This window comes from Pseudorasbora parva, chromosome 7, assembly GCF_024679245.1.
Source record: "Pseudorasbora parva isolate DD20220531a chromosome 7, ASM2467924v1, whole genome shotgun sequence".
NCBI lineage: Eukaryota > Metazoa > Chordata > Actinopteri > Cypriniformes > Gobionidae > Pseudorasbora > Pseudorasbora parva.
Genome location: NC_090178.1, coordinates 9064287 through 9186182, shown reverse-complemented (window position 1 = coordinate 9186182; position 121896 = coordinate 9064287). Strand labels below are relative to the sequence as shown.

Here is a 121896-nt window from a genome sequence, read left to right as displayed (position 1 = left end):
AGACTAGCACCACAACCTTTGAGCCCATGCCCAAATGTACAGATGAGTCAAGATGTGCTGCTATCACAAACGTTCACCAGACTGGAGAACTTATACACCTTCAAGTGGTATCTTATAATTACATGCATATTGTGATATGTTTTCTGATTCCATGCTATTCTCAGTTAGTGCACATGCAGCTACAAAGAGAAGAAAACTGCAATATGGTGGGCAACATGTGAGGATAACTTTCACTGACTTCCATCAATAAATTCGTGCATCATCAGCTGCCATTTCCTGTTTGAGTTCCTGTTTAAGTGCAAAATCATCAGTATTATCATTTAGCTTCACTTAAGAAACATGAACATGCTAAGCTCCATGATTTGAAGGATAAAATAATTGAATTCAATTACAATCACTGATTTAAGGACGTTTTCAGGACAAGGATATCCGTTTATTGATCCAGGCTTAGGTATATTAGGCCTGTCTGTCGTGAAGGAAATCTTATGCTACAGAAGCAAGTGATTTCTTAGACAAAACCTCTGAAGGGCCAACACATGTTTTTCATCAGCATATTACTGCAGCTGCCTCTATCAGGTGAGTTTTTGTTTTATTTTGTTGATAATGTACTGACTAAATCATGTCTATTCTCAACCTTTTTGACTATAGACAACATTTGCTAAGATATTTCTGCTGTAATGTCAAAGCTGCTGTTTTCAAACATTTTTATTTACATAAATGGAGGTGGGGGTATATGAAATAAAATAATTATGAATAATTAAAATTGAAATCATTAATTTCATGGTTAACACCATATATGACCAAATAATTTATGTGATGTTTCCAGTCATTGATGATTACCTGTTTCTACATAATATATATATTTAGAGCTTGACACAAGGCCACATTAATTATCAGAATTTCCATTGCTTTTCAATTTCTTTAATAATTCCTTTAAAATACCATCATATAGCCTAGGTTTCCCAAGCATGCAGGACACTGGGTTTTGTTTTAAAAGACAGTTTAAAATAAGAACAATTTAGTGGTTTTAGCTTTAGCTTTAAAAATAATTATTATAATAATAATAATAATAATAATAAAAAATAAAAATTATTTTAAGCCATTTTGTGGCTCCCTTGGAAGCATGCTGACTGCTAAGGCCTCTTGCTTGAGGACTTAACATTTCGCTAGTACTTTTTGGTCAGATCTGATAATGTATAGTCTATTAATGATGGTGATTTACTGCCTTAACAAATATTTTTTTTGTGTTTCAGCTCTTTTGGCTTCATGGTCAGTTTCATACAAACCTAGTTCCATATGTGTTTTCGAAAGATCATCTGTGGATTTCACCTGCTCATTTCAATATCCATCTTACCAAACACTTAAAATTACAAAATGGTTCAAACCAAGAGAATACCAGAAACAAGACGGATCACAGGAGGGAATATTTGTCTATAACTCAAAAGTGGCAGAGATTGACCAACGGTACAGAAACAGAACAGTATATGCAAAACAAGACAACAACTGTTCCTTGCAATTACACAATGTCTCCAAAAGTGATATTGGAAAATACTTTTTTCGCCTTGAAACAAATTTTTTAAATGGAAAATATACTGGATCAGGTGGCATATACCTCAGTGTAGCAGGTAATGAAATACATTTTAAAAAAGTTTTTTAATGACACATCAAAAAACTCACCAGCATATGATTTGTTTTGGATGCTGGTGTCCCCACTAGGCTTCTTAACTAGCTTGACCAGCCAGATTTCCTTGGTTAACCAGCTTCAATCAGAAAAAGGGTCCTATTATGCCCATTTTTGGCTGCAAAATAAGTACCTGATGTCCCCAGAGTGTGCATGTAAAGTTTTAGTTTAAAATACCCTTTATAGCATGTTAAAATTGTCACTTTTTGAGGGTGAGCAAAAACGCACAGTTTTTGTGTGCACAGGCCATTTAAATGCAAATGAACTGCTGCTCTAACCCCCTTTAAGGAAGAGGGCGGGGCTTAGAAGCTCTGATTACCCCATGCAGGCGCTGAAAATTTCAGAAATTGTTCAGCCTTTCATGTTTAAACCTAGCCTGACAAGCCAGACCCACATCAAGATGTTTGGTCTGGAAACTCACCATAGACATGGCTCAATCCGAGGGGCGGGATAAACGGTTGTCTTTCAAACTCCCTCTGCACGCGATAGGATAGCGCTACACCAACCGGAGCAACGACGGTGAAGGGGAGCTCGCTGACTGATTAAACATTCGCCGTATCCGGTCGGCTAAACTCCGAACACATCTTCCCTTTTTAAGAATGACTTCAATGCCGCTCTTTGTTCTTTTCTCAGAGGAAAGCTTAACTCCAAGTCTTCCGGAGGCGCGGGCAAAGCTGATTCGAAAGACCGCCGCCGTTCGCCAGTTTCTGCGTTACTAGAAGCACGCAAACGCAACTTGGCCGTCGTCATTATGGCCCCGCCCGCCGACTCTATACACGATGTGATTGGGCCGTCCAGATTCTGAGGAATACAGCTCCGATAGGAATTGAGAGTTGCTAGACCACACTTGCGGGCAAATTAAATTTGCCGCTAGGGTGCGTCTAGATTTCTAGGCTAGTTTAAACCTTGAGTCAAACAATAATGGAGAGACTCATGAAGAAGTGACAACGTAGAATGCAACAGTACGTTTCCGAATGGTAATTGATGAATTTATGTAGCTGATGTGGAGTTAACTATCTTCAAGTCATTAATTACCATATTCTGTGATAATCTATAAATCATAGGATATATGCTGCATGAAGATAGAACATGTATAGTTTGGCTTAATTATGGTTATAACTTATGTTGTCATCTTGTTTTTATGACATGTTATTGCATTTGTGTTACGTATACTGTATTGCCATAAATGTAAAAAGATGACAGCTTGAGCAGACTCCTAAATGTGCTCTACTACAACAACTTTTCCTTCTCTCAACATGGCCTCACCCCCTTTGTTGCATTTTCCCGGGGGCATGGTTTATGTAAATTTTAGCGTTTGTGATGTCACTAACCTGGGAAAAAGCTTGTTGTAGTCCCTACCAGCCGTTTTTTGTAGTCCTTAAAAAGTCTCCCTTTGCATTGAACTTTGAGCGTTGTAACTTTGCAGATGTTTTAATGCTCAAACAGCGACATTACACACTAACTAAAGTTTTAAAAAAGTGAAATAATAATCAAGGACCCCTTTAAGTTAATTTAATGAACTTTATTCTGCTGGTCCACCACCATAGACCAGGATGGAGTCTGATGCTGGTTTAGCACTGGTGATCATTAAATACTTTTTAAGTGTTTTTAAACATGTTTCTGGTTATATATTTAATTAATCTACACCACTTGTAACAGTTCTGCCTTTCAGAGTAACAGTGAAAACACAAAAGGTGAATGGATCCATCCATGAAGGAGACTCTGTGACATTGAGGTGCAGCACAGAAAACTGTACTCCAAAACAAGGGGTGTTTGCCTGGTTTAAGAACCAACGTCTGCTTCCACAAGCCACTGGGAATGAGCTCCAAATCTCTTCGGTGTCTCACAATGATTTTGGCAACTACTCCTGCGGTCTGAAGAACAGCAGCACAACTTCGGCAGATGAAATACTGCTTGATGTGAGATGTACGTTTACATTCCCCTTATTCTAGATCATTTCAGATGATTTCACTAACCCACAGTCACTATTTTAGGCAACGTCTCATTTCAACTGCACCACAGTACTCTTACAAATATAGATCCTGTTGCTTTTACCCACAGATAGTCCGAAGAATGTTGAAATAACCATTTTGACATCTGGAAAGATAGAACAAGGAAACTCACTGACGCTGATCTGTCACAGCAAAGCCAATCCTGCAGTGAAAAACTACACTTGGTTTAGGATCAGAGATGCAAACATCTCTTCTATAGCATTTGATAGTGAATTCTCCATCATAGCTGCCAGTCAGAAAGATGATGGCCAGTACTTCTGCACGGCCAAAAATGACATGGGTTCTCAAAACTCTACCATCATGGTGCTGAAAGTCGAAGGTAATCATGTGAGGGATGTCAAACCCTTTTTTACCATTTTAATTTTAAATAAAAATAATGTTAAAATCTTTGACTTTGGTGACCGATTATACAAATTGACTGTCTTCTTTGTTTGTTTTTATAGTGCCTAGTAGTCGACATTTCTTGCTGACTACAACCGCTGTGCTTTTCTTTGTAATAGCTGTGCTGTTAGTCCTGTTTGGTCTCGTAAGGTGAGTGTATGAACAAATACTCAGAGAACATGCAGTTATGTGTTAAATACGATTGCAATTGTTTGTACTTTATGGAAGTTACACAACATAGGCTATATTACATAAGCCCTGCCTTGATCATCACTTCCCGTCATCATTTACTCTAGTCAGCCTTGTACTGCTCTGATTATATTAATCAGTGTGGAAGTCAAGCATGCAATCATCTTAAGCAACATCTTGCACTATACCAGCTAATGCTATAACCAATTTACAGCATTTATTGTTTCTTAATCTTGTGACTTGTGTGTGGTATTCTGATCATCTTGAGTTATAAACATAATAGTATAATTAACTTTAATTGGATCTTAATTTTAGGGTATGTATATAGATATTTTGAGGTATGATTACAAACACATCATGTAAAGCTGAATTCCACCTTATTTGAATCTTTACAGGAGGAAACGGATTACACCGAAGAAGCACTCCACTGAACAGGTACTAAATAACATTAACAATTCATCTGATTGTAAACCAGTAAGAAGCTTCTGTACTTGTGAATATGGTTGCACTTTAGTTCAGTGGTCCAGTTTAGACATTCTACTAACTACAAGTAACTTTGCAAATGCGTGTCAACTAGCAGTAAATAAAGGATTAGTAAACTGCCTGTTTGACACACAAACCTTCCCTCACTCACTTGTTTAATTTGCGGTGAATGAATATTCTTGTTTTTGCAGGAATAGAATTTTGGTGTGCGATTTGTGCTAAATTATGTTCTTTTTCGCTTTATATTGCGCTTAAACAGTCAAATACACACAAAATAATGTCAAAATGCCGGTTTTGGCGAGTATTCACATAAACGCAGTCAGTTATATTTTAAGTGAACGTAAACAGTTGAGAAACAAAAGCATGTGAAAAATGGATCCAAGCATCAGGTCTTAAAGTGACAGCAGCCATATATACCTTCTGCCAAATTATGAAATAATATTTAAAAAAATCTATATGGCAGTTTGGTATCTGTCAGGTTTAGAGGATGAAAGGAAAAGAGGATAAAGAGGATTAAACAAAAACAGAAACAACCCCAAGGGGAAAAAACAAGACTTGAACTTGAATCAAGGAGCAGGGAAAGACGAAGCACATACGCTAGGTAACAAATGACAATGATCCAGCACAGGACTGCAAACACAAGGAGAATAAATATGGAAGCAAACAAAAGAAGGTAACAAGGAAATATAGGTGCGACAAATGTACCAATAATCTGATAGCAAAGATGGGCAGAGTTAGAAAATGGACAGGAGAGCACATGGCACAAGTAAACACATGACAAGCCATGTGCTCGCACCAAACATGACAAACACAAGCACATGGCCAGCAAAGACAAATTACAAGCCATGTGCTCAACACAAAACAAAAGATGAGCACAAACTGCGTGTTCACACAAAGACAAATACAGGAGTGTCAGGCCTCTGTCACAAAACCAAGAATAAACTTGACCGAAGTGACAGAATCCTGACAGATATTGATGTCAAAATTGTAGCCATTGATAATACTGATTGGCTACTGACTTTGGAAAAACCACTAGCCACAGTGACTGTCGATAACAGTCTATTAATACTCTAATAAGAGTTATTTGACATGTAGCTGCAAAAATTAACGAGTTAGCTGACATGCATTGGGAAAGTTACTTGTCAGTAAGTTGTCAGTAGAATGTCTGTTGGGGGAGCATCCAAATAAACTACTAATACTCAAATGAGAGTTAGTTGACCTGTATAGTTAGTAGAATGTCTAAAGTGGACTATGAAAATTAATAAATATCTACTGTTTTATATTTGATCAGACACCTGCAGTCACTGTTACAGAGGCGATCTATGAGAACCTGAGAAAATCACCAGAGTCTGAAGAAAACCATACCAGCCCAATATACGCAGCTGTAAAGCTTCCTTGGTCAACCTCAGAAAGGTAATGAATAAAATCAGCCTGATAATGATTGTTTGTGATGCGGAAATCTGTGAAATGAATATATCAATCCCTTGAATTGGCTGTTGATATAACTCTAATATATATAAAGTTTTGCTTTAGGTTCCAGTTCTCACTATTAAAGGGTTAGTTCACCCAAAAATGAAAATTATTTCATTAATTACTCACCCTCATGTCGTTGGACACCCAAGACCTTCGTTCATCTTCGGAACACAAAAAGCTGATGGCTGAGACAGGCTAAAGATAGGCCTCCATTGGCATTCAGTACATTCCCACTCACAAGACCCATAAACGCACTAAACACATCGATACAAAGTCCATCTCACTACAGTGGCTGTATAATAATGGTACAATGTGAGAAAAATAGTTATTGTGCAAAAACAAAATCTAAATAATGACTTTATCCACCAAGTTAGTGTCTTCCCGTGTAGGTCTCGGACGTGAACTCATGCGATAGCGGCGCTCCTCCTCTTCTGGGTCATGTATCTGAACGGTGGATCTGCGTCATATTCTCATATTTTGTGTGCGCAACAACTATTTTCGTCGCATTTTTTAATTATTGTACAGCCACTGTAGTGAGATGGACTTTGTAACAACGTCTTTAGTGCCTTTTATGGGTCTTATGAGTGTGTCAGTGGGAATGTACTGAATGCCAATGGAGGCCTTTCTGAAGCCTTTCTCAGCCATCAGCTTTCAACAAAAATATCTTCATTTGTGTTCTGAACATGAACAAAGGTCTTACGGGTGTCCAACGACATGAGGGTGAGTAATCAATGAAAAAAAAATCATTTTTGTGTGAACTAACCCTTTAACTAAGGCTTTTGCCTCAATAAACTCATAATAACTGCTTAATAGTTAGTAAGGTAGTTTTTAAAATTAGGTGTCGGATTGGGTTATTAAGGGATGTAGAATATGGTCATGCAGAATAAGGCATTAATATGTACTTTATAAGTACTAATAAATAGCCAATATCCTAGTAATACTCTAAAAACTAAAATGTTACCAACATGTTTTATTGTTTGTTTTACAGACTGTGTTCCAACAGTCAAGAGGGTGACGCCGTGATCTACAGCCTTCTTAAAAGTGAATGAATCTCAGCACTGTGAATAATGAGCTTTAGTAAGCGGGTGGTGTAGATATTTCTTTCTTTTTATTCAAAAAAATGAACTCTATAATTGTGAATTCATATACATTGAGTACAAAATTACCATATGCTCAAACATTAGAACAAGTATAAAATATTTAAAGAGATAATATATACAATGTACAGTGAAGGCAAAAAAATATTAATAAATCAATATGTACATCTTTATGCATGCATCTGTATTTACATTAACATTTAACGTCAACTAGTTTTTTTCATGTAACGATGTGATTTTGAAAAGATAACACTGTTAAAACAGATAAAATGCAAAGTTATATCTATATGAAAATTTGGTCTTTTTTTATCTTTACTAAAGTTATCATTTACATTAAAATAAAATAATGTCATAATTTACTGATCCTAATGCCAAACCCTTCAAACTCCTTTAATCAAGGTTTTATACAAGCAACAAGCATATGTTTAATGCGCAATAAATTAACACTAGTGCTGCGCTGGAGAAATAACATGCTCCCATTATGACATTAATTTTATACTTTAAAATGTCAACCTCCTATTCTACTCTGCATTTATCGACTCACTGCTGAATCCGAATTCAGCTCAAGCAGCATTTGTCATGTACAGTATCTACAGTGCTAGATCACACTCATAATGCTCTTCAACATCCTACATTTACATACAATCACAATTTAATAACAAGATAAACTAAATCACGCAGGACTCGAACGTGTTCCTGCGAATAACAGTCGTCTTCATGAGGTTTTTATATTTGTTCCAGACTGCATTACCTAAAGGTCATTTCTGTGCTAGAAATTTTCAGGTTTTTTCAAACACTCCCCCATCTGTCACTGGTCAGACAAACAGATAGTCCCGCCCCAAATCTCACGCTATTGGTTGAGCCCGTCTTGCCCATCAAGATGCTCAAGCAAACACACAGAGCCAGTGTTTGAACCTTCATGGGCTACAAATAGATTACATATAATAATTTAACAACAAAAAACCTTGATCCTTAAGCTCACAATCGGATGTCCCGAGATTTGTATGAGATTTTCACACTGTGAATTTAAATTGTCCTGTATAATCTGTTCCTCTACGCCTCTCCTGTTGGATCATCAGATTCTGGCTGCTTCCTACAAAAAAGAGGAAATGTCATTATTTCTACAGTGACAATGATACAGAAGAATACAAAAAGCTGCTGGGTTTATGAGGCAGCTGAATTCATGTTTTCTATGGAATTGATTATAGCAAAAATTATAAAACATAAAAAATGGCAGTAGGAGTAAGTTGTCGTGACTTAAAGGAATAGTTCTCCAAAAAATTATTATTTATTAATTAATGGTATTTTGATGTTTTTTTTCATCATTTACAAAACACTATTTTCAACTAAAAACATAAAAGTTTGTATGTCTTTTTCTCATTAAATTGCAAGAAAACTGAATTTTGGGGCCAAGTTTTTGCATCCGTGTAAACTACAAAAACACACATTTGTGACCATCACCGTGCACATTAGTACATTAGTAAGAGCTTATGTCTTCCATGCAACTAAATGAAGACATAAACTTTTACACTAACATCTGCTAAAGTAATTCACACACAAATACTTGAGGATGGGTAAATAATGACAAAATGGTCATTTTTAGGTGAACTATTCCTTTAAGTCTGGTTGCATAACACAAACCCACATGCCATTTTTTGTGAATAACAGCTTTGATGCCCAGCTGCATTCAGCCCATTGAGGTTGGGACCTACTCGAATTTGGTAAGAGGCGCTTTGTCACACGTGACTTCTGAATGAACGCCATTCACCGCCCCATTGGGTGCCTGAAGCTTTGGGATGCTGCCTCGTGGAAGCGTTAGACCACTCAGCTTCATGTCTCTGTATCAAAGGACACATGAATCTTAGAGCGGTGAAATCACACCGAAATCCCACTGAAAATTGGACTTTTAGAAAAACACTGTTTAAAAACACTGGAAGATTCATTGACTCGTGTCAAAATACTTGAACATTTTTTATAATTGTATAACACTTTACAATAAGGTTCATAAGGTTTTATACATATATATTAAAATATTTTTAAATAAAAAATATATAATTTATAGAACCTTACTGTTAAGTGCTTTAAATGATTAAGTTTATATATATACAGTCTTGTTCAAAATAATAGCAGTACAATGTGACTAACCAGAATAATCAAGGTTTTTAGTATATTTTTTATTTCTACGTGGCAAACAAGTTACCAGTAGGTTCAGTAGATTGTCAGAAAACAAACAAGACCCAGCATTCATGATATGCACGCTCTTAAGGCTGTGCAATTGGGCAATTAGTTGAAAGGGGTGTGTTCAAAAAAATAGCAGTGTCTACCTTTGACTGTACAAACTCAAAACTATTTTGTACAAACATTTTTTTTTTTCTGGGATTTAGCAATCCTGTGAATCACTAAACTAATATTTAGTTGTATGACCACAGTTTTTTAAAACTGCTTGACATCTGTGTGGCATGGAGTCAACCAACTTGTGGCACCTCTCAGCTGTTATTCCACTCCATGATTCTTTAACAACATTCCACAATTCATTCACATTTCTTGGTTTTGCTTCAGAAACAGCATTTTTGATATCACCCCACAAGTTCTCAATTGGATTAAGGTCTGGAGATTGGGCTGGCCACTCCATAACATTAATTTTGTTGGTTTGGAACCAAGACTTTGCCCGTTTACTAGTGTGTTTTGGGTCATTGTCTTGTTGAAACAACCGTTTCAAGGGCATGTCCTCTTCAGCATAGGGCAACATGACCTCTTCAAGTATTTTAACATATGCAAACTGATCCATGATCCCTGGTATGCGATAAATAGGCCCAACACCATAGTAGGAGAAACATGCCCATATCATGATGCTTGCACCTCCATGCTTCACTGTCTTCACTGTGTACTGTGGCTTGAATTCAGAGTTTGGGGGTCGTCTCACAAACTGCCTGTGGCCCTTGGACCCAAAAAGAACAATTTTACTCTCATCAGTCCACAAAATGTTCCTCCATTTCTCTTTAGGCCAGTTGATGTGTTCTTTGGCAAATTGTAACCTCTTCTGCACATGCCTTTTTTTTAACAGAGGGACTTTGCGGGGGATTCTTGAAAATAGATTAGCTTCACACAGACGTCTTCTAACTGTCACAGTACTTACAGCTAACTCCAGACTGTCTTTGATCATCCTGGAGGTGATCATTGGCTGAGCCTTTGCCATTCTGGTTATTCTTCTATCCATTTTGATGGTTGTCTTCCGTTTTCTTCCACGTCTCTCTGGTTTTGCTCTCCATTTTAAGGCATTGGAGATCATTTTAGCTGAACAGCCTATCATTTTTTGCACCTCTTTATAGGTTTTCCCCTCTCTAATCAACTTTTTAATCAAAGTCGCTGTTCTTCTGAACAATGTCTTGAACGACCCATTTTCCTCAGCTTTCAAATGCATGTTCAACAAGTGTTGGCTTCATCCTTAAATAGGGGCCACCTGATTCACACCTGTTTCTTCACAAAATTGATGACCTCAATGATTGAATGCCACACTGCTATTTTTTTGAACACACCCCTTTCAACTAATTCAACTAATTGCCCAATTGCACAGCCTTAAGAGCGTGCATATCATGAATGCTGGGTCTCATTTGTTTTCTGAGAATCTACTGAACCTACTGGTAACTTGTTTGCCACGTAGCAATAAAAAAATATACGAAAAACCTTGATTATTCCGGTTAGTCACATTGTACTGCTATTATTTTGAACAATACTGTATATATAGATACACACATACACAAACAGACACATGCTTTTAAAATATTTTAAATGTTATAATATTATTAAGTTAATTAAAATAATAAAAAATATGTATTTATTTTATGAATATAATGTTAAAAAGAGAATGAGGCTATATATAATTTAACCAATTACACCAGTGTGAGTGTCTGTGATTACCACCAGAGGGCACTCCCCCCCCGGAGATCTATATGCAATCACCATGACCTAACGTTATGTACTAACAGTGGCTCTAGGAAAACTAGAAAATAACAATCGTAATGTCCGTCTCTGCAACATAGTCACATGAAGGATGAAGGTAATCTTACCCATTTGAATTATTCGCCTCTTCATCCATCCCTTTAGACTCTGTCATTTTGTGTCCAAATAGTTTACGAGCGAGGAAATTCAGCAGGCCGCAGTGGTTGGTGTAGCAACAGAAAGCATCTACTGATAGCATCAGCAACAAGAAGAGGAAGTCATCACAATGCCCACCACACCACCTTTCCCTAACATCAGCTGACTGACTGCAAGAGAAAGAGGAATCAATTCATTTCACCCCATACGGAAATGTAATATATGTGTACAATATCAATATATGCGCTATATGATATATAAAGTAAAAACATATATGAAACATATTAGAAATTGGAACAATTCCATATATTGACATTAAATGTATCCTATATATTATATATGTTTACGTATGTATAATACATATTTTGACATATAGGTCTCATATATGAAATATTCTATTATGCTCATATAGAGTAAAAACATAAATACACATACATGCACAGCATCAGAAATTCCATATATTAACATATATCTTTAGTCCACATATTATATATGTTTAAATTATATATGTGACATACCACTGTCAAATGTCGTAGAGTCTTAAAATCTATACTATGTATAAAACAAATGACATTAAAAATATAAATATTTATAATGTTACTTATTGTCAGGTGATGCAAGAGATGAAGGACTCAAGGGTGCAGAGGTTAATGGGCTTTTTATTAGACTTCAAAAATAAATAAATCAACAATCGAAACAAACAAACCCCTTCATGCTTGTAACTGGCTCGCCTTAGTTTTTTATACAATAAGAAAGCCTAAAAAAACAGGAATTCACTTTTGCCAATAGTTCGTGTTCAAACTGTTAGGGGTTAACAGTTCATGACCCAGGACCAGTAGTGAAGAAATGAAGACAGAGTTAGGATTGCAATTAATTAAAAGAAAAATTTACTTAGAATAGTTTGCAGTTTCAAAAGCAGAAGCCAGCTTCTCACAAGGAGTTTGTAGGCCCCACTCCCTCTCTCACCGTCTCGTTGCCTCGCCCTATCGTACATACAATTGTCCCAACAGTTAAACTGTTTTCAAGGTCTTATCCAAGTCATTCTGATTGGCTCAGATAAAATGCAATGTAAGCAAATTCCAGATAGGAGCACATATCACTAAACTAGGTAGACAAGTCGTCGCCCCATAACCAGAATTGCATCACAGTGACCTCATAGACCACCGAAAAGCACCTTCAAGTCTGGCGTTTTCTGCAGAAATGTCCATGTCCAACATTAGGCCTGCACAGATTTGGCGCACACGCACACACAAACTCCAGAAAAAACTGGTTTCCTCCAAGGTTGAGAACATCTTAACTAACTATAAACAAAACATTTCTCCAAAACATGCTGATAGCATGTGCTTTCTCGCAGTGAGAGGTACAGACAATAGTACAGGCAATATTCATCTTAAGTCTTTAATGTTTCAGTAAAAGGAAATATAAAAGGAATAAAATATAATAAATTACATGAAAGACAAATCCATATTTCATCTCTGGAAGCCAGGCTAAGTGAGCAAACCCTGTTACTGCACTCCTGACATGTTAGGGGTGTGTGATACCTCCAAAATCCAAACATATGACCTTGTTGCCAGTGTTTAGTGACACATCACACATCTCTAGGCCAGACCCTCAGTCACTCCTCAGAGACCAAATATACACTTTAGAAAACAAGAAACTAAAAGCAAAATCATAACTGGAAAGAATCATTATAATAATATAGGAAGGTAAATATTGATTAAGGTTTTGATTATGAAGTTAATTAGGATATAAAAATATACAGGTATATTGAAGCGGCAATGGATTTCAGAATTCCCCCTTCAAAACTAACTGTATGATTCTCAACGAGGGAGTGAAAATAAATTGTATCTACCCAGAGGAAAAGAAAATCTGAAGAGATCTCCAAAATGTTTCATTTATTTCTCCTAGGCAACTTTGAGATCCTTATGACACCAAACTGAGACAAAGGTTTATTTCTCCTGTGTCTCAGGCTTTTCTCTGGAGCAATAAGATGCACTAAATCTCAATTTAGTCTCCTTTTAAGTTTCAGAAGAGATCTCAACAAGCTCTAATATAATGCTCAGAGTTTCTCAACTTCTGTGTCTCTTTGTGATCTCAGACAGAGAAATCAGAGAGTTCTCTCCATGAACTCAATATACTCTCATCCCAGCTTCAATTCATGCATCTCATGCTTAACGCAGATAGAGCAAAGGAAGAGATTTCCACAAGTGCTTATTGAATTCTCAGACTTGGATCACTTGGTTGTTTCATATATATGACATCCACATGTTTTTTTTTTTTTTTTTAAATATAATGTATTACTGTATGAATAAATTAATTGTAAATCTTTTATTTTAGGCTGCAAAGACCCTCTTCTTTTATATTATTTTCTATAAATGATTTGAAATATTTCACTGCATGTAATTCAGTAAAATAATTTTATTAACCACACAAAACGCATTGTAAAATAAAAAAGAGTAATTTATTGGTAACTTGAGAGCAAAGAAATTACAATTTCAACATTTCAGATGTATCAAAGTTTAACTGCCAAAAACTAATCAAATTAATGTTGTATATTCAGATGTATGCATCTTCTCATGTTAGCCCCAAAGTGACCTTTTTGTATGACAATAGATTGAACTAGAACAGTTGAGATGGCATCACATGGTAACTGCGGTTACTCGATGCAATCTGTAATTTGTGCTTTCTTTTCTTTTATTCTTGCAGCTTACGTCATGCGCTGTAGTACACTGGATGGTTGGACACCGGTTGAAAAAAGTAAGGTCAAAAAAGCCTTCATAAACAAATGCCGCATCAGGGCCACAACACTGTAAATATCGGATGGGGCACACAGAGACATTTGTTAAAATGACAATGTTCACAAAAAGTCCTTTTTTTTCTCCAAATGATGTATGTTGGCGTCAGAGACTCAGTTTATTGTTGTGAATTGTTGTAAACCTGGCCTGCCACTGCTCATAACATTGTAACTGTTTTAAAAATATAATTTTACAAAAAAAAAGCACTTTAGTTCATATTTTGTAATGACCATGTTTAAACCGTTTTTGCTTTCTTTAAAATGTCTTTAAATTTGTTAATGCTATTTTGATTTAAATAAAAAAGATTCAGATTCAAATTTCTTTATTACATCAGCTAATCTGCCATTTGCTATAGATTTTTAAAGCCTGATGGTTGTGGATAGATCTTCTGTCTGTCCTGCAGTGAAGAGAGAGTAGCATTCCCGGCCGTTGTTTCTTTGGTCCATCAAGATGTTCTGCAGTGGATGAGCTATGTTGTTTAGAATGGTGAATCTAGTCTGGTAGGAAGAAAAGGTCGTATGATTGAATTAGTAATTCATGTGTGTGTGTGTGTGTGTGTGTGTGTGTGTTTGTGTGCATGAGAGGGAGAGTGAGCGAGAGACTCGGATATTGCTCCATAGTAGCTCCAGTATTGCTCATTTTCTTTTTCAAAGGAGAAATAAAGGAGTCATTAAAAACACAGAATTGAGATTAGCAAGGCATCTCCTTTTAGTCTCAGGTATGACTCCCTCTGATTATTCTGTCTCACCTATTGCTCCTAGTGAATTTTAGGAGAAATATATGAGAAACATTTTAGACAAAATTGAGATTAAAATAAGGCTGAGAATCTCAAATTTGTCTCCTGAGCTATAGAAAAGCAAGATTTGAGCAGTAAAATTTTCCTCTGGGTATTTAACCACTGAATGAGATAACATAGTAACAATTATGGACAGAAATCCAAGACAGCATTGTGAATATCAAAGCTCAACACTATAAGTAAACAAATAAACAGTAAATCAATTCCAAACCCAAAATACTAGTGATACACAAACAAAAAACAGTACCAAACTATTAAAAATGCCGTATAAGGAAAAGGATATACAGTCTGCAATGCAAGTCTCTTATCTGAGTGTTGTTGAAGTCTCAGTCCCAGCAGGCAATGAAGATATACAATCCTAAATCCTAGATTAGGCACTGGCACAATCCAACACAGGTAAGAAGTAGGTATCAGTGCACTCAAGCCCCATAACAGAGTCCTCTGCGAGCTTCTCCGCAAACTTCCAAACACTATGAATTAACATTTTTTTGGCTACATAAAAATGTGCATTTGAATAAGATTGTAAAGCATTAGAATGTACAATTCACTTAACTCTCAAACACAATAGCTGTGTCCTAATTCAAGGGCTGCGTCCTTTGAAGGCTGTGTCCTTCAAAGTGTGCGGCCGACGCGGCCTTCAAAGGACGCAACGAGACTTTACAGTGGAAGATATAGTGGATCGCGGCGCGACAAAGGCTGTCCCAATTCAAAGGTCCTTCGAAGGCTCCTTCAAAATAATGCCTGCAAATGCGTCCTTCTTTTCCCGTGAAACAAAGGATACTCGGATGGATAAAGAAAGCCAGATTACACATAAATGTAACGTAAGCAACGGGATTCAATTTACTCCAGTAGCCTAATCTAATGTATCTAATTATAAATAAATAAATAAAAAAATGCAATAAATGTTCAAATGTCGACTAATATGTAACCAACATGCGAGTTTATATAGTTTATACTCTTTATTATGTACATAAATGGACGGAAGTGAACATCTTTAGTTGTTTTGTTGTTAGGCAGTTCAGTTTGTTACTGCTACTCTTCAAGTCTATTTGGGGCACGATTATCAGGCATAATAGCCTAATCTTAATCACAAAGAAAATAATATTAAGGTTTATATAAACTAACAAAATAATAAAAGAATAAATAAAACATTAACAAACGAGAAAACAAATCTCAGAGAGGCACGCATAAACCCAATTAGTTTCTAACATTTTTGGAAAAAATGAATGGACAATATTTCTCATGAAAAAGTGGATAAGTGTTCATACACAGCGCAGATCATAATGAGCAAACGTGTTTTTTAAATAAAGTTTGAGGATGCTTGATGCTCCGTTTATAGCCTACCGTTAGCATTTTATATCTGACGGCTTTATTTAGGCTTCAAACGGTATACATTTTGGATTCACTTGTAAAGATTATCTTGATAGACAAAACGTGTTAGAGTCATAACTTTGTTGAACACAGATCTTATTTTTTGCGATTGTCCAAAAGTCTATGGGGAAAATGCATAGGCTTTTGATCGAGGGAACCCATGCGCCGCTAGCTTCCGAGTTGGCCTACAAAGTGACGTCATGACTTATGCATCGACGTCACTTTCCCGCCGTAACACGTCCCCTCAGCCGGGGCTGAGTGGCAGAAGAGCTGCTGCGTGACTGGAGTTAGTGGAGGAAAACACGAGTAGAGCAAACGATCCTTACAGCTTACCAACGATTCAGTGATTTATGGATAATGATATGCAGCCAGGAATCGTGTTTTCCTGACATTTTTAGGAGCCTCATTTATGTGGATGGGTCAGTGTTTTGAAGCATGTAGTGGTGGTAATATACTTTATATTCACTAAAAGCTGTCACTCATTCAATAAACGCAATCTCACAAAGTTCCGCAGTGACGTTGGTATACAATGAATCTCTTATTTTCACAATGTCTGCACTTACAGAGGATTGCTGCGCGTGTTTAACTGAACTCAGCGCCTGGACAAACGTTCTTGCAGTGAGTGATTCCAAATTCAACACCTGTGATTGGCCAATTCCGTTGTAGAAGTCTACAAACATGTCTGTGATTGGCTACATTACTCACCGAGGCGAAAACACGTTGGAAATGTAATCATTTGACGAGTGCAAATACAGATACACACTGGATCTTTTGCTAGCTCCTTTTCGCTGATAATATGCAATTATTACGAATTCTTACAGAGGATTACAGATCACAGACAAGCAGTTATGGGCGCTTTTCACTCTAAAAGCAGAAGCAGATGAAGGTGGCAGTGGTTTGAGTGAGAAAATTACACGCTATTATCAAGTCCGTCTCAAGCTCAGAACAGCGATGTCTATGCGGTCCGTGGACAAGCCTCCCCCTACCCCGCTTCTGGAGCCGGACCTGGTTTTGTGTGTTTTCGCTGCATTCGCGCTGTAAACCAATGCTGCCTCTCAGTCTTTCTGCCACTCAGCGGGGCGTAATCACAGTCACTCCAGCTGACGGTGACGTCATGTGCATTCCCTCTATTGGGACAGCCTCGTCGTTCTGCGGTGACGCAATCGGCCTTCAAATGCAGCCTTAGGAGGATGCAGCCCCTGAATTGGGACACAGCCAATGTGATTCCAGTGCTGCGTTCCAGTTCGTTTTTATCATGCCCTTCACTCGCAAGTCGCAAACTTCCCTCCATCTCGTTCACTCGGATGTGCGTCATTGCTTACATTGCATGAGTGCCCACTACTGGCGGAAACTTTGCAATGGACTGAACTGGAACGCCCTAAGCCCTTGATCACTTGGAATCCACTATGGAGTTGATTTATTATTTATTTTTTTCCTTTACGAAATTGTTTAATGCAGCATTCTATATGTATATGGATGTGTTTGCATTGTTTTAAATGTTTTTAAAAATATCATAGAGTTGTTTGTGGTGGGGTAAATTAAACGCGATATGTGGTGACGTCACAATCGCGTTGCATTGTGGTATATGAAGCTGCCTGAAGTGTACATATGAAGTAGACTCGCTCACTCGGTCAAAATCGAGGGAGCAAGGGTCTGTCCATATAAACTTCCCTTGTCCACTTCACGAAGTGGAACGCACTTCAAAATGGCGGCGGGGATTCCCCCAAGGGGAAGTGCTTAGGGAAGTTTGCAAGTGTGTGCGTTAAAGTAGAGTGGAACGCAGCATAGGAATTTTCACCCATACTCCACCGCCATGCCTCTCCTCTATGCTACTCGTAACCTTAAAACCACTTCCTCCATTTGTTGCCCTCTAGAGGACAGGATAAAAAATGTCACCCATGTACCAGGGTAACCGTTACATGCTACACAGAACAAAACATGAAAGTACACGCCATGGCTAATGATGAGTACATGCCGCATGCTAAACAAACAACCCTAAACACATGGACAAAAGAGTGTATACTGGCCAAGCAAAACTAGATGCTCACACGAGACCACTCAAACTGTACAGTCACAACGGTGGGAAAAACACACATGGAGCTTTTAATGTCCAAAGCTTGAACCAAAACCAAATTAGAATAAAATGCCAGGATTCAAACACCACTAAATAAATCCATATAAAATCCTATACAAGCATACTGATTGTTTGCATATATCATGTTTAAGTAAACTTACATATATAAATTTGAAATATGTTGTTTACATACATTCCCTGACAAAATTCTTGTCGCTTATCTATTTTCTAGAAATACCTGATATTAACCTGACTTTTAATTAATTAATTGGTGTTAGAAATAGCTCATATGAAAAGCTAAAACCCTCCCAAATGATGTTTAATGCACTGAAATAAATAATTTTCATAGAAAAAATATTTATCATTTAATCAAGACAGAAAGGTCAAATTTTGGCAAGACAAAAGTTTTGTCGCCTATACAGAAACTGAACAAATTTACTGCAAATACAAACATATGTCAGCAAATTAAGTTGTGGTGCTGTGAGATCCAAATGTAATATCTTGTATGACTTCCATGAGCTTGAAGGACTGCATCCATGCGGTTTGGCAAGGATTCATACAATTAATTGATGAAGTCATCAGGAATAGCTAAGAAAGCAGTCTTGCATGCCTCCCAGAGTTCATCAATATTCTTTGGTTTCGTCTTCCATGCATCCTCTTTCATCCTACCCCACATATGCTCAATGATGTTCATGTCTGGTGACTGGGCTGGCCAATCCTGGAGCATCTTGATCTTCTTCGCCTTGAGGAACTTTGATGTGGAGATGGAAGTATGCGATGGAGCACCGTCCTGCTGCAGAATTTGGCCTCTTTTATGGTTGGGAATAAGAGGTAGCTAAGATTTCTTGGTATTTTAGACTATTGATGTTGCCTTCCACCCTGCAGATCTCTCGCACACCCCCATACTGGATGTAACCCCAGACCATGATTTTTCCGCCACCAAACTTCACTGTTTTCTGGGTGAATCTCGGATCCATTCTGGCTCCAGTAGGTCTCCTGCAATATTTGCTGCGACTGTGGTGTAATTCAACAGAAGTTTCATCTGAAAAATCCACCTTCTGCCACTTTCCAGCGTCCATCCTTTTAGCAGGCTGTGGGCCTTGGCTAATGCCACACGGTTTTTCAATTGTCTTTTGTTTAGTGCTGGCTTCTGGGCACTGATTCGACCATTGAGGCCATTTCGAGACAGAGTCCGACAAACTGTTCTGGTTGACACAGGGACTTCAGGTGACCAGGTCTCGTGGAGCTCTGCTGCAGTGGAAAATGGGCTGGCCATGGATTTTCGAGCCAACAAACGGTCCTCTCGAGCAGTTGTCTTGCGGGGTCTGCCTGACCTGGGCTTGTCAAAAACGTCTCCAGTCTCTTCAAATCTTTTTTTATCCTCTGTACTTGACGCTGAGACACATTGAAGGTGTCTGCCACATCAGCAGTGGATCTGGTCTTCAGCCTCTTGATAATCAAAACTTTAGTCTCAGGGTGAATCTTAGGCATGTTTGCAGAGGTCTAGTTGCAGTTGATGTGAAGGTCTAGTGTACTGGGGTTCTTTTTATACACACTTGAGACCTAATCCATTATTAGTCACAGGTGAAGCTCATATGACAAGGTGACAACACTTATGTCTTTGCAAAAATTGATGGGCTTTACCAAGCTGTGAATATTAGAATACTTTTTGAAAGTTTAGTTTTTCACTGAAACATTTTCACAAAAGCTGGTGGGATTAAAATGAGCCATTTCTTGTAAAAAAATCTTGATTAGAAATAAATTTCAGCGGCACTTTAGGTCAATTTGTACACAAGCGACAAGACTTTTGTCAGGGACTGTATATGGCATTAACATACAGTACCATATACAAAGTCATCATATAAATAATTTAAAAATATGTATATATAATAATTCTTCTATGGGTATTTCATACATGGTATAAACCTATATCTTCATATATCGTGAGAATGTATATATGTGCTAATAATGTATTGCCTTATATGAAACATACATGACATCACTACTCGGATATAGGGACATATTTCGGTATGGCACTAAAGAATGAAAAGGGTGTTTAAGCATATATTACATAATATTTGGCTTGTTCTAATCAATCCTACCAGGTTGTGGGACGGTGAAGTTAAGTTTAGCAGGGCTGGACGAGCCGTTGTGGTTCACTGCTTGAACTTCCATTTGATATTCAGCGCTGTACTGAAAACCATACAGCTGAAAACTGGTGGAGTTTCCAGGAATTTCTTTTTCAGTCCATTCCTCATTCTCCTTATTCTGTTCGAAATGGGACATGTTGCACGGATATAAAGCTTATACTTTACATATTTAAAAAGCATGAATGATAGGATGAAGTGATTCAAATTCAGACTGACCACTTTGTAGCGTACAACGTAGTGTAGGACAGGAGAGCCTCCATCTTTTAGCTGTTTAATTGGGATGGAGACTGAGTTCAGCTCCAATTTTTTCTCATTCAGAGAGAGAACGGGGCTGTCGGGTTCCCCTAAATGAGGGAAGGAAGACACATCAGATTGGAGAAACAAAGAAACAGTGTAACAGGTTGATCTTAGGGCTGGGTGGATTTGGATCTTAGCTTTGAGGTTGTTAAGATTTTCTATTTTATGCTTTTGTAAGTCTCTTATGCTCACCAAAACTGCATTTATTTGATCAAAAATACAGTAAAAACTGTAATATTGTAAAATATTATTACAATTTAAATTAACAGTTTTCTTTTTGAACATCTTTTAAACTTTTGAAAAGTAGTATATATATATATATATATATATATATATATATATATATATATATATATATATATATATATATATATATATATATATATATATACACACACACACACACATTAATATTGATGTATTTTCTTCTAAACAGCTAATTTCTTAATTAATTCAAGTTTAATAACTAAAATATAGTAAAAATCTAGTTACAAAAACACATTACTCAAGTTTAAAGGAAATGTGTGTCATGTTTTCACAAACTAGTCAATGGGCAAATAAAAAAATATTTGTTATATTTAGTTCTTAGAGTATGTCTGTGTCACACTTAAGTAACTGACAATCTAGACAATCCAGTGGATAAGCTCCAAAATCATTCACTACAGTATAGATGCGTGAGATCAGCAGACCAACACTGATTTCATGCTGAAGGAAACCTAAGTAGCATTATTTTTAAGCTTTCTTCAGCATTGAAAACATGCAGGTAAACTCATTTCACACTTCTATATCACAGTAAACAATTAGGGTTGTGTTTTAGCCTATCAACTGGAGATGTATGCATTCAAAATTGATTTACCATCTACAAAGGAAGGTCAGAATAAGGCAATGGTCGGGCCCCGGGACCAGGAGCAGGTCGTAATGCATGGAGAATGGTCATCATCAAGCAGGAATGAGAAAGAATGGTCAGCGAAAGCAAATCATGAACATATGTGATGAGCAAACAGGCATTTATGACAAGAATGACAGCATGACATGAAATCCACCGCTATAAAATGTCTTATCATTATTAAAAACTGATGCTGGGACTGTAGACCAATGGCCATACCCAGACTGAATCTGCAGATGTTTTGTCATATTTTCTGCAATGATTTTGGCGAGACAGAAAGACAGATCTGCTTTTTTACTTTTAGTATATAATAGTTTTTCGTAAAGCTTGTCACACGACATTATATATTTATGCTTGGGCGCAGATTCTGTGTGGGCCTGACAATGGCTTAAAAAAAACATGATAATATTCATAATGGCTAACGACATCAAAAATGGTGGATAAGCAGCAGATGAAGTGAATAGACAGGAGAAAATTCTGCTGATACTCACGTTGAGACTGTGTGAAGATTCTGTGTTCTGTGGAGAAGTTGCCCTGGTAATGCGAGTTTTTGGCGGCAAAACGAACTGAGTACTCTGTGTACGGCTCAAGGCCCTTGATCTCCAGGGGATCTACAAATGTACGTTTTTTTCATCACACATCTGAATTTAAAAAGCACCAAAAATTTAAACCACACCACTTAAAATCACTTATTTACTTGTGGGTTTGATGACACTTTGACTCCAGGTTTCTTCAGACGGTTTCTTCCACTGAAGGATGTACTGGGTAATAGAGGACCCTCCATCCTGTACTGAGACACTCTGGATGAGGACTGAAGATGAGGTCCCTGAGGCCACACTGAACCGAGCGGGTGTCCCAGGCCAGGCTTGTGAGAGAGAAGGAGGGAAGTTATTAATAAAAAGCATTATAGAAAGATTATGCATACATAAATAAATATCAACAAAGCAAAGTTTGTTAACTTCATCAAATGTTATGCATGATCACAAAGAATTGTTGTAATCCTCAAGAATGCATAGGCTAAGTTATACATTAAATGATATAAAAAATATATATAAACCGATCAGGCATAACATTATGACAGGTGAAGTGAATAACACAGATTCTCTCTTCATCACAGCACCGGTTAGTGGGTGGGATATATTAGACAGCAAGTGAACATTTTGACCTCAAAGTTGATTTGTTCGAAGCAGAAAAATGGGCAAGCTTATGGAATTGAGAGAGTATGACAAGGGACAAATTGTGATGGCTAGACGACTGGGTCAGATCATCTCCAAATCTGCAGCACTTGTGGGGTGAAGTTAATGCTGGTTCTGATAGAAAGGTTTCAGAATAAACAGTCCATCACAGTTTGTTTTTGTGTTTGGGACTACATTGGTGCATATATATATATATATATATATATATATATATATATATATATATATATATATATATATATATATATATTATATGAATCATATCTATACAATTATATCTTTATATCAATTAAAATGCCTCCATATACACAATGCATATTGGATTAAAATTCTCTCTCTCTCTCTCTCTCTCTCTCTCTCTCTCTCTCTCTCTCTCTCTCTCTCTCTCTCTCTCTCTCTCTCTCTCTCTCTCTCTCTCTCTCTCTCTCTCTCTCTCTCTCGATGTATACTGTATGTCTGTATATGGTGAGGCAAGACTTTGAGCCTTACTTATCAGCTGGAAGTCCTCAGTGGTTGTGCCTGCGGTGTTGCTGGCTATGCAGGAGTACAAGCCACCATCAGAGGGCATTACATTTTCAAGAGTCAGCTCAGATCCCTCCACACTTGTCTGCCCACACATGTTCATGCAAACAGGAAAGACAATAAGAGACAGGAAAAAGTAATTAAGATCGAAGAGAAAAGTACGTCGGCCAAACTTCCTGTATATACAGAATCCCTCCCCGCAGTCACCACCATCAAAGAATATTATAATTCAATTATAATCCATTTCCAAAAGAAAAGCACATGATTTGATTGTCTGTTGATTGTGTTTAAATGTATTTATTGTAAACTACAATGGAGTAACTATTTAGATGTTTCTCACCATTTTTTCTTGGGTAGCCTTCCTGACCCACTGTATGGTTGGAGCTGGATGTCCTGTGGCATTGCAGAGCACAGATCCAGTTTCTCCTGGAATAATGACCAGCTGGCTTGGATCCAATTCTATAGTTGGACGCTCTGAAAATGATCAATAGGACAAGGAAAAATGTAATTACATTTAAAATACTATAAAATATCAAAATACATATTGAGCCAAATATTGCAGATCTGTAGTCTGGGTTTCTGTTACACTTTTGCGGGAACCAATCACACATGAGCTTATCCATCTGGTGTGCTATTGGCGGGTTAAACACGATGACAGTTAGAGAAATGATGGGTCGTTGCCCGTTGATCACGCCTCTTGTGGTCTGATTGATTGAAGGACTATCCAATTGCATACAGAGTCATTCAAATAATGCTCGCTGATCACGCCTCTTGTGCAGTAGAAAATACAGAGCAGACTCCCCAGACCAATGTTCAATTTTAAATTGAGCTTGGTCTGGTGATAGCCAGACAAGCAGATATGCATAATAATAATAATAATAATTCATTACATTTGTATAGCGCTTTTCTAGGCACTCAAAACGCTTTACATAGAAGGGGGAATCTCCTCAACTGCCACCAATGTGCAGCACCCACCTGGATGATGCGACGGCAGCCATATTGCGCCAGAACGCTCACCACACACCAGCTGATTGGTGGAGAGGAGACAGAGTGATGAAGCCAATCAGGATATTGGGATAATTAGGAGGCCATGATGGACAGAGGACAATGGGCAAATTTTAACAAGGCTGCCGGTGATACACCCTTACTCTTTACCGAAGGACATCCTGGGATTTTTAACGACCACAGAGAGTCGGGACCTCGCTTTAATGTTTCATGCATTTGTGTAAAATTGTGTAAAAATCTATTTTAATATTTCCATTATCCTACAAGAGTTTTGTTTGGGTCTGACCCATTGGAGAGTGTCAATGTGATGTTTGCACGGGATCAAATTCCCCATATCTGTGTTTGTAATGAAGGGGGGATTTTGAAATCCACTGCCGCTTCAATATACCTGTATATATTTATATCCTAATTAACTTCATAATCAAAACTTTAATTAATATTTATCCTATATTATTATAATGATTCTATCCAGTTATGATTTTGTTTTAGTTTCTTGTTTTCTAAAGTGTGTATTTGGTCTCTGAGGAGTGACTGAGGGTCTGGCCTAGAGATGTGTGATGTGTCACTAAACACTGGCAACAAGGTCATGTGTTTGGATTTGAGGTATCACACACCCCTAACATGTCAGGGGTGCAGTAACAGCGTTTGCTCTCTTAGCCCGGCTTCCAGAGATGAAATATGGATTTGTCTTTAATTTAATTTATTATGTTTTATTCCTTTTATATTTCCTTTTACTGCAACACTAAAGACTCAAGATGAATATTGCCTGCACTATTGTGTGTCCCTCTCACTAAAGGAAAGCACATGTTATCAGTATGTTTTGGTAAGAACTGGTTAGAACTGGAGCCTAATCAGCTCCAACCTTGGAGAGACTGTGTATCTGTGTATGTGCGCAATATTCTATGTTAGAGATCAGAATGGTGTACAATGGGCACCCTAAGAGATGGGTGGACTTGTTGTTCTGGGCAAGCTGGCGCCTGCTCCAGATCTGGAAGGTCACTACAGGCCTAATTCTGGGTGAGAGCATCAACAAGTGACACGTCAGTGGAAACGTGCATCAGATTAACTGACTTGAGTGGAAATTATCATGACTGTGCATTCTGAGCCAATCAGAACCATCCACATTGCAGTAATGACGTGGATAAGACCTTGAAAATGGTATAACTGTTGGGACAATTGTATGTACGATAGGGCGAGGCAACGAGACGGTGAGAGAGGGAGCGCGGCCTACGAACTCCTTGTGAGACTTGAAGCTGGCTTCTGCTTTTGAAACTGCAAACTATTCTTAAGTAAATTTTTCTTTTATTTAATTGCAATCCTGACTCTGTCTTCATTTCTTCACTACTGGTCCTGGGTCATAAGCTGTTAACCCCTAACAGTTTTGGTGGAGGATGCGCGAGCAATCATTCTTAGGTGACATCCCTGGCTAAAAACAAGGTAGGCAGATTTGAATTATTTTTGGTTAGGGCTGTCTGGTTGGAAGAGTTTGGAGAATTGGGAAGTGAGACTGTGAGTATACGTACACACTTAGACGTGAGTGTGGAACACCAGATCCTTGGCAGGCTGGTGTAACGCCGAAAGCCTTCAGAGGCAGACGGTGGGTGATAACTCCACTCCATTAGGGGTCGGAGGACTCCACCCATTGAAAGGTCGGAGGGACACTGGAAGCCATCACTGGCAGAAGGTGTCAGAATAACTCCTACTCATACCTATGAAAGGGTATGAGGTCACTAGTAAGCCAGGCTTAAAGTTGCTACTAGTGTGTGTCTCCGAACAAAGCTCTCTGACTCTTCCATTCAGACAGGGGCGCCCCGAGGTTAGAGAATTAGGTAGTGAGAAATTTAGTAATTAGTTAAACAAAATAAAAATAGATACAGGGTTGTTTTTGCCAGGGATGCATCTGGAACGATCCCGAGTAAAATAAAAAATTGTGACCCAAATTGGCACGGACCAGTATGTGACGTTTTTGTACAAGTGTCCTTTGCAGTTTCATCATGCAGAAGCCACAGCTGTGTTGGGTAAAGATCGCCGCCTCCATCTCTTGCTGTTTCGGTGAGTATGAACTTTGACTAAAATATGGCTGATAAATTGTGAAATGATCAGTAACTTGATCAGTCTTGATAATATATATTGAAATGAAAGAGAGCAAATGCTGTAACTAGCTTTGCTCTGAAGCCCTCACTTAAAAGAAATTTGCAGAGCATATTTATTTAAAAATATTAAAACATGGCAGCAAGGTTTTAATTCAGACTGAAAAGTTAAATAGCAACTTGACTGGCTACAAACAAAGAGTATTAATGAATTTGTAGAATGGGTGGGGTTTAACCCCTGAACGAAAAATCCCAGAAGATTACTGAGGGATGGTATAGTCTAAATACCAAACGTAATAAATTGTCTGAAATTACTGGAATTGAGTTGTAGTCTGAAAAAAGGGCTTGAGATTGTTTTTGAAAAAGCGAAAACACCAAGATGTGTGAGCAGCCAGTCTTATCTGCCCCCTCCCCTCTCGCGCGCTCTTCTCTTCTCTGACTGTCCGAGCGAGTGCCGCTTTAGGCACCGCCTTACAGACTGGGAACTAGACTGAAAGATGCCAGTTGCTAAATGACAGAGAGTTTTAATTGTGGTCAGCAGGGCCATTTTGTATGTAACTGTAACCACCCACCCATAAGGTGTAGAAATGGTGGCAAATCAGCCCATCAGATTAAATTTTGTAGATAAAACAAAGTAAAAAGAAACAAAGATTTACACTCTGTCTAAGAAAATAAGAAATAATAATGTTAATGATTTTAACATCTTAAGTATTTTTGAAGGAAAGATCTATGAAAATTAATTAAAATTTTGAGGTAAAGTTAAAGACAATGACCGAAAAACATGTGAGGCGAGAAAAAATATAAATAGTGACATAGAGGTTTAAATGACAGATTTATGAAAAAGGTGGTTCCTGTTCCTCTAACTCTTGAAAAATTCTAATAATGTTAATTTGTCTGAATGTTGGTAAAAACACTGTTTGTAAGATAAATTGGAGTTCATATGTTAAAAACCTAGATGCTGGTGTTTTGGTTTCAAAAAGATAAGCTTGTGCAGAGCTGTAATAAAACAATTCGCTAATCTGAATCTGGCCCCACCATTTCTGGTGCTATGGCCGAACTTGCTACAGTAACAGAGATTTAATCTGAGAAATGTGTAGTTTCTAAATTAATTGTATGGAAAAAAAAAAAAGACAAATATAAACTTATGATTAATGGAAAATGTGATCTCTGTCTAAGGATAGAGTTTAAAGGAAATGTTTGATGTCTTATTTGAAAACAATTTTAATTTCTAGCCAGATCTTATGCTGAGCTAGTGTGAGTAGTATAAAGTTTATGAAAACACAGTGAACCATCCTGAATAACTCAGAGTCTCTCTCTCATTCAAAACCAGCTCAATGCTGTTATCTGAGCCTGTGTCTTAGGTGATAAGAGATTTATAGTAAAAGCACAGTGCATCAGTTGAAAATCATAGAGACAGTGATTTGTTAAAAAGATTGAAAGTGCCATTAGGAGGGCAATAATAAAGGTATCAAATGTTTTTAAATACATAATTTTAATGAACTGAAATTTTTTAAATAAATTATCCCATGACCAGTAACATCTTTGTCTAATCTTAGCCGCCACCATGCACAGGACCAATGGATCAGGTCAAAGTCAACATGCAGGACATTAAATTGAATGGACAGTGGTTATGGCTAAATTCACTGAGTATAATCTACGCATTATGTTGCGGTTTGGAAGATGTAATTGATATCAGTGATTAAGTAGTGTTATGATTAACCTGTCTCCATGTTCTGCCTATAGTAAGCAGACTAAATGGCTCTGGTGACTCTTGAATGCACTTTCCCCAAGGCTCCAGAAAAACATCTGATCCTTTTTAAGGGTCAAAGATCTCAAGCGATGACCAATGTGAATGAGGGTGATTCGCCGAAGACGGGTAAGATCCTCTTTTGGCCAGCGGGGGACGACCTAAGACATGGGGGTCACCAGCATTGGGCACTTCCAAGAAGGGAGGTGTTTTTATGTGAGGTGTGTATGAGAGTTGAACCGATGACTGTGAGGCCAGCAGCATCAGTAAGGGGGGACGCTGTGTTTGTAGGGGCCGAGAGTCCAGACAAGACACAGCAGGGCCTGCCCTAATAATGGTTCCTCTATACCGCTCACTCAAGTACCGCATTGTTTGTGAATGCCAGGGAAGACCCAGAGTGAAAGTTATGATGGTAAAGGTCATTCAAGAGCCAGCTGAGATCATGAGGTGATTGTCAATCACTTTTGTGGAGACCAGAAAAAAAATAATTATTAATTGAATCAGTAAAACTGTGTGATATTGAACTAATATTTCCATATCATGAGTTTAATCCTGCAGGTCATTAGATATGGCAGAGGAGAATTTGAAGGCATGGTGGTGCCTAAAGATAAGGACAGCTGTTGAAGTTTAAAGAGGTCTGGATAACAAAAGGTATTTAACTAAAGTAACTTGAAGAAAAAAAATCATAGCATAACTTATTTTGAGATTATTATATAGCTCTAATTGAAAAGTTAAACATTTAAATTTCTGATACAAATTTATTCTTTAAGGATAAACCAATTTCTAAAACTTTGTGAAGGTTAAAGGTTAATGAATTTAATATAAGAGACTATCCGTGTAAGAGAGAGACTGCTTGAGAAGCAGTGATGGTGCTCTGTCTGTTATCGTCCTGCTAAAGCTGAAACTAAACAAAAGTAATGATATCAGAACCAAAACAACCCAGCTGACTTCTCTAAAAATGAAGGAATAATGAACAGACATGATTTGAAAATTGGTTAAGAAACCATGTAAGAACTGAGTTTAAATATTTTTTAGTTAAACACTAAAAGCAAATTTTGAGAATGAGCAATTCATAGTTATATGTTTAATGTGCGTGTTTGTTGATGACTGCACTTTATGTTTTGTATGTGTTGGTTTGTGAAACTGTTCTGTCCTGATAGTGTGTGTGAGGTCATTAACCTCTGGAATGAGTGTTTATCATTACAGATGGGTTAAGGCAAACGACAACTTTTAAAGAGACTGCTAATTCTGAAGGAATCTGGTGAAAAGATGATCCAGAACATGGGACGAGCTTTAAGTGGACTGGTATCCAGCTCTGTCCGTTACTGGTAATTATGACTAATTTTGTCATTTATGATGCTGATTTGAATTAATCTCTGGATTAGTTGAAGTGGAATTATAAAGTTAAAGATTGCCGTTTCTTAATGGGTTAAAAACCCGTGTCCAAATTTAACTGAGGGTTTAAATTGAAATATTCAATTGATTAGAAATGGTAAACATAAATGTTAGAAACTTGACGGCAGAGACAAAGTGACAAATTGGCTGAAGTCACTATCTAAATTATCCAGAGATTCCCTCATATTTCTGAAGGCAGAAGGGCGACCAAAAAGATAATTTCTAAAAGAAAAAGTTTGATTTTTGTTTTTTATTTGTTGCATCCCTTAAATGGATGCAGGACATTAGATGTCTAGTAATAATGTCTAATTAACGTTAAAGGAGCATGTGACTAAGTTTTTCTGTGTCACTGGGATTAGGAGATGAGTAAAATAATATTTTGGTTTCTGTAGAGCAGTAAAGATAAGACTGAAACAATAATGATCACATGGTGCATCTGCACTGGAGACTTACTATTTTGATAAAGAATAATGTGACAAGTTAAAACAAGAGAGAAATAGCCCTAAAGATTAATGTTGTTGAAATAAAACTTCTGACAGAATTTAAGTACACTTTACATCAAATTAAGTTAATATATATTGAACAATGAATGATATTCAAAATACAGATTGTTTTAAAACAGTTTTAAAGAAATCGATGATGACAGTACAAATTTGAATACTTTATAAAGTAATATGGGAGATTATGGAAATGTGTAAGTTCTTGGTAAAATTATAACAATTTTGGAGTAAGAGGCAAAGGAAGGCTAGTGAGGATTTGATGAGAAGTATCACTGCCAGATGACATGAATCAACAGGGTTAAGATTTGAGTCATTTGGAGCTTACGCCTAAAGAGTTTTAATGGACAAGACATTGAACGAAAAATGTTACTTTAAAGGAAACCCTAATGAATTGATTTTGAATGGTTTACTAAATAACATGGGTTTGAAAAGTTATTTTGAAAAATAATTGGTATTGAGTATGATTAAGCACAATGTCACAAGATAAAGATGTGAACAAGCTGATTGGATGTAATACAAATGGTCATTTTGATGAAGTTTTCAACATTAACAATTTTATGGTTATGTTCATTTAAGTTAAAAATGATGTGGGCTATCATGAGTGAAAACTGGATTTGATGGAAAAAGCAAGTGTAACAAACAGGTTTGAGTATGTGGAAATCTATGTGGAAAAGAAAAAGATGAGTTATGAAAATGGGTTTAACAAGAAGGTTCTTGAGTAAAATCAGAGGAAAGCGATTGAAAAGGATGTTATGAACATGTTTGAGAAAGAAATGAATAGGATGTGAAATTAAGATGGTACATGTATGTAGACTGTAAACTGAAGGATGTTTTATGCAGAGACTGAATGTAATTGGATGGATTATTATGCCTATTTATTTTGTTTATTTTTATTTCAGACCACTGTTGTTTTGAAGATGAAAAAGGTCTGTGTTTGAAATAAGTGTATTTAAAATCCCTATTTTTAGATGAGATATCTTGGTATTTATAATGGGGTGGTATTTAACATGGGGTGCTAATGTAGTATGTCCTCCTGAGGATGAATATGTGCTTATTGTAATCAATCAAGCCATTGATAAAACCAAATTAGATAAGATTAATAATGGTTGAAGTTAAATCCCTGAGGGGAAAAGAGAATTTCTTTTTTTCAAAGATTATAAACTAAAAAGTGGGGGGATGGAACATTATGAAGCGGCCTAAATTGGTAGACCAACTTTAGGGGGGTCATTGGGACCCTAAAATTGGCCTTTAGGAGGGAGTGAAGGGGGGATTTTGAAATCCACTGCCGCTTCAATATACCTGTATATATTTATATCCTAATTAACTTCATAATCAAAACTTTAATTAATATTTATCCTATATTATTATAATGATTCTATCCAGTTATGATTTTGTTTTAGTTTCTTGTTTTCTAAAGTGTGTATTTGGTCTCTGAGGAGTGACTGAGGGTCTGGCCTAGAGATGTGTGATGTGTCACTAAACACTGGCAACAAGGTCGTGTGTTTGGATTTGAGGTATCACACACCCCTAACATGTCAGGGGTGCAGTAACAGCGTTTGCTCTCTTAGCCCGGCTTCCAGAGATGAAATATGGATTTGTCTTTCATTTAATTTATTATGTTTTATTCCTTTTATATTTCCTTTTACTGCAACACTAAAGACTCAAGATGAATATTGCCTGCACTATTGTGTGTCCCTCTCACTAAAGGAAAGCACATGTTATCAGTATGTTTTGGTAAGAACTGGTTAGAACTGGAGCTTAATCAGCTCCAACCTTGGAGAGACTGTGTATCTGTGTATGTGCGCAATATTCTATGTTAGAGATCAGAATGGTGTACAATGGGCACCCTAAGAAATGGGTGGACTTGTTGTTCTGGGCAAGCTGGCGCCTGCTCCAGATCTGGAAGGTCACTACAGGCCTAATTCTGGGTGAGAGCATCAACAAGTGACACGTCAGTGGAAACGTGCATCAGATTAACTGACTTGAGTGGAAATTATCATGACTGTGCATTCTGAGCCAATCAGAACCATCCACATTGCAGTAATGACGTGGATAAGACCTTGAAAATGGTATAACTGTTGGGACAATTGTATGTACGATAGGGCGAGGCAACGAGACGGTGAGAGAGGGAGCGCGGCCTACGAACTCCTTGTGAGACTTGAAGCTGGCTTCTGCTTTTGAAACTGCAAACTATTCTTAAGTAAATTTTTCTTTTATTTAATTGCAATCCTTTCTCTGTCTTCATTTCTTCACTACTGGTCCTGGGTCATAAGCTGTTAACCCCTAACAGTAACGATCGTAAACAGAACAAAAAAGGTTTCCTTGGAACAAATCTTTGGCTAAACAAAAAAAGGAAATAAAAGTAGAGAAAAAACAAACAGTTCAGCCAACAGTTGTGAGTGAACAGTTTAAAGTCAACATGAAGCTCCATTCACAACCTATTTGACGTATAAAGTGAACAGGATATTTAGACGCTGGTTTCAGTGTTATCATCCGCAATTGACTGTCTGGATCGTAGAAATGGGTGTTGCCATCCAAAAAGGGCATTTTTAAAAATAATTTTACATCATGTATGGGCTAACTGACTGAGTTTACTGGCCATAGATACCTAAAAAAAATATTAAAGGGATAGTTCACCCAAAAATTCAAATTCTGTCATCATTTACTCACCCTTATGTTGTTCCAAACCTGTACGAGTTTCTTTCTTCTGCTGACCACAAAAGAAGATATTTTGAAGAATGTTTGTAACCAAGCAGATAGAACAACCATTCACTACCACAGTAGGGAAAAAAAATACTATGGTAGTCAGGTTGTTCTGTTTGCTTTGCTTTACAAAATATCTTCTTTTGTGTTCAGCAGAAGAAAGAAACTCATACAGGTTTGGAACAACATGACGGTGAGTAAATGATGACTGAATTTTTGGGTGTACTATCCCTTTAAGATAAAACTAAAACATATAATGCAGACCAACTGCCCTTGCCCATTCGATGATTCTATGCTTTTAGCACAAAGACATTCAAGGTTTAAAATTCTTCTAGGAGGTCTCACCTAAAACATCCAGAATAAATGTGGCAGTGTTTTCTCCAATCTTATTGGTAGCCGTGCAGACATACTTTCCAAAATCACTCCTGGTCACTGCAGAGATGGTGAGCTCACTCTTATCTGTGTTGTATTTGTAACGGGAGTTGTCAGAGGTGGAAGGGCTGAAGGAAGAGATGCAGAAAATCAGTCTTTTTGCCACTATTATTCATATAAACAATATACTCATGGGAGGAGAACTACTAACAACTAAGAGACAAAAGGAAGCTGCAAAGACAAAAACAGTCTGAGACTAAAATATGAATAAACAGGCTCTAATTAATCATACAGGCTCTGTTCTTTAATCTAGCGATCTGCCTTGTAGGGCCAACAAGTTCAAATTCTGGCAAGGTTATGACAAATGTTTTTCCAATAACGTTAGTAGAACGTTTGTTCAAACTTATCTGTTCTGAAATCACAAAAATGTTATTTATGGAACATTCATGGTAAAAGTTCATTAAATCGTTTTCTGAAATGTTTTTAGTTGGATGATCGTTTACATTTTTATAAATGTTACTACTTGTTCCCTTTCGGTCAGTCACATTCAACGTTACGTCAGACGTGGGGTACATGCGTAACCTAGACAAGTCGGAGATGTTCAGAGAACATTCACGAGCAATGTTTTGGTGATTTTTGCAAACATTTATTTACAATATTAGAAGAACTGGATGTTTTAGAGAAAATTCAGTAATAAAGTTTTCATAACTTAATATACTATGAAAAACCTATTTTTGTTAGTTGGGTATGATCTGGGTATGGAGGTAGCTCACTAGGTTTTGAAATGGAGCCTTAGAAGTCTAGATGGATTATTTTCACAATTCATGAAAAAATGTTTGACTTCAAAAGTACATTTGCAAATATAAAAAGACTGAGACTACAGATTATAGGTTAGCATTAAAGAAGATTTATAGCATTTTCTGTTGATCTACATACACTATCCATGTAATATTTGGAGTGGGCTCTCCTTTGACCAGGCAGCTTATAGACACACTGGTATTGGGTCCAGCAGAAACACTCTCTCTCTCCTGATGAATCCGTACGGTCGGTGGCTCTGGAGAATGGGATATTTAAAGCAGATGTTTTTTAGAGGACATATTCACCCTAACTACACTAAGAACAAACACAATTAATTCCTCTACGTCCTCACCGTTAACAACAACAGAGATCTGGAGATCCTTAGTTATGGGGCGTCCCTTGATCTTGCCTTCACAGATGTAGATCCCACGGTCTTCCTGCTGAATTCCCACAATCTGCAGGGATCTATCTGGCAGGATTTTGAGATTACCTCGGCCTAAGAGAAGATGAAGATCTTTTTTAAGGAATATGAGAAATTTCTGTCCCTTGACAGCAACACAACTGACACTTGGATGCTTCAAAAAGTTCATAAAGAGATTGTTAAACTAATTTATATGAATTAAGCAGTTTAGTCCAAAATTTCAGAATAGACATGAACGCTTTATGATGAACATATTTAATTTAATAACTTTTATTCACATATAAACATTCATCAACTCACACATAAGTTGTGGTAAATGAAAGCTCAAGCTTGTTTGCTTGACATGTGAGAGAACCAGCGTTAAAGCGGTAGTTGCAGCTGTCAATGGAGGGACAGATATCTCTCAGATTTCTTCAAAATGATCTTCATTTGTGTTCCGAAGATGTTTTGGAACATCCTGAGGGTGAGTAATTAATGACAGATTTTTCATTTTAGCAACACTCAGGGGACATTTCATGTCCGAGCTGCTGCGATACGTACAACAAAAAACATAACAGAATGTTGCCAGATTCATGTTCATTGGGTTTTGATTAAAACAAAATGCACAGTTAGCAACACTCATTCTACATTTCACTTTGAAACTGTCTTACAAAATGTGCAAGAAGACATCTAAACAAATGCAAAAGGAGATATGTGGCTAAGCAAATAATGATAGACTTTTCATTTTGGGGTGAATTGTTCCTCTATGGTTGTCAGTGGTGGCATTTACTTGAAATGCGAAATAACTGGATGTTTTGGAGCTGTTTCTTACGGCCTCAGGAAGAAACAAATGTAGACCAAACTGTTCACAAATGTTTCCCAACTAATAGTGAGAAACATCTCTCGATTTGGTTGCAAATCGGTCAGAAAACGAATGCACAGGCCCCCCCGCCACCCTATCACTGACTCGTCCACCATCGCCCTCCCGCCATTTTGCCAACTGCCAGGCATCACAAAGAGCTAGGAATTTGAGGAGACCCCCATACCACATAAAAGATTGGAAGAACCTGCAGCATGGCCACGACCCCTACCGTCATCATTCACGATGCGATTGTTCCGAAGCCAGTAGACCTCCACCTCGGGCTTGCCAGAAACCACACAGGGAATGGTTATCGTCTGGTTTACCAGAAATTCATGGTATGTCTTTGTTTCGCCAAAGTCCAGTTTTTCTGATTGTAGGACAGAATTTCACATTAGAGTCAATATTGGGATTTATCGCTTGATAGAAAAATAACGACAAGTCTTTAGGAACGCACCATAGACATAAAGCTGGTAGCTCGTCGTCTTCTTTGTGCCATGTTCATTTTCAAACACACAGCTATAGATTCCACTGTCATCTAACTGAACGTTTTTCACGGTCAGTGTACCCGTAGACTCATCATTCTTCTTGACTTCATAGCGATCTTCATCCACCTCTTCATTATCTTTTAACCAACTGATTTCTCCCTCTGAATTGGCTGAAACGCAGATATGGAAAGACAGAAAACAAAACAAAATCTTTTTATGAAATTAACATTCTATGTGATATTAAAAATGTTTCGACTGTTACAGACTGTTATACGATTTACAGAGTCCCACACAAAATATTTGGACACATGATAATGTATTAATGTCAATGCAACTGTAAAAAATGATATGATCAATAAGTTATGACAACACATCGCTTAACTCATCAAAATAGGTAAAACAAGGTTCATTAAAGTCGGTTTAGTGTAATTTAAGTTGAAAAGACTAAAACATCAAAGTTCATTGTACTTAAAAATTCAAGGGCAGCAACTTTTCTTTTCTTTTTTTTTACACTGAAACAAAACATTTAACCAAGTAAAGCAGTAGTAGATAATGAATTAAACCAAAATGAGAATTTGTGCTGGAATTATTGTACTGTATTGTATTGTTGACACTTGAGGAGTACTGATCTACATTCAATAAAAATCATCTTGAGCCCTGCTTTGTGTAACTTCCCAAAGCAGCATTATTGTTTGCACTTAGTTTGATATTTTTGTAAGTCATTAAGACATTTTTAAGTGTGAAAATTCATAAAATTTGACATTCATTGTGTGTCAATGATAGACATTCTTTGTAAACCTTAGTCAGTTTTTACAACAAAACACACCAACCTTTGCACAAGAGCAGAACTTTGCTTCCCACCGCCACATCTTGGTCACTAGCGATGATGTCTAATCTTAATCTAGCATCTAAAATTAAAGGAAACACATTCCACAAATTATGAACAATAACTTTTACACTGTACATTAGTTTAATCAGTGAAACCATAGAATCAAGTGGCAATGTATGTGCATAATTTGCATATTTCATATCTATATATTTTTATCTGTAATTGTTGAAACAATGATGTGTTAAATGTAGATTGAGTAATCCTTTATTTTAAGCCATGTCCGGCTTTTTTCATGAGAGAAAATGGCATAAATTAATACAAAAAAAACCAAACATTTAATTTAATATATTATAAAATTGTCAATACAAATGATATTGTCAAACTGAATCAAAATGAAAATTGTAATATTTGCTTCTACTAAATGTTTTAATCTAAGTCTACTCTATCTAAAATGCAAGTCATTGTGTAACAGAAATTTAATTTCACTCATAGATTAGGAAAGTAAATCCCGGCTCACCTATCACTCTTGATACAATAAGGAGTCCACACAGTCTGAGTAAAATCATGGTTGCAGTCTTCTCTTCCTGCGCACCTCTCCTGGAGTCTAACAGGCAACGTGTCCCCCATGATTTTATACGCTATGACAGAGACAGACAGGAACCTGGTTATCAGGAGGATCTGACCCCAAAACTCCCTCCTCCAGATGCTTCGTTCAGATGATGGAGCGCAGGGATGCGGGGACCGCTCCAGCCGCCCAGACGCCAGTGGCCCTCCCCTCCTGCGCACCGGATGCAACGAGCCCTGCTGTCCCCTGACACTCGATGAAGGGAGATATTTTATCTCAATATCTTACATTTTATAGAAGATGATTTAAAACGCGGAAGATAAAAAAAAACAAAAACACATGTGCACACACGTGTTACCAAATAGCCTCCCAGCAACGTTGTAAAAACATTTTTTTCACGTTGTGAAAAGGTCGCGATAACGTTTTTATCCGACGTATTTAATACGACAGATGTCGGGTTTTTCACGTTATAAATACGTTTTTTCACAACGTTGCAGAAACGTACTTATAACGTCTTTATCACGTTGCCACGTCTCCTTGTAACGTTGCAGAAACGTGTTTATAACGTTTTTATCACCTACCACGTCCATATCTCCTTCCAACGTTCAAACTGGTTCTTCACTTCACACAGGCTGTGATCAAAATGGTTTTTTTTTTTATAGTTATCTTTAATATAAAAACAATATTATAACTACAATAAGAAACATATACTGTGGTCTTTTTAGATCTCTGTATAATTTGTCAAGGCTAGTCACACATTATAATATTTCTGTCAATCTTAATATTCAGCTTATTAATAACGCTTTTTACATTTCACCTTACTTGTAGGCCTTACCTCTGTTTGTTTCCCATTTTATTAAACTACATAAACATGTAGTACTAATAATTTATACTACACACAACATTTGTCAGTCGTTGTATTTATTCACACAATATAAAAAGCAATATGATAGAGGTAAGTTCACAAAAAAAAAAAAAAAAATCTGTAATTTACTCATCCTTGCATTATCCCAATCTAAATCTGTATGACTTTCCTCTGTTAAACACAAAGGGAGGAGTTAATGTTAACCTTAAGTCAGGAGATAAGCATAATGTTCCTTATACACTATTTACTTTTTTGAACAAAAGAAAGTAAATGGTGAATAAGAAACATTAACTCGAATGTCTAACAAAGTCATACAAGTTTGGAAGAACAACAGAAAAGTTAAATGATAACAGCTTTTTCATTGTTAGTAGAGATAATGTTGAAATTCTTGAGATTTTTTTCAAAGACTACAATTAAAGCTCTCATTAATAATAATAAAAAACTCTAAACAGGTAAATAAAAATACCAGTATGCCAATAAAACAAAATGGTACAAATAAAGTACAGCACATGCAAATCATGCAATGACTGGCAAATTTAAATAAGAACATTAACAGAAAAATGTATAGAAAAATCAACAAAAAAAATTCAGTGCACAGAGGTTATAACAAAAGAGATTAGTCTATAAAATGTAAATTCTCATTTTAAGTAGTTACAGATTATGTTATTGCCATTTTTATTATACTGCAATCTAATTTATTTATTTTTTGCACTAAAACCAATGCTTATATTTTAAGGATTTTTTTCAACACAAATTACAGATAAGGCATCCAAAATACAATTTAAAACTTATTAATATATATTATTATGTAAAATTTATATTAGCTATAGAGACAGTGTGACACACAACCCATTCCAACACACCATAATATGAAAGCCACGCCCACCGGGAGGGTGGGGGGGGGGGAAACGAACCGTCTCCATTGACTTTTCATTGGCGGGAAGCGACCTCCTTGTCATTTCAGACTTATTACAACAACAACAAAAAAATGTCTAAAAGCTGATTTGTGACAAGGTGTACAGAAAACAATTAAGCTAAAAACCCCAGGAACAAAAACCCAGAAGTTTTTATAAGCTGTTGACCCAAAAAACGAGTGTTTAAGGACTAAAGTGGATACAGGCACTTGAGACAGAGCGCGACATGCTATATTACACTGAGAACTACCAAGGGGGTAATCTAGCACTCGGAAAGCGTTCCACCCATAGGGGCGGCCATTGCTAACCAAGCCATCACCTGCTGTTAGCATCCCATTGACTCCCATTCATTTTTGAGTCACTTTGACAGTGAATAACTTTACATCTGAGACGTTTAAAGACTCCATTTGTCCATTGTTTATTTCTAAAGAAACACGACAATGCATAAAAGACTCTGTTACCTTGTATCTTACACTGTCGCCCCGCAGAAGCTGTTTTTGTAAATATAGGCTAACGATTGCGTCATAACCAACGCGACTCTGTCGCACAGTTGAGAAATTACCGTATAGACAGGAGGAGACCCTCAGAAGCAATCTTTAACTATCTATGAGGCAATCAGGGGGACGTGGAGACATAAAGTCTGATAAAGTCAAGGGGGAATAATGGGGAGAAGCCGATAGTGAACCAAAACAACGGGAGAAAATATTTAAACGTGATTCAGATTTCACTTTCCACAACTACTAGAAGACCTACAACTGTCAGACAGGAGGCTCACGTCACATCTACGTCGTCAAGCTCAGTCTGAGCCTGCGCAGTTCGCTCAGCCATCAGGAAGTGAGTGCCCCTGATTGGCCTCATTTTCGGCCGTTGAAGTCAATTGGATAGCTCTGTCCATTTCTTTTACTGTCTATGAGAACTACACACACTGGAGGGGAAAGTAATCAGCGACAGGAAAAATATTATATAATATATAAAACTGACATTTGGATATTTAACAAAAGGTTTACTGCACACTTAGGCATACTGAGTGTCAGGATCCCAAAATGGACCCATTCTTCTTGCTGAAGCTTCACGTCTTACTGCCTGTATCCACTTTTGTCCTTAAACGCTCGTTTTTTGGGGTCGACAGCTTATAAAAACGTAGTTATGTTTTTTTTAGCTTGTGTGCTATACACCTTGTCACATATCAGCTTTTAGACATTGCCCTGTTTTTTTTTACAAGTAAAAAAAGACGAGGTGACCGCTTCACGCAATACAAAATCAATGGAGAGCGTTGGAATGTTTCCTCCCCCCAGTGTGGGCGTGGCCTAAATACGCTCTGTGTCTATTATTGTTGAATAAATAATATTTTATAATATTGGCATACCTGATTTTGAGAAACAGTCAAGTGTTTTAGTCTGTTTCACATTGGTACACTAAATAGATGTATTATAGCAAACAAAGTTTAGTCGTGTTCCTTAGTAATATCTGCATGCACCTAATTCTGCAGAGGACATATAATACACATATGAGAGAGAAGTCTGGTGTGGAAGGTGGATCGGGAACCGACTTCTCTCCAGGTTTTTACAACATCTCTTGTTTATCCGTCTTCACAAACTGCCCGGAAATACAATTCAAACATCAACAAGGATTGTTATAAATATAATGTGAGGTTCGTACATTCACAATGCTCATTTGGCCTCGGTGGTGAAGTGTGCAGAAAATTCTGCCGGACTGAAATTTAGTCTTTTAGTCATACCGCAGAAAAAAAAACAGAGGAAAAAACGCGGACTTGGCAAGTGCAGTTGAACTCTGTTGACATTTGACAATGCGTTGCTTCGTTGCTCTGATTGGTTGTAGGTCTATCCAATTGATGTCTTTCCAGGTTCGGTTGAAACACGCCCCATAATCACAGCCCAATCGGAGCAGTTTCCGACTCATATTCTGACTAGAATTGAGTATGACCACGTCAGGCTAGGTGAAAAATGTATATGATGTGTATTATGATGTTATGATGATGATAAAGTTTGGACTTAAGAAATCTACTTTTCAAAGGAAAGAAAAAGAAACTTATGTTCAACAGAATCAAAGGCTTTATAAAAGTCTAAAAACAAAATAAAATCATCTTCAATTAAATCAGAGTAATCATTAAGGTCTAACACTAGTCTAATATTATTTGAGATATGCCTCCCTGATAAGAAACCAGATTGAGATTCATCTATAATAGAGTCTATTACTTTTTTAAGATGCATAGCAAATACTAAGGCTCAAATTTTGTAGTCATTATTGAGAAGACATATTGGACGCCAATTATCAAGACAAAGAACATCTTTTTTGGGTTTAGGGAGTAATGTAATAAGGCCTTGTGTGAATGTAGGGGGGAGAAAGCCTTTTAAAATACTTCCCCTGACAACTTGTAAAAGAAAGGGTGCTAATTGTTTTGCAAATAATTTGTAAAACTCAGAGGACAAGCCATCTACTCATGGAGATTTATTAAGTTTAAGACATTTAATAGCTTCAGTGACTTCCTCCAAACTAAGCAGTAGATCACACGTTCCTTTCAATCCCATCAATTTGACAAAAACTAGGTAATGAATTGAAGAAACCTGTAGCTGCTTCATGATCAAATGAGGAACTATACCATTTTTTAGAAACTCATATTTACGATAATTCCACTTTTATAACCATATTACATGCATTTAAGTGTGTTGTAATGATATAACAACACCCTGCTCATCACTATGAGACACTTGTTGCATACTTCAGTAAGCTAGATCAATATTAGACATGGAAAAACATAGTATTAAATCAAGAAAAAGAGAATTAAACATAAGATTAACGTTGAGCTGTATAACAATGTTTTCTGTTGATGAATGTATCCAAACAGTTGCTCACCTAAAGCTGCAGTGCGTAACTTTTGATGGTTAAAATTATCCAAAATAAATTTGAGCAAGTCAACAAAAATATATAACATTGTTCGCTTTTTGATGCAGTGAAAATTTACAAAGTTGTCCAATTTAGTTCTGAATTCTTCACGTCACAGACTATTGTGCAACATGCACAGCTGCGGAAATCCAACTCACAAAAAGTTAGGCTAATGATTATGTTTTAGTTAACTGGACAATTAAATGCAAAAAGTTGGCTTAACCAGTGAAAATAAGTTAATACAACCTAGTATTATTTGTAAATTCGATTTGTAATTGCAAGTAAACAAGCATACAAGCTGCAACAAGTTAACAATGCATTCTGGGTGCATAATTCAAAACTCATCCACGGCTCCCAGCATGCATTACGGCATTAAGCATGTCACTGTTGTTGAGATTCATGGGCTGATTCTTGATTTCTGTTAGCCTGACGTGGTCATACTCAGTTCTAGTCAGAATATGAACTGCTTAACCTAAACATTGTGTGGGCGGGGCTAAGTCCAGCTGGCATCCAGGCTAGTTGTCTGTGGGAGCAAATCTCACATGAGGTCAAAGTGCTTAATGTACAATCAGTTTTAAACATTATTCGGCTTTTCCGAATAAAACAGTGCTGGATCACATTAAAACAAAGTTAATATTGCTCATATTAAACTCAGTCATAAAATCAGTGAATTAAACGCAATGATTAAATTCTTATTTAGCCGTCGGAGAAACACTAGCATTAAAAATTCATGAAACTGCCCAACTAAAGAAAAGACTAAACATCATGATGGTGACATAAAAAAATACAAACAATTCAACACAAAATCAAAAAAAGGATAAAAGCTTAGTCTGCTGAACAAAAGATCTTAAATTGGAGACGTGACCTTACTCAGTTAATGGAGTTGAGTGAACTGAGAAACGCTGTGCAGCAAGTTGCCTTACAATTTTAAGTTAGTCAACTTTTCTTTTCTTTACAGTGTGCGCTCATTTAGTAGAATGAGAATATGCATATTATAGAGTTGCATCCGCCATTCCGACTGGAAAGAAAGTTCGCTCACTGGATTGCTCACACTTTAAGGACATTGCATGAGTACCAGACAAGTAAGTCCAGTGTTATTTGAATATAAATGTTATATTGCAAGAGTATTCATTGCAGATTCTGTTTATATGATTTATTCATTTATATTAATGCGATCTGTTTACCTCACGTGAGTTATGCGCTATTAGCCTAGAAATCTAGACGCACCCTAGTGGCAGCAAATCTAATCTGCCCGCGAATGTCGTCTAGCAACTCTCAATACCCTTCTGAGCTGTATTCCCCTTACTCTTGCCGGGCCAATCACATCGTGTATAGTCGGTGGGCGGGGCCATAATGACGGCTGAGTTGCGTTTGCGTGCTTCTATTAAACACAGAAACTGTCGAACGGCAGTCTTTCGAATCAGCTTTGACCGCGACTCTGAAAGACTTGGAGTTACCATCTATTTCAGTACACACAGCTCGATAACCTTTATTTAACCTGGCAAGTCACTTCAGAACAAGTTCTTATTTTCAACAACAGCCTGAACAGTCAGTTTACAGGGTTAAAGACCACACTAACTACAGAATGCATTTAAGCAACTTTACTGGAATATTAGGCCTACATGTTCAACTCCTCTCAATCTTCATTTGTTGCTGTATTTGTCTTGACACTTATGGAATGAGAACACTGGTCAGTTCCAATTCTTCAGATTAACTGCTGTGACATTTAACATAATGAAATAAAACCACTTCTCCTAAAGAAGTACATATGTGGCCTCGTCGCAAAAATTAATTATGAGATTTTGATTGTCAAAGTGCCATAGCGATAAAAATGACGAAAATAGGTGAATTTGTGTTTATTGCTGTAAATTATAAATTATACCAAGGGGTTTTGAGATACAATACTCAGTTTTTAATTCATAACATTATAAATACTGAAATTAGTGATTTTATTGACAATACCGAGCAAACACAAAACGTTTTTACAACTTTCCACAACTTTCCAGTATTTTGGTTGCAATTAGGTAATGTTGTAGTACAACGTTTTAAAAACGTTTTTTAAAGCTACACTGTGTAACTTTTTTAGTTTATTCTTAGCTAAAATCACTTAGTTCTTTCAAAAATATATGTGCTCATTAATGTATATTTACTTCTTTCAATAATAAAGTAATAATACAGTAATTAAGTATTCTCGTAATTTTATAATATACCATTGAAAATACATACGTGTTGAGGGCATAGACAGTAAAAGAAATGGACGGAGGGATCCCATTGCTTTCTACGGCGTTAAGTGATGTCAGTAAGGAGCACTCACTTCCTGATGGCTGAGCGAACTGCGCAGGCTCAGATTGAGCTTGACGACGTAGATGTGACGTGAGCCTCCTGTCTGACAGCTGTAGGTCTTCTAGTAGTTGTGGAGAGTTAAATCTGAATCACGTTGTTTAAATATTTTCTCCCATTGCTTTTGGCTCACTATGGGCTTCTCCCCATTCTTCCCCCTTGACTTTATCAGACTTTATGTCTCCACGTCCCCCCGACTGTCTCATAGACAGTAAAAGATTGCCTGCGAGCGTCTCCTCAGGTCTATACGGTAATTTCTCAACTGTGTGACAGAGTCGCGTTGGTTATGACGCAATAGTTAGCCTATTTTTACAAAAACAGCTTCTGCGGGGCGATAGTGTAAGATACAAGGTAACAGAGTCTTTTATGCATTGTCGTGTTTCTTTAGAAATAAACAATGGACAAATGGAGTCTTTAAACGTCTCAGATGTAAAGTTATTCACTGTCAAAGTGACTCAAAAATGAATGGGAGTCAATGGGATGCTAACAGCAGGTGATGGCTTGGTTAGCAATGGCAGCCCCTAGGGGTGGAACGCTTTCCGAGCGCTAGATTACCCCCTTGGTTGAGGGTTCGGATGGCGGTCGCCATGTTGCTCCTCCATCTTGAAAGTACATTTACCAAAGAGGGACATACCTGTAAATTCAAGCTTCGCTTTTCGCGTTTTTACACTCGATGGCACCGTGTCGAATGTGAAGAGGAGGATTGCTTGAGGCTGCTATATGATGATGGAGGATCACTTTTAAGCCCCTTTCACACTGCACGTCGGACCCGCAATATTCCCGGAACATTGCCGGGTCGCCTTCTGTGTGAAAGCAACCACGGAATTGATTACCGAATTCGACCTGGGTCGGGGACCTAGTAACATTGCGGAATATATATCAGAGTCGCCAAGGAAGCGGAAAAGAGAATTAAGACGGCAACGTAACGGGCAAATCAACAAGACAAAAGTAAATATTGGAGTGGCCTTTCCAAGATGGAAAGAGCTCATGAGGAGCAACGATTTTAAAAAGAACGCCGACGTTGCCTGCTTTCTTCTCGACAGGTAATATTAATTCAGCCTATTTGTGTATATTGGAAGTTTTACTGTTGCTTGGCTAATTATATCATGGTGTGCTGTGCATAACACTAGAACGACGTCTAGGATAGTTTTCCTCGCGTCAATGATGAAAAAGTATTGTTTACCTTATAACATAAATCCGTGTTCTATGACGGATAACATGAGATTAATATTTTAATTGCATTATAATTTGTTTGCCTTACGCTAGTGATGTCGTACAATATACAGAATAACGATAGCACTGATAAAAGTTACTTTACTAAGATTAGCTTGCATTCGTCTGGGAACCTGATAGCTGATGTTAGCAATGAGCTGGTTAAAAATAACCAAAACGTAAAACTATTATTCATTTTACATAGATTCATTTGATCATAGATCATTTGGTAAATTAAATAACTGCAAATTATAATAGTTTTCAAAAATTACCTCATAACTTGAGTTGAAGCAACACTCACCGAAGAGGTCGAACTGGAAGCCATGACTAAATCGGCCACCGTAGGAGTTGAAACGAAATCGAAATTGAGAGGAACAGAAACTATTATTCACTGGATGGTCATATACCTTTTCACCACTAGATGGGAGAAAATATCACACAGTGTAGCTTTAAGCCTGTTTTACAAACCTTTAAGAAATTTCCCACAAATGTGTCATATATAACTGAAAATTGGAGAATCTCAGCTTCAATGTGGTATATGGCTCATATGCAGGATAATTATGCATCAAATGTGTTGCAGTTTTAAAAATAAGCCTGTGTTTACATTGGAATTGTGAAACAGGACAGTCAAGTGTGTTGATACTTTACCATGCGTGCTTGTTTCAGGCTCTTGAAGTCGATTCTTTTAGTCTATTAATACTCTAATAAGAGTTATTTGACATGTAGCTGCAAAAATTAACGAGTTAGCTGTTGGGGGAGCATCAAAATAAACTACTAATACTCTAATGAGAGTTAGTTGAACTGTATAATTAGTAGAATGTCTAGAGTGGACTATGAAAATTAATAAATATCTACTGTTTTATATTTGATCAGACACCTGCAGTCACTGTTACAGAGGTGATCTATGAGAACCTGAGAAAATCACCAGAGTCTGAAGAAAACCATACCAGCCCCATATACGCAGCTGTAAAGCTTCCTTGGTCAACCTCAGAAAGGTAATGAATAAAATCAGCCTGATAATGATTGTTTGTGATGCGGAAATCTGTGAAATGAATATATCAATCCCTTGAATTGGCTGTTGATATAACTCTAATATATATAAAGTTTTGCTTTAGGTTCCAGTTCTCACTATTAAAGGGTTAGTTCACCCAAAAATGAAAATTATTTCATTAATTACTCACCCTCATGTCGTTGGACACCCGTAAGACCTTCGTTCATCTTCAGAACACAAAAAGCTGATGGCTGTGAAAGGCTTCAGATAGGCCTCCATTGGGATTCAGTATATTCCCACTCACAAGACCCATAAACGCACTAAACACATCGATACAAAGTCCATCTCACTACAGTGGCTGTATAATAATGGTACAATGTGAGAAAAATAGTTATTGTGCAAAAACAAAATCTAAATAATGACTTTATCTGCCAAGTTATTGTCTTCCCGTGTAGGTCTCGGACGTGAACTCATGCGATAGCGGCGCTCCTCCTCTTCTGGGTCATGTATCTAAACGGCGGATCTGCGTCATATTCTCATATTTTGTGTGCACAACAACTATTTTCGTCGCATTTTTTAATTATTGTACAGCCCCTGTAGTGAGATGGACTTTGTAACGACGTCTTTAGTGCCTTTTATTGGTCTTATGAGTGTGTCAGTGGGAATGTACTGAATGACAATGGAGGCCTTTCTGAAGCCTTTCTCAGCCAACAGCTTTCAACAAAAATATCTTCATTTGTGTTCTGAACATGAACAAAGGTCTTACGGGTGTCCAACGACATGAGGGTGAGTAATTAATGAATTTCTTTTTTCATTTTTGTGTGAACTAACCCTTTAACTAAGGCTTTTGCCTCAATAAACTCATAATAACTGCTTAATAGTTAGTAAGGTAGTTTTTAAAATTAGGTGTCGGATTGGGTTATTAAGGGATGTAGAATATGGTCATGCAGAATAAGGCATTAATATGTACTTTATAAGTACTAATAAATAGCCAATATCCTAGTAATACTCTAGAACTAAAGTGTTTTATTGTTTGTTTTACAGACTGTGTTCCAACAGTCAAGAGGGCGATGCCGTGATCTACAGCCTTCTTAAAAGTGAATGAATCTCAGCACTGTGAATAATGAGCTTTAGTAAGCGGGTGGTGTAGATATTTCTTTCTTTTTATTCAAAAAAATGAACTCTATAATTGTGAATTCATATACATTGAGTACAAAATTACCATATGCTCAAACATTAGAACGAGTATAAAATATTTAAAGAAATAATATATACAATGTACAGTGAAGGCAAAAAAATATTAATAAATCAATATGTACATCTTTATGCATGCATCTGTATTTACATTAACATTTAACGTCAACTAGTTTTTTTCATGTAACGATGTGATTTTGAAAAGATAACACTGTTAAAACAGATAAAATGCAAAGTTATATCTATATGAAAATTTGGTCTTTTTTTTATCTTTACTAAAGTTATCATTTACATTAAAATAAAATAATGCCATAATTTACTGATCCTAATGCCAAACCCTTCAAACTCCTTTAATCAAGGTTTTATACAAGCAACAAGCATATGTTTAATGCGCAATAAATTAACACTAGTGCTGCGCTGGAGAAATAACATGCTCCCATTATGACATTAATTTTATACTTTAAAATGTCAACCTCCTATTCTACTCTGCATTTATCGACTCACTGCTGAATCCAAATTCAGCTCAAGCAGCATTTGTCATGTACAGTATCTACAGTGCTAGATCACACTCATAATGCTCTTCAACATCCTACATTTACATACAATCACAATTTAATAACAAGATAAACTAAATCACGCAGGACTCGAACGTGTTCCTGCGAATAACAGTCGTCTTCATGAGGTTTCTATAATTGTTCCAGACTGCATTACCTAAAGGTCATTTCTGTGCTAGAAATTTTCAGTTTTTTTCAAACACTCCCCCATCTGTCACTGGTCAGACAAACAGATAGTCCCGCCCCAAATCTCACACTATTGGTTGAGCCAGTCTTGCCCATCAAGATGCTCAAACAAACACACAGAGCCAGTGTTTGAACCTTCATGGGCTACAAATGGATTACATATAATAATTTAACAACAAAAAACCTTGGTCCTTAAGCTCACAATCGGATGTCCCGAGATTTGTATGAGATTTTCACACTGTGAATTTAAATTGTCCTGTATAATCTGTTCCTCTACGCCTCTCCTGTTGGATCATCAGATTCTGGCTGCTTCCTACAAAAAAGAGGAAATGTCATTATTTCTACAGTGACAATGATACAGAAGAATACAAAAAGCTGCTGGGTTTATGAGGCAGCTGAATTCATGTTTTCTATGGAACTGATAATAGTAAAAATAATAAAACTTAAAAAATGGCAGTAGGAGTAAGTTGTCGTGTCTTAAAGGAATAGTTCTCCAAAAAAATATTATTTTATTAATGAATGGTATTTTAATGTTTTTTTTTTCCATCATTTACACAACACTATTTTCAACTAAAAACATAAAAGTTTGTATGTGTTTTTCTCATTAAATTGCAAGAAAACTGAATTTTGGGGCCAAGTTTTTGCATCCGTGTAAACTACAAAAACACACATTTGTGACCATCACCGTGTACATTAGTATGTGTATGTTGGTCAAAATGTCTGAGCTTATGTCTTCCATGCAACTAAATGAAGACATAAACTTTTACACTAACATCTGCTAAAGTAATTCACACACAAATACTTGAGGATGGGTAAATAATGACAAAATGGTCATTTTTAGGTGAACTATTCCTTTAAGTCTGGTTTCATAACACAAACCCACATGCCATTTTTTGTGAATGACAGCTTTGATGCCCAGCTGCATTCAGCCCATTGAGGTTGGCACCTACTCGAATTTGGTAAGAGGCGCTTTGTCACACGTGACTTCTGAATGAACGCCATTCACCGCCCCATTGGGTGCCTGAAGCTTTGGGATGCTGCCTCGTGGAAGCGTTAGACCACTCAGCTTCATGTCTCTGTATCAAAGGACACATGAATCTTAGAGCGGTGAAATCATACCGAAATCCCACTGAAAATTGGACTTTTAGAAAAACACTTTAAACACAGTGGAAGATTCATTGACTCGTGTCAAAATACTTGAACATTTTTTATCATTGTTTAACACTTTACAATAGGGTTCATAAGGCTTTATACATATATATTAAAATATTTTTAAATAATAAAACATATAATTTATAGAACCTTAATGTTAAGTGTTTTAAATGATTAAGGTTTATATATATACACAAACAGACACATGATTTTAAAATATTTTAAATGTAATAAAATATCAAATGTTGTTTTAAAGCTATTTTTTATTTCATTGTTTTTAAAATATTATTTTAAGTTAATTAAAAGAATTAAAAAATATGTATTTATTTTATGACTATCATGTTAAAAAGAGAATGAGGCTATATATAATTTAACCAATTACACCAGTGTGAGTGTCTGTGATTACCACCAGAGGGCACTCCACCCCGGAGATCTATATGCAATCACCATGACCTAACATTATGTACTAACAGTGGCTCTTTGTAGGAAAACTAGAAAATAACAATCGTAATGTCCGTCTCTGCAACATAGTCACATGAAGGATGAAGGTTATCTTACCCATTTGAATTATTCGCCTCTTCATCCATCCCTTTAGACTCTGTCATTTTGTGTCCAAATAGTTTACGAGCGAGGAAATTCAGCAGGCCGCAGTGGTTGGTGTAGCAACAGAAAGCATCTACTGATACCATCAGCAACAAGAAGATGAACATCACAATGCCCACCACACCACCTTTCCCTAACATCGGCTGACTGACTGCAAGAGAAAGAGGAATCAATTCATTTCACTAAAGAGTGAAAAGGGTGTTAAGGCATATAATACATAATATTTGGCTTGCTCTAATCAATCCTACCAGGTTGTGGGACGGTGAAGTTAAGTTTAGCAGGGCTGGACGAGCCGTTGTGGTTCACTGCTTGAACTTCCATTTGATATTCAGCGCTGTACTGGAGACCATTCAGCTGGATACTGGTGGAGTTTCCAGGAATTTCTTTTTCAGTCCATTCCTCACTCTCCTTATTCTGTTCGAAATGGGACATGTTGCACGGATATAAAGCTTATACTTTACATATTTAAAAAGCATCAAAAGATAGGATGAAGTGATTCGAATTCAGACTGACCCCTTTGTAGCGTACAACGTAGTGTAGGACAGGAGAGCCTCCATCTTTTAGCTGTTTAATTGGGATGGAGACTGAGTTCAGCTCCAATTTTTTCTCGTTCAGAGAGAGAACGGGGCTGTCGGGTTCCCCTAAATGAGGGAAGGAAGACACATCAGATTGGAGAAACAAAGAAACAATGTAACAGGTTGATCTTAGGGCTGGGTGGATTTGGATCTTAGCTTTGAGGTTGTTAAGATTTTCTATTTTATGCTTTTGTAAGTCTCTTATGCTCACCAAAACTGCATTTATTTGATCAAAAATACAGTAAAAACTGTAATATTGTAAAATATTATTACAATTTAAATTAACAGTTTTCTTTTTGAATATCTTTTAAACTTTTGAAAAGTAGTATATATATATATATATATATATATATATATATATATATATATATACACACACACACACATTAATATTGATGTATTTTCTTCTAAACAGCTAATTTCTTAAATAATTCAAGTTTAATAACTAAAATATAGTAAGAATCTAGTTACAAAAACACATTACTCAAGTTTAAAGGAAATGTGTGTCATGTTTTCACAGGGCAAATAAAAAATATTTGTTATATTTAGTTCTTAGAGTATGTCTGTGTCACACTTAAGTAATTGACAATCTAGACAATCCAGTGGATAAGCTCCAAAATCATTCACTACAGTATAGATGCGTGAGATCAGCAGACCAACACTGATTTCATGCTGAAGGAAACCTAAGTAGCATTATTTTTAAGCTTTCTTCAGCATTGAAAACATGCAGGTAAACTCATTTCACACTTCTATATCACAGTAAACAATTAGGGTTGTGTTTTAGCCTATCAACTGGAGATGTATGCATTCAAAATTGATTTACCATCTACAAAGGAAGGTCAGAATAAGGCAATGGTCGGGCCCCGGGACCAGGAGCAGGTCGTAATGCATGGAGAATGGTCATCATCAAGCAGGAATGAGAAAGAATGGGCAGCGAAAGCAAATCATGAACATATGTGATGAGCAAACAGGCATTTATGACAAGAATGACAGCATGACATGAAATCCACCGCTATAAAATGTCTTATCATTATTAAAAACTGATGCTGGGACTGTAGACCAATGGCCATACCCAGACTGAATCTGCAGATGTTTTTTCATATTTTCTGCAATGATTTTGGGGGAAATCTGCAGATTGGATTTAAACAAGGTGAATGTGAGACAGATAGATAGACAGATAGATAGATAGACAGACAGACAGACAGACAGACAGACAGACAGACAGACAGACAGACAGACAGACAGATAGACAGACAGACAGACAGACAGACAGACAGACAGACAGACAGACAGACAGACAGACAGACAGACAGATAGATAGATAGATAGATAGATAGATAGATAGATAGATAGATAGATAGATAGATAGATAGATAGATAGATAGACAGACAGACAGACACAAAAATGTATGAGAGATGGCGAGACAGAAAGACAGATCTGCTTTTTTAGTATATAAGTTTTTCGTAAAGCTTGTCACACGACATTATATATTTATGCTTGGGCGCAGATTCTGTGTGGGCCTGACAATGGCTTAAAAAAAAACATGATAATATTCATAATGGCTAACGACATCAAAAATGGTGGATAAGCAGCAGATGAAGTGAATAGACAGGAGAAAATTCTGCTGATACTCACGTTGAGACTGTGTGAAGATTCTGTGTTCTGTGGAGAAGTTGCCCTGGTAATGCGAGTTTTTGGCAGCAAAACGAACTGAGTACTCTGTGTACGGCTCAAGGCCCTTGATCTCCAGGGGATCTACAAATGTAAGTTTTTTTCATCACACATCTGAATTTAAAAATCACCAAAAATGTAAACCACACCACTTAAAATCACTTATTTACTTGTGGGTTTGATGACACTTTGACTCCAGGTTTCTTCAGACGGTTTCTTCCACTGAAGGATGTACTGGGTAATAGAGGACCCTCCATCCTGTACTGAGACACTCTGGATGAGGACTGAAGATGAGGTCCCTGAGGCCACACTGAACCGAGCGGGTGTCCCAGGCCAGGCTTGTGAGAGAGAAGGAGGGAAGTTATTAATAAAAAGCATTATAGAAAGATTATGCACACATAAATAAATATCAACAAAGCAAAGTTTGTTAACTTCATCAAATGTTATGCATGATCACAAAGAATTGTTGTAATTCTCAAGGATGCATAGGCTAAATTATACATTAAATGATATAAAAAAAACATATAAACCGATCAGGCATAACATTATGACAGGTGAAGTGAATAACTGATTATCTCTTCATCACAGCACCGGTTAGTGGGTGGGATATATTAGACAGCAAGTGAACATTTTGACCTCAAAGTTGATTTGTTCGAAGCAAAAAAATGGGCAAGCTTATGGAATTGAGAGAGTATGACAAGGGACAAATTGTGATGGCTAGACGACTGGGTCAGATCATCTCCAAATCTGCAGCACTTGTGGGGTGAAGTTAATGCTGGTTCTGATAGAAAGGTTTCAGAATAAACAGTCCATCACAGTTTGTTTTTGTGTTTGGGACTACATTGGTGCATATATATATATATATATATATATATATATATATATATCAAATATATTATTTATATTATATGAATCATATCTATTCAATTATATCTTTATCAATTAAAATGCCTCCATATACACAATGCATAATGGATTAAAATTTCTCTCTCTCTCTCTCTCTCTCTCTCTCTCTCTTTCTCTCTCTCTCTCTCTCTCTCTCTCTCTCTCTCTCTCTCTCTCTCTCTCTCTCTCTCTCTCTCTCTCTCTCTCTCTCTCTCTCTCTAGATGTATACTGTAAGTCTGTATATGGTGAGGCAAGACTTTGAGCCTTACTTATCAGCTGGAAGTCCTCAGTGGTTGTGCCTGCGGTGTTGCTGGCTATGCAGGAGTACAAGCCACCATCAGAGGGCATTACATTTTCAAGAGTCAGCTCAGATCCCTCCACACTCGTCTGCCCACACATGTTCATGCAAACAGGAAAGACAATAAGAGACAGGAAGAAGTAATTAAGATCGAAGAGAAAAGTACATCGGCCAAACTTCCTGTAGATACAGAATCCCTCCCCGCAGTCACCACCATCAAAGAATATTATAATTCAATTATAATCCATTTCCAAAAGGAAACCACATGATTTGATTGTCTTAAAGATATTTCCAAAGCGAATTATTAATCTCAAGTTTTTAAAATGTATTTATTGTAAACTACAATGGAGTAACTATTTAGATGTTTCTCACCATTTTTTCTTGGGTAGCCTTCCTGACCCACTGTATGGTTGGAGCTGGATGTCCTGTGGCATTGCAGAGCACAGATCCAGTTTCTCCTGGAATAATGACCAGCTGGTTTGGATCCAAGTCTATAGTTGGACGCTCTGAACATGATCAATAGGACAAGCAAAAATGTAATTACATTTAAAATACTATAAAATATCAAGATACATATTGAGCCAAATATTGCAGTTCTGTAGTCTGGGTTTCTGTTACACTTTTGCGGGAACCAATCACACACTAGCTTATCCATCTGGTGTGCTATTGGCGGGTTAAACACGATGACAGATAGAGAAATGATGGGTCGTTGCCCGTTGATCACGCCTCTTGTGGTCTGATTGATTGAAGGACTATCCAATTGCATACAGAGTCATTCAAATAATGCTTGTTGATCACGCCTCTTGTGCAGTAGAAAATAGAGAGCAGACTCCCCAGACCAATGTTCAATTTTAAATTGAGCTTGGACTGGTGCCAGCCAGACAAGCAGATATGCATAATAATAATAATAATAATAATAATAATAATAATAATAATAATAATAATTCATTACATTTATAAAGCGCTTTTCTAGGCACTCAAAGTACTTTACATAGAAGGGGGAATCTCCTCAACCACCACCAATGTGCAGCACCCACCTGGATGATGCGACGGCAGCCATATTGCGCCAGAACGCTCACCACACACCAGCTGATTGGTGGAGAGGAGACAGAGTGATGAAGCCAATCAGGATATTGGGATAATTAGGAGGCCATGATGAACAGAGGACAATGGGCAAATTTTAACAAGGCTGCCGGTGATACACCCTTACTCTTTATCGAAGGACATCCTGGGATTTTTAACGACCACAGAGAGTCGGGACCTCGGTTTAACGTTTCATCCGTAGGATGCATTTGTGTAAAATTTTAATATTTCCATTATCCTACAAGAGTTTTGTTTGGGTCTGGCCCATTGGAGAGTGTCAATGTGATGTTTGCACGGGATCAAATTCCCCATATCTGTGTTTGTAACGATCGTAAACAGAACAAAAAAGGTTTCCTTGGAACAAATCTTTGGCTAAACAAAAAAAGGAAATAAAAGTAGAGAAAAAACAAACAGTTCAGCCAACAGTTGTGAGTGAACAGTTTAAAGTCAACATGAAGCTCCATTCACAACCTATTTGACGTATAAAGTGAACAGGATATTTAGACGCTGGTTTCAATGTTATCATCCGCAATTGACTGTCTGGATCGAAGAAATGGGTGTTGCCATCCAAAAAGGGCATTTTTTAAAATAATTTTACATCATGTATGGGCTAACTGACTGAGTTTACTGGCCGTAGATACCTAAAAAAAATAATTAAAGGGATAGTTCACCCAAAAATTCAAATTCTGTCATCATTTACTCACCCTTATGTTGTTCCAAACCTGTACGAGTTTCTTTCTTCTGCTGAACACAAAAGAAGATATTTTGAAGAATGTTTGTAACCAAGCAGATAGAACAACCATTCACTACCATAGTACGGAAAAAAATACTATGGTAGTGACTGGTTGTTCTATTTGCTTTGCTTTACAAAATATCTTCTTTTGTGTTCAGCAGAAGAAAGAAACTCATACAGGTTTGGAACAACATGACGGTGAGTAAATGATGACTGAATTTTTGGGTGAACTATCCCTTTAAGATAAAACTAAAACATATAATGCAGACCAACTGCCCTTGCCCATTCGATGAGTCTATGCTTTTAGCCAAGCGCAAAGACATTCAAGGTTTTAAATTCTTCTAGGTCTCACCTGAGACATCCAGAATAAATGTGGCAGTGTTTTCTCCAATCTTATTGGTAGCCGTGCAGACATACTTTCCAAAATCACTCCTGGTCACTGCAGAGATGGTGAGCTCACTCTTATCTGTGTTGTATTTGTAACGGGAGTTGTCAAAGGTGGAAGGGCTGAGGGAAGAGATGCAGAAAATCAGTCTTTCTGCCACTATTGTTCATATAAACAATATACTCATGGGAGGAGAACTACTAACAACTAAGAGACAAAAGGAAGCTGCAAAGACAAAAACAGTCTGAGACTAAAATATGAATAAACAGACTCTAATTAATCATACAGGCTCTGTTCTTAAATCTAGCGATCTGCCTTGTAGGGCCAACAGCCTTCGAATAATGAACACTTACCCAGCTAATGGGTAACGTTTTCAGGACTTTAGCTAACATTCTGGCAAGGTTATGACAAATGTTTTTCCAATAACGTTAGTAGAACGTTTGTTCAAAGTTATCTGTTCTGAAATCACAAAAATGTTATTTATGGAACATTCATGGTAAAAGTTCATTAAATCGTTTTCTGAAATGTTTTAGTTGGATGATCGTTTACATTTTTAAATGTTACTACTTGTTCCCTTTCGGTCAGTCACATTCAACGTTACGTCAGACGTGGGGTACATGCGTAACCTAGACAATTCGGAGATGTTCAGAGAACATTCACGAGCAATGTTTTGGTGATTTTTGCAAACATTGATTTACAATATTAGAAGAACTGGATGTTTTAGAGAAAATTCAGTAATAAAGTTTTCATAACTTAAAATATTATGAACGTTAGGAACATAGCTTGTTAGCTGGGTATGATCTGGGTATGGAGGTAGCTCACTAGGTTTTGAAATGGAGCCTTAGAAGTCTAGATGGATTATTTTCACAATTCATGAAAAAATGTTTGACTTCAAAAGTACATTTGCAAATATAAAAAGACTGAGCCTACTGATTATAGGTAAGCATTAAAGAAGATTTATAGCATTTTCTGTTGATCTACATACACTATCCATGTAATATTTGGAGTGGGCTCTCCTTTGACCAGGCAGCTTATAGACACACTGGTATTGGGTCCAGCAGAAACACTCTTTCTCTCCTGATGAATCCGTACGGTCGGTGGCTCTGGAGAATGGGATTTTTAAAGCAGATGTTTTTTAGAGGACATATTCACCCTAACTACACTAAGAACAAACACAATTAATTCCTCTACGTCCTCACCGTTAACAACAACAGAGATCTGGAGATCCTTAGTTACGGGGCGTCCCTTGATCTTGCCTTCACAGATGTAGATTCCACGGTCTTCCTGCTGAATTCCCACAATCTGCAGGGATCTATCTGGCAGGATTTTGAGATTACCTCGGCCTAAGAGAAGAGGGAAGGTAGAGCATGAGCAGCGTCAAAGATGCAATCTTGGTACTTTAGATTCATGAGACGAAGCCTTTACAAGCTCACATGCGCACTCTTAATAGGCCAGCTCACCCCAAATTGAAAATTCTGTCGTTATTTCGAAACATAGGCTCATTTGGGGCCGTTTCACTAGGGGATGTAAAAACCAACAACTTTCATTCCTGTTCATTGTTTACATTATGATTAAAGTTAAAGGGTTAGTTCACCCAAAATTGAAAATTGTGTCATTAATAACTCACCTTCATGTCGTTCCAAATCTGGAATACTTTAATTTAAATGAAGATCTTTTTTAAGGAATATGAGACATTTCTGTCCCTTGACAGCAACACAACTGACACTTTGGATGCTTCAAAATGTTCATAAAGAGATTGTTAAACTAATTTATATGAATTGTGCGGTTTAGTCCAACATTTCTGAATAGACATGAACGCTTTATGATGAACATATTTCATTTAATAACTTTTATTCACATATAAACCATTATCAACTCACACATTAGTTGTGGTAAATGAAAGCTCAAGCCTGTTTGCTTGACATGTGAGAGAACCAATGAGGTTCATTCTCGTGTTACGCATCACGTTTGAGCTTCCGTAAGAACTAGTGAGGTTTGTTCTCATGCACAATTAATATGGATTAGCTTTACAATCTCTTTATGAACTTTTTGAAGCGTTAAAGCGGTAGTTGACGCTGTCAATGGAGGGACAGATATCTCTCAGATTTCATTCATTTTAGCAACACTCAGGGGACATTTCATGTCCGAGCTGCTGCGATACGTACAACAAAAAACATAACAGAATGTTGCCAGATTCATGTTCATTGGGTTTTGATTAAAACAAAACGTACAGTTAGCAACACTCATTCTACATTTCACTTTGAAACTGTCTTACAAAATGTGCAAGACATCTAAACAAATGCAAAAGGAGATATGTGGGTAAGCAAATAATGATAGACTTTTCATTTTGGGGTGAATTGTTCCTCTATGGTTGTCAATGGTGGCATTTACTTGAAATGCGAAATAACTGGATGTTTTGGAGCTGTTTCTTACGGCCTCAGGAAGAAACAAATGTAGACCAAACTGTTCACAAATGTTTCCCAACTAATAGTGAGAAACATCTCTTGATTTGGTTGCAAATCGGTCAGAAAACGAATGCACAGGCCCCCCGCCACCCTATCACTGACTCGTCCACCATCGCCATCCCGCCATTTTGCCAACTGCCAGGCATCACAAAGAGCTAGGAATTTGAGGAGACCCCCATACCACATAAAACATTGGCAGAACCTGCAGCATGGCCACGACCCCTACCGTCATCATTCACGATGCGATTGTTCCGAAGCCAGTAGACCTCCACCTCGGGCTTGCCAGAAACCACACAGGGAATGGTTATCGTCTGGTTCACCAGAAATTCATGGTATGTCTTTGTTTCGCCAAAGTCCAGTTTTTCTGATAGTAGGACAGAATTTCACATTAGAGTCAATATTGGGATTTATCGCTTGATAGAAAAATAACGGAACAATACAAGTCTTTAGGAACCCACCATAGACATAAAGCTGGTAGCTCGTCGTCTTCTTTGTGCCAAGATCATTTTCAGACACACAGCTATAGATTCCACTGTCACCTAACTGAACGTTATTTACGGTCAGTGAACTCGAAGACTCATCATGCGTCTTGACTTCATAGCGATCTTCATCCACCTCTTCATTATCTTTTAACCAACTGATTTCTCCCTCTGACTTGGCTGAAACGCAGATATGGAAAGACAGAAAAGAAAACATAATAAAATCTTTTTATGAAACTGACATTCTATGTGATATTAAAAATGTTTCGATTGGTACAGACTGTTGCAGCAACTTTTTTTTTTTTTACATTGAAACAAAACATCAAACCAAGTAAAGCAGCAATAGAAAATGAATTAATTGGTGCTGGAATTATTGTATTGTATTGTTGACACTTGAGGAGTACTGATCTACATTCAATAAAAATCATCTTGAGCCCTGCTTTGTGTAACTTCCCAAAGCAGCATTATTGTTTGCACTTAGTTTGATATTTTTGTAAGTCATTAAGACATTTTTAAATGTGACTGTCGAGATACAATTTGACATTCATTGTGTGTCAATTATAGACATTCTTTGTGAACCTTAGTCAGTTTTTACAACAAAACACACCAACCTTTGCACAAGAGCAGAACTTTGCTTCCCACCTCCACATCTGGTTCATTAGCGATGATGTCTAATCTAGCATCTAAAATGAAAGGAAACACATTCCACAAATGATGAACAATAACGTTTACACTGTACATTAGTTTTATCAGTGAAACCATAGAATCAAGTGGCAATGCTGAATATTTTCAAGCCAAAGCACGTTTTACTCCATCACTACCACAAATAGCTTTGATTCTAATATTGGACAGACAACGAGGAAAAGAGTAAATGGATATTGGAAATGACCGGCTTCCCTTATGGAAGCAATATTTCTTCCTGTATAAGTGATCAAAGATGTCCAGCTACAAAGAACAGAGCAACAATGTAACGGTTTTCTTTTATAATCTCTCCTTCACAAGGGAATGTGATACTGTATGTCCATTAATTTGCATATTTTATATCTATATATTTTTATCTGTAATTGTTGAAACAATGATGTGTTAAATGTAGATTGAGTAATCCTTTATTTTAAGCCATGCCAGGCTATTTTCATGGTAAGAGAAAATGTCATCAATTAATTAAAAAATATATTAAATTTTAATTTAATATATTATAAAATTGTCAATACAAATGATATTGTCAAACTGAATCAGAATGAAATTTGTAATCCTTGCTTCTATTTTGATCTAAAGGTTCAATCTACCGTAAGTCTACTCTATCTAAAATGCAAGTCATTGTGTAACAGAAATGTAATTTCACTCATAGATTAGGAAAGTAAATCCCGGCTCACCTATCACTCTTGATACAATAAGGAGTCCAAACAGTCTGAGTAAAATCATGGTTGCAGTCTTCTCTTCCTGCGCACCTCTCCTGGAGTCTAACAGGCAACGTGTCCCCCATGATTTTATACGCTATGACAGAGACAGACAGGAACCTGGTTATCTGGAGGATCTGACCCCAAAACTCCCTCCTCCAGATGCTTCGTTCAGATGATGGAGCGCAGGGATGCGGGGACCGCTCCAGCCGCCCAGACGCCAGTGGCCCTCCCCTCCTGCGCACCGGATGCAACGAGCCCTGCTGTCCCCTGACACTCGATGAAGGGAGATATTTTATCTCAATATCTTACATTTTATTGAAGATGATTTAAAACGCGGAAGATAAAAAAAAAAAAACATGTGCACACACGTGTTACCAAATAGCCTAACTTGAGATAAAAATAATAATGGGTAGCCTAATATTTATCATCTATTGTGATTTAAATATATTTAAAAAAATAACAAAAGAAATGTATTAACAAACAAATTAATATAATACATTTGTTGCTTTAAAAATGTCACCATACCTCTAGCGTTTGATTTATTATACATACGGAAATCGAGAAGATTTTAGCATCACACTTAGCCAAACAAATCATAGGCTGAAACCCAAGGCCTGTATGATGGTAATTTAACAAACTCAAGGTTACAGGATTAGTTTTGTGTTGACAAAACCAAACCAATGTATTAAGGCTTTGTTGGTCCCATGATGCTGATCATCAGATTTCTCTGTCGGTCAACTCAGGATTTGATTTTTTTTTTTTTTTTTTTTTTTTTTTTTTTTTTTTTCTTTCAACTCAGGATTTGATCCTGAGTTCCAAGAGTTTAGCTATGACATCAGCAGTGAACAGCCAATCACACGCTGTGGAACTGAGATTCACTTCTCGCGAGAGAAGCAGTGAGATTAATTTCTATCTTCTGCAGAATATTACATGATTGAAAAATATTAAGAATTAAAAAAAAAAATACACAGCAAGAAGAAAAGCTGTCTGAAAGAGGACAACTTAAAGAAATAGTATACGTCAATGCAAGTAAAAGTTATGAAGTTAGTTTAGTTGATATATAGAGAAAATTGAACATTTAAGCTCAGTAAGCTTGTTTTTTAATAGTTTTATTTATTGATTTTAAAGCTTATTTATATGACTTTATGTAGGCTATTTATATTAATTTTAACAAAGAGCCTATTAACGATTTATTAACTAAAATGATAAATGTGTAATTGATTACAGGTTATTATTATTATTATTATTATAAATAAGCATTGTTAAAAGCCAGACGCTTTAGTCTTTAAAAACTATTTGCTGTGTAGTGACCTTTAATTTGGAGTAGAAACAGGGGGAGTGACTTTATTGCATTAGAAGTGTGTCACTTTACTCACAGCTGATTGGTCCAATTTCAGTTTGAGATCTCTTATCCAGAACATAACCTGCCCCAGAGCAGGTTAACCGTGGAGCACAGCTAAAATCCAAACTACTTTAATGGTACCTAAAACCCAGGAGTGGCACAAACTAAGCTTAAACAAATCTGGCTAGCCGGCTAAACCAGCTTCATGGTACAGACCCCTGGTCTGGGGTTCTGTAAAATAAGGAGTGGGGCGACATCCCCTCTGCACTCAAAGCATCTGTAACCACTCCGCTCCCTGCTGAGACTACGAGAGAGAGAAAAAGTGTGATCGTATTTCATGAACCGAGTGCAAAAAAAACCCAACAACCTTTGATTCAATTATGAGGTTTAAAACTTAATTTTGCTGACTTTTTATGCAATAGTTTGTGCTGAATTAGCGTGTCTGCTGGTAGCTATCTTAAAGGCACAAAATGTCATTTTTCTTCATTAGAGGTCGCTCATTCAAGACAAAGGCGATGCTTGAAGACGCCTCGATTTCACGGAGCTTTTATTAATCCTGCCTTCACGTGCTATCAGAAGTTTCCTACTTCCCACTTCAGAAGTCGTGATTACGAGCTTGTTGTGTTCAGGTGCTGAAAAAATGAAGGACGCCAGGTTCATACTTTTGTGCGTCTTGGGAAAATGTTATTTTAACACAATTTCAGTCATTTCCCGGTCCCAGAAAATCCTAGAACCACTGGCAAACACTAGCAGCACACCACAAAAGCATATTGTTTATAATCACAGTCACAATAAAGGCATAATGTAGACAAGGTAAGGCTGCTTAAAGACTAAAATGTTAATAGTTTTCAGCTATGCGTCCTATTGTATAGCTACACAATAGGATGTATGGCTAAAAACTATTAACATTTTAGTCTACATCTAGATAGTTAACTTGCTCACTATTCTGATTTTGTTTTAACTCCTACGGTGGCCGATTTAGTCCAAGATTAACATGGCAATCCCCCTCTTCTCATTCAACATGGTGTCATCGAGTGTTAAAATGCGAAAGGGGAAGCTTTAATCAGAACTTCGTGTACCATCTATTTCAGTACACACAGCTCGATAACTTTTATTTAACCTGGCAAGTCACTTCAGAACAAGTTCTTATTTTCAACAACAGCCTGAACAGTCAGTTTACAGGGTTAAAGACCACACTAACAACAGAATGCATTTAAGCAAAAAGTATACGCGAGACAAGCAATTTGACTATTTATTGACGATACCACTGCACTCACGTGTCACCGTTTAGGCAAAAGGTGAAATGAATCAAAATCAGCTCACTTGCACAAATACTCTTAGATCATGGTTTAGTTGATGACATGGAACATACAGCTCAGCCTCACAAAAAATAAATACATTGTTTCTGGAAATATAATTGTAACATATAATATACATATATATGATTTTGACAGGACCAGCAGAGAAGGCCCTGATGGCCCTAACAGCCCACCACTGACTGACTCACCCATATCGTTCCACACCAGTAAGACCTCCATTCATCTTCGGAACACCTAAGATATTTTATATTTATTCTGACAGCGTATCTAAGTGTATGCACACTATACTGTCCATGTAGCCTGACAAGCCAGACCCAAATCAAAATGTTTGGTCTGGGAACTCCCCAATCACAGGGCTCAATCCTAGGGGCGGGATAAACGGCTGTCTTTCAAACTCCCTCTGCACGCGATAGGATAGCGCTACACCAACCAGAGCAACGTGAAGCAGAGCTAGTTTAAAGCAGATTAAACTTTTGCCGTATCTAGTCGGCAAAACTCCGAGCACATCATGCCTTTTTAAGAATGACTTCAGTGCCGTTATTTGTTCTTTTCTCAGAGAAAAGCTTAACTCCAAGTCTTCCAGAGTCGCGGTAGTGTTGATATGCCATGGATTAAATGTAATACCTAAGGTGACCAGCAGAGGGAACTATCTAGGTATAGGACCACGGGATAGGAGAAAGAGTGTAGAAAGAGGTTTGGAGTGTTGTTGTTGGTTCGGACATTAAAGTTTGAGTGCAAGCTCAGAGTGAATAAAAAACCTTAATCTTTAAGTCTCATCTTTTAGACCAGAATAACACAGCAGTCAAAGCTGATTTGAAAGACCGCCGTTCACCAGCCTCTGTGTTTACTAGTAGCACGCAAGTGCAACTCTACCGTCACTATTTTAATGTAGCGGTGTGTTATATGCGTTGTGTTATCTGCTGTAGAAATCATTCTCAAACTCTTTCGTCTCATCGAGTCCTTTCTATTGATCTGGTGTAACAGAGGCATATATGAGGACTCGTGCAGCAATTAGAACAGCGTGCGGCAGCAATGCACGATGCTGAGAAAGATAAAGATTAAACTTAAAGAGAGAAGATAAAGTAATGAAGCATATGATTACACATCACAGAGGGGCAACCATACATGTATATTGTGTAAACTAATCAATTACACGATTTGCGGTTACCACATAAACTTATGCGACCTACCGCTGTGATATCTCATGGAGCAGCAACGTGCGCCCACCCCCCAAATCAGCATGGCGGTCAGAAAGATAAAGGAGAACCCAAAAATGGTTATGACAAGTGGAATCACAATATTCTTAAAGCACACCTGCTACATTAAGCCCCGCCCACCGACTCCGTACACGATGTGATTGGCCTGACCAAGTTTGGTTTTTACAGCTCAGAACTGTATTGAGAGTTGCTAGACAACACTCGCAGCAGATTAGATTTGCTGCCGCTAGGGTGTGTCTAGATTTCTAGGCTACTGTCCATGTCCAGAAAGGGAATAAAAACATATAAGTAGTCCATACGTGACATCAGTTAGTAAATTGAAAATACATTTTGCTCCAAGAATAGCAAAAACTTAGCCTAGAAATCTAGACGCACCCTAGCGGCAGCAAATTTAATCTGCCCGCGAGTGTCGTCTAGGAACTCTCAATACCCTTCTGAGCTGTATTCCTCACAATCTGGACGGGCCAATCACATCGTGTATAGAGTCGGCGGGCGGGGCCATAATGACGACGGCCGAGTTGCGTTTGCGTGCTTCTGTTGTCTAGTAAACACAGAAACTGGCGGACGGCGGCGGTCTTTCGAATCAGCTTTGACCGCGACTCTGGAAGACTTGGAGTTAAGCTTTTCTCTGAGAAAAGAACAAAGAACGGCACTGAAGTCATTCTTAAAAAGGGAAGATGTGTTCGAAGTCTAGCCGACCGGATACGGTGAATGTTTAATCTATTAAGGAGCTCTGTTTCACCTTCGTTGCTCTGGTTGGTTGTAGTGCTATCCTATCGCGTGCAGAGGGAGTTTGAAAGACAACCGTTTATCCCGCCCCTCAGATTGAGCCCTGTCAATGGTGAGTTTCCACACCAAACATCTTGATGTGGGTCTGGCTTGTCAGGCTAACAAAAACTACGACTTTATTCAGCATTATCTTCTCTTCCGCTTCTCTTCCAAACCTCAAATAAATATTGATACGGTCATGAATCAGTGTATTGATTCATGATTCGCTGAAATCACATGACATTGGCAGTCCGAATCATGAATCAATAAGCTGATTCATGACCGCATGAATCTTTATTTGAGGTTTGGAAGAGAAGCGGAAGAGAAGACAATGCTGAATAAAGTCGTAGTTTTTGTGATTTTAGGACCAAAATGTATTTTCGATGCTTCAAGAGAATATAATGAACTAACTGATGTAACATATGGACTACTTTGATGATGTTTTTATTCCCTTTCTGAATGGAGGTCTTGCGGGAGTGGAACGACATTAGGGTAAGTCATTAATGACATCGATTTCATTTTTGGGTGAACTAACCTTTTAAGACTTAATGTGTTTACGTAAATAGGCTACTTTTCTGAGGATTTGTCTGTTTATTTAGGTGAGATGTTTTGTGTCGTCACGCTTTTTCAGTCTGCTGTTCTAGCTCACACAGTTTTTGAACGTTTGATGAGACACGCAACAAGTGTAGCCTATATTTATGTCCGGCCGGGTAGATCAGCACGTTAGCTACGTTACAGTTCAGCGCAGGGCATCTTCCTGACTGGATCTTTTCCCAATTCATCTTGTTTTTATTTGTTACCGATAGGTTTGTCATAGTTTTTGTCATTAATTTATACTCACCCTTTTTGGCAGTCTTTTTAATTAGCCTATATTCAATATTCTGCGACAATGACCCAAGCGCCTGCGTTCTCTTCCTCTCTCCAGTTAACACATTCAGGGAAGGAGAATCACAGAAGTGGTGCTTTTTACAATATTGGGGCTTCAGTTTGGTTTAGATCATTTTTATTTGGGGGGATTCAAATGCCTATGGGCGTTAAAGTCGAAACGGCATGACATCATATTTATCAGATGAAATGTTTGTTGTTTATCAGATGTAATTTTTTTTTAAATGTTCACCTTTTAATGTAATAAATATGACCTTTTTGATCCTTTTTGTGTGCAATATTTATAATTACAAAAAAAAAAAAAAAAATTCTTGCTAGAGGTGACGTGTCGACCCAGTGGCTGTTCATCAGTTGAAAGAAAAAAAATTTTTTTCTGTTTTTGGAGCTGTGCCAACCTTCCCTTCTTAAAAAAAAAATGTTTTTCTTCCTAATTGAGCACTCATTGAGCTTTTTTGCCTTGAATCTTTGTGCAATATTACCATTGCATATAATAAATATATTACACTCTTGAAGAAATAAAAGGTTAACTAGTATTTACAATTACTCAAATGTGTTTTGAAACATTTATTAAATCAGCTAATTATTTTTTGAATTCATTCATTCAAAGTTTATAATATCCAAAGTCATATGACAGTATGAAATAACATCAATGGAATAATGAGAATTATGTAAAGACTGAAAAAAGGAGGGTTCAACAAATTACAATGCGTTTCAATGATGAAAATCCTCATCCAAACCCAAGCATGTCTTCCTAAAGGATGCAATGATCACAGTCACGTATCATAGTAGTGTAATCAGCAGAAGAGAGGTTTCATAAACAAACAAAAGGTTATTTTTGTCTTCACCAGAACAATTCAGTACGTCAGTAGTTTGACTCACCTGCTCTAAAAAATTAGAGCTCAGCATGTTTGCGTGCAGAAAACAATAGCTGTGGTTTCTGCTCCCTGGAATGCTTCCTCATATCACGATATCATATCTGCTGACTAACGTGACTAATTAAATGAATCAATACAAAAACATCAAAACATTTCATACTATTTCAGCTTTTCTACTTCGAATCTTCACATTTCATTTAAGGTGTTACTTGCCATTTCAAGTATTTGTGAAATGTATTAGCAATTCCTGAGCCAGTTCATTTTTTCAGTGTAATGCTGACAAAATTACATAGGCTTTATTAGTTTGTATGGTGTGCAGGGGCGTAGCACCAAATTTTGGGCCCTGGGTACAAACCATCTTGCTGGGCCCCCGTACCATGTATGTGTATGTATAGAAAACTGACTTCTAAGGCCCCCCCCTGCCTCGGGCCCTGGTTACTCAGTACCCTTTATCCCCCCAGTCCCACGCCCCTGATGGTGTGCCTTAGCAACACACAAAGGTCATGGAAACATCCAGGTATACTGATAAAAGTAACTTTCCTTAAACAGATGGAAGAAAAAGTAATAATGTACAAGGATAACATGACTGATAAGAGTTCTGTAGTGCAATTTATGGGCTTTCAAGGTCAGAGCAGCTCTCATATCAATCAGAACGCTCTCTAAAGGTGCGTGGCTTCTCCATTGATGTAAATAGGAGCACATCTACTTCTCTGTGTATACACTGTGTCTTCAATTACTCCAATTACTCTATGACCTATATTAGATGTTTTTATTATGCTCCTCTGTGAAGCACGTCTGCTTTCTGGCAGTGACTGAGTACAATTTAAATGGGTTTATCTGGTGGTAATGGTTTATTTAACTGGAAAAATAAAATGAAAACAACATCAATCACAGCACAGAGCATTCAAGCATGCAGAATCCATGATGCGAGACCTTATCTTCAAAGTCAAAGGTAGAGAAAATTTTATCCTTATCTTTAAAAATAAAAAGCCGTGTCCCCATGAGTTTGGACATCCTGGAAATTGGCCATTTTGGGAACCAAAATAAAGTTTTTGTGGGGAAGATTATCAGTGAATAACATCATTTCAGTCTGTTTTTCACACCAGTGTTATTATCTAAATGAAGGTATGTTTACACATGTATGCTTTATCTTTGCAGTTTTTTTGTGTACAGACGACAGCATAACAGCAGAGAGTACAACCCGTTCACACTGTTCATCTGTGAAAACTACTAAAAACGCTGTATATTATTAATGTCAGGCCAGTTGGTGATGTCACTTTGTAAAGAAACTTTCACATTTTCACATATTTTGTAGTTTACACAGAGATTATGACAGTATTGTTTTCAAAATCCTGTTTTCAAAAGTTTGAGTTTTCAGGCCCCCAAAACATGTAAATGAATGACCTAAACTGCATAAACAGTTTTTGTTGTGTAAATCCCCCCAAAACAAAAACTTTTTGTTTACTTTTTATTTTATTTAGTTTAACTTGATGTACTAAAACAACTAAAACTGAAATAAAAATGAATACAAAATGTTTAGGCATATTTAAAAACTAAATAAAAATGACATAAACACAGAATTAGCCCACTAAACCTTTAAAATGAAAAAGTAAAATAGAAAAATAGAAAGGTTAATAAAAAAAAACCTATAATATGATACTAAAATAATAGAGTTTCACAGTTATTGTATGGATTCGGATAATTTGGATATTAGTGGATCAATATGCAAAACTTATTATCCTGCTTATATAAAATATTCTTTATAAAATATTCTTATATTAAATGTATCCTTATGATTTGGAATATAGTGAATCAACATACAAATCTATCAGATATTTTCCCAAATTTCCTTATATTGTAATATTATACTTTTCTTTTCGGAATTGGAATATAGCGGATCAACATAGTACAAAACTGTCAAGTTGTATCCTCATATTGGAGTATTATTCTTATAATTTGGAACATAGTGGGTTGACATACAAAACTATCAGATATTATCCTGCTTATAAATATTCTTTGTAAAATATTCTTATATTAAAATATATCCTTACGATTTGGAATATAGTGAATCGACATACAAATCTATCAGATATTTTCCTTACATTGTTATATACTTATGATTTGGAATGTAATGGATTGACATACAAAACTGTCAAATATTATCCTTGTATATTAATATTAGTATTATATATATATATATATATATATATATATATATATATATATATATATATATATATATATATATATATATATATATAATATAATATTATACTTATGATTTGGAATACAGTGAATCACCATACAAAACTGTCAAATTTTTATCTTCATATTGGAGTATTATTCTTATAATTTGGAATATAGTGGGTCGACATACAATATAAGGAAAATATCTGATAGTTTTGTATTATTATCCTTATGATCTGAAATAAAGTGAATCGACATATTATATATGATCAGATTAGATTTGCACAAGTCATATACTTTTATAGTGCTTTATTTGCTTTTTCTGAAGCTCAACAATATAAAAAAAAAACTCCTCTCAGTAGCAACAAAGGCCACCAGCTGTAATCTGGTTTGCCACCAACTGCGAGATTTGTGATCTGCATGTTCCCTTCGAGAGACCTCCACACCTCTGACCTTATCAGCAATGAGGGAAACTGGCAAGCATGGCTAGCACCTCAGTGCTTGATAGCAGGTCACAGAGGCAATGCATGGTCTCATGCAAAGGTCCTCTGGGCCTCTGGGAATGTAGTCCACCCATTTAGGACTTCATATCAGCGTGATAATCGGCCCCACTCATTTTCTTTCATTATGAGGGAGCATGTATTTTCAAAGCTGGGCACTGGGAGATAAAAAGAAGTTGTTAGTTGTCTTTTCCAACCCTTCTCTAGTGCATGTTCGGTCTTTATAACGTCTCTTAGGTCAGAACAGGATCCCATTAAAGCTCGGATGATCTGCAGTACATCACTAGAGTAAAGGAAATTCCCTTTTAAGCCCCTCAAAACAATGAGCCCACACCCACCAGTTTAGGGATGCCACACGACGCCATCTCCCAGAAGCGTAGACCAGCATCTGTTCCCGTCTTTGTCCTTCTCTGGGCCTAGTAAACAAACAATAGTTGCAAAGACAATGGGGTGTTAGTCTGGAGCCAGTAGCGTAGTGCTGACATATAATAAAAACACGCTAGTAAGGAACGCACATGCAAACACGCACACAGGCGCTCAGGTTGTTATTGTCTGAGACAGCTTTGCTGGGCGTGAACAGATGCTTCAGGAAGATTCGCGACATCTGTGGCATTGTGCTGTGTGATAAAACTGCACATTTTAGAGTGGCCTTTTATTGTGGCCAGTCTAAGGCACACCTGTGCAATAATCACGCTGTCTAATCAGCATCTTGATGAGCCACAACTGTGAGGTGGATGGATTATTTCGGCAAAGGAGAAGTGCTCACTAACACAGATCTATCTATCTATCTATCTATCTATCTATCTATCTATCTATCTATCTATCTATCTATCTATCTATCTATCTATCTATCTATCTATCTATCTATCTATCTATCTATCTATCTATCTATCTATCTATCTATCTATCTATCTATCTATCTATCTGTCTATCTGTCTGTCTATCTGTCTGTCCGTCCGTCCGTCCGTCTGTCTATTGCAACATTTTCAGTGCTTAGGCCACTTCTTCACTCCAGCTAGGTGATCAGATGCAGTGCTTTTTCAGTGTTTTTTTGTTGTTTTTTTGATGTGCACAAGTGACACAATGATGTGAGTATTGAACAGGTAGTTTTGAGAATTTCAATTCTGATCTGAGAAATGTACCAAAGCGACTGAGAAAAACTGTAAGATGTAACTTACAATTGACAATAATTGTCAACAAAACTTTAGCCATAGTTTCCATCAGAACATCCCTCCAGAGTAAACTGTTATATTGACAACATGACTAAACAATCTGACTGTCTTATCTGTACACAATGACACAAGGGCTTGTCATTCTGATGGCACTGACATGTTCATTGACACAGATATTTACTTTTGAGAGATGAACTAAGGATTTTGAGTGAGAGAGTGGCGTTTGCAGGTTATCCATGTTGTGTTGCTATTAAATTGTTTTGAGAAATGCACTTACTGTTTTGCAAATTGTGAGTTTGATTCAAGAAAAAACTGTAACCTAAATTCCCTTAGGTTAAAAAACCCTCCACAGGCTTGTGTTCTGCAAGAGAACGACGCTTGTGGTGCCACCCTAGAGGCACAAAATCACTTTCAAGGACCTTTACCTTGACTGTTCCAAGCTGGTGAAATGACCTGGCCATCTCAACCTGAGCTGCTTAACTCGAGTCTGTAGCCATTTTTTAAGAAACTGCTGAAGATGCATCTTTTTTGGCAACACTTTATCCATTAATATTACACATACTATTTTTTATGTATCTATCTATATATCTATTATGTGTTGGTCTGTCATTTATATATCTTGCTATGTGTGCTGAGCTAGACTAACTAGGAATTGTCTCAGCACTTGCCCCTTTTGTTTACCGCTTTAGATCTAAGTGCAATCCCAAATAACTCCTAAAAGCTCCTAAAAGTCATTACTTCAATACTCAATAAGAGCAGGACATTCTCCAAATCTTCTCCTTGTCATGAGAGTAAATTATGGGGAAAAAGCAAAGTATACACAATTAAAACAATGCTTTGAAGACATTAACAGTAGCCTAAAGATTTACAATTAATTTATTTTAATTTTTTTGCCCATCTAAATTATAAAGGATATGAAAAATACACTTTGAAGTTGAAAATAGACAAGATGGCTATATATAGTTTCCTAGTACGTGTTTTCCTATAGTCATTTGTGTATTAGAGGAAGGAAGGTGTCCCATCTTACTACAGTGTTCTACTGACGTCCAACAGACAGTCAAGGACAAAATATCAATCTTATAAGAGTAAGCACCTTTAGTGATATAAATTATTGTAATGCGGTAAGGAACATTCTTCTGTTTATGATATTATACAGCTAATGTTAGACCTATAATGAAGTATAGGTCTAATATATCGATATATGATATTGATGTCATATCCGGGAGATAAGTCAGTAAATTCGTGTAAAATCACAGGCTTCGCTTATCCCGTGCGAATGCGCCACATGAAAATCAGATGTGGGGAGATAATTTCTAAATCACACGAGATAATACTAATCTTGTGCGAATAGGGCTAAAGTCGTGAGCCGTGGTTTGAAGTCATAACTCACAGGCTCAAAAAGCTCCCTAACACTTGTTACGGCTTTATGTTGATTGCATGTTAATATCCATATAGCATTTGTAAAAAGTTGATGTTTTTAGAATAAAGCTTGTTCCTCTGACGTGAATGTCGCAGCAGCTGCTCCTCTCTGCGATACTGTATGAGCATTAGTGTGTACCCTACTATATAGTCAAAACAAAGGTGGGGTGTCCACCCAGCATCTGATTTAATGTAAAGACTCGTCTTGTCACTCAGGTGAAGATAATCATTCAGACAATAGCAGGAAGACGGCAGCATGTCAGCAACAGTAAATAAAACCATATGAATAAATACGAGCAGACCTAGAAGCGTGTAAATACAGAGCTAACAATAAGATGTGGCAGACTGGATGTGATGTTGCTAATAATAGTTCAGCGCCTTTATTATTGATGGCATGCTGGCAGATATTTGATGCAAACAGGCAATTCTTGAATAGAATACTTTCTGAGAATGTGCTCCAGTGTCAGTTGACAGTTTTTAGAAGAAAAAATAACGAAACGGGAAAAACTTTTATCTTTTTACAACAACAGGGCAATTTTGACATTGACAAATTTGACATTTTTTGTTCTTCTGGCTTTCTCTTTTGGTCACTTGTATACATGACTAGTACAAGGTCATCCAATCAATTTAATAATATAACAAAAGCTTTTTGTAAATAAATAATAATAATAATAAAAATAGTCATCAATATACATTTTTAAAATAAATTCCACGTCTAATCATGGAGTGGGGGGAGGGGGGTATTTATTTTGGTAAGGGAATATATTTAGTTTATCTTTAAACAGAGGCAGATTTCATTCACTATATTAGAATTGACTCCAAAAATGTAAGTAATGACTTTTAGCAACTTCTGACTGGCATGTTGACATATTTAGTCGTTTTTTGTGAATGCACGTATGGACGGACGGACGGACGGACGGACGGACGGACGGACGGACAGACAGATAGACAGATAGATAGATAGATAGATAGATAGATAGATAGATAGATAGATAGATAGATAGATAGATAGATAGATAGATAGATAGATAGATAGATAGATAGATAGATAGATAGAACAAATAATGTAGCCTATACCATCATAAAATACAATACAAAGGCATTCTCAGCTGAAGGGAATATTTGCACAAAGCACCAACTTATTGTGCCTCCGTCGGTTCAAAGTCTCCAGCTAGAAATGGCTTACTGTACAGCTGGCAAATACTTTTTTTGTCCTTGAGTATACAGTGTTTCTACTGATAAACCTGTGACCTGGTGAAAGTCCTCTGTGCTGGTACTTCTTTAGACTCGCATTAGCCTTCATTTAAAGAAAGAGCAAACTAGAAAAAACAAGGCCCTCAATGCAATGTACTGGTTTCTTCAGAGGCCACCCACATGTCCAGGCAGAGAGATCTCAGAATAGCAAAGAAAAATAAACTTAATTGGCTTGATCAGGAAACTACAGCACTTTGACACATGCTGACCCAGATAACAACACAAAAACAACAGCCCTGAAATAACACTCGCTCAATTTCTCTCTGCTTTTTGTTTTTAAATTGGCAACTGCAGCATGTTTTTGTTGTAATTATTATTATTATTATAACAAAAACTTATTATAAAAATTTGTGTAGGTTTGATAAGCCTAAAAAAGGGGTTGGGTTTAACTTTAGCCCTTTGATGCATGCACAAATACAAAAATGTTCAAAATGATGTATTTTTGAGAGAATGCATTTTTGTTTATTACAACACAAGATGTAAATATTCCTGATGAACATCCCCGTTTTCATCAGCCATTTTTGAATGTTTTATTGTACTGAGAAAAACAATGGCTGCATCCAAAATGTGAGTGTAGTATGAATGAAATCCAGGCACACTACATCCAGCATGCTGGCATCATGTAAACTGCCAGCGTCACTTGCGTCGCTTCACTGCTATTCATAAATCCTCTCCCCATGGGACAGTACTGAGTGCACACTTCAGAATACTTCAGCCTACTCTTTTATCAGTATTGTGATTTCAGACATGTTTATTTTGTCACATACTTAATCATCCCATTCTTATTCCATATAATATGGAGTTGGCCCACCTTTTGCAGCTATAACAGCTTCAACTCTTCTGGGAAGACTTTCCACAAGGTTTAGGAGTGTGTTGATGGGAATCTTTGACCATTCTTCAAGAAGCGCATTTTTAGAGGTCAGGCACTGATGTTGGACGAGGCGGCCTGGCTTAGTCTCCACTCTAATTGATCTATCGGGTTGAGGTCAGGACTCAAGTTCCTCCACACCAAACTCGCTCATCCATGTCTTTATGGACTTTGCTTTGTGCACTAGTGTGCAGCCATGTTGGAACAGGAAGAGGCCATCGCAACATTTCCCACAAAGTTGGGAGCATGACATTTTCCAAAATGTCTTGGTATGTGGAACCATTAAGACTTACTTTTACTGGAACTAAGGGGCCAACCCTGAAAAACAACCCCACACCATAACCCCTCCACCAAACTTTACACTTGGCACAATGCGGTCAGGCAAGTACTGTTCTCCTGGCAACTGCCAAACCCAGACTCTTCAATTGGATTTCCAGACAGCGAATATGCCTCCACTGTTGTAGAGTCCAGTGGCGGTGTGCCTTACAACTCTACATCTGACACATCTGGTTACATCTGGTGATGTAAACTGACGAATTGGACGACATCAGCCCCGTTTCCTCGAAATTACCCAGAACAATTTGTACCAGGAACTTTTTTTACAGGAACTTTTATTCCCCCAGACTGCTTATTTGACAGTTTTGATGACTTTACTATTATTCTAAAATATGATAAATCGCAATTAAGAAAGAATAATAGGTGAGAACAAACAGGATGTACATGTCCTGAAGGAGACTGTGATGTGTTTTTCAAGTAAACCTTGGATGAGAACAGAATGACAGAATCAAAGGAAATAAATTCCTTTGCAAGATTTAAATGAGCACTGCCAGTTCACGTCAGACGGCCCTGCCTTTCTTTATCTCTCTACGTCCCTGGAGTGTCGACACTAGTCCAAATAAAAGCTGACCCTTTGTTCATGAGAGAGATGAGAGAGAAACGCTGTCATCCACACCCATGGACACCCACCATGCCATGTTGGGTCTTCCAGGGACAATCTATGAGGAGACACTTTGATATCCGTCTGTTCTAGTGTCCATCCTGTCTTAATGATGTAAGCTGATCTTTTATCTGTGTTTGATGCACATGCGCTCCGCAGCCGCCGCCGATACGCCAGCTGTCTAGCGCAGACAATGCGTGAGGATATATAGTTCCTCTGCCCAATCAGGAAGCAACAATGTCATCATGCTTGCCTATATGCCTGAAAAATGCCATCAGCACGCCTGGACGATGCCTACGCTCACACGTGTGTCCCGCCCAAAGTGCCCCAATTACAGGAAATCACAGGAAGTTCATTAGTGTTATCGGTAAAGAGGGAGGCTGCAGTGGACCCCAGTGCAGTCACGTACGGCAGAGGCCCTGGGGTGAAATGCCCTCAGAGGAGAAGACGTACGCTTTACCGGTTTCACATACACTAGTCAGCACGTACACAACAATGCAAGTGCAAACGTGAGCGTTTTCACATATGCCAATGCCAGCTTACATGCACCAATCACAACAAGCTTCATTTGAATATTCTGAAACGGAATTAAATGAATGCATTTGTTTACAGTGAGGTCATTTCTTTGAAAGTGAAGCTATTGTAGCACAAAGCAGCACGCTGGGGGTGGCGATTGAAAAATATAGCAAGCCAGGTAGCAATAAAATAACAGCCTCAAGTGGATAATTGCTTTATTACAGTTTAACAGTATTATCAGTTGCGCTAAAGATTAGTCTTCATCTGCTTTCTGTTTAATTTTACTGCTGCCCAAGAGAAACACTTTCAACAGAGATTTTGTTCGTAATTAACTCTTCTAGCAAATGCAGCTATTTAAGGAAGGCTAAGAAATCTCATTAACAGAACAGTTAATTGTGCCACTTTTGTTTTTATATGCATTAAACTGCATACAAATTCATATGAGCTCTTTTACTGGGAATAATTAAATGAATGTATATCAAAACATTTCTTATATTTAATGCAAAACCAACAGGAAACAGAGGTTGGTATACTTTGATTTGCTGAAGTGATAAATACAGTCCTTCCTTTTCACAATATAAATCTCTTCATTTTGCAACAATGAAATTTAAAAATGAAATGCAAATGGGTAGTTGACAAATAAGCAGTAAAAATGTAAAAAAAAAATGTTGTAAAACATCATGTACACTGCAAAAAAAATATTTAAACAATAAGTTGCCTTAAAATTTTGAGTTCATTGAAATAAAAAATTTGAGTTAATACAATGAACATTTTTGAGACTCTAGAGACTTTATTCAAATATTATTAAAATATTTTGTAAGCATATTGGGTAATCGTGTGTTTTATTTGTGATGATGCAGCGACACATGCCAAATTGATTGATTTATCACATTTTTTATGTGGTTCAGATACAAAAATATATTGAGTTTCAATTTATTAAACCAATTTCCTTCATTGTATCAACTCAAATTTTTAATTTCAATAAACTCAAAATTTTAAGGCAACCAGTTTACTTACTTTTTTAAGATAAACCAATTTTTTTATTTTATTTTTTAAAGTGTAGTGTTCACCCAAAAATGACAATTCTGTCATCATTTACTCACCATCAAGTTGCTCCAAACCTGTACGAGTTTCTTTCTTCTGCTAAACACAAAAGAAGATAATTTTGATGAATGTTTGTAACGAAGCAGAGAGAGCAACCATTGGTCTAGAACAACTTGAGAGTGAGTAAATGATGACAGAAATTTTATTTTTGGGCGAACCATCCCTTTAAGTCTGTGGTTTGAGAAAATATAAGGGGTCACGGTGACACTTTATAATAAGATTCATTAGTTCACTACATTAGTTAACATGAACTAATAATGAACTGCACTTATAAAGCATTTATTTATCTTTGTTAATGTTAATTTTAGCATTTACTAATGCATTATTACAATTTTGTTAATATTAGTTAATGCATTTTAAACTAACTTAAACAAACCATGAAAAGCTGTATTTTTTATTAACTAACATTAACAAAGATTAACTAATATTGAACAGAGGGGTTGCTCATGGTTAGTTCATGTTTACTAATGAATTAACTAATTTTAACCAATACAACCTTATTGTAAAGTGTTACCGGGATCACTAACTTTGTCAATTATTTCACTGTTTTTTGAACATTTTTATGTGGCCTATGCGTGGCAGAAAGAATTGAGAATATAGGGGTGTCGCACCAAAGGACAACAGAAATTAACAATTTTATGGTGAAAAAGTTCTTTCCACGTGCACATGCTTCACATGACCTTGAATGGGGTCCTTCAGCTGATTAAATGTGTCCGTGTAATTGTCCGATTTAAAAACAGGATATGTTGTCACACTGGAGGACATGGCTTTCATGTTCCTACACTTTTAGAAATATTTGAAGAAAAAAAAGAAAGATTTCCAATTACTAAAATATACTTTATGTAAAATTATGCCTGATTTATTAACCTCGTAAACTCTGAGGACCCTTTGCAGGAATGACAACATAAACTTACATGTTTATCACTTTTAGCAGTGGTTTGTGTAACTTCAGAGGCTTTCCTTAAAATGATGCCAAAATTGTGTATTTCCACTGTATGTGGGTATGGGACGCTTTTCAGTTTGGATAGGCCAAATGTCTTGGATAGGCAAAAATCCCAAAAATGGCCCCAGGACTTATGTTCAGTGTTTTTAATTGATAAAATTTGTAATTTATTGAACCATGCTTGAGGCAGTCACATCATTTTACTGTACAATTTACTGTATACAATTGTAAACTAAATTCAAATTGAAAACATTTATTTTAAATTGTAGAAATGTTTCACAATGTTACTGTTTTTACAGTTTTTTTTGGATCAAATAACTTCAGCCTTGGTAAGTAGAAGATACTTTTTTTTTAAAACATCGAAAACTTTTGAACGGTAGTGTATGCTTTTTGATTCTGAATAATTATGTGAAGGTGTATGAAAACATTTATTATGCTCAGTGCAAAACCAACAGGAAATGGATGATGGGATACTCAAGTGATTTCACTGTAATAGGTCAATTTTGATAAATAATAGATAAATAATGAATTCATTATTATTTGCACTACATGGATTAAATCTGAATGCAACTGCACACCGCTGTGTTAGTGCTTGCAATCACCCAGCAACACAAAGCAATGCGAACAGATGCCAGGATGTTGCATCCTCACCGTTATGTTGTAAAAACTGACACTGGCTAACTGTCTTACACTTTAACACCTTATCTTAAGCAATCCCAACAGACCTTCAGGACGTTGCTGCAATAGCTCTTTCCAGCTGTGCTGTCTAAAGGGGAATGAAACCTCAAGCTCGCATAAACACAACAGAAATTAAGTCAAGTAAACCATCACACATTGCAACTATGACTATTTATTTTGATGTGCACTGAGATGCCATTACAAGAGATTCACTCATTCCTCATCCCATGGGAATCTGATGTTACTTCCTTTCATTTCCTCCTGAATTACAGCTGTGAATTTGGCATCGTGGTCAGGGCTGAAGTGATTCTTCCAGTCTCCAGCGATACCTTTAAATGAGCAGACCAGTTTCATTCAAAAACATAAATGGGGTGAACCAACTAAACATGAAACGTATTATTAGTATGTTCCTTATTTTAAAAGCTTTTAAAATGCATCAGTACTGTTTAAACATGTGTACCTTTTCTGAGGAAGTTTGACTTCTTCTTGTCCAAAACAACATCTGGCACTAGAGAGTAGTTTGACATATTATTTGTTTTCATATTTTTGAAAGTGCCGTTATTGACCACACGATCCAGGGCGTCTGCGCTGAGCTCCCGACCGAGAAAGTTCAGAATCCTCCCCAGGACATCACGGAGGTCCTTCAATTACAAAAACCAGAAACTGCACGTTACTCATTCTCTCTGATACCTGAAGGATTAATACTTTGCCTTCACTTTACCTGAAGCATTTCTTCATAGGTGATGTACAGAATTCTGTCCTTAAGCTCAGGCCTTCGCCAACTTTTCACATGGTCGGTCCACTTCCCGAAAAGAACTGTGCAAGCAATTGCAAATCAATTATTGAGATATTTTATATTACATACTCCATTAATTAATTAAATTGTTTATTCATTCATATGGTTTGATGAATGATTACTGTAAAATACAGAAAAAAATATGCTTCAATAGTTTAAAGCAGGTAAAAGAAAACCGGCAACATCAATATATCAAAACACACCAATGCTCAAGAACTAGTCAATAATAATCAGAATGAAATATAATATATAATAATAATAATAATGTTACATTTATAAAGCGCTTTTCTAGGCACTCAAAGCGCTTTACATAGAAGGGGGAATCTCCTCAATCACCACCAATGTACAGCGAGATTTAAACTAAATAAATAATACTTTTACTCAGCAAGGATGCATTTAATAGATAAAAAATTAAAATTAAAAAAAAGTTTACAATGTTGTTCTTTTGAACTATCTAATAAATCAAAGAATCCTGAAAAACAAAGCACTGAAATCAAAATGTTTCTTGAGCAGCAAATCATCATATCAGAATGGTTCCTGAAGGATCATGTGACACTGAAGACTGGAGACATGATGCTGAAAATTCAGCTTTGAGTCATTGGAATAATACATAAATAGAAAAGAGTAATTTCAAACAGTAATAACATATCAAAACATTGCTGTTTTACTGTGTTTATGTTCATGTATATTTGAATTTCTCACCTTTTCCTGACAGGAATTTGTCAGTGAATTCTTCAAATGTTCCAGGGTCCTCAAGGAAAGTCGCCATTTTGTGAAAGTGGAAAGATGAGACTAGAACATCTTTAGGATTCCGAGCAACGTAGATGACCTGAAGATGAAAGCAAATATATCATGATTGGACACAAGCAACTGATTGACTGGCCAGACAGGTTTCTGGATATGAAACATACACTGTATGAAAATCTATGAATTTCTTATGATACAGTAATGTATTAAGATTTATACAGTGAAACGAATGCAGGCAATGACATTTTGTATCATAACACTCCTGAAAGCATTAACAATAGCACACTGTGGGATAATTGATTTAAAAATGTTATTATTCATTTACGTTTTAAAGCACTGAAAACACTAATCCAAGCTTTATAATGGTAGTGAATCCGATTACCAACTGCAATTTTATTCGTTATCCTCATATACACCTGGGACGGCTGGATGGTGAATAAATCATGGGGTAATTTACATTTTTGGGTGAACTATCCTTTTAACTACGACTTTTACCTCAAACTCCTAATTTACTGCTTTATTAATAGTTAGTAAGGTAGTTTTTGTAGCATGTAAGTTCAGGCATTGGGAAAGATTAAGGTCATGCAGAATAAGGCATTAATATGTGCTTTATAAGTACTAACAAACAATATCCTAGTTATATGCATACTAATAAGCTAGTACTAATTAATAGCGAGAATTAAACCCAAAGCGTTACCATGTTTTTCTTCTTCCTAGTAGTATATCAGAAGTAAATCATTGACTATACATTAAAACCAATATCATCAGTAAGCAAAACAAGGTTTATAGAGGCACTTAGATTTGACAGTCCTGCTGTTTTCTATACCTTGGCCTTGGAGTTGAAAAAGGAGGAAGGCATTAAATGACAAGGCATGTGGGAGGCGATGGCTCGCGGTGAAGGGAGTTTATCCAGGAGCATTGGAGCTCGAGTTTCCTCCACCCATGGAACCCTGTCCCAGTTGGGGACGGTTTGCACTGAGGTCAGGTCTCCTCCATTCAGGAGGGGAGGCAGAAGTTCCTGCATCCATGTGGTACCTGAAAAACACAGGCAGGGATAGATGATGATGCACTGATCGCCTGCATGAATGTGACATTTATACCCATTTCTTAAAGCATCTCTCCATAACAGTCAAACAAGAGAATGCTTTAGCCTTAAGTTCAGTATTAAAAACTGAATGATGTACAGTTTGAGACACTTATCCAAATCAACTTTCACTTCATTCAAAGTACACATTTGATCAAGGAATCAAAAAAACAACGGCTCTTTCTGGTTTCTGCAGTTTAACTGCTGCACACTTTGATTTGTTTTCCAAACTGTGACACCGATATGTGTGTTAGCAAAATAATGTTGTGATCTTTAGCACTAGATTAAGACTGCTCTGTGTTGATGGATGCATTTGAATTATGCACTAAGGGAAAACAAAGATCTTACCAGATTTTGGATAGGTAACAACAAAGGTATCGTCATCTTTGACTTGGAAATTCTGGAGGTAGTTGAGACTCTCATCTGTATGAGCAATCTTAGGCAGCATGAGACCATGGTAAAGCAGATACAAATCGTTGTCCGCCATCCTCTGCTGACTGGACTTTAGAAAACAAGGACGTTTTGTTCACCGTGTACTGTGTGAATTCACTTGAGTTTGGAAGGGAGGAGAGAGAGAGTGAATAAGAGAGAGTGAATGAATGAGAGAGAGAGAGAGAGAGAGAGAGAGAGAGAGAGAGAGAGAGAGAGAGAGAGAGAGAGAGAGAGAGAGAGAGAGAGAGAGAGAGAGAGAGAGAGAGAGAGAGAGAGTGACGTTTGACGGTGAGAGCATTCATTGACCCAACAGGGAGCCGTATATTTGCTGCTGACATTCACAGGAGAGTTTGGAGGAAAGGTTACTTGGGTCCAAGTACACTTACAAAGGGGGATTTAATGTGCAAAACACTGAAAGGAGTAAAGCTGGCTGCATCTTCTAAAAGGAAAGAAAGAACAAGCAAACAAAAGAGACCAAGGTACACACAATCAAATCGTAATATACTTTATGATAACTATATGAATTTGCATGATAGACTACTTCAGGGAAATACATTGTATGTAAAAAAAAAAAAAAAAAAAAAGAAATACCCTGAGATTTTTTTTTAAATGAGGGAGAAAGTGCAAAAGTTCAGAAGAGAGTAAGAACATGAATGTGAGAAATAGTTCTTTAGAAAAAAGTAATTTCAGAAGGAAGACTGAAAACATTTAAAAGAAATGAATAAAGTATATAACAAAACACTGCAGGAGTCAAAGATAAAAGAATGACAACAACTTTAAAAGACGAAAAAAGTTCTAAATAAAAACATTTTAAAAGGTCATAGGATTTAGAAGCAAGCTGAAAAGCTGCCCTGCTAGATGAACGTATGTGACCCTAGAGAGAGTTTGATCGTTTATCAGCAGCATTGTGAGTCAGCAGTCTGATAAAGAGTCTCTACCGCACAGGTAATGTAATACATGTGAGAGAGTGACCCATACTCCAAGAGTGAAACAACAGTGGGAGTTCAATCCTCTCCACAAATCGTTCTCAGAGGTGCTTATGGAGAATGGAAACACTGCTCCATGATTTTAAGTCAACAGAACTGGTTTGTCACCCTTTTTTGATTATCTTGCAGGTAGACTAACTGCTGATAAGAAGGCCCCGCCCACCAAAACAAGTTTAAGTTACTGTGGCGAGGTGAACAAGCGAGAGACATGAGAGGAGCGAGGTCTCGAGTCCTCTCATGAGAGAGCTCGGAGGCATATACAGACGAGCGACACCAGCCAAGGACGAGAGAGGACCAGGCCTGGACATTACGTTAAATGTTGTTTATGGTTTATTATGTGTGTGCGGGCAGTCGTCCGTGAGGGGCTGCCCGCGGTTTACTTTAATTTTGTTTGTTTATTTATTTACTTAATAAAAGTTGTTAAACGTTCGGCGGTTCTCGCCTCCTTCCTTCCCATCTATGAACTGCGTAACATTGGTGCCGAAACCCGGGAGGAAGGAGGGACATGCTGTCGAAGAGCCCTCGCGGCTGAGGGGAATCGCGGTGCTGAGGAGTTCGGGCAGCGCGGATGAGGAAAGACCGCGAGTAGCTGCCCGAGGCGGTGGTGCTGGAGCAAGTGAAGACCGGTGGGATGGAGAACTCGCTGCCCTGCCCCTAGGTCGAGGTGGGGTGGCGTTCACCTCCTGGAGGGAGCTGAGGAGTTGTCGGCGTTTGCTGTGGGCCGGAGCCTGCTGCCGTCCGCCGTAATGGGGAGGAGCAGGGAACGCAGATCTCTCTGCCGGCTCCCTCAGGCAGAGGAGCCACCGCCGGCCGCCAGGGGAGGATCGGGCCGTACACCGGGCGTCCAGCACCATCGCATGGCGCCGTCTCGGGTGTTCCACCTGGCCTGTGAGGGGTGATGGTGGTATGTGGCAAGGTGAACGAGCGAGAGACATGGGAGGAGTGAGCGAGACCGGGGAAGTGATTGCGAAAGAGCGCCCCCTGCGAGTCACACCTGTCTCGAGTCCTCTCATGAGGGAGCTCGGAGGCATATAAGGACGAGCGACACCAGCCAAGGACGAGGGAGGACCAGGCCTGGACATTACGTTGAGTTTTGTTTATGGTTTATTATGTGTGTGCGGGCAGTCGTCCGTGAGGGGCTGCCCGCGGTTTACTTTCATTTTGTTTGTTTATTTACTTAATAAAAGTTGTTAAACGTTTCCCCAGTTCCCGCCTCCTTCCTTCCCATCTACGAACTGCGGTACAGTTACCATGGCAAAAAAGACAAAGAATGTACACGTTAAGAGATGCACAGGTTATCAACTTGTTGATGATTGTAGGCTACTACGTATGGCTCAAGAATAAGGCAAGACAAGTTTATTTGTATAGCACATTTCATACCCAATGGCAATTCAAAGTGCTTTACATATAAATTAATTAAAATAGTGGTAACATATGCATGAGAAAAAAGAATACCATGTATACGAATTTAAATTTAAAAACAAGGAGAGTTAAAACAGTTGTAAAGATAATTTAAAAAATGTTTTTTTTTTTTAAATGGTCAGATCCACAATAGTGGTCTGATATAAAAATAAAACGCCCTTCAGTTTACAGCCAACATACATGTACCATCTTAATTAGATCACCTCTCATTCATTTCTTTCTCAAACACGTTCATAACATCCATTTCAATCACTATTCCCTGATTTTTACTCAAGAACCTTCTTGTTAAACCCATTCTCACTCATCATACCCTCCACAGATTTACACATACTCAAACCTTATTGTCAAACTTACTATTTCCTTCAAACCCAGTTTTCACTCATCATATTTAACTCAAATGGACATAGAAAATAACAATAACCAAAGATAAGAACAAAGGTAAACTAAAACAATAATAAAAAGAAGAAATAAGGACTGCCCGAGGCAGGTGTGAAAAACACTTGGGCCAGTTGATGGTCATGGAACTGTCCCTTGCCTGTTCGGGCCAGTGCTGCATCGTCACAGAAGAAGTAAACCGTGTCTACTTAAATATTCAAGTGCAAATAACATTGTGCTTTAATATTTAACATTGCTCAAAACGTTGCCCTGTGCCATCATCACCTGAACAGTATAATTGGTGCTGTGTGGCTCTTGAGGTGATAGCAGCCTTATATTCCTCCTGCTGTATGCTTTTAATGTTAATCAAAGAAAAAAAAACACTTAATCTATGTATAACTTGTATAAAGGGAAGAATATTTAGTGATATTTTACATTTGATTACTATCTCTGTATCTGACGATCATAATTTAGACCTACATGAAAAACCTGAACCATTATTTCATTTGTATGTTCTATTGTATTTATTTGTGCTATTCCTCATAATTTGATTGTTTTCTTATTTTATTACTGTAATGGACCGTATTGAACAATATTATTATTTTATTAATTGGGCTGCAGTTTTGAGTGGCATAACCTTATGGTTATGGTTCAAAAATAACTAAAACTAATAACTTATTTATTTATTATTTATAGCATTATTTGTGCGTTGGGTCCAGTGAAAACTTTAACATTATGATCCCCTTTCTAATATTGTGTTGGTCCCCTTTTGTTGCCAAAACAGCCCTGACCCGTCAGGGCATGGACTCCACTAGACAACTGAAGGTGTGCTGTGGTATCTGGCACCAAGATTTTAGCAGCAGATCCTTTAAGTCCTGTAAGTTGCGAGGTATTGGACTTGTTTGTTCAGCATACAGTCCCTGACAAAAGTCTTGTCGCTTATCTATTTTCTAGAAATACCTGATATTAACCTGACTTTTAATTAATTAATTGGTGTTAGAAATAGCTCATATGAAAAGCTAAAACCCTCCCAAATTATGTTTAATGCACTGAAATAAATAATATTCACAGAAAAAATATTTATCATTTAATCAAGACGGAAAGGTCAAATTTTGGCAAGACAAAAGTTTTGTTGCCTATACAGAAATTGAACAAATTTACAGCAAATACAAAAATATGTCAGCAAATAAAGTTGTGGTGCTGTGAGATCCACATTTAATATCTTGTATGACTTCCATGAGCTTGAAGGACTGCATCCATGCGGTTTGGCAAGGATTCATACAATTTATTGATGAAGTCATCAGGAATAGCTAAGAAAGCAGTCTTGCATGCCTCCCAGAGTTCATCAATATTCTTTGGTTTCGTCTTCCATACGTCCTCTTTCATCCTACCCCACATATGCTCAATGATGTTCATGTCTGGTGACTGGGCTGGCCAATCCTGGAGCATCTTGATCTTCTTCGCCTTGAGGAACTTTGATGTGGAGATGGAAGTATGCGATGGAGCACCGTCCTGCTGCAGAATTTGGCCTCTTTTATGGTTGGGAATATAAGAGGTAGCTAAGATTTCTTGGTATTTTAGACTATTGATGTTCCCTTCCACCCTGCAGATCTCTCGCACACCCCCATACTGGATGTAACCCCAGACCATGATTTTTCCGCCACCAAACTTCACTGTTTTCTGGGTGAATCTCGGATCCATTCTGGCTCCAGTAGGTCTCCTGCAATATTTGCGGCGACTGTGGTGTAATTCAACAGAAGATTCATCTGAAAAATCCACCTTCTGCCACTTTTCCAGCGTCCATCCTTTTAGCAGGCTGTGGGCCTTGGCAAATGCCACACGGTTTTTCAATTGTCTTTTGTTTAGTGCTGGCTTCTGGGCACTGATTCGACCATGGAGGCCATTTCGAGACAGAATCCGACAAACTGTTCTGGTTGATACAGGGACTTCAGGTGACCGGGTCTCGTGGAGCTCTGCTGCAGTGGAAAATGGGCTGGCCTTGGATTTTCGAGCCAACAAACGGTCCTCTCGAGCAGTTGTCTTGCGGGGTCTGCCTGACCTGGGCTTGTCAAAAACGTCTCCAGTCTCTTCAAATCTTTTTTTATCCTCTGTACTTGACGCTGAGACACATTGAAGGTGTCTGCCACATCAGCAGTGGATCTGGTCTTCAGCCTCTTGATAATCAAAACTTTAGTCTCAGGGTGAATCTTAGGCATGTTTGCAGAGGTCTAGTTGCAGTTGATGTGAAGGTCTAGTGTACTGGGGTTCTTTTTATACACACTTGAGACCTAATTGATCCATTATTAGTCACAGGTGAAGCTCATATGACAAGGTGACAACACTTATGTCTTTGCAAAAATTGACTCAAAAAAAGTGAGATTTGTTAGATAAAAAGTCATAGTTCTGTACCAGTTACTTATTGTGTGGCGGAAACAAGCTTCCATCCACTACAGTATTTTTAAAAAGATTTTCATTCAATTAGCAGGTTGTTCTGGAGATTTAATACATTTTAATCTGAAATAGACAAATCTATTGGATATTTCACTTCATTTTCACGATGGAATTGAATGTGCAATTGTGGTAAATAAGTATAACAATCACATAAAATCCTGACTGTATCTATAATGATATGAATGAATAACCCAAAAAAAGCATGAACGTGTCCAAAATGCACTGTATACTGGTCAAAAAGTCTATTCTAACTGGTTATGAACCTCACCAGTAGTTCTTTTTGTCTCAAGATGTATGTTTATAAAAGCTACTTAAAGGGGGGGTGAAATGCTGTTTCATGCATACTGATCTTTTTACACTGTTAAAGACTTAGAATCCCATACTAAACATAGACAAAGTTTCAAAAGTTAAGGTGGACGTTTGATGGGAGTATTTCTTTGTCAAAAATACTACTTCCGGTTAGTCATAAGTTTCGGCAAGTTTTTTGAGATCATGCGTCCCCTTTGACGTTAATGGGGGCGGAATTTCCTTGTATGGGCCTTACGGACAATTCTACCGGAAGCGCGTGAGAGAGAGAGAGGGAGAGAGCGAAAGTAACAGGCTACGCCCATCAAAGCGCTGGCTTGTAGGATGCTGGACAGGTGATGTGCACATAACAATGTCACCAAAAAAGTGCGTTTTTGGTTGCCAGACCAAGACAGTCCTGCACAGATTCGCCAAAAACCCCGCGTTAAGGCAACAGTGGATGTAATTTGCTTTTCCGGATCAGCAACTGAGTTGCGCGAATGTTTATATCTGTTCGCTGCATTTCGGTGCCGACTGTTTCATAAACAAGGCCAACTCGACGCCGGATTTTCCAATCGCCTAATGCTGAATGATGGAGCAGTCCCAACGTTAGAACCGCAGGCGGTGAGTGAGACTGCTTCAAATGTCTGTGTTTTTTTTAGTCCGCTTACTGTCTACACAAACCACGCGTAAACACACAAACACACGTGCACAACTGCACTTCCCACATGTACACCTTCAAAGACAAAAATACGACGATATAATTCAAGTATAAATATGTAAATAACACAAGCCGCTAAGCATATTATATAGTTAGTGTATAACTTGTACCACATAGAGACGTCCTGCTCTAGTCGTTTTTGCTGCTGCTCCTGTTCAACTGCAGCCTCTGGGTCTGATTCCGGATCATAGATGTATGGCTGTATCTGATTAAAAGCCATATTTTTATTTTGAATAAAGTTTTTTTCCGGTTGTTGACACAGCTTTACGACGCACTCGACTCAACATAGCAGCAGCGAGCACACGTCATTATTTAGCTCCGCTCACATGACACGCCCCCACCCGCTCGGCTTTTTTCGGAAAGACTCGGAACAGCGCATCTTTCTTATATAATTATTAAAAAAATAAAGACTTTTCGGAGATATGCAGGATGCAATGCTACTCTATAGGTACTCAAGATTGACATGACACTGACTGAAACTGAGTGTTTCACCCCCCCCTTTAAATGCCCTAACCCTGACTTAATGCAAGCCCTGTATGTGAAACCAGGCATTAGTTCTTATTCATGCTTGGTTTGCTCATACAGAGTATTCATACTTGGTGAAATTTTAGGATAACTAAATTCAACCATACAAAAACTACAAAGGATTTTTGTCCCATCTGGTCTTTATTTATAAATTAGTTTGAGATTAAGAAGGCAAGTTCCACTGGTTTATTTCCCAAAACTGTCCAAGCATTCCTTCATATTGAAAGCATATGTTTATTTAGTTAATTGAGTTATGTAAAAACATGTTCACTAATAAAAGTTATACTATCACAGTCTCCTTGAGGCAGATACAAAAGTTCAATATAGGAATGTGGATTTACTCTTTAAATACTTGAAATGCCCGGTGTGATGGCACTGCACAGTCCACAAAGCATTCAGTTGCTGTGAACAAGCGAGACGAACAGGAAGAGTGAACAGAGGGAGACGGCACCAGTGAGCATGGCCTTCACTAGGAGAGCCGTCCAGCTGCCCAGGAGGAAAACGTGTACGAACAGTCTGGAGGAGAGACACAAACGTGGAAATTAACATTCATGTGCAGTATAACGAGGATTTGTTTTTATATTGTTAAAATTTTGTTCTAAAAAAAAAAAAAAAGTCTCCCTATTATGCTATATTAGAGGTTCCCAATGTAGTTTTGGAGGTCTCCTACAGGTTTACCTGCATCCAAGGTTAAAAATGTTTTAATTATTTTATAATATACATTGCAGCATAACCTCTTCTCACAGTGCCTGAAATGGCTCAATAAAGGATTCAGTCTCTCTAAGCCAACTCTGCTCTGATTGGTCAGATGGCCCAGTAGGCTGTGATTGGTCAACTCTGCTCTGATTGTTCAGATGTCCCAGTCTAGTGTTGTCACGATACCAAAATTATGAGTTCAATACGATACCAGACTAAAATACCTCGATACTGATACTAAATCAATACCACGGTAAAAAAAAACAAACAGTAAAAGTAATGGAATAATGACAACAGAACTTATTAATCATTTTATTTTTTTTAACTAAAAATTCACTTGGCCAGCATGTTCCTTCCCTGATTTTTGATTATTCCCTGCTCTTATTTCTATAATAACTACATGCCAGTGTGAACATCCTGACAGAGCTCTGCACACAAGCCCTGACATCTGCTGTCACACGTCGACGCAAATGAAGAAATACAGCTCATATTAAATTCCATATCGTACCATTTGTAATAGCAGGGTATCGCAATACTTTTCTAGTATCAATATATTGTGCAACACTAGCTAGTCTGATTGGTCTACTCTGCTCTGATTGGTCAGATGGCCCAGTCTGTTGTGATTGGTCTACTCTGCTCTAATTGGTCAGATGGCCCAGTCTGTTGTGATTGGTCTACTCAGCTCTGATTGGTCAGATGGCCCAGTATGTTGATGATGATGATGTGTTCGATTTATATAGCGCTTTTCAAGGCACTCAAAACGCTTTTCATTGAAGGGGGGAATCTTGACATGCTGACAACACGAACCAATCCTTTCAAGGCCTCAGCTACAACTACAGAGTTTGAGGGCGGCTCACAGTAGATGTTGTTTAGGGCAGCCAATGAAGACTATATAGGCTGGCATTATGCAAATTTATTACAAACCAATGAAGGTTTGTGCAGGAAGTAAGACTGGAATTACTGACAACATGTTTTAGGCAGTTCAGTTATTTCTTTTTGGGAGACATTTATCAGGCACTTTGAACTTTGATACACTACACACTATATTATACTATGTGTAATATCCCAAAAATATATTTTCCAAAAAGGTAATATCTAAAAAAGCATAATAGTTGCATAATTTACATGTTCGCAATGACATAACTGTTTGGTAAAGCATATTAATATATGGCTCTTGTTCAATCACAATATTGCTCTACGTCATATGGATGCGTTGTGTGCATATATTTCCATATGCATGAACGATATGTATGATTTACTACACTGATACTGTATCCCAAAATGCAATTCACTCTTGGCATTCATAAACGTAATTACTTTCATATTTTTAATTAAACTGGATTAAAATGTGAAAGAACTGCATGATGTTCACATGCAAAATTAGAAGGTCATTTTACAAGACTGCATACAATTTTCTTTTTGCTGTGTAATGTGTTTCGGTTTCAAAATAATGGCAACAGTGCCATCTAGAGGAAGGACAAACAAGTGCATCAGTCTTTTCAAGCAGGTTTTTTTTAACAAATAAAGATTTGTTAACATTAAATAGAAACAAAATAAAAAACATTAATTTTAAAACAATGTCAAGTTGGCTCACAGCATTGATCTTTGTAGATTTAATAGGGATGTGCAAGACTAGTCGACTAAATTATGCTAGTTGACTTGTAATACTAGTTACTTTTTTCTTTTTGCACATTTAATGTTCTGCTCTATTTAATTATGAAGGCTACATTTAATTTAGTGTCATGCTAATGTTACATTTTCAAATTAATATATTGTTTTAAAAAGTGTATAACTGGAGTGAAAAACAAAATCATTTAATTTGACATCAGATTTTGCATGTGTTCGTTAGCACTTGCCTAGTTTTAAATATAGGTAGACTTATAGAGAAATGCTGTCCAACACTGAAAATTACTGAAATATTGTGAATCTCTATTGTTTTGAACTATTTATGGTGAATTAATAATGAATAATTAGACAGTGGAAAATTACAATGTACAGTAGATAAGATGAATAACTGTTTAGCACTTGTATAATCTGTAAGAGAAAAACTTTGAAGCAAAACTAAGCACCAATATTATCCACATAATGTATTATTGTGGATACTAATAACTATAATATTGCATTATTACAATATTTGTCTAAACCCTGTTTACTAGAAACTTGCAACATTAAAAGTACTGATGAATTCTGATTTTGACATATCTGTTATAAAACCTTAGTTTAAAAACTGTGCCAAAATATTGACTGTAATACTTACTCCATTAGAAATCCCTTATAAACACACAATCCCAGCAGGATGGTGACAGGGAGACGGAAGCTTTTGGGAAGGTCGTATCGAGTGAACATCCACACTACTGCCGCCATGGCAATATAATGCACCTGATATGATAAAAAAGTTGATATAAGGTAAAATAATAGAAATTACAAAACATGATGCTTCAGACAAAAACTAAAGCAAGTATCTTACCAGACTGATGTTGGAGTCAAAGCTCATTTGGATGTATTTCCAGTCAAACTCAATACCACGAGCTCCCACCCACAACGGTATACATCTGTTTAGAACAGCCAGACAAAAGCAGTTTTTTATAGTACCGATCATTTCTATAACTTGGCACTCTCAAGCTCATTTATTAAAACTAAACAAAATTTCACAACCAAACCATATAGGTTAATTGACCCTTCGCTAAGCCATCCCCGAAAACCAAAACATGCAAATCGTGGCTTAGCAACCGTAACTAGGCGCGGAAGGTCTGTCAAGCTTTCGAGCGAGGGAAACATGCCAAAGTGTATGCGTATGGATTGTGAATATCTGATACCTTTTCTAAAAGTTTGGACGGAGGGTGGAATTTTTTTCCTTCCCCAAACCTAAAACCCAAGGTGAGAAATGCCAGGCGTGAATCAAGCAGTGTGTGAGGCCGCATTCACAACTAAATGTCCACAGGATTAACAAAAACATTAGCCTACGTTTGCTCCAATAAACTGAAAAAAAAACATGAGGTTTTTGGCTGATGCAAATTTTTACATATGATGCAGTATATAGACTATAAAAAGCTTGTAGCTTTATTTATTAGTTTTGTGTCGTAGTTTGTTTAGACAAATTGTGTGCAAATTAAGACCATCATAAGGATTGTTGCTGTGGTTGTGTTTATAAAATTAATAAAACACATCATGTTTAAGAGAGTAACTTTCTGTTATAAGGCTGTATTTCAGTAACTGTGGGGTTTTTGATGTATGGCTCAGGTCTCTGTCTAGTTCCAGGTCCAAGCGTGGATTAGACACACAATGTGTTAGCAGTAACGTTAGCCGGCACGCTAAATAGAAGCAGGAGAATCACTGCAAAATGTTATGGCTAATGTCTTGTGTTTATTCCATAAGATTTATTGAGAAACTGTTTAATTTATAATTTTTTGCTTATTTCTAATTTCACTTACCCTGCTGTGCATGAACATGCATACGAGGCGGATGCTGATTGCGCTGGAACTATAGGCTTTAGCTTCAATTCTTATAAAATTATCTAATCGGTGGCATAGTATGTCATGGATAGATCCCGTAAATGCATACTGCAGTCCCTTTTGTCTTGTTCTCTCCGATATTTCACCTGTTAGCCAAAAATGACTAATCTCCTTGGAAATGTCTGACACCGGCGCATACATACCGTAAGAGACATGCCAGGCGGAAAGCTTGACAGCATTAATTTATGCTGATGAAAATCAGTCATGATCTATGTGTCAGGATGATCGAATACCTTGACATGATGAGCTCCGCTGTGGCCCAGCCCATAGCTGCCACCATGATCTTATACTCGCCCTTCCCAGCATTCCTAGACATAACCAGATGAAGACCTAGAAGATCGGCCATGTCCACTGTGGCCTTCATGAACTCCTGGGGTTAACAGGACAAAAAACTAATTAAGTTAAATATGTCTGATCACATGACTATGCTCCTGTTTACACCTGCAATTAAGATGTTTTTGGTCTTTCGGATCACAAGCTGACAAGAGAGACACAAACCCCTTTACACCTGGTATTTTAAAGAGATAATTCACCCAAAAAATGAAAATTTGTTAATTAATTACTCCCCCTCATGTCATTACAAACCCGTAAGACCTTCGTTCATCTTTGAAAAATGCATTTTTGATGAAATCTGAGAGCTTTCTGTCCCTCTCTAGACAGCTATTTAATTATCACTTTCACGGCCCAGAAAGGTAGGACAATTTCAAATAGTCCATGTGACTCCAGTGGTTCAACCTTAATTTAATGAAGCAATGAGAATACTTTTTGTGTGCAAACAAAAATAATGACTTTATTCAACAATTCTGTTATGGTCTCTGCCAGTCTATGGTCTATGCTGTTTGCGTTGCAGCTCACGTCAACAGCATCGGCTGCCGTAGGCCTCAAGGGCGCAGCACTATTTACAATGGAAACTGTGCAGGAGACAAAGGCTAGACCGTAATTAACTGTTTGGTAATAAACATTCTTCAAAATATTTTTGTGTGTGTTCACCAGCAGAAAAAAATTCATACAGGTTTGAGACAACTTGACAGAATTTTCAATTTTTGGGTGAACTGCCCCTTTAACGCCAGGTTTAAACAGGGCCTATATGAAAACATGGATTATTTGTACTGTCAGCAAGGCTGAAACAATAATATGTGAACAAAAAACAAAGCCTTAAAGCAGAGGTCTCCAACCCTTCTCCTGGATACCCACTGTCCTGCAAAGTTTATTTCCAACCATGAAGCATGATTTTCAAGCGATCCTGAAAAGCTTGATTAGCTAGTTCAGGAATTGTGTTTAAGTTTGGAGCTAAACTTTGTAGAACAGCAGGTCCCTAGGAGAAGGGTTGCTTCCAGGTTATATCTTGTTCAAACTTCACGTGTCACAAAATCCCTCTCAAAAACGCTCATATGACAGCAGAGCTGGACAGTAACTAAGCACATGTACTTGAGTACTGCACTTAAGTACACTTTTTGAGTATCTGTACTTTACTTGAGAATTATTTTTTCTGGAAACTTATGACTTCACTACATTTGAAAGACAAATATCATACTTTCTACTCCACTACATTTCTATCTAGGTCCTCAAAGTCAAAAGTCGTTTCTGTAGCAGCTTTGAAAGTCTGTGGATGATTTGTTTGGGTTTTTGCAGAAAGCCAATCAGGAATCATTCTTGTAGAGTCATGTGAAGTTCAATGATTTCCCAGCATTTTTGGAACTCTGATTTATAGTTTATAGCAAAATGGAAGACGACGGATGTCAAAGTGTTCATTTTGTCGAGCATTCACATAAAAAAGTTGATTATGTCTTAAGTGAACGTCAACAGTTGGAGAATATCAGATGTGTATCAGTGTATTGGATCCGTGCATTCGGCCTTAAAGTGACAGCAGCTGTGTAAAGGGCTTTGTAACTTTTAAACAAGCATTTAAATTAGTTTAAGGTAGTCGTCAGCATGTCAGATGGAGCATCACTGACTGGCTTAAACCACCATGATGGCATAATGTGTATTTATACAACAATAATAAAATAATGTGTTGACATAAAAAAAGGATATTTACTTTTGATACTTAAGTACTTTAGAAAACAAATACTTCTGTACTTGAAAATCAGTTTTACAACTTTCACTTGTAACAGAGTAATTTTTGACTAGTAGTACTTTTACTCAAGTAATGAAGTTGTGTACTTCGTCCACCACTGTATGACAGTAGACCTGAAGCAATGATTTATAGTTAAAGGTTAAAATATGAGCCATTTTCTTGCACACATATATTGTTTCGCAACATTGATTCATCCACTGGACCCCATATCGATATGAATTAACGCCACTGTGGCTATGTTTTTTTTTAAGTGTAAAGCCGTCAACCAACCAGCAAACATTAAGTTTCATTATGTGGACTGACAGTGATTGATTATTTTCTTTAAAATCTTCCTGTGTGTTTATCTGAAGAAAGAAAGCCATATAAATCGGGATGGGATGAGGGTGAGTAAATGAAGAACAACCCTATAAATTTGTCTTGTAATCTTTCGATCTAAAATCCTCTATTTATACCGACAAACGTCTGTAGAAAAATGCATAATTAAAAGCTCAAAAATGAATGAAAATAGTGCGAAATTCAACTCAGAGACAGCTCACCCCAACAAAATCATAAACACCGGCTCCTCCCTCCCAGGTAGGGAAAAATGTGGCAAGAAACAGCATCTGAAAGCAATATCACAGGTTTATAGATAACACTCTCTTTTACAAAATCTCAGTGAGGACCAAAGGGCTCAATTACCTTGCACAGCTGCACAAAGAGGTATGTAGCACCTGCTTGGACACATCTCCAAAATGCATTATATTCAGATCTGGCAAAAAGAAAAAAAAGAAGTGTGATGATTAGAACAGTGATCACAGCTAGAAAGGAAAGAGTTGATCTTCGTAGCATTTACCATCAATAGCTGAAAACAGTTGTATGATTGTACAAAGAGAAGAATCACAATGATAACTACATTTACAAACACGTGGAAGGACGTCAAAACATTTTATTAAGTATAAAATAATTTCTCATATTGAACACATTAGTTTGGCATATGGCACATGACATAAGAAGATTACACTGTGCACTTACTTCATCATATACAACAAACATCACATCTTTAATAATACATACTGTAGCACCGATATTGAGGTGATCATTTCTATGCAATTCCAACAATCTATATATTTGACTTCATGCATGCTCGAAAAAAAATCCGTTTAAATACTTACAATCCACTACATTTGTACGTAATGAAATATGGAAAATAGGCCAAGGAAAAACAGTTTCCGAAATGAAAGAGCGTCATGGTAGAGATTTTCCTCCTCAGATCCTGAATATAGAAAAACACCAGATTTATTCTGAATCAGGGCTAAAAAACCGTTTATGAAAGTTTCATAAGGTGAATATTCCTGCTATGACAAGTGTATACGTTTATCTACACAAATTACAGTACATTCAAAGTAAAATATGTATTATATCGATTCATATTTTTTAATATGTAATGGTGTATTAAAACGTCAACATGTTAAAGCTCCATATCGTGAGAAATACTCGATATATAATTGTAGTAAAACTCATTATAAAAGTATTTGTTTCTAGAACTAATTTAATACATCTGCAATCAAATCTTTAAAATATTAATAAATGATTTTCTTACCAACAAATTTCGAGATTTTAGAAATGACAGGCGTAGGGCACATAATCCTCTCGTGCATCACTGTTAAATGTCCGAGCGGATGCGCTATCCAACTGACTGTAGTTCCGCCTCTCATTCTTCATCAAATTAAACAAAATATAGCAACTAGCGTGAAACAGAACTATTAAGAAAGGCCGTATTTCATACAGTATGCGTTAGTGTCAGCCTATTAATTGTATAGCATGTTGTATAGTCATATTTAGGCTTTATCCGTTACCCCATGTTGTTTAACGTTATACATGTGTTGCGTACAAGTAAAACGCAGAGAGGCGTCATGCACGCGTCCCCTGGAGGACGCTTTCACAGAAAACCGTTATTCAATGTACAACATTTATTTAAATATATATGTGTTAATGTTTTATGATTGTATAATATTTCAAACAAGTTTTTATGACTCGTATAGTATGATATAGTGAGAATATTGCGCTCGATAATCGAGGATGGATTTTTTATTTAAAGGTCCAACTTGGTAGTGAGAACAAATATGCAATTTGGTGCAGTTGTTCATTTGGCCAAAACAATAGGATGCAATTAGTATAACAGATTACTTGTCTAAAATGTGTGTGTGTGTGTGTGTGTGTGTGTGTGTACAGGTGCTGGTTATATAATTAGAATATCATCAACAAGTTTATTTATTTCACTAAATAAATCACTGCATTCACAAAGTGAAACTTGTATATTATATTCAATCATTACACACATAAATATATATTTAAAATGTTTATTTCTTTTAATTTTGATGATTATAACTGACAACTAAGGAAAATCCCAAATTCAGTATCTCAGAAAATTAGAATATTACTTAATACGAAGAAAGGATTTTTAGAAATCTTGGCCAACTGAAAAGTATGAACATACACAGCACTCAATACTTAGTTGGAGCTCATTTTGCCTGAATTACTGCAGTAATGCGGCGTGGCATAGAGTCGATCTATCTGTGGCACTGTAATGAATGAATATAATATTTCACTGTTTGAATGGAATTAGTGAAATAAATCAACTTTTTGATATTTTAATTATATGACCATAACCTATATATATATATATATATATATATAAATATATATATATATATATACACACACACACATTTTACACAAGTAGTCTGATTATATATATATATATATATATATAATAACATACTACTTTATTATCTCTGAATAATGTCTAATTAAGATTTTAAAATGTTTTATGATTAAAGCTCTAGTTTTTATTTTCGGAGGCAATCATACCACACTTGAGAGATGAACAAATAAACATTCATCAAAGGCATTTTGTATCATATTTGACATAATTTAAAATAAAATTCCCAATAAATATAAATGGATAATCAAATAACACTAAGTTGCTTCAGTCCAGTATGTGTTCATCTTTATATATTACCAACAATATAAAAGTTATCATCACATCCTGAAGGAAGAAGTTTTTAGAATTGTACTAAAAGGCCTTTTATTACTAAAAGTATGAATTATCAATCAGATGACAGAGTGCATGTAGAAGATTGTGTGCCATGGGTTTTGAACATGTTGATAACGTAGAGCATGTATTATGATCAATTATGTCACAGCAAGCTATTAGCATGATGGTAAATAAGTACACCTTATAACAGACAAAATCATTGGAACACATTTGTTTTTCCAAACTGTTTAATTAGTTTCATTTTAAACAGCATTACAGTAGCCTCATGTAACATTTTATCAGTTATTCTCTTTACACCAACACAACGTGATTACACCCATAATGGCAACAACTACAGCAATGCCTGTGGAGTGACACTGACACAAATACTGTCAAAAGAAACTAACACACACACACAGACATCTACAGAGACGAACGCGTCTCGTAGGTGGGAACAGGAATGCTAAGGCGTGTCACTATGGCTTCAGCTATGATTTGAGTGCGTTGAAAAGAAGGAATGGTAGGGCCTTTTTGCTGTTGCAAAACTTGGTGAGTTACTCTTTGGAGTGCATGTACACTAACAGGTCAGCAACACGGTGACTGTAGCCATATTCATTGTCATACCTGTGAGAAAGAAAGACAGAAGAATATTAGAGCACTGCTTTTTCTGCTGACATGTTTTTTGCTATGCCTAAAATCAAGCATAGCTTGATTTTTTTTAGCTATGCCTAACATCAAATTTTTAACAAATGTTTTCTATCATTTGACAACAGTGATGCCAGTAACGCGTTACATAGTAACGCGTTACTCTAATCTGACTACTTTTTTCCAGTAACGAGTAATCTAACGCGTTACTATTTCCAAACCAGTAATCAGATTAAAGTTACTTATCCAAGTCACTGTGAGTTGCTATTTTAGTCATTTTCCTTTGTAAAAACCGACAGCTTATCAAAGTTCTCAGCCCGAGGGCTGGAGCCGTGTTTTTTATTTATTTATTTTATTTTTTACATTGTTGCAGCCATTAAAATAGTTCAGTTTTGTTTTTAATGTCAAAGTAGTTATTTTTCGTTTCGTTTTTTATTATCCTAATTTTGTTTGTTAAATTAAAGTTTATATAGGCAAGACAATTCAAGAGTTGGTTTGACTAGGCTATTAAACATGCGGTAAACTCACTGGGTCGTCACATAAAAAAATTAAAACTTTAATTTAACAAACAAAAATTGCTCCAAACATTTTTCTAAATGAACTTAAAAAATAAACGAAACGAAATATAACTACTTTGACATTAAAAACAAAGTAGGCTAGTTATTATACCACCACAAAGGCATTTCTGACGAGCTGAGGCAGCTGATAGATTAGCCTACTGCTCACAACATGCTCGCAACGGTGCTCAAAAAACCCGAAACGGGCTACACAATCTAAACAAACAAAAAAAAAAAGTACAGGCAGGTTGTCTTATAGCCTACCTTACACTTCAGCAAAATTAATATAAATCCGATCTTCAATTCCCGCGGTATATGCTCATTTAACGGAGTTCACATCAAAGCAAAAGATTCCAGCATTTTATTCAGCAGCCCATTTTAAATTCAATGATCGCAATATGAGAGAGAGAGCGACCTAAGCACTGGTAAGATCATTAGTCTCATTATTTTATATTGAAGATGATTGTGTTTTGTGTGACTTATTTTAAAGTTTCATTAACGGCCATATGCGTTGGCTTGCTTTACTCATTTGCAGCGATGTTGCAGTAGCACCGTCATATCTATCTGACTACAACATAACACGCTCTCACACATTTATTTTTTAATTATTTGCCAGGAGTAAAATTTACACATGTGGTTTAAACAACCAGATATATTTACATTTGTCCGGTTTAGTTTGAAATGCTTTCATGCACCTTCTGAATTGGTTTGTTTGAGTGATCGGAATTAAATACGTCTGGAAAGACTCTCGGAAGGCATTTAGGCCTACTCCTGGTCATTTCGCAATCAGATAGATACCTGGTCAGAGAAAACGAATGAAGGAACCAGTTGTAAAAAGGCCATAACTCTAGCAGCTGCACTGAAGAGACGGACTCTTTAACCCTGCGCGAGCCATATCTTGACAGTGGCGCAAGCTATCATGGTCTCATGTTGTTTCCACCAGCACATCTCATTGTTCATTTTAATTATTAAAATAAATATAAAACGAAGGAGAAGCCTAAAAAAGGGGGCGTAAAAAAGTCGGGACCGTCAGTCTCGGGCATAAATACAATAAAGTGTGTTGCCAAAAACAGTTGTCATTTCTATTTTGAGGCGGCAGCGGTGTTGTCGGCAACTGCTGAATGTAACTAATAAAGTAACTTGTAATCTAACTTAGTTACTTTTAAAATCAAGTAATCTGTAAAGTAACTAAGTTACTTTTTAAAGGAGTAATCAGTAATCAGTAATCAGATTACTTTTTCAAAGTAACTGTGGCAACACTGTTTGACAATAAATATACCTCAGGATTTATATACTGTAGTCGCTCTGAAACAACTTAAAAACATTTCCACCTAGCAGTCATTGTAGTGAAACACATTCAAAATGTTATAGAATCTAAAATAGTCATGGCATGCTTTATATATATATATATATTTATATTGCAATAATCAGATTAATTAATATGCAATGAGGGGCATTGATTCTAGTCATTTTGAGTAACTTTGAATAAATTAACTGAATGGCTGTTTCCCAAAACCATTGTAAGCTTAAGTTGATCGTAGAACAATTGCCACTAATGGTCTCTACGATTAACATAGGCTAACGATGCTTTTGGGAAACGCAGCCCAGGACAGTAAGATTTACACAACTGTAAATCCCAGATTTATGGAACTGAAATCTAATGCCAAATAGTAGAGACACTCTTAAAACAAAGACATGGAAAAATTGCAAAATAATCAAATTATGCCATCTATCTTTGCACAGTGATGCTTCATTTTACCTGCAAAAAACACTAAAAGTATTGTAATGATTCAATATGTAGCATATTTCCCAACCCTAGCTACATCTATTTATGCCATGTTGTTTTTGAGCTTACCAGGAGATAAGTTTGACAAAGTTGTCATTGAGGGAGATGCCGGCACCAGCATCAAAGATTGAAGAGTGAGTGTCACCAATGAAGTCAGAAGAAACAACCTAGAAGAAAGAAGAAAACAAAAATGAAATGAACATAACCCATTTCTGTTCTTCATATGTGAACATATGCATGTTAGTTGTGGTATTCTAAAATATTTTTTCCTGTTAACACTTACTGAATCCTCAGTGTATCCCAGAATTCCCTTCATTGGTCCATGAGCGGCCTTCTTGACAGACTCCTTAATGTTAGCGTAGCTGGCGGGCCTTGAGAGGCGGCAGGTGAGGTCAACAACGGACACGTCGGCGACTGGCACACGGAACGCCATACCGGTCAGCTTGCTACAAAACAGAGAGGGAAGGTAAACTTCTCCAATCGACATCAAACTCGATCAATTGATCTCTCTTGCACTGACCCGTTAAGCTCAGGAATGACTTTGCCCACAGCCTTGGCAGCACCAGTGGAAGCAGGGATGATGTTCTGGTGGGCACCACGTCCATCGCGCCAGGCCTTGGCAGAGGGGCCATCCACAGTCTTCTGTGTGGCGGTGTAGGCATGGACTGTGGTCTGTGAACAGGTAAAGGAAAGAAACAATGAAAAAAACGCATATACTACTGTTCAAAAGTTTGTGGTCAGTAAGATTTTTTCTCTTCTGCTCACCAAGGCTTGCATTTATCGGATCAAAAAACAGTAGTATTGTAAAATATTATTACAATTTAAAATAAATTTTTTCTATTTTAATATATTTTAAAATGTAACTTATTCCTGTGATGACAAAGCTGAATTTTTAGCATCATCACAATAATCACTAATATGTTAAAATATTATCAATGTTGATAACAGCTGAGCTGAAAAATCTAAATCTTGTGTAACATTAAATGTCTTTACTATCACTTTTGTCAATTTAATGCATCCTTGATTTTCTCATAAAAAAGAAAGAAAAACATTTACTGATCCCAAACTTCTGAATGGTAGTAATGAGTAAATAAACTAACACCGCAAAACTAAGCAATATAAAATCCTGATATGTCCTAGTGCGATTATTAAACCGCAAATGGCTAAGTTTTAAGTACATTAAATTTAACATTAAAACATTAAAGGCAGTGTGTAAGTCAAAATGTCTGAGCATTGCTGTAAGATGCGGTCATGCTTTTTTGTTTCTTTTTAGCCTTTATTTTTAAGCAGCAGCAATATGAGATGTCAAAATAAATGAGATCCACCAATAGCAAATCACAACCATCCACTGATCCAATCAATTGGACAAAATCAAGCCCCGCACCACATTTTTTCTTGCTAATATCACAAAGGGAAGAAAACTCTAAAATCTTTTTGTTTTGTGTCAACTCTAAGTAGGACTCACGTCACACCAGACATCAACTTACCATGAGGGCCTCCTCAATACCAAAGTTGTCATGAATAACTTTAGCCAGGGGAGCCAAGCAGTTAGTGGTGCAGGATGCATTGCTGTGATGTTTTCAACAAAAAACACTTATGGTTACTCTGGTTATTTACTAATGTTGCAGCAAAATTAGGTCAGTAACTTAAAAATGCATGCATTATATAACTCATTTACATGCGTAGTATTTGGTTTGCTCACCTAACAATGGTCATACTGGAGGGGTCATACTTGTCTTGGTTGACTCCCATCACAAACATGGGAGCATCAGGTGATGGAGCGGACACAACCACACGCTTGGCACCGCCCTGGATGTGAAGCTATGTACAAACGAATATCAGAAAATATCAGTATTATAATAACATTTGATGCTGTATATTTACATTCCAGATCTTGTCGAAGTGCAAACTTACTGAGGCCTTCTCAATGCTGAGGAAGACTCCGGTAGACTCGACTACATACAGGGCACCAGCATCGCCCCATGGGATCTCAGCAGGCTTCATGCTAAATGCAAATAAGAGAGAATTAGCACGCTTCAGGGTATGTTTGAAAGCATTCTACCATCCTTGTACTATCTCTTCAGTATAGATACTGAATTTTGGTTTTGTTTGCATAGAATTATCATGAGTTATGTGTTGCCGAAGCAGTACTGTATTTAATTTAATGAATTAAACATCATATATCCAGCACAATTGTTTTTTTCCCCTAGTTTCATCCTGACACAGTTATTATTTTCAAGTCTTGTGCCCTGTTGTTTTAATAGCAAATGCATTTGTGCACCAATGGGTGGGTTGGTCTGAAAATGAGATGTATTCCGGCACATTGTTGGCACATTGCTATTTTGAGGCAACTGAAATCGACTGCAGTATATATGTGCAGTATATATATATATATATATATATATATATATATATATATATATATATATATATATATATATACATTGCCTAAACTTCCTAATATGACTAACTGTTCCTAACTTCAACATATTTGCAGTCTATGTGTCAAGGATGGAGTTATATCCTTACAGAGCAACGTTCCTGAAGGGAAATTATGATAGACAAGACCAATAAAACGTACCACTGAAACACAGAGATGGCTTGACCATCAACGATCAGTTTTCCATCCTCATGGTGCACTTCTCCCTTGTAACGGCCGTGAGTGGAGTCATACTTGAACATGTAGACCTGTCATCAAAATAAATACATTTCCTTGACTTCCTTTACATATTTCCATTTTTAACCGGATATACAACAGGAAAAACACTACATGCAATGCAGGCCACAGTATATGTTTGTTTAACATGACTGACGGTTTACATAATACCAATCATTTGTGCTTCAGTGAATCTCACCATGTACTGCAGGTCGATGAAGGGGTCGTTGATGGCTGTGACTTTAATTCCTTTTTGCAGACAGGCCCTGAGGACCAGACGGCCAATGCGGCCAAATCTACACAAAAAGAGAGCGGAGTAATTTAAGATGTTTCATAATCATACAATCGGTCTTTTATTTTTGATATCGGTTTGTTATTTTCAAAGGTTCTTCTGCATCTGTCTGTCTGCAGGAAACACGGTGGCACATTCCACTGAAGGACTGTGCGAATCTTTAGAAGAAACAAGGGAATATCTGTATGGCTTTATTTAAATATATCAGCATATGAAAGGTAAAGGAAATAATTCATGTTTGTCAGTTCATATCTGATATAAAGACACACTGCCTGCATGACTATACAGCAGGAGTGTGTGTGTGTGTGTGTGTGTGTGTGTGTGCATGCTTGTGTGGATGGAGACTTAAGCTCATCCTGGGTAATCCTGTCCTTGTATTTAGGCCATTTGCTCTCTCTCTCTCTGCATTTTACAATCTCTATTTATGGAATTATTAGTTCTATTTCAAAACCTAGTGAGCTTGCTTGCAGTCTTCAGCCTTAACAGAGTGTCCCAAGTGAAATGCCAATGAGGTTCATAAAAGTTGTGAAAGTAGTTTTTTTCATACAATTGAAAAATTCTCAGGTCTTTTATGAACACTTATTGGTATTGAGAAAATTCCAAGTATATTTATTATAATGCAAACTTTCTAAATATATAGCATTTACTGCTTAATATTTTGTCATGTTTTAACATATGTTAAAGTCTTTAATGTCATGATAGATCAGATCAGTGAACTTACCCATTGATTCCAACACAAAGCTCAGACATTATTGCAAGAGTGTAGATAGTGGGCCTAAATCTGAAATGAGAGAAAAGAAAAGCAAAGGAGGCTTTTAGAACAATGGCATCAACTTTGCATTTTTATATATCTGTCAGAGCGGTAGAATAATGGTAGTTTTAATATGTTGTCTTCAGTTTTGAACTCATTTACTAATGTGAGGCTGTTTTGGTCCTGAATTGTCAATCGTTTTAAATATTCTCATCTTGTGATTTGTGATCAACTTCCACAGATAAATAGAAAAAAATCAAGATGGAGTACATTTCATTTGTAGATACAGTATTTTAATAAAAGAAAACTGTGAACAAATGTATTTGTTTACCGAAATGTAATTAATTTGAGCTAATCTAACTATTTCATGATTTATAGCATTACTCTGATATAGTTTTACTTGAAATTTGAATTCCTTAATATCAGTTTTTGATCATATACTGTACAAATGTATATCTTATTTGTGACTAAAAGATGCATATTTGTGCCTTATAGTAGTAGGGTAAAAAAAAATGTCCTTTTGAGTTTACTGTCCAGCGACAAGCTGTTTGTACATTATATCTTAATTTTAAGAATGTATCGCCCACCCTTACTAGCAGCTTAGTGGTCTGTCTAAACACAATTGTGGGATCAAACTTTCTCTGAGCCAGTGTGTTGTTCAGGATGGGGGGTGGAGGCTTGAACTGTTCTCTAGTTTGTATTGTTTTCGGGTCCATTAGCATGCTGTCTGGGAAATTTCCAAACCTCGGGCTCACTAGACCTGCATACTTTATTAGTCTGGCTGAGCAGAAGCTCCATTGTGTTTTGACAAGTCTTTTATACTCCTCTTTCCATGCAGAACAGGGGTGGCAAGTCATGCACTCTACAATTTGTCCTGAAACTTCCTTATATGCACACAGGAAGTTCAGAAATCTGCTGAAATATTGGCAGTGTGGAGGAAGGGGGAATGTATGCATTGCCAAACAATCTTCACCGTGGGTTTCAATATTCAGCAAGTTGCCACATGCCTGACATCGTTTGCAGTTTTCTCTATAATCAGAGTGAGAAGCATGTCATGGTGTGTGAGGACGGGTCTTATGTAATCTGAGCCTGACAATTGGACCAGAATCAAATATTTTTACATCGTGCCATATATGGATAATTCTGATATGTAAAAAAGGGAAGAGGAGGATATTTAACTGCAACAGGGAACGTATATATATATATATATATATATATATATATATATATATATATATATATATATATATATGCTTAACTCACTCATTTGCGTATTTAAAATACAACGAAAGAGAAAAAGCAAACAAATTTAAATGCAGAAAAAAAGTCTGACTTTAAGTTGATTTAGTTGTGCCGTTTCACACAAACTGGAAATCTAAATCCATCTGTACCTTAGAAATGTTTAGAACAAGTTGATTTCTGCTGTCACTGTTTTTAAAGCTAGACATAAAGTAACATAGTAGTGACTTACTTTATTGCTGTATTTCAAACACCATTTGGCTGTTTACAAAATAACTCAAGAGAAATGCACTAGGCATTACACTTTGTTTGAAATTTTAAGATTTATGTCTACTGTATATGTATATACTGACAACAAAATATAGCTCTCTAAAAGCCCATAGATTTGGTTCGTTGATGTAAAATGTCTGATCTGTTGGGCTTTAGTGATCTATGGTTTGTTTTGAGTCCACATGTTTATAATTTAAATCGGGACAAGTAGTGCACAACCATGCACACTGTCATTAATGAGATAAATGAACAGGTTTTCCATAGACACCATTGATTGGACCTCATCTGCCCTGTCAGTGCATTATTGAAATGGCCACAACTGACCTTCATGGTCTGCTTGGAAATGATTGGTCTGGGATATGGGTCATATCAACTCTGTTAAAGTTTGCAATTGATATGAAATAAATTTATCTTAAAGTTCCATAATATGCATTCGGCAGAATAATGCAAAAGCTGCATGTAAAGTTTCATTTTTTAAATCCAAAGGGACAAACGTCTGTGAGATTATGAGCTGGAGATGGACACTACAGCAGCAGCTTTTATAGGGGGGAGAAATGCCTGGGAAAGTGGCGAGCACTGAGTGATTTCCCAACGGCAATGGAACTTTCTGCTGTGAATACTGTGAAAAAAAAAAGAAAAAAAAGAATTCACCCTCAGGCTCAGAATACATTAACCAATCAAAGCGACACCTTGACCGATCAACCTCAAATGAACATCTGGCCAATTGCCTGTAACCATGGGAAACATCTCACTCAGATGGATCAAACTCAGTTCATTTAGTGTATTAGCGATCAGCTGCTTTTTGATGTTTTCTTATTTGTTTAATGCTGGCTGTACAAGATGAGCACTGACCCTAACTCAAATGTGAGTTAATGCACCACAACCAATGCCCCGCATCGCCAGACTGGATGAAATCAGGTCATTTATCTCAAAGAACTCAAGGGCAATGTGAAATGAGACAAGGGCTGATGTCTATCTGGACATTAGGGTGACTTATGTTGATGCCAGTGTCATCAATTATTTAAATTATTATTTTATTACTCATTAAATTTTTTCAGTGTATTATAGTCACATCTACATTTGGTCTCCACTCCATCTACAACAATAAAAAGGAAAAGTACTAGCTAGAATACAATTGCAATGTTACATAATCAGGAAATGTACTTGATGATGTCCGTGGTGATGATGAAAGAAGGAAGCTCAGTGTATAAAGACAGAGCGTCCTTGCATCTGGCTGTGTGTAACTGAAGACATCCCTGTAATCTTCTAATCTGCCCATGTGTGTGAACTAGCCTATGTACTGCACCTGACCTGCCTGAGTAATCCTAATCCAAGTCCCCTATCCTATGCAGTTAAGGACTCCCAGGATGCACTGCACAAAACAACAGACCGACCAGCAGATTCAGCCTCAAGCTAAAATGGTTTATTTAGTATACAAGAGCAGAAAATTGTTTTGTTTGTTTTTTGTAAAAAAATATATTAAGTGGCCCTTGCTTAGTTTAGAAATTCATCTTAATCGACCTATGCATGGAGGTGAAGCAAAGAACTAATCAATAAATCACTCAAAGTCAAACGATCTAATGAAATTGCTTGGACTGATCGCATGACGCTGACAAGGTCATTCAGTGCAGGAAAACTATGTCCATGTCTGCATCTTTGGTTTCCATCCTCTTCTCTGACTTTTTGATTTGAGTTATTGATTTTGGTAATTGGTTGTCATTCATTTGATTCACAGCAAATTGTACCACATAATGCATTTTCGTCAATAGATAAAAATATCTCTGTCTTCTTGGAAAACTTGAATGACAAGAACAACAGTGGAACACAGTCAATGATGAAAACTGGTTTCCTGCCAAAAGCCTGCAGTCTCCAATTAGACCTGGATCAAATGACACACACACACACACCTCTGAGCTGACCCTAAATTCAATTCTCCCACTGTTCTGTTTAGCGTCTCTCGTGCATATCATGTGTAACATGACGTTGAACATTAAATGCTCATTTTCAAATTATTAATAATTCTGGCTCCATAATCTCTATACCCAATATGCACACACACGGCTATGATCAGACATTCATTTTCAACAGAAAAATGTATTAATCTATTAGACAGACTTAAAATAAGCTTGAGATAAAGGTTGGCATGAAATGGAAAATCAATTTGGCATGTTATTGATCTCATTGGGAAATATATATATTTTTAATTCTCTCTGGTGACCTATGCTGGGCTTCAACAACCATTTAGTCAGCTTTACCCCCCACCCTCCACAATCGACTGCAAACCAATCAACAACCGATGAAATTAAGTCTTTGTCCTACATTTTTTTCTCTTTCAATAATCTATTTCACTCCATGTTTTTCACAATATGGAGGAAAAGATCTCTACTTCTGCAATATTCCGAATTTAAACAAAGGCATTAGCTTTAGTAGCATCCAAAAATCAGTGTGACAATTTTTTAAATCGCTGAATTCCTGGTGAAGAACTACACTGCCCACAACCCTAACACAAATCATCAAAGATGCCTACAATCAAACTACATTACTTGGCTGAATAATTGTTTATAGTTATTATTGTAATACGATTATATTAAATGTATTGTTTATTTATAGGTGTCTTTTATCCCTTACGAAAGGAAAATATATTTACCAATATATTACTTGAAATATATTATAATATATTGTAAATACATGGAATAATATATTGATGGTATTATACAATATATTATATATTCCTGTAATATATTGCAAAATATACAAATGATTGCCGCTTTCATATATTGCAATATATTGGAGACTGTAAATATTAAATCCCATATATGTGAAAATATTGCCTAATGTATTTTTTTCCAATATACTGCAATATATTTTTGTTTCGTTAGGGATCATGTTGTTTAAGTCCCTTTCTCTATTCATTTTGCTATTCATTCAGGATTGTTCAATCTCCAGATGCATTAGGAAGCTGGTCTTGACTAACCACACCTTTTCTCTTTGAGACAAGAGGACAGCATTTACTCTGACCTACCAAGCAGCCCGAGTGACAGAACAAGGACACAAGGACGGGTGTAACCAGGACAGTTTTCCTGGGACACGCATATATCGTCATTTAAGTTCTAATGCTGTGCGGCATATAATGAAACAGGAACTTTGAAAAATGCGTCACTTGGAAAATTTTGACTTTTGTCACTTTGGAAAAAAAAGCACGCAACTAATGACAAAAGACAAGGGTTTTGGACCCTCATTTTTACTTCTAAAATAATCAATATTATGACTTTGAGTAGAGCATGGTGGTGTGCCTATAAGGCATCCTGAGGAAGTGCTGTGTCATTCCAGCCAGACAATAGCAGCAGAGGAAAACATGTTTTTTACAGAACAGATAAGAACTTTACCTAGTCTAGCACATAAATGTCTAACATTGGGGCCCTTATTTGTGTGCCAATGCTTACATTTGACTTCAGTAGCAAATTAACCCACACTGCAACCCACTGTTCCCATTCTTGGCTCTGTTTTAGGACATGTTTGAGAAGGGACATTTATTTTTACTGTTAAATGTATTCCTCAAAGGGTGCTTATTAGAGCTTATAAAACCCTAGAGGAAAAAAACAAAACAATGCACAGACTGCATAACTGTACTGTAGCTCAAGCTCATAAATAACATTAAACATGCAGTATGCAGTTTTTTAGAACTATTTCAGACTATTCACTGCATCGTATAACAATGCACAAAGCAAGATTTTATTACGAAATCACTGCTCATTATGCATTAGTCTAAGCTGCGTGCCATCTGGGCACTTTTGATGAGGCAGACAAGTGTCAAACCAGTGGACATCACATGCGACGTGATGTCATGATGCATAAATCAGTGCAATGGGCCAACAAATCCCAGACAAAATTTCTAGTGACTTCTTTTTTCAACTCATATAGTATGAATACACATTTGCCTTGTATAAAGTAGCGTCCACTATGTGACATAAATGGCCAGCTGAAGGCCCTTCTTGTTGCCAATGGCAACTGCAGAGTCAGACTGCAGAAGGTCAATGAGGAGGGATGAGACGTCGCCTACATGTCACTTCCTCGCATACACATTTCATCCTAGTCTTCGAATTGCACTCGAGCATTATGGGTGACATCATTTATGGCGAATTATCACAGCATAATAGTGAATGACAATGCATACCCGGCTGAATCACACATCTTAAACCGGCCTAAACATGTTCAGGTAGGTCTGTTGGATAGTTAACCATCTTAAAACAGCAAATCACCATAGTTGAATGGTTAAATGTGTTTTATTCATCAGAGTATTTGCAGGAAATTACTGTATAAGTCAATAGTGAAGTTCAGTATTGCTCATGATAGGTTTTCAGATCTGAGTCATGTTCTCCAATGCAGCATCGAAACACGACTCCAGTCACGTACATGAGGGAGAAAATCTCCCATGATGCTCGCCGTTTAGCATGTGTCCTGTCCAAATTTACATTAAAATTCAGAAAGAAACTGTGGCGCATTAATATTCTCGTGTACATCATTAAAACCTCACTGTTAGGATGAAGACATGTTGATTCATCGCAAGACATTACATCATATTTGACCTTGACGGCTCTTGTTAACCTTCATGATGCGAGTGATGTCCTTTGGGTCGGACATTACTTCTGTTTATCTGCTTGTATATGCATTAGAGCGCAAACGGTTACTTTTATGTTAAAAGGGGGGACTGCGTTTCTGTCTTCATTTATTATTTGTCAATGGCAATGTGATGAATAAATATAACAACCACTTGACTCAAATAAGAAATCCAAAAATGCGCCCAAACGACACACAGTCGCGTTTCGAGCAGTTATTTAAAAATATATATATTTCCTCCCCCTATTTCGCAGCATCTTTAGCAGATGGTACATTCTGGAACGATGTGACGTAATGAGACCATCGCGAGCGGCCCGCAAGGCACGTCACGGCGCTGCTTAATTCTTCAACGTTTTTTTTTAAACTTAAGATGCAAAAATTTCATATGAGTGAAATTTCTTTTTTATATTTTGTAATAAAACTGAAATATTGGCAGAATGTCGGAAGAACTGTATGAATGAACCACGCCTCCTTATATTCGTGCATCACGCAGAAACAGAAGGATTATATAATCGCTTCCTTACAACCCCAAAAACGCAGCAAACAACATCCCGAGAAGCTAAAGCGTCATCTTGAAAAAGTTTAATATCTAAAAGACAATTTACAATCAAATAATTCGGCACAGTGATGACGCAGACATATTAGGAAGAACTCACCTCCTTTTAGTGATGCTGCTTGCGGCTTCTGCTCAGTTTCCGCGTAATGCTGCACCATTTTATACCAGACACGTGCCACCGGGGCCGGTCGCCCTGGCAACCTGACGTCACGCAGTGTTCGTAGCATAATTTTAAAGAAACGTATACGAGCTATATATCACGAATGCTATGAAATGCTAATGGGAGAATGGGTAAGACGATACTATACAAGGACATAGAGGGGATATTTATAACATGCCTGAAACATGCGCATTTCAGAGATGTATAAATATGACAGCCTTCCAAATGGAAAATTTAACTGTTAAAAATGCATATATGCACCATGCAGAATTGTCCACCTTTCAGAAGATGACCTGAGCCATTTAATTGACGTTTTCCTCTCTGACAAATGGATTTCTGTGTCAAATCTCAATAAAGGAAGGGCATCGCGTCATGATCATATATTATGCTCAGAGGACACCAAAAAAATGGCCATACTTGTAACAAGTGCGCAATAACTTGTTGATTCATATCCGACAAAGTCCTACTATATTAAATCCTACGTTTTGGTTGGGTTAAATCATTTTCATCGTGTGCTTTTAGCCTTCTGTAACTGTATTTGTATTATGTTATGTAGTTTTTATTTTTAAATGTGCTATAGAAATAAATGTGAACTTTTAGATATAGATAGATAGATAGATAGATAGATAGATAGATAGATAGATAGATAGATAGATAGATAGATAGATAGATAGATAGATAGATAGATAGATAGATAGATAGATAGATACTGATTACAATCTGCTAACCATCGTGACTAATATACTTTGAGTTGGCTAAAAAAAAAGGATGTGCAGTTTGTTTCATTAAACGATCTAAAAATAAAAAACTCACTGGGCACGTATTTGGGATTACATTTAAACCTCATTGCCTTCAAATGGATATAAGGATGAATATCCTAGTCATTATGAAAAAGCAGAAGTGAGCGTGCATTAATGTAACGTCAGCATGAGGAAAGTGTGGAATTCCGCACGCAGCAGCACGTGACCTTGACTGTGGCGAGCGGATGCAGATACGTGAGAGACAGCGCGTGCTGCAGAGACTGCGCAGCGAGAGGAGAGGTGGGCGGGGTGTCCGCATACAAATGAAAAAAATATAAAATAAACATACAGACTAAACATTAATGCACCGTATTTGCTTATTATCACGGTTGGGATTTTCATGGTTGAAGGAGAACACAGTTTGGGTTATTTTTCATATTAGAACAAACGTCACGGCGATACGCAGCGACCTCGTGTGGTGAACGTGTTAGATACAAAAGGAGGAGAGAAAATTATAGGACTGTAGTTTTAGGTATTTTTTGTACAGTCTATGGATTTAATCACCCAGTTGTGATGGGGAGTAGACTCGAAACGAAATCCCTTGAGTGAGTGCACTATAGGCTATAGCAAGGAGTGAACCAAAATTAGGCTACACCATGCATCAGAAAGCTGGAGCTGTCGCAGTCATTTACTTTTACCCTACATGTCCCTGTTGAAAAAGAAGAAGAAGAAGAAGAAGAAGAAGAAGAGGAGGAGGAAAAAACAGCATATGCTGGTTAAGTATGTTTTGAAGCATGACAGCTGGTTTATGGTGGTTTAAGATGGTCACGTGCTGGTTCAAAGCAATAGCTCCAGCTCAGGACCAGCTTAAACCAGCTCATGACCAACTAAGGACCAGCATAAACCAGCTGCAATGCTTCATATAAATAACCAGCATATGTAGTTTTTTCAACAGAGGTAGCATACTTTAGGGCTAGCTTTGTGGTTCCATAGATGTTTTATTAATACAAATATTAATTTGGTTTGCACTGGTTATTTGTGTTTATAATAAAAAAAAAAATCTTTTTTTTTTAACATTTAATATACACGTTAATAATTGCACATTATGTATAACCCCATTTCCAGAAAACTTTTGGACATTTTGTAAAACACAATACAATCAAGAATCTGTGATTTTTTATTTCTCTTTAACCTTTATTAAACTGACAAAAGTACAATATTTCCAATGTTTTCACTGACCAGCTTAACTATATTTTTTAAATATTATTTTTATTTAATTTTGACAGCTGCAACACACTCCAAAAAAGTTGGGACAGAAGCAAGTTTACCATTGTGTCACATTTCTAAGACTTTTTAATCGTTTGCGAACCGAGGATAGTAATTGTTGCCATTTTCCATGTGGAATTTTTGCCCGATACAAGACATCTGCTCAACAGTCTGTGGTTGTCATTGTCTGGTTCTCCTTTTCATGATCGGCCATACATTTTCAATAGGAGACAGGTCTGGACTGGCAGGCAGTCGAGCACATCCGCATGAATGCAGAATGAGGCCTTGCATTATCTTGCTTTCCAGGAAAGATGTCATATTGTTGGTAGTACAATCCGAATACATGCCTCCATATCAATGGTACCTTCACACATATGCAAGTCACCCTTACCGTTTGCACTGATGCACAGCACCTCCATACCATGACAGATGTTTGCTTTTGCACCAGTCTGCAAAAGGATGGTCAGGATGGTCCCTTTGTCTTTGGGACTGAGAACTTGATGTCTGTTTTTTTTTCCAAAAACATGCTGAAACCTGGATTCATCTGACCAGCACAGACTTTCACAGTCCTAAACCTTCTGAGATGAGCTCGGGCCCAGAGAATATGTTCCATCTCTGCTTTGAACAGATGTAAGGCTTTCTCCTTGAGTAACAGAGATTCAAGTTGCATTACTTGCAGAGGCAGAAGTGACAGCGGTTTTCCAAAGTACTCCCGAACCCGAACACTTGTGGCTATATTTAACACTGTAGCATGATAGTTTCTCAAACAATGCCATCTGAGGGCTCAAAGGTCACACACAGGGTCTCTTGCCTTGCCCCACACAGACTTTTCACAATATGAGATTCTGAAATACTTTGCAATCTATCTTAGGCAGTGAAATTAAGAAATCAGAATTGTTTTACAATTCTCTGATGAAAGTTTGCACAAAGAGCTGAACCATGACTCATCTTTTCTTGTAAAGACTGACATGCTTCTTTTATATACCCTCACCAATTCACCTGCTGACTGATATAAAACAGCTTAAAGCTGCAGTCTGTAGGTTTTGCCTCTTTGTCACCATCTCTGTTTAAAACCTGCAGTTGCAGTTATTTGTGAAATTATCATTTTTACGTGTTGTGCATCAGCATGGCTCTCCAGAGCGGATGAATCTAATGTTTTGAGGAGTTTGTGTGGCTGTCATTAATTTACCGCATTAGTGTTGATTCTGTACTTTGGAATTGCAGATACTCCGTCTTGGAAGTACGACCAAAATAATACGTTTCACCGGAAAATGTCATCTGAATTAAGTAACATGTCTGCCACTTTTGTTCTGACCAACTAAGAAAAAAAACAACAACATTACAATAAAGTGCGCTACTACCGGTGATTAAATCTAGGCTAATCTAGGTTCACTTAGATCACATCACATCAAACTGTGCAAATTATTATTATTGTTAGGCCTATACTTTGTTCTCAAATTTTTTATGTTAACAACATCAGCATTTTGTGACTGTATTTAGTGTGTATTAGTTTAAGGTTGCCATTTCAACTTCCATACAGTCTAATCTTTTGCTTTTGACTACGGGTGAGTCTCCAGTTGTCACTGCTGGGGATTGTCATTTAGACCTTTCTGGATTACAATCCACCAATAAAAATTATACGTTTAATTATTCCAGCTGCTGTGAGAAAAGGCTAAATGATCCGCCACCTGCAGCAGCCACATGCGATAGCCTACTTGCCGGACTCCTTCTTTATGTGTGACGTAATGATGGAAAGGCGAGCAGCGCCATGTTCAAATTTCTTGCGGAAACCAGTACCACTTAAATTATAACACATTACAACAACTTTACCACTGTGAATCAGGCTAAGGTTAAAATATAGTTTTGAACTCTGGTTGGATATGTACTTGTTAAATTATCCCAAATAAATTTGAGCCAAAAATGTTATAGACTGTCACTTTACCATGGATATTCTATAATCTTTTCACTTAAATTTAACCTCTGTCCCTAATTTTTTAAAGTGTGTTGTTCAAATTTTGTTCAAAATACAATTAATTTAGTCAGTGAAAACATTGGAAATCTTTTTGTTGTACTTAAAGTCTCAAGAGAATAATAAATAAAAAAATGGACAGATTCCTGATATAATTGCTTTTACAGGATTGTATTTATGCCATAGGTAATATATTGAACACTCCTGTCCAAGCAGCTTTTTGCTGCTTCAAGAGATGACAATAGCGCCCTCATTCGACAGTCATACTAAGACCAAGGTTGTTCTTAGGGCTTTTTTCCCCCTTTTTTAAAAATAGGTATTGGTGATACTTATTCCAAATTAATGGAATAAATGTTGCCATTAACTGTTATCTTAACTGGACTTATCCGGCCAGTCACACTAAGGGTCTTACCATACACCCAACGCTATAGCGCGACACGTTTTTTGCTAGTTTCAGTCTGACGCAGTTAACATTTTCACATACAGCACCCACCTTGTTTTAAAAAAAACCTAATGCACTCACACCCATCTGTTCGCCCATGGGCATGCTGGTCTGGAAACGAGGTGTGTTCAGGCACATTGTTGGCCCGTTGCTATTTTGAGGCAACTGAAAATGACTGCGCCATTAACCAACAAAACCCTGGTGTAAAGTCTATAACACAGTATAGTTTTTGTAATTTAAAGGGTATCATTTGCATGTATCAGAATGACCTGTTCAAAGTAATGACTAATGAAACCGGCAAATTAATTTACCAATCGTGGCTATACACACATTTTTCCAATGCAATCCACCATGGTGCAAGCGCATGGCTTTTAAAGGAAATGGGAGATGACACACTAATTGGTTTGTTGCACATTACACTCAAAACACACTCATATCATTAAGAGACTGGTACAAACATTTTGTACCATGCGCCTGGCGAAAGACATTAAATTGCCCCAAGATGGGAATGTATGTGTATCCCAATTCAAAGGCTGCATCCTTCAAGGGCCGAATGCATCACTGCAATGTGATGGAGGCTGTCCCAATTCAAAGACTCCTTTAAATGCGGCCTCCAAATGTGTACAAGAGATGATCCTTTATGACCTACCCCAGTAATGACAGGATTTTTTTTTTTGATAGATAAGAGTCCACTGTAAGCTATAGTCCACCCCATGTAACAATGCTCAGTCCAACGTTTGTGGCCTTCTAAGTCAGAGTCCTTTGAAGGATACAGCCTTTGAATTGAGACACAGCCTAATTGAGATTTATTCATCCGATTAGAATATTTCCCTACCTGTTTTATTGTAAAGACTGCTTAGATAGCCTTGGGTTAAAATGGGGAAGAATAATATAAAACCTAACTAAGGACAGTAGAACATTAAAAGTTTGATAAAATACAACACTCATAATGTAAAATATATTTCTGTTATTGATTACTCAAAGTTTTATGTTGGTATATGAAGAAAAAAAAAACAAATAATGTAAATAATGATAAGGCAGATGAGTTACATGTAGCATACAGAATCATTCCTCAGTGGCCCTATAGATGGAGCTCCTTACACATTAACATAACATTGTGTAAATGATGACAAATTTCATTTTTGGGTGAACTATTCCTTTAAGTGAGGAATAACACACTTTGGCCTAGTTGATACAGACACCTTATGATGACAGGCTAGACATCAAATCACTTTCATACTGTCAGACTTGACTCTTTTTTTTTTACTTTAACTTTAACATCCACACAGATATAGTCTGAAGGACAGTGTTTTACAGTGCCATTGCGCCACCTGGCGGCTTCAAGTAGCAACCACAATTCTCCCCAATAGTTTTATTTATTTATTGTACTAATAATATGTCAATGAAATTGGTCTGTAATTACTGGTCTGAGTATTAGCATCATTGTCAGGTTTTGCTATTGGTATAATAACTCCGTGCTTCCATGCATCCGGTAAAGTCCCTGTCTCTCATACCATATTAAAAAGTTTTAATATCACACTCAATGACATATCTGATAAATGTTTAACCATCTCATTACATATATTATCTTTACCAGGGGAGGTCTGTTTAACCCCTGCCAAAGTTCTCAAACAGAGTAAAATTAGAATCTAATGTACCTCCTGCTGGTATTAAAAAAAAAAAAAAATCTTAATATTTTCCTTCACAATTGTCCTTCACGCTATCTGTTACCGCTATTGTATTATTAATAGCTAAAACCGTTATATTATTGTTCCTCTGAATCTCTCCCATCTTCCTTATCATACCCCATAACTCATTAATGTCTATTTTTCCCCCTATGCTATTACAAAATTCTCTCCAATAATTTCTCTTTGATACTCTAATTTCTCTCCTCACCAATGCCTGAGCTCTCTTATAGCTTATATGATCATTGAACACTAATGTTTTCCTTGCTTTCTTAAGTGCCTTATTTTCTTTTTGAAATGAATTCACTACATCTTTCATTCCACCATGGAACTGCCTTTCTTTCTTTTCTTTTCTCCAATTACCTCTATTGTTGTACTCCTAATGACTTAATTTATTTTTTCACTTAATATCTCGATGTCTCAATTAACTGTTTAATTCAGCCATTTTAATATTACACAACTCTTATACCCCAGTTGGCAGTCTTCAACTTCCACCTTGGATTACTCTCCACTACTGCTTGAGTTACATCCACCACTATTTTAACAAATATTGGAAAATGGTCACCAATTGTGCGTTGATTCATTATGGTCCATTCACATTTCCCAAATTTTCAAACATTAAAGTTAAATCCAATGCAGAATTATGCCTACCATTAACATCTATTCACCCCCATAATTAACACAAATGAATCCTCCCCAGTCAAGCAAAAATATATTACTTTGATACTTTGATTCCCTTCCCATATTTCCACCACACACCTCTTGTTCTATATCCACTTCTACATTTCTAAACCCAATTCCTTGTTTAATAAATGTGGCTACCCCACCACCATTCCCTTATTTTCTATCTCTTCTTATTATTGTATAGGCTACCCTTGTATTATAAACTTCAACTGCGGTTTGAGCCATGTTTCTTGCACACAGATTAAATCAGGGCCATTTTAGAAATTAGATTAGAAATACATTTCTTAAATTCTTGCCCATTAGCAATTAAACTTCGAGCATTACATTGCAGTATCGATATCACCATTAAGATCCATCACATCCAAATTGCGTATTTGTTATCTTTACTTTTCATTTCTCATTAATCATGTCTACAGTTATTCCTTCCATCTCTAAATACTTTTCAGCTGCTTTGATTATTATTATTATTATTATTGACTATGATCCTTTCTGTCCGGCTTTCCGTTTGAGCAGAACAGTTCACAACTTCTGCAATCTTTGATTGTCTCTTCTCTCTCTGTTCTTTGACTTACCTGTTCGCCATTCATAATTTAATCTTGAGGGAATCATAGGCATACCTTGCTTAATACTTCCTACTTTTAATAATTTTGTTATACTTTCTTTAGTGCTTCAGCGTATGAAGCACTTCCTCTACTCTACCTTCCTCTACTCTAACGTCTCTGTTTACCACTGCATACATGTCCATACTTTGGCATTTATAACATATGCAGAACTTCAAGCCTTTATATAACGTAAATGAATGAGTTATAAAATAATTCACAGCCCTCACAGTTATCATGAAGGTCAAAATCAGGCCGAAACCACAATTTGTACCAGGCTGTAAACATGTTTTTTTTTTTTTCTGTGGTAAAGTTGAGAATTTTAACATGGGGCTCAATGAGATTCTGCTCCCTTCTGGAGCCTGTCCCTAGTGGCCAGTCGAGGAATTGCAGTTTAATAGGCAGTTCCCTAATTTTTTTTTTCTTGTTTGATAAGATCACTCATATGCGTCACATTAAGAAAAGACTATTGCTGTTTCACTCTCTTTTCATTCACTAGAGTGCAATAAATAAATCAGACCACTGCCATATGTCCGTTACTCTCTGTTTACTGAACAGCATTCACTTCCTACAAATGCATCATACAAAAAGGTCCGTACTGCAACATGAGTCAAACTAACAATCACATTGTTACATCCTTCCTTTTTTTTTTTTTTTTTTTTTTTTTTTTTTTTTTTTTTTTTACAAGTGCACAAATGTATGTTTATTCCTAGAACTTATCACAATGATTGTGTGAACTTTTCAAAACAATTTCTTTCTAAGTCAGGCTTTAGGGTTAAACTTTTTTTTTTTTTTTTTTTTTTTCAGCCTGCTCGACATATCACTTTTTTTATCTCCAGGAGAGAGAGAGAGCAATAATCAGTCCACGTTTAAGTAACATAGTCCTTCAAATAATGTGGTTTGACGATAATCCGACCAGCTCTGGTTGTGACCGTAGGTTTCGAGTCACCATTTGGCTGAACACAATGCTCCTTTTGCCGGTTGTTCTCCACAAACATTTCATGTTTTGTGACCTGATCTTGATGGCCTGTGTGTCTGAGGTACCTCCTGTTCCTCCTCAGAACACCCCCTCTGTCCAGTTCAACCCTGTATGACCGATTGTTAGCTGGTTCCAGAACTGTTGCTTTCTGCCAAACCTTTTGTGACTGTGTTGGTTGTACTCTCACTTGATCCCCTGGTTTCAAGATGTCCATGTCTTTTGCGTGTCTGTTGTAGTACATTTCCTGTCTTCTTTGATTTAGTCTCAGTTCTTTTGTCGTGTCTACTACTTTTGGCTTCAACAGATTACTGTGTGTAGGGAGGAGTGTGCGTGTCCTCCTGCTTAACAATCTCTGAGCAGGACTTGCTTTCAGACCCTGCGACGGGGTGTTCCTGTGATCTAATATCGCCAGGTATGGGTCTTGTCCTGACATTTTGGCCCTTTGCATTAGACGTTTTGCTGTTTTGACAGCCGACTCCGCTTTCCCATTGCTTTGCGGGTGGGTGGGTGATGATGTTTTATGCTGAAACTCCCAGCGTCTACTGAACTGCTGGAATTCGGTTGACGTGTATTGTGGCCCATTATCTGAGAACACAATGTCCGGTATGCCTTGCCTGGCAAAATGGGCTTTCAGCTTCTTAATCACAGTGGAAGACTTTGTGTCTGGCAAGTAATCCACCTCCCAGAAATTTGAGAAATAATCAACAGTGATTAGATAGTCTCGATTGTTGAATACAAAAAGATCGGTGCCCACCTTGGACCATGGTCTTTCAGGCAGTTCGTGTGGGCAGAGTGTTTCTTTCTGTTGTTTTGTTTCTGTTGATCTGCACATATCACACTTCTCAATGTATCTCTTTATCTGTGCACTCATTCCAGGCCAATAGAGGCATTCCCTTGCTCTCCTCAAACATCCTTCAATACCAAGGTGCGCAGCGTGAACTCTGTGTATCATGTCGCTTCTGAGTGTATCTGGTATCACTGCTCTTTCACCTTTGAACACAATGCCATCCTGCACCGTTAGCTCATCCTGGATTGAGTAGTAGTGAGCTATTTTGCTGGGTATGGTTCTTTTGCTTGTTGGCCATCCCTCTTTTATTGTCTTTATCAGTGTCTGTAGTGTGTCATCATTTGCTGTCTCCCCTCTGATTACTTTGAGTCTCTCTTCAGATATTGGAAGGTACTGAATCATATTCACGCTTTCTATCTCTTTCTCCACAGATCCTTCCTGTGCAGTGTTCTCCAGGTATGCCCGACTCAGCGTGTCTGCCAACAGCATCTCTTTTCCTGGGACATAGTTAATGATGAAATCATATTTCTGCAGTCTCATTAACATCCTTTGAAGTCTCTTGGGTGCTTGCAGCAGTGGTTTTTTAACAATACTCTCAAGAGGCTTGTGATCCGACTGTACGACCACTTTCCGTCCATACGTGTATTGATGGAATTTCTCCATACCAAACAATATGGCTAAGCACTCTTTTTCTATTTGTGCATAACCCCGTTCAGTCAGTGATAATGCACGGCTACCAAAAGCGACAGGTTCTCCACTCTGCAACAGTGCTGCACCAAGGCCGGTCTCCGATGCATCGCACTGAAGAACCAACTGTTCTTCGAGGCTGTAGTAACGTAGTACCGGTGCCCTGGTTATTAGGTCTTTTATACTCTGAAAGGCTTGTTCGTGTACCTCAGACCAGTCCCACAAACTATCCTTGTGTGTCAGCTGTCTGAGCACTTCACAGTGATCTGAAAGATGTCCGCAAAATCTAGACAGATAATTCACCATGCCCAGAATTCTCTGAACCCCTTTCACATCAGTCGGCTTTGGCATCTCATTTATGGCCCGTACTTTCTCTGGATCTACTTTTAAGCCTTCAGATGTGAGCAGATGTCCAATATATGGCACTTCACTTTGTCTGAGTCTAAATTTGCCTGCGTTCAACTTGATATTTCTGTCTCTGCATCTGTCTAGGAACGATCTCAGTTTCCGATCATGGTCTTTATTAGCCATTTCCAGTGTTTCACCTTCCCCTGTTATTAGCACATCGTCTGCAATTATATGTATGCCTTGAAGTCCTTCTAATGCCTGGTTTAGTATTCTCTGAAAAACCTCAGGCGCTGGGCTAATTCCCATAGGCATTCTTAACCACCTGTATCTCCCGTAAGGCGTTGCAAACGTGGTGAGATAGCTTGATGGGTCATCCAACTGGACATGCCAGAAACCATTTTTTACATCACAGACCGTGAATACTCTTGCTTTTGACAGTGCAGGCAAAATGTCCTCGATTGTGGGCAACGGGAAGTGACTCCTCTTTAAGGCTTTGTTCAATGGTCTGGGGTCTATGCAAATTCTCAACTTGCCACTGGGTTTCTTTACGACAACCAGACTGCTTATCCAGTCAGTGCTTTGTTCTACGGGTGTGATTATACCTCGTTCTTGGAGATTGTTTAACTCCTCCTTTAGTGGTCCCATCATTGCGACTGGTACTCTCCGCTTAGGTAGTTTCACTGGCTCCACCCCCGACTCAATCTCTATCCTGTAACGACCCGGCAAACAACCATCACCTGTGAAAACATCTGTGAACTCAGTAGTTATTTGTTGCATTGTCCATTGTCCGCTTGTGTCGTCTCTGTCTGTCTTTGTCACAACATTGTCCACCACCAGGATATTCTCAGATTGCACTTTAACCAGTTTCATTCCCTGGACTGCTTTGCTTCCTAGTAATGGTACTGCAGAGTGTGCGTCAACGACCATAAACT

At 37.2% G+C, this 121896-nt stretch overlaps 5 protein-coding genes, 1 long non-coding RNA gene and 1 pseudogene across 7 annotated transcripts; 1 reads left to right on the top strand and 6 right to left on the bottom strand.

The window, feature by feature from the left end:
* The first annotated feature begins 272 nt into the window (after positions 1 to 272).
* On the top strand, positions 273 to 47647 carry cd22 (cd22 molecule). 2 transcript variants are annotated; one of them, XM_067448007.1, is made up of 8 exons: positions 273 to 576; positions 1254 to 1625; positions 3341 to 3607; positions 3743 to 4012; positions 4137 to 4224; positions 4659 to 4698; positions 46358 to 46479; positions 47520 to 47647. In XM_067448007.1, exons 1-8 carry the CDS (start codon positions 537 to 539, stop codon positions 47578 to 47580), a joined length of 1260 nt encoding a protein of 419 aa, XP_067304108.1. In that variant the 5' UTR covers positions 273 to 536; the 3' UTR covers positions 47581 to 47647. The 2 variants fall into 2 exon arrangements, with proteins under 2 accessions (XP_067304108.1, XP_067304107.1); XM_067448006.1 differs by lacking the exons at positions 46358 to 46479; positions 47520 to 47647 and adding exons at positions 6038 to 6159; positions 7208 to 7516.
* Positions 7689 to 37250, bottom strand: LOC137083475 (neural cell adhesion molecule 1-like; annotated as a pseudogene).
* Positions 47648 to 47834: 187 nt separating the features above from the next.
* LOC137082672 (neural cell adhesion molecule 1-like) lies at positions 47835 to 60249 on the bottom strand. Its single transcript, XM_067448005.1, has 16 exons — positions 60114 to 60249; positions 59352 to 59423; positions 58720 to 58920; positions 58488 to 58625; positions 56996 to 57139; positions 56782 to 56899; positions 55764 to 55918; positions 53968 to 54101; positions 53567 to 53684; positions 52582 to 52749; positions 52376 to 52495; positions 50678 to 50805; positions 50413 to 50578; positions 50120 to 50315; positions 49360 to 49485; positions 47835 to 48722 (listed from the first exon to the last, which is right to left on the bottom strand). Exons 1-16 carry the CDS (start codon positions 60160 to 60162, stop codon positions 48683 to 48685), a joined length of 2073 nt encoding a protein of 690 aa, XP_067304106.1. The 5' UTR covers positions 60163 to 60249; the 3' UTR covers positions 47835 to 48682.
* Positions 60250 to 69023: 8774 nt separating this feature from the next.
* Positions 69024 to 69842, bottom strand: LOC137083591 (uncharacterized). The gene is made up of 3 exons (XR_010906535.1): positions 69749 to 69842; positions 69572 to 69649; positions 69024 to 69391 (listed from the first exon to the last, which is right to left on the bottom strand). It is a non-coding gene; the product is annotated as an uncharacterized lncRNA (long non-coding RNA).
* Positions 69843 to 78276: 8434 nt separating this feature from the next.
* On the bottom strand, positions 78277 to 81320 carry sult2st3 (sulfotransferase family 2, cytosolic sulfotransferase 3). The gene is made up of 6 exons (XM_067447999.1): positions 81100 to 81320; positions 80494 to 80702; positions 79623 to 79749; positions 78846 to 78940; positions 78585 to 78765; positions 78277 to 78453 (listed from the first exon to the last, which is right to left on the bottom strand). Exons 1-6 carry the CDS (start codon positions 81236 to 81238, stop codon positions 78338 to 78340), a joined length of 867 nt encoding a protein of 288 aa, XP_067304100.1. The 5' UTR covers positions 81239 to 81320; the 3' UTR covers positions 78277 to 78337.
* Positions 81321 to 88086: 6766 nt separating this feature from the next.
* tmem147 (transmembrane protein 147) lies at positions 88087 to 95963 on the bottom strand. The gene is made up of 8 exons (XM_067448000.1): positions 95813 to 95963; positions 95385 to 95485; positions 94912 to 94981; positions 94770 to 94835; positions 92390 to 92526; positions 91112 to 91196; positions 90902 to 91023; positions 88087 to 88464 (listed from the first exon to the last, which is right to left on the bottom strand). Exons 2-8 carry the CDS (start codon positions 95459 to 95461, stop codon positions 88344 to 88346), a joined length of 678 nt encoding a protein of 225 aa, XP_067304101.1. The 5' UTR covers positions 95462 to 95485; positions 95813 to 95963; the 3' UTR covers positions 88087 to 88343.
* Positions 95964 to 97479: 1516 nt separating this feature from the next.
* Positions 97480 to 110813, bottom strand: gapdhs (glyceraldehyde-3-phosphate dehydrogenase, spermatogenic). Its single transcript, XM_067447998.1, has 11 exons — positions 110719 to 110813; positions 103907 to 103966; positions 103093 to 103189; positions 102819 to 102925; positions 102152 to 102242; positions 101940 to 102058; positions 101725 to 101806; positions 100758 to 100909; positions 100521 to 100683; positions 100307 to 100404; positions 97480 to 97873 (listed from the first exon to the last, which is right to left on the bottom strand). Exons 2-11 carry the CDS (start codon positions 103933 to 103935, stop codon positions 97804 to 97806), a joined length of 1008 nt encoding a protein of 335 aa, XP_067304099.1. The 5' UTR covers positions 103936 to 103966; positions 110719 to 110813; the 3' UTR covers positions 97480 to 97803.
* Positions 110814 to 121896: the final 11083 nt, after the last annotated feature.

Bases quoted from the DNA above. Each gene is read 5' to 3' on its own strand.
- sult2st3 (XM_067447999.1), bottom strand. From the start codon at position 81,238: ATGGCGGACAACGATTTGTATCTGCTTTACCATGGTCTCATGCTGCCT. The intron at 80,703-81,099 runs GTAAGATCTTTG...TGTGTTTTTCAG, and splicing joins TGTTACCTATCCAAAATCTG to GTACCACATGGATGCAGGAA. The intron at 78,766-78,845 runs GTAAAGTGAAGG...TTGTAATTGAAG, and splicing joins CCTATGAAGAAATGCTTCAG to GACCTCCGTGATGTCCTGGG.
- LOC137082672 (XM_067448005.1), bottom strand. From the start codon at position 60,162: ATGATTTTACTCAGACTGTTTGGACTCCTTATTGTATCAAGAGTGATA. The intron at 54,102-55,763 runs GTGAGACCTAGA...GATCATGTTCAG, and splicing joins ATTTATTCTGGATGTCTCAG to AGCGTCCAACTATAGACTTG. The intron at 52,496-52,581 runs GTAAATAAGTGA...TTACATTTGTAG, and splicing joins AAGTGTCATCAAACCCACAA to ATCCCCTGGAGATCAAGGGC.
- tmem147 (XM_067448000.1), bottom strand. From the start codon at position 95,461: ATGACGCTCTTTCATTTCGGAAACTGTTTTTCCTTGGCCTATTTTCCA. The intron at 92,527-94,769 runs GTGAGCTGTCTC...TGTTAACCCCAG, and splicing joins GTGTTTATGATTTTGTTGGG to GAGTTCATGAAGGCCACAGT. The intron at 91,024-91,111 runs GTAAGATACTTG...TTATCATATCAG, and splicing joins TTGACTCCAACATCAGTCTG to GTGCATTATATTGCCATGGC.
- gapdhs (XM_067447998.1), bottom strand. From the start codon at position 103,935: ATGTCTGAGCTTTGTGTTGGAATCAATGG. The intron at 103,190-103,906 runs GTAAGTTCACTG...CTTTTTGTGTAG, and splicing joins CTTTGTGTTGGAATCAATGG to ATTTGGCCGCATTGGCCGTC. The intron at 100,684-100,757 runs GTCAGTGCAAGA...TCTGTTTTGTAG, and splicing joins GTCATTCCTGAGCTTAACGG to CAAGCTGACCGGTATGGCGT.
- cd22 (XM_067448007.1), top strand. From the start codon at position 537: ATGTTTTTCATCAGCATATTACTGCAGCTGCCTCTATCAG. The intron at 577-1,253 runs GTGAGTTTTTGT...TTTGTGTTTCAG, and splicing joins ACTGCAGCTGCCTCTATCAG to CTCTTTTGGCTTCATGGTCA. The intron at 3,608-3,742 runs GTACGTTTACAT...TTTTACCCACAG, and splicing joins AATACTGCTTGATGTGAGAT to ATAGTCCGAAGAATGTTGAA.